The 144179-nt window shown below is 47.2% G+C and overlaps 3 protein-coding genes, 1 long non-coding RNA gene and 1 pseudogene across 6 annotated transcripts in view; 2 read left to right on the top strand and 3 right to left on the bottom strand.

Moving 5' to 3' along the window:
- Nucleotides 1-4099, bottom strand: part of LOC132808471 (zinc finger protein 239-like) — a 290995-nt gene extending 286896 nt beyond the window's left edge. Inside the window, exon 1 of the mRNA XM_060822132.1 lies at nucleotides 2045-4099. The gene's annotated coding sequence lies outside the window, so the exon portion shown is untranslated. The remainder of the gene's footprint in view (nucleotides 1-2044) is intronic.
- The window catches only part of LOC132808494 (zinc finger protein 850-like), a 45952-nt pseudogene extending 31079 nt beyond the window's left edge, over nucleotides 1-14873 (bottom strand).
- Nucleotides 14874-31385: 16512 nt separating this feature from the next.
- On the bottom strand, nucleotides 31386-105154 carry LOC132808492 (oocyte zinc finger protein XlCOF7.1-like). Its single transcript, XM_060822157.1, has 4 exons — nucleotides 105038-105154; nucleotides 93894-95240; nucleotides 61301-61307; nucleotides 31386-32711 (listed from the first exon to the last, which is right to left on the bottom strand). Exons 2-4 carry the CDS (start codon nucleotides 94841-94843, stop codon nucleotides 31944-31946), a joined length of 1725 nt encoding a protein of 574 aa, XP_060678140.1. The 5' UTR covers nucleotides 94844-95240; nucleotides 105038-105154; the 3' UTR covers nucleotides 31386-31943.
- On the top strand, nucleotides 52397-87145 carry LOC132808469 (zinc finger protein 420-like). Of its 3 annotated transcripts, XM_060822130.1 has the most exons (5): nucleotides 52397-52457; nucleotides 54803-56401; nucleotides 56486-56670; nucleotides 84816-85095; nucleotides 85180-87145. In XM_060822130.1, the coding sequence occupies exons 2-5, from the start codon at nucleotides 55208-55210 to the stop codon at nucleotides 85786-85788; spliced, it is 2268 nt and encodes a 755-aa protein (XP_060678113.1). In that variant the 5' UTR covers nucleotides 52397-52457; nucleotides 54803-55207; the 3' UTR covers nucleotides 85789-87145. The 3 variants fall into 3 exon arrangements, with proteins under 3 accessions (XP_060678113.1, XP_060678112.1, XP_060678111.1); XM_060822128.1 differs by lacking the exons at nucleotides 84816-85095; nucleotides 85180-87145 and adding an exon at nucleotides 53815-53872 and having other exon boundaries at nucleotides 52420-52457; nucleotides 54803-57248; XM_060822129.1 differs by lacking the exons at nucleotides 84816-85095; nucleotides 85180-87145 and having other exon boundaries at nucleotides 52408-52452; nucleotides 54803-57248.
- Nucleotides 60409-70056, top strand: LOC132808495 (uncharacterized). Its single transcript, XR_009642091.1, has 3 exons — nucleotides 60409-60693; nucleotides 64448-64644; nucleotides 69610-70056. It is a non-coding gene; the product is annotated as an uncharacterized LOC132808495 (long non-coding RNA).
- Nucleotides 105155-144179: the final 39025 nt, after the last annotated feature.

Here is a 144179-nt window from a genome sequence, read left to right as displayed (position 1 = left end):
TTTTGGGAAAGCAAATCTTAGCAGGACTTATACATTTAATGGTAAGGTCTTAGGGAGTGTTGCTGAACAAAGAGACCTTGGATTGCAAGATCATAGCTCCTTGAAAGTGGAGTCGCAGGTAGATAGGATAGTGAAGATGGTGTTTTGTATGCTTTCCTTTATTCGTCAGAATATTGAGTACAGGAGTTGGGAAGTCATGTTACTGCTGTACAGTTGGAATATTGCGTGTAATTCTGGTTTCCTTCCTATGAGAAAGATATGAAACTTAAGGGTTTAGAAAAGATTTACAAGGATGTTGCCAAGACTGGAGGATTTGAGCTATAGGGAGAGACAACAGGCTGGGACTGTTTTCCCTGGAGCGTCTTAGGCCTAGTGGTGACCTTATAGAAGTTTATAAAATCATGAGGGGCATGGATAGAATAGATAGACAAAGTCTTTTCCCTGGGATGGGAGAGTCCAGAACTAGAGGTCATAGGTTTAGGGTGAGAGGGGAAAGATATGAAAGAGACCTAAGGGGCAACCTTTTCATTTAGAGGGTGGTACGTATATGGAATGAGCTGCCAGAGGAAGTGGTGGAGGCTGGTACAATTGCAACAATTAAAAGGCAAATGGGGGGATATGGGCCCCATGCAGGTGGGACTAGATTGGGTTGGGATATCTGGTTGGCATATACGAGTTGTCCAGGTTCAGGTGGATTGTCAGTACTGAAATACCCATAGTGCCCAAGGATGTGCAGGTTAGGTGCATTAGTCAGGGGTAAATGTTGAGCAATAGGGGTAGGGGAATTGCATGGTGGGTTACCCTTTGGAGGATCGGTGTGTAGTCTTTGGGTCGAGTGGCCTGCTTCCACGCTGTGGGGAGCCTCTGAAGGGGAAGGGATTTTTGTAAACTGTGCAAGGCAACGTAGGCGTCGTGCCCTGCCCCTTGCTCCTCCCTCTGTTGTTGAGCTGTCTAAAAAACAGCTACTCTTTCTCTGCCCTTTTGCTGGGGGCATCTGAAGCTGTAACAATGTTGGGCCACAAAAAGGTAACCAGAACGTACTGCTGGGCTTAGGCTCTCATTGAAAGCTCCAAGCGGTTTTTGTTTTAAAGCTGCTCATTTCTTGCAGCCTCCTGCACTAAGTTTCCAAAGTCGTGTATCAGATGGAGCAGTGAATGAGTAGCTGGTTTCATTAGAAATTATAAACTTTTCAGGAGTGCAGGCACTGCATCGTTTCATCGGCAGTTTACTGGCAGCACCGGGAGGTATGGGCTGTGTTCATTAGAAAGAAGGTGGAGGTGTTGCTGTTGGACTAGGTGGGACATGGTTTAAAAATCACAACACCGGGTTATAGTCCAACAGTTTTATTTGGGAGCACTAGATTTTGGAGTGCTGCTCCTTCATCGGGTAGCTGTGGAGCAGGATCATAAGATGCAGAGTTAAGAGCAAAAGGTCACAGTGTCATGCAACTGATATGATATATTGACAAATGTAGATTGATGATAAGTCTTTCATCTTTTAGAATGGGTTGCAGGTTTTAGTTCATTAATGTGTACATCGCAGTACTACTATTAAGTCATGCTCAAGGTAACTTAAGGTTTTTTTAAAAACAGATGACAGCTCAGCTCAGACAATGCATGAAAGGTGTGTCAGTATCCCAATCTTAAATCGGACTCGTTCTATTTCCAAGCTAGGAATTTATAAGACATTACATGGATTGAATACCTGCATGTTGTGTGCTTTTTGTGCGACATTGAATATATCTGCAAATATAATTCTGCAAATGCATCCTATGGTTGTGTGTGTGCACGTAAGGGTATGTGTGCACATGCTTTGTAAAGTGAGTGTGATGGAAGAGAGGCCTGAGAGACTGTGTGTATGTCTGAGAGAGAACGTGAGTATGAGAGAGGTATAGATAAAAGTGAGGGATTGCATTTTCCTAAAATAAGGAAGGGCAGGGCTTGTACAGAGGGATATGGTGGGGGAGGGGGGTTCAGGTACATACTTCATTGAAAGTTGCATCACTGGTTGGAAGGGTGCTTTAGAAGGCATTCAGCACACTTACCTTAATTGTTCACACCATTGAATAAAGGAGTTGGGACATCATGTTGAAGTTGTACAGGATGTTGGTGAAGTCACTTGTAGAGTACTGAGAGCGCTTCTGGTGGCCCTGTAATAGGAAGAATTCTACTAGAGAGGGTTCAGTAAAGGTTTACCAGGATGTTGTCAGGACTGGAGGGTTTGAGTTATAAGGAGAAGCTGAGGCTGTCTTCACTGGAGCACAGGAGGTTGAGGGGTGACCTCATTGATATAATCATGAGGGTTCTAAGTAACATGAACATCAAATAGCGAGGAGCCTGCATGGTTATGTCAAGTGGGTGGTGGGGGGAGAGAAATTGTGTCATTTGGACACTTTAAATCCATCAGAAACAGCATCTCCATGGACCATACTGTGCATGTCAGGTAAGGTGCCAGAAGATTGGAGATTGGCTAACGTGGTGCCACTGTTTAAGAAGGGTGGTACGGACAAGTCAGGGAACTATAGGCCAGTGTGCCTGACATCAGTGGTGGGCACATTGTTGGAGAGAATCCTGAGGGACAGAATGTACATGTATTTGAAAAAGCAAGGACTGATTAGGGATAGCCAACATGGCTTTGTGCTGGGAGATCATGTCTCTCAAACTTGATTGAGTTTTTTATGGAAGTAACGAAGAGGATTGAGGAAGGTAGAGCAATAATGTGATCTATATAGACTTCAATAAGGCGTTCGACAAGGTTCCCCATGGGAGACTGATAAGCAAGGTTAGATCTCAAAGAATACAGAGAGAACTAGCCATTTGGATACAGAACTGACTGAAAAGTAGAAGACAGAGGGTGGTGTGGAGGGTTATTTTTCAGACTGGAGGCCTGTGACCACTGGAGTGCCACAAGGATCGGTGTTGGGTCCTCTACTTTGTCATTTACATAAATGATTTGGATGCGAGCATAAGAGGTACAGTTAGTAAGTTTGCAGATGACACCAAAATTGGAGGTGTAGTGGACAGCGAAGGGGGTTACCTCAGATTATAACAGGACCGTGACCAGATAGGCCAATGGGCTGAGAAGTGGCAAACGGAGTTTAATTCAGATAAATGCGAGGTGCTGCATTTTGGGAAAGCAAATCTTAGTAGGACTTATACACTTCATGGTAACACCCTTGGGAGCGTTGCTGAACAAAGAGACCTTGGAGTACAGGTTCATACCTCCTCGAAAGTGGAGTCATAGGTAGATAAGATAGTGAAGGTGGTGTTTGGTATGCTTTCTTTTACTGGTCAGAATATTCAGTATAGGCATTGGGAGGTCATGTGGTGGCGGTACAGGACATTGGTTAGGCCACCGTTGGAATATTGCGTGCAATTCTGCTCTCCTTTCTATTGGAAACTTAGGAAACTTGAAAGGGTTCAGAAAAGATTTACAAAGATGTTGCCAGAGTTGGAGGATTTGCAGTAGAGGGAGAGGCTGAACAGGCTGGGGCTGTTTTCTCTGGAGTGTCAGAGGCCGAGGGGTGATCTTATAGAGGTTTACAATATTGAGGGGCATGGACAAGATAAATAGACACAGATTTTTCACTTGGGGCGGGGAGTCCAGAACTAGAGGGCATAGGTTTAGAGTGAGGGGGGAAAGATATAAAAGAGACCTATGGGGCAATTTTTTCACACAGAGGGTGGTAAGTGTATGGAATGAGCTGCCAGTGGAAGTGGTGGAGGCTGGTGCAAATGCAACATTTAAGGAGGCATTTGGATGGGTATATGAATAGGAAGGGTATGGAGGGATGTGGGCCAGGTGTTGAGGGGCGGAACTAGATTGGGTTGGGATATCTGGTCAGCATGGACGGGTTGGCCTGAAGGGTCTGTTTCCATGCTGTACATTTCTATTGCTCTGTGCTGGTTCAGCAAAAGCCGCGCATGCTCTTCGCTGTATGCAAATCCTTCTTCAAATAGACCAATGAGAAGCCAGACAAGGAGCCTGGTCCTCCTGCCAATCAGAGCTCCCCAATTGTCTGAATGCGGAAGATGGACCATCAGGTTCTGAAGCTGCTGCTCCTCTCCAAATGAAGATCGAGCTTCACTTCAGACTGCAACTTCCTTCCTCTATCCACCATCTGTGAGTACGGCACTCTCTTCCATTTCATTTTTTTCATTCTGGGGTTAAATTGAACAACTGAAAAGAAAGCGAGTGAATCCGGGGAGGGGACAGAGTCGGGAAACGTTGGTCCAGGTCTGTGTCTCAATTGGCAAACACATGGCAAATGCAGTCCCACAGTGTGAAGTGATAGCTTCTAATGAAAAAAAAACTGCCAAAAGGAGGTACGTTGTTTAAATGGTGATATATTGGGATGTGAAGAAAGTGAGGACTGCAGATGCTGGAGATGTGTCGAAAAGTGTGGCACTGGAAAAGTACAAGAGGTCAGACAGCATCCGAGGAGCAGGAGAATCGACGTTTCAGGCACGAGCCCTTCCTCAGGAATGATGTGTGGATGTAAAAAGTGGCCTCAGCATCCATCCACACCAGTCACTGCCAGTTGTCAGACGGGTGCAGCAAGTAATCAGCAAGGCAAGAGGAATTGATTTCAGAAGTAGGGATGTCTTCCTGCAGTTAGGGGGTCATTGAATGTACTCAAGGCTGAGTTCATCTGATTTTAGAACAACAATGAAGTGGATGTTGATGGGGGAAGGCAAGTAAAGTGATTTTAAGACTAGTACAGAACAATTAGTCATACAGCACAGAAACAGACCCTTCAGCCCAACTAAATTGGACTCCTCGGATGCTGCCTGAACTGCTGTGCTCTTCCAGCACCACTAATCCAAAATCTGGTTTCCAGCATCTGCAGTCATTGTTTTTACCTTCAGCCCAACTAGTCCATGCTGACTATATTCACAAACTAAACTCGTCCCACCTGCCAGTGTTTGGCCCATATTCCTCCGAACCTTTCCTATTCATGTACTTATCCAAATGTCTTTTAAACATTGTTACTCAACTTGCATCCAACATTTCCTCTGGACGTTCATTCCACACACAAACCACTTTTTAAAAAAAAGTGCTCGTCATATGTTTTTTAAACCTTTCTCCTCTCACCTTAATTTGCTCCCAAATCTTGAAACGACACATGCCGTTCACCTTATCTTTGCCCCTCATGGTTTTGTCAACCTCTATAAAGAGAACAAAGAACCTTACAGCACAGGAACAGGCCCTTCAGCCCTCCAAGACTCTGCTGATCGAGATACTCGATCTAAACTTGTCACCTATTTTCTAAGGATCTGTATCCCTTTGCTCCTTGCCCATTCATGTATCTGTCTACATACATCTTAAATGATGCTCTCGATCCCACCCCTACCGCCTCCGCTGGCGATGCATTCGAGGCACCGACCACCCTCTGCGTAAAGAACTTTCTATGTATATCTCCCTCAAACCTTTCCCCTCTCACTTTGAACTTGTGAGCCTGAGTAATTAAGTCTCCCTCTCTGGGAAAATAATTCTTCTTGTCTACACCTCTCACGGTTTTTAGGCCTGTCAGGATTCCCCCCCCACACCTCCTTATTTCCAATGAAAATAATCCTAATCTACTCAACCTCTCCTCATAGCTAGCACTCTCGATAACAGGTAACATCCTGGCGAACCTCCTCTGCACTCTCTCCAAAGTATCCACATCCTTTTGGAAATCTGGGGACTGGAATTGTACGCAGTATTCCAAATGTGGCCAAACCAAAATCTTTTATATCTTTAACATGACCTGCCAGCTCTTTTACTCAATCTGTCCGATGATGGAACCCATGTTGTATGCTGCCTTGACCACTCTGACATGTATTGCCACCTGATTAGATTAGATTAGATTAGATTAGATTACTTACAGTGTGGAAACAGGCCCTTCGGCCCAACAAGTGCACACCGACCCGTCGAAGCGCAACCCACCCATACCCCTACATTTACCCCTTACCTAACACTACGGGCAATTTAGCATGGCCAATTCACCTGACCTGCACATCTTTGGACTGTGGGAGGAAACCGGAGCACCCGGAGGAAACCCACGCAGACACTGGGAGAACGTGCAAACTCCACACAGTCTGTCGCCCGAGTCGGGAATTGAACTCAGGTCTCAGGCGCTGTGAGGCAACAGTGCTAACCACTGTGCCACAGTGCCGCCCACCTTCAGAGAACAATAGACATGAACACCCAGATCTCCTACATCAATTTCCCCCAGGACCTTTCCATTTACTGTATAGCTTGCTCTTGAATTGCATCTTCCAAAATGCATCACCTCCCATTTGTCTGGATTGAACTCCATCTGCCATTTCTCTTCACAACTCTCCAATCTATATATTCTGCTGTATCGTCTGACAGTCCCCTTAACTCTGATATTCCATCAATCTAAATGTCATCTACAAACTCGCTAATGAGGCACCCGACACCTTCACCTTTCAATCTCTTGTGCTCCAGTGAAAAAAGGTCCCAGCCTACTCTTCAATAGGTGTGAATTCTGTCTGGGTCCCAACGTCGAGTCAGCCTGACATTTTTGAGAGAAAAGCTCTGCATTTAAAATTCCATTCTTGAGAAAATTACTTGAAACAGGTTCTGGGATTAACATACCAAAGAACAGAACCCCATTCTAAAAGATGAACGATTTAATCTAAATTGTTGAATGTATCACATCTCCATGACACTGGATTCCTTTGGCTGTAAATCGTCTAATCATCGTATTCTCCACAACCACCTGAAGCAGCAGCAGCGCTGTTGGTTAGCACTGCTGCCTTACAGCGCCAGAGATCTGGGTTCAATTCCCACCTCAGAGTTTGCACATTCTCCCTGTGTCTGCGTGGGTTTCCTCCTACAGTCCAAAGATGCGCAGGTTAGGTGAATTGGCCATGCTAAATTGCCCGTATTGTGAGGTGAAGGGGTAAATGTAGGGGAATGGGTCTGGGTGGGTTGCTCTTCCAAGGGTTGGTTTGGGCTGAAGGGCCTGTTTCCTCACTAAGTAATAAAATCTAAAGTAAATCTGATCACTCTGAAAGCTCGGGCTTCCAAACAAACCACGTTATGGCAGCAGCGGGAGGTGTGGACTAGACTCACTAAAAACAGTTAAGCAGTTAGATAGCACACATTCGAGTGGGAAGGGTGAATAACGTGCTCTCACAACTCCTATAGTCAATGCCATGAGCAATGAAGGAAAGCAAACCTAACGCTGCCTTCACTACTCTGTCCACCTGAGACTCCAGCATTCCAAGGTCTCTTTATTCTGCAACACTCCCCTTAACTGTGTCAGTCCTGCCTGGATTGCTTGACCAAAATGCAAACCTCTGATTTCTCTAAATTAAACTCAAATGACTCTCCTTGGCTCATCAGCTGATCCCATAAATTCTAATTTATAGTGAACTCTTTCTCTCATTCCCTGGAAGCTGAAAATCTCCATCCCACACTCGCTCCGTTTTCACTTTGCTTATCGCGCAAGAATGTAAATGAGAAACTTATCAGCCATGATTGAATAGAATGAGCAGACGTGGTGGCCTAATTTCTGCTCCTATGTCTTGTGGTCTCTTGCTGTCCTGGACACCGAGAGAGAATTGGGACCAGCATTGAACCAATCATGACTGGATATGGATCTACCTTCATCTAGGTGGATGGGCTGGGACTTTTTCACTGGAGCATTGGAGGTGGAGATGTGACCTTATCAAGGTTTATAAAATCATGAGGGGAGAGATGAGGTGAACGACAGGTGTCCTTCTAGGGTTGGGGTTTCAGATTAGGGAGCAAATTTTGACAGTGACAGGAGAAAGAGATTTTAAAAAGACGTGGAGTGCACAATTCTTTTATACAGAGTGGTTCACGTGAGGACTAAATGTCCAGAGGCAGTGGTGGATGCATGTACAGTAACGACGTTAAAAAGACATTTGGATAAGTTCATGAATAGGAAAGGTTTGGAGGGATACGGGCCAAAACACTGGCAGGTGGGACTGGTTTAGTTTGAGAACATAGTCAGCATTGACTAGTTGGACTGAAGAATCTGTTTCTGTGCTGTCTGACTCTGGAACTGTCTTAAAACTGGATACTGGTCTTAAAACCATTTTCTTGCCTTCCCCCACAAGCATCCACATTAAAATCATGTGAACTCAGAATATATTCAAGGCTATGACCCCCTAACTGCAGGACGACATTCCCACTTCTGAACTTAATTCCTCTTGCTAATACACCACTTGCCTTGCTCATTGCCTGCTGCACCTGTCTGACAACTGGCACAGAAGGACGCTGATGCCCCTCTGAACATCCACGCATCATTCCTGATGAAGAGCTTGTGCCCCAAACTACGACTGTCCTACTGCTCGACCCACTGTGCTTTGCCAGTTATGGTCTTCTCTACGTCAGGAAGACCGAGCGTAAACTTGGAATGGCTTGCCAAGCATCACAGCCGGGTCCGCAGAGGCTTTGCGGACTTCCAAGTCTCCACCCATTTTAATGCCCCTTCCCACTCCCCTTCTGACAAATTGGAGGAACAAAACCTCATCTTGTCTGAGCAGTCAGCAGCCTGGAGGACTCAACACTGAATTCTCCATTTTCAAATAATCTCCCATCCCATCCCCCAACTCACTTCCCAGCCCCTTCCACTCTTCCCTGCCAACGAGATTCCTTCCTCCCATTCACCATCCAGATTATGGGGATAAGGCAGGAACAGGATACTGATTTGAGGATGATCAGCCATGATCATTGTGAATGGTGGTGCTGGCTCGAAGGGCAGAAGAGCCAACTCCTGCACCTATTGTACCTTCTACCTGTCTCCACCTATCCTCACTTCATCACCCTGCCCCCAGCACACCCTTGATCCACAGCTCTCCATATACCCACCCCCAATCCTGAACAAAGATTACACAGATACCTCGACTTCTCCACCTCCTGATACTGCCTGGCTTGCTGCGTTCTTCCAGCCTCCTGCCTGTCTATTTTGCCAATTGAGAGAAAGACCTAGACTAATTTTTCCAGAGTCTGTCCCCTCGCTGGATTCACTCGCATTCCTTTCAGTTGCTACAAGTCAACAATTGAACCCCAGAATGAAACGTTAATGGAAAAGGGGGTGAGAAAAGAGAATGCTGTACTCACAGATGATGGACAGAGGAAGGAAGTTGCAGTCTGAGTGAAGCTCAATCTTCATTGAGAGAGGGGAGAGGCAGGAACTTCAGAACCTCATGGCCCAACTTCCGCGTTCACCAATAGGGGAGCTCCGAATGGCAGGAGGACAAGTCTCCTTCCGGTCCTCCAGTGATCCTTTTTGTCCATCAAAAGTAGGTTTTGCCCCTTTTCTGCTGACAGCGAGGAACACGCCCAATGTTTTGGTGACACTGGCAAACATGTGCCCTGCTTGTTGACACCAAGGAGTGTACACAATATGCGCTGTAGCAATGCTAGTGTTTTTGACAGATTTTAAGTTTCCAAATGCCTATCGGAGATCAAAAAGGGCAGAGCAATATTTTTCCCCCCATGTGGCTCGATATTTGACTGAGCTGCCAGCTAAATGCAAAAGCAATGTTTTTAAATCATTTCCTCAGTGTTGGGGTGACCTTCACAACTAGAGGACATAGTTGGTACCAAAAGGTACCTGAAGGGCAATGTTTCCATGCAGAGGGTGGTGTGTGTATGGAATGAGCTGCCAGAGAAAGTGGTGGAGGCTGGTATAATTACAGCCTTTAAAAGGTATCTGGATGGGTATATGAATAGGAATGGTTTAGAGGGATATAGTGCTGCCAAAGGGGACTAGATTAATGTAGGATATCTGGTTGGCGTGGACAGGTTGGACTCAATGGGTCTGTTTCTGTGCTGCACATCTCTATGACTCTAAATAATAAAAAGTCTACTTTTCCAACGAACAAACTATATCGATGTTAACAAGGCTTAGTGCACAACCTGCTTTACTAATTATTCTCAACAAGTCCTGCCCCTTCAATGACTGAGGAACATAAAATGCTGGTGCATAATCTCCTTCACTAGTGTTTACACGTTACTATAAACAGTTGCACAGGTAAAAGCAAGAATAAAAGGCACAAGGATTAAAAAAATTGGTCTCATTGTTAGATTCCGAACTCCACATTTCTGACCGAATACCAATTCTGCCATCTGTCGTGGCGGGATTCAAACCCGGGAGTCCCTGGAACCGGGTTGATAGTCCAATCGATAATGGGACTCGGCCGTCACTCCTTCAATCCCCCTGCGACGGCACGTGAACTCGCAGGTGCTTCCGCAGGTTGCAGGAGTAGGTGAAGCCCTTCCCCCACTGAGAGCAGATGAATGGCCTCTCCCCGGTGTGGATCCGCTGGTGCCTTAGCAGGATGGTGGATGTGCTAAAGCCCTTCCCGCACTCGGGGCAGCTGAAGGGCCTCTCCCCTGTGTGGACACGCCGGTGGATCAGCAGGTGGGAGGAATACCTGAAGCCCTTCCCGCACTGAGAGCAGGTGAACGGCCTCTCCCCGGTGTGGACCCGCTGGTGGGTCAGCAGATTGGAGGCCTGGGTAAAAGCCTTCCCGCACTCTGGGCAGCTGAAGGGCCTCTCACCCGTGTGGACACGCTGGTGGGTCAGCAGGGTGGAGGCCTGGGTAAAGGCCTTCCCGCACTCTGGGCAGCTGAAAGGCCTCTCCCCCGTGTGGATCCTCTGGTGCCTCATCAGGGAGAAGACGTGGGTAAAGGCCTTCCTGCACTGAGAGCAGCTGAAGGGCCTCTCCCCAATGTGGACACGCTGGTGGGTCTGGAGGGTGGAGGAGCAGGAGAAGCCCTTCCCACACTCTGGGCAGCTGAAGGGCCTCTCCCCCATGTGGACACGTTGGTGGTTCCGCAGGGTGGAGGAGTAGGTGAAGCCCTTCCCGCACTGAGAGCAGGTGAACGGCCTCTCCCCGGTGTGGACACGCTGGTGGTTTCGCAGGGTGGAGGAGCAAGTGAAGCCCTTCCCACACTCGGTGCAGCTGAAGGGCCTCTCCCTTGTGTGCACATGCTGGTGGCTTCGCAGGCGGGAGGAGCAGGTGAAGCCCTTCCCGCACTGAGAGCAGGTGAATGGCCTTTCCCCGGTGTGGACCCACTGGTGGGCCAGCAGGTTGGAGGAAGTGCTGAAGGCCTTCGTGCAGTCGGGGCAGCTGAAGGGCCTCTCCCCCGTGTGGACCCGTTGGTGGCTCTGCAGGGTGGAGGAGCAGGTGAAGCCCTTCCCGCACTGAGAGCAGGTGAACGGCCTCTCCCCAGTGTGGACATGCTGGTGGGTCAGCAGGTTGGAGGAAGTACTGAAGCCCTTCCCGCACTGAGAGCAGGTGAAGGGCCTTTCCCCTGTGTGGACCCGCTGGTGGGTCTGCAGATGGGAAGATGTGCTGAAGGCCTTCCCGCAGTCGGTGCAGGGGAATGGCCTCTCCCCGGTGTGACTACGCCGATGAGTCTCCAGGGCAGACGAGACACGGAAGCCTTTCCCACAGTCACCACCCTTCCACGGTTCCTCCACAGGGCGGGCTTCTTCAGGTTTCTCCATGGCCACAGCTTCAGCTGCTCACAGACACGTGTAGAGCCCCTCCCTACCGTGAAATCCCCTTCTCAGGCCGTATAACTGTTTCAGGCTCCACACACAGTGGGGTCTCTCGTCCAGTCCCACTGATGCTGAAAACGTCCTCAAACAGGAACCAAACTGTGTTGATCCCTCTCACAGAAATCACAGTCAAAAATTGTTGTGGTCCCAATGGATTGAGTGACTGTCAGACATTGACATCAAAGTGAGGACTGCAGACGCTGGAGAGTCAGTCAAAAAATGTGGCTTTGGAAAAGCACAGCAGGTCAGGCAGCATCCGAGGAGCAGGAGAGTGAATGTTCCGGGCGTAAACCCTTCATCCATTGATTTTGAAACTTTAGTCTTCAGATTTTCAAATACTCTGCAAAGAGAGATTACAAAAGTCATCACTATCAGTGCAGGGTAGAAATTCAGAACAAGCAATTCTACTTTCTGTGGAATATTCTTCTGTTATTATATTATTGTGTACATTTCCTGCACTAGGAAATAAACAGGCAGGAAGGCTCAGAAAGAGGAGAGAACTTAAAGATAGGGACACCTGGGCTCACCAAGTGGTAACAGGATGCTGTAAGGCAATTCAGGAGGTTTGCCTCAGCATCGGTGAATCTGTGCGAACAGCACACCAAGTGATTACATTCACAGCCGTTCCCTTGTGAAATTATTGATAGTCTTTGAATCTGACCCTGAAACAAGACTCGGTACTATCCATAGCTTTGTAATTAATGGTTGGATCTTGTCCATTATAATGGATTCTTACTACCCCTTGCAAGCAGGGCATTCACAAAATTTGCTGACTTGAGAGTTCAAAGGACACGAGTGAGAGAGAGAGACCATTTTAGTGCTGAGGCTGTTGAATCCCGGACAAAATTAACTCTTAGTGCTTATCTGCTCTGGATTGAATTGAATTACATTTTGGGACTTTATGATGAGAGATTTTTATTCCAGGCTTCCAAAGAGTACAATCGCCAGGACAAACCAAGAGAGAGGCTTTACAGGTCTGAGTCCACAAAGGATTCCCTGGGCCGCCTCAAATTTCCACTTTAACATGGGAGGTAGGACAAAATGGCTTCTGCTTGGCTAACTCGATGGAAACTGAGTCAGGCAGATACTCGCAACTCAGAACAAACCACAGACTGACGTAAATCCAGTGGAAAAAAAATTGCAAATGCAGAAGTAACAAATGTGAACCTAACCATTAATCGCAGAAGTAACGGTTTAACCCTAACCCCCAGACACGACAAATACGATTTCAAGAATAGGTCGTCTACAAGAAATTATAATAGATTAGATTAGATTCCCTACAGTTTGGAAACAGGCCCTTCGGCCCAACCAGTCGACACTGACCCTCCGAAGAGTAACCCACCCAGACCCATTTTCCCTCCGACTAATGCACCTAACACGATGGGCAATTTAGCATGGCCGATCCACCTGACCTGCACATCTTTGGACTCTGGGAGGAAACCGGAACACCTGGAGGAAGTCGGCAGATTCTTCTGGCACTCGGGGGGTACTCATTGGTGGCCCAGTGGTTAGCACTGCTGCCTCACAGCACCAGGGTCCCAGGTTCAATTCCAGCCTCAGGGCGGCTGGTTGTGTGGAGTTTGCACATTCTCCCCATGTGTGCGTGGGTTTCCTCCCACAATCCAAAGATGTGCAGGTTTGGTGAATTGGCCATGTATACTGCCCATAATGTTAGGTGCAATGGTTAGAGGGAGATGGGTCTGGGTGGGCTACTCTTCAGAGGGTCGGTGTGGACTGGTTGGGCCAAAGGGCATGTTTTTCCACACTGTTGGGAATCTAATCTAATCCTTCTGGGCTGATCAGAGTCTACCGACCCGGCCGTATCAAAGAATAAACTATTGCTTGTGTGATTGACAAAGAGTCATTTCCAGATGTGTTTATTGACCAATCCCAGAAATCCGAAGATCTGGACAGCAGTCCAGATCAGAACAACCAGACAGGAAATGGTTAATGTCCCCAGGAAGTGGGGAGCAAAATAAGACATCAAGGCATTAACACCAACACCAGGGAGAAACTGAACATACAGACGTGACAAACATTAGTGGCAAGCCAGAATCACAGATGTACAGCACAGAAACAGTCCCTTCAGTCCAATTCGTCCATGCTGACCAGATATCCTAAATCAATCTAGTCCCATTTGCCAGCACTTGGCCCATGTCCCTCTCAATGCTTCCCAACATATACCCATCCAGATACCTTTTAAAGGTTGTAATTGTACCAGCAGCCACCACTTCCTCTGGCAGCTCATTCTTTACACACACCACCCTCTGTACATAGGAGTTGCCCCTTAGGTTTAGGGCGAGATTTAAAAGAAACCTATGAGCAACCCCAGATCAAAGATCTTGTCTATTTACCCTCGCCATGCCCCACATTATTTTATGCAAGGTTGTAGGGTCACCCCTGTGGAATATAGGTAAAGCAGTGTTACTTCTGTAACCATAATTGCTTCTGCAAGGTAAATGAACTAACGCCAGGGTATAATTGTTTCAGCCAAGAGTGGAGTTAACAAGAGTGAAAACTATGTGAAGGAAATATATAATTGCTTCTGTATTAGTTAAAATGTGCATACAAGAATGAAATGTGCCTGCAAACAATGGTAGATATTACAGACAAACAGATAAAGGTGCTGTGAGGCGAGGGGGTGTAGGTTAAACTAGATATGCTCGTACAAACAGTTATAAGCATCTGTTTCCCGCTTCTACAAAAACAAAATAAAACACAATCAAGGAGGACAGAAGGCTCAGTGTCGGCGAAAAATGGGAGGAAATGTTGCTTTCGCCTACAAGGAAGCACCTGGCAGTGAAAGAGGATAAACGCTAACACTTTGTTCACGCACATGGCTGGATAAGGCAAGAAATAGGCAAGAGTAATGGGCGCCACCGGGAAAGAATGGAAGGACCAACCGATCTTTTGCGGGTCAGCTTGGAACATCAGGGCGGGGGAATGGGAATGAGGGAAGGAAGCTGAACGTGCTGAAGCCAAAGTGGAGGAAGAACAGAGGATGCAAAACCGGCTTGAAGCTGCAATGAGGAATATTGCATGTGCTATACTTGTACCTGTTGCAGTTACTGGTGGGAATCGGGTGCATTTTAAACATCAAAACAGAAAAGATATCCAGCCCTCTCCCTTCCCAATCTCTATCCTTCCGTCCCTCCTCACCCGGGTAACTAAGACACATACCTGAGTTTGCAGAGTCTGCTCCCTCCCTGGATTCACTCCAGTTGCTTCAAGTGAACAGTTTCCCCTCCTCCCATCTCTGTCTCCCTCCCAGGATGAAGAGTTACCCAGAGGGAGGGAGATTCACTTTGAAACTGACCGGGCCACTTCCGCGTTGTGACGTCACAAATGAACTAGGGGCGGGGCGAGGAAAAGGGACGGTGCAGGGGGCGGGGCAAGAACGACAGCGGGACGCCGCACTGCGCAAGCGCTGCGCCTGCAGCAGAAGGGCAGGAGAACATACTTTCCAAAACCCCTTCCCTTCAGAGAATCCCCACAGTGTGGAAGCAGGCCACTCGGCCTCACCGACCCTCCCAAGGGTCACCCACCACACTCATTCCCCTACATTGAACCCTGAGTCATGCGTCTTACTGCACATTATGCCTAATTTAGCATAGCCATCCACCCTAACCTGCACATCCCTGGGCACTATGGGGAATTCAACACGGCCAATCCACTTTTGATGAGAATGGTGCTGGAAAAGCACAGCAGTTCAGGCAGCATCCAAGGAGCAGGAAAATCGACATTTCGGGCAAAAGCCCTTCATCAGGAATAGAGCCTACAGGGTGGAGAGATAAATGAGAGGAGGGTGGGGGTGGGGAGAAAGTAGCATAGAGTACAATAGGTGAATGGGGGTGAGAATGGAGGGGATAGGTCAGGGAGGAGGGTGGGGAATGGCAGCAAAGAGTACAATGGGTGAATGGGGGTGGGGATGAAGGTGATAGGTCAGATAGGAGGGTGGATTGGCCTGTTCGGATCTGAACTCTGCTGGTTTAAAGATGGTCCGGAGTCTGTGTAGGATGAGTTGGTTACGGAGGCAGGCACTGAGGAAGCAAATGTGGCTGTGGTCGTGAGTCTGTTTCAGGACATGGTTGAAGAGCTTCAGGGCAGAGGAAATGACCTGAGAGTTGCAGTGGGAAAGGGACTCCCTGAGATTCTTGTAGAGAGAGGAGGAAAACTTCTTCAAGGCAGGCATCCTTGCAAGAGGATTCACAGTAGGGTTAAATCAACGAGGAAAAAACAAGGACTGCAGATGCTGGAGACCAGATACTAGAATCACACAACTCCAGGTTGTAGTCCAACAGGCTTCTTTGGAAGCAGTAACTTTTGGAGTGCTGCCTCTTCATCAGGTGGCTGTGGAGGATAAGATCCTAAGACACAATTTAGAGCAAAACATTCCAGTGTCCTGCCACTGAAATGGTATATTGTTAAGTCTTCCACTTTTTCAAATAGGTTGCATATCTCATTGCAATGTAAATCCCTGAACTACTTCTTGTCACCTTCTCAAGATAACAAGGTTTTATAGCAAAAGCTCACATCTCAGCTCAGACAATGCATTGAAGGTGTGAGATCAATGTCTGCCTGTATCACAATCTTGAGTCAGACTGGTTCTGTTTCCAAAGTCGAATTTACAAACTATTACATGTATTGACTGCCTGCAGATTTTTTCTTTAAAAAATGCACATAGAATGTATCTGCAAATATACATCCCCACACACATACAAACAAATTTGTTGGGTGAATTTGTACTTGCAGAATTATGTCTTACTTTGCTCAAAAACTGCATGAATCCATGTAAGATTCTGTAAGTCAGTTTAACCATTGTGGCACAGACAGTCTCACACAGGGGAGCTCACACCTTCAATACATTATCTGGGCTGACGTGACACCAATTGGTAAAGTTCACTTGAGGATTTAGCTATTTAAAAAAGTTTTGTGATTTACATTTGAAAGAACTGAAACTATCATGGTCATTCGAACAGATGAGAGACTTAACAAACAATCCAGGTCTTTTTCAATATATAATTTCAGTTACATCACACTATAAACTGTTGGTATAAATTCTGTGTCTTACAATCTTATATTCCACAATCCCCTGATGAAGGAACTGCACTCCGAAAGATACTGCTTCCAATTAAACTTGTTGGACAGAATTCCTCAAGTAGGGCACCATAAGAATCCTGGGAGACCCCTAATTCTTGTTTACTTCGTAATGAACAAACATTAAGGACAATCACCTATTTATTTCTCATTTTGTTTCATTTTTCTTGTTTTATTCCCTGCGATGATGTGGGAGAATTGTTAGATTTGGGTCAGCCATTTTGTCACATAGTAAAGCCTGGAAACCATTTTGAATCTCAGCTTAGTGCCTGTTTGCTAAAGCTTGTGTTTCCCAGGCTCAGCGGAGACGGTTGGCCTTGCAGCTGTACTGCTTCCTGATAAACAAATTATTTCATGACATGGGGCTTTATTTCCATCCCCCACAGTTGGTGAGTCAGGCAGGAGATACCCTGGTTCTCTCAGGTCACCGGCCGATGAGAGATGAAATATAGAGGGTGGTTGCTACTTTTGATGTGTCCAAAATAAAGAGGAAAGCTGGCCAGGGACAAAAGTGCTGTTAGAAATGTTGTTACAATTCTCCCTACTCAGCCACAAGATACTCGTGAGAGAACTCAACAGGGTCCTAGTGTCTGGACGTAATGTTGCTGAGAGCACTTGTGCTTTACAAAGTTAGTAATAATGAATTTGCTTGCCCCAGGGTTACGAGAGGTGAAACCCTATTTGATAAGCCCTGGACCCACACTGAGGACCGTGGCATGCTTCAAGATGCCTCCGATCTGTTTGAGTGCCCAACATTAGTTTTAATTGGCGAGTAGAAATCTGAAGTATAATTGCTCGCTTCAGGATGTCCAGACTTGAATGAATTTGGTATACAGTACACATTGGGCAACTATTAAAGACTCCGTTGTATTTCCCCTGGGTTGTGGACTAATGCAGAGACATGAACAACTTGCCTTGAAAACAGTGTTCGATTTGCAAATGGAACAGCTGAGAGGGATTTAGAGTTTGCACACTTGGTTAAGCAGCAATGTGTCACAGCCAGGATTTATGAGGCTCAACTCCCTAACTTGGGCTGTTCTGGAATGTGAGTGCCTCATTACCCTTGGAAGGAAGGAAGGAAGGAATAATCAAAAGCTGACAAACTGAGATATGAAGAAAGTTGGAAAATGTTACAGAGAGAGACACACAGACAGAAGTTTGCAGAAAGGTTAAAACTTCATAATCTGGTTTCAATGCAGATTAGCCTGGGTATGGGACTGATATCACAGGGGCCTCAAAAAGGGTACTCCTTCAATACTCAAACCAAAATGTGGGTGCCCCCTGCTGCACTGGTTTGTGTTCATTCTTTGCTGCTGCCTATTTCTGTTGATTACGTACATTATTGGACACACTCACAAACCTGGTGGCACCCAGATTTTCAGAAAGCAGCTAGGAAAAGATCTGAAGCATGTTTAATTTGTAAACAAACAAGATGCATACTCTAAGAGGGATGCCCTGGGTTTGTTAACCACCTCCTTGCTTGGTCGGCCTTTTTAAATTGTCTACAACTTGCATATATAGTATCACCTCGCGTACATTGTCATGAATATTGTCTCATAGGAATAGATTTTCTTAGATGAATCAAAACCATCTCAATGACTGAAGCAGCTGGCACTGGATTGTTGAACAAGTGGAAATATTTGCATCAGTTAACCAAAACACTTCAGAGTTTACATTCACGGGTATGTCAAGTTGAAGAGTTAGGACCGGGGCATTTTGGAGCCTGCTTCCTCGGGCAGAGAATTCCGCAGATACACTACTCTCTGGGAAAAGCAGCAGCCCTCACTTCCTCCTCCTCATCTCTGTCCTAAACCTACTCCCCCAAAGCTTGAGGCCTTGTCTCAGCCACTAGCAGAAATGACTGGATAGGATTTGGCTTCATCCTCAAAGTGCAATGAATTCCCACTTGCCACCAAAATCCCGGATGTACTCACTTAGTTGCTTGCTGTCTCCCATATGAAAGATTTCATTGTAACTTCTTCTTCTCTCAGTAAGGGCAAATCATCTTTGAAAGCTGCTCTGAAAGTCCCATCTTCTCAACCACACTTCTGTTTTCACCGAAGACAGTTAGAGTCATACATCACAGAAACAGATCCTTCAGCCCACCTCGTCTCTGCCAACCATATATCCGAAATCAATCTCTTCCATTTGCCAGCATCTGGCCCATATTCCTCAAAACCCTTCGTATTCATGTACCCATCCAGATGCAGAGGGATGTGGGCCTAATGCTAGTAAATGGGACAAGATTAATTTTGGATATCTGGTCAGCATGGACGAGTTGTACCAAAGGGTCTGTTTCCGTGCTGTATGACTCTAATCTTCTTCGCTGAAAGCAGAAGTGTGATTGTGATGGCTGGAGTTTCAGAGCAGCTTTCAAAGATGTTTTGCCCTTAATGGGAGCAGAAGAAGTTACAATGAAATCTTGCATTTGTGAGACAGCAACTGAGTGAGTAACTACATCCGGGATTTTGATGGAAGGTGAGAATTTGTTGCACGGTGGGGATGAAGCCCTACGCTATCAAGTCATTTCTGCTGCTGGATAAGACCTCAAGATTAGGAGGAGCAGATTTAGGACCGAGATGAGGAAGAACCGCTTTCCCCAAAGAGTAGTGAATCTATGGAATTCTCTGCCCATGGAAGCAGGAGAGGCATCTTCACTAAGAGAGACCTTGGAATGCAGGTTCATAGCTCCTTGAGAGTGGAGTCACAGGTCGATAGGATAATGAAGATGGTGTTTGGTATGCTTTCTTTTATTCGTCAGAGTACTGAGTACAGGAGTTGGGAGGTCATGTTGCAGCTGTACAGGACATTGGTTAGGCCACTGTTGGAATATTGCGTGCAATTCTGGTCTCCTTCATATCGGAACGATGTTGTGAAACTTGAAAGGGTTCAGAAAAGATGTACAACAATGATGCCAGGGTTGGAGGATTTGAGCTATAAGGAGAGGCTGAACAGGCTGGGGCTGTTTTCCCTCGAGCGTCAGAGGCTGAAGGGTGACCGTATAGTGGTTTATAAAATCATAAGGGACATGGATAGGATAAATAGACAAAATCTTTACTCTGGGGTGGAGAGTCCAGAATTAGAGGACGTAGGTTTAGGGTGAGAAGGGAAAGATATAAAAGACTAAAGGGGCAACTTTTTCACACAGAGGCTGGTGTGTGTATGGAATGACCTGCCAGAGGAAGTTGTGGAGACTGGTGCAATTGCAACATTTAAGAGGCATTTGGATGGGTATATGAATAGGAAGGGTTTGGAGAGATATGGTTCGGGTGCTGGCAGGTGGGACAAGATTGGGTTGGGATATCTGGTCAGCATGGACGGGTTGGACCAAAGGGTCTGTTTCCATGCTGAACATTGCTATGACTCTAAACTCAACACAGAGTTAAATGGGTATTTGCAATGGTAGGAGAATGAAGGGTAGTTGGGACAATGCAGGGAGGAGGAGCTGAGTCGATGGATAGATCAGCCATGATCTTAATGAATGGTGGAGCAGGCTGGATGGGCCAAATGGCCAACTCCTGCTTCTATTACTATCAAACTACAACCCTTCATTTCCCATGGCTAACCTACCTAACCTGCACATCCCTGGACATTCTGGGCAATTTAGCATGGCCAATCCAAATCAAGGCATGTGAGCAGTATAGTGATGTGGAAAATAAACATCAGAGAACGATAGAAAGGTACAAGGGGAGTAAATGTACCAGCAATCAAAACTGGATTTTAAAGGTCACAAAACTTGAATCTAAAAACAGTGTGTCTGAATGTGTGCTGCATTGTAACAAAAGTGAATGAATTAACTGCACACATTGAAGAGAATAATTATGATCTGAGACTCCTAAAAAAGACATGGCTTCAGGATGACAAGGATTGGATCCTGAATATCGAGGGGGTAGTCAGATGGGAACTGAGGTAAAGGCAGAGGGTTGGCACTGCTCATCAAAGCCCTGAGCACACGGTAGTCTGGTGTCACCTCGGATTTCAGGGCCGGATTTCTCTGTCCTCTGTCGATCTCCCTGTTCCCTATTACACCTTCTGGAACAATAAAACATTCAGTAATCAAGCCCCAACCCACAATCTCCCAGCCTGTCAACCATCCAGGCACAGAGTGTAGTCATAACAGAGAATTAAACAAGATAAATGAAACAAAATTAGAAATAAATAGGTGTTCGTGCTTAATGTTTGTTCATTCAGAAGTAAACCAGAAATGGGGCTCTCCCAGGATTCTCATGGTGCCCTACTTGGGGAATTTTGTCTCCCTTCCATCTAACTGTTAGCACCCAGCTATGATTTACAACAATATTTACACCAACAGAAATAAAGCACCTGTTAGCAAATAGGCAGAGATATACTGATGTCGATTTTTTTCTCTCTCATGCAAACACACACACACACACACACATCTATGGGGGTGAATTTGTATGTGCAGGTCCGGGGGGAATTGGCCATGCCAAATTACCCATAGTGCCCAGGGATGTGCAGGTTAAGGTGGATTGGCCATGCTGAATTACTTAGTGCCCAGAGATGTGCAGGTTAGTCGGGGTAAATGTAGAGCAACAGGTGTAGGGGAATGGGAGTGGGTGGGTTAACCTCCAGAGGGTCGGTATGGAGTCTTTGGGCCGAGTGGCCTGCTTCCACACTGTGGGGATTCTCTGAAGGGAAGGGGTTTTGCAAACTGTGACTCGCCTCTTGATATGTTGATGTCACAGCAGGGAAGTGGCCCTGTCCGTTTAAGTGAGTCTCACTCTGTCTGGGCAATTCTTCATCCCAGGAGGGAGACAGAGATGGGAGGAGGGGAAATCTATTCACTTGTAGCAACTGGAGTAAATCCAGGGAGGGAGGAGACTCCACAAACTCAGGTATGTGTCTTAGTTACCCGGGTGAGGAGGGACGGAAGAATCGACGTTGGGAAGGCGGAGGGGTAGATAGTTTTCTGTTTCGATGTTTAAAATGAACCCGATTCCCACCAGTAACTGCAACAGGTACAAGTACAGCACATGCAGTATTCCTCAAGTATTCCTTCAAGCCGGTTTTGCATCCTCTGTTCTTCCTCCGCCTTGGCTCCAGCACGTTCAGCTTCCATCCCTCATTCCCATCCGCCACCACCCCCCCCCCCCTCCCTCCCCACCCTGATGTCCAAGATCGGTTTGTCCCTTCATTCTTTCCCGGTTGTCTTTCGTGGGTTTTGAAAACTTTTCCAGTCCTCTGCGTATTGGAGTTGGGAGGTTACGTTGTGCACTCTCCAGGACATTTGTTTGGCTACTTTTGGAGTATTGTGTGCAGTTCTGGTCTCTCTGCTAGAGGAAGGATGTTGTGAAACCTGAAAGGATTCTGATAAGATTGACAAGGATGTTGTTAGGGTTTGAGCTGAACAGGGTGGGGCTGTTTTCTGTCGAGCGCCAAAGGCTGAGGGTGACCCTACAAACTTTTATAATATCATGTGGGGCATGGATAGGGTAAATAGACAAGGTCTTTTCCCTGGATGGGTCATAGGTTCAGGGTGAGGGTGAGATTTAAAAGGAGCCTAAAGGGCAACTCCTATATTCAGAGGGTGCTGTATGTAAGGGATGAGCTGCCAAAAAACATGGTGATGGCTGGTACAATTACAGTATTTAAAAGGCATCTGGATGGGTATACGAATAGGAAGGGTTTAGAGGACATAGGCCAAGTGCTGACAAATGGGACTGGGTTAATTTAGAATATCTGGTTGGTACTGATAAGTTGGACCAAAGGGTCTGTTTCTGTGCTGTACATCTCTATGACTCTGGCTTTCCACTAACATTTGCCACGTCAATAGGCTCTCTTTCTCTCTGATGTCGGTGTTAATGCCTTGATGTCTCATTTTGCTCCCACCTTCCTGGGGACGTTAACCATTTCGTGTCTGGTTCTTCCTCAAGAAGCTGTATTCCCGATTCACCCCAAATTGACACACTTTTTTTGCTTCCAAAAATCAGACCTGCTCACTCTCAATGGTATCCCAGTGTTGTGAAAGATATTAACTTCCAGATGGAACTATTCAAAATTCAGAGAGATGTCAGTCTTGATATTTTTGCTTTTCTATCCCTGTAAGATCCTGAATCAGCACCTTCAGGGGAATTAGTTAGAGTGGAGTGAGAACAGAGGGGGGGAAGAGTGGGATGGTGCATTCAATTTTGTGGAATTCTCCCGCCCTGTGGAGAAACCGTGGAAGCGTGGCAACTGTGGGAAAGGCTTCCGTTTCCCATCTGCCTCGGGTGGATTCCTCGGGTTGGGATTTTTGCAAATGGTGCATGGACTGCTTTCAGCTTGGCCCCACCCCATTACCCAGACACCTTACCCCACCCCCTCACTCCATAGTTGATGTCACTGCACAGAACTGGTCTTGTGAGGTTCAGAGTGAAACCCCCTCCCTCTGGGCAACTCTTTATCCTGTGGGGGGAGTAAATGAACTTTTGTATCTCTTTTCCTCAGAGTTGGGGATAGGGGGGAGTCCAGAACTAGAGGGCATAGAGTTGGGGGGAGGGGGGGTGGAAGATTTGTGAGGGACCTAAGGGGCAACCTTTTCACGCAGAGGGTGGTGCGTTTATGGAATGAGCTGCCAGAGGAAGTGGTGGAGGCTGATAGAATTACAGCATTTAAAAGGCATCTGGATGGGGATATGAATAGGAAGGGTTTAGAGGGACATTGGCCAAATTCTGGCAAATGGGTCACTCGGTTCATTTAGAATATCTGGTCGGCGTGGACTGAAGGGTTTGTTTCCATGCTGTACAACTCTATGACTCTATTTCTACATAGTCAGAACCAATTTCACAAGACTAGGAACAGGCCATTCACCCCTTCCAACCTGTCCTGAGCTGTGGTTAAACTGCATATAATTCAGTGCAAGTTTCAGAAAGGTTTCAACAGCTCTTTTAAAAAATTTAAAATGCTTTCAGACTTCAACTATGTTTCTGAATATATCATTTTAGGTATTCTTAATTGTAAAGATACACGTATCTAGTGAACACAACCCACAACTCCTGGTGCTGCCAGTAAACTTTACAATGCTGATGAAACGATGCAGTACCTGCACTCACGAAAAATTTACAATTTCTAACGATGCTAGCTCCTCATTCACTGCTCCATCTGATACACGACATTGGAAACTCAGTGCAGGAGGCTGCAAAAAAAATGAGTAGCTTTAAAACAAAAACCTCTTGGAGCTCAAAGCTTTCAATGAGAGCCTGAGCCTGGCAGTAAGTTCAGGTAACCTTTATTGTGACCCAACTTTGTTACAGCTTCAGATTCCACCCCCGCACCCTCCCTCACCAAAAAGGCATAGAAAAAGTTGCTGTTTTTTTTTAAATAAGCAGCTCAAGGTCAAAGCGCACACATTGCCACCCCCCTCGCTTCCTTTACTATTGGTCAGCACCGAGTTGTCCCTTTGTAATTGGGTCCTTGCTACAGCTGTAACCCGGAGGAAGTATTGCCTCACTCACCAATTTCAACCCATACCTTGTCTCCAAGTAAGTTTCTCTCCACGCATTTGCCAGTGGGGGGAGGGCAGTGTAGAGTCAACCAGACTGCTGTGGGTCTGGAGTCACGTGTAGGCCAGACCGGGTAAAGGATGCAGCTGGGACGACCGAGTGATCCTCTCCCACAACGATAGTTTCCTTCCCTAAAAAGGATGCGAGTGAATCAGATGGGGGTTTCTCCACCCCCAACCCCCGAAAATGGTTTCACTGTTAGATTCTGCACTCCAGATTTCTGACCGAATACCAATTCTGCCATCTGTCATGGCGGGATTCAAACCCAGGAGTCCCTGGAACCGGGCTGACAGTCCAGTCGATAATGGCACTTGGCCGTCGCTCCTTCAATCCCCCTGCGATGGCACGTGAACTCGCTGGTGCCTCCGCAGATGGGAGAAGTAGGTGAAGCCTTTCCAGCACTCTGGGCAGCTGAAGGGCCTTTCCTCTGTGTGGACCTGCTGGTGGGTCAGCAAGTTGGAGGCCTGGGTAAATCTCTTCCCACACTCAGGACAGCTGAAGGGCCTCTGCCCCGTGTGGACCCGCTGGTGGGTCAGGAGGTGGGAGGCCCGGACAAAGGCCTTCCCGCACTCGGGGCAGCTGAAGGGCCTTTCCCCAGTGTGGAGCCGCTGGTGCCTGAGCAGGTTCGAAGAATTCCTGAAGGCTTTCCCACACTCGGGGCAATTGAAGGGCCGCTCCCCTGTGTGGATACGCCAGTGGGTCAGCATGGTAGAGTCCTGGGTAAAGCCCTTACCGCATTTGGGGCAGGAGAACGGCTTCTCCCCCGTGTGGATGTGCTGATGAACCTCCAGGGCAGATGGAGCACGGAAGCCTTTCCCACAGTCGCCACACTTCCATCGTTTCTCCACAGGATGGGATTTCTCGGGTTTTTCCATGGCCGAAGCGTTAGCTGCACACAAACATGTGGAGACCCTCCCCAACATGAATTCTTCTTCCCAGGCCGTACAGCTATTACACGCTCCTCACTGAGTGCACTGCAACAGTAGGGTCTCTCATCCAGTCCCACTGATGCTAAAAACCTACTCAAACAGGAACCAAAATGCTTTGCTCCTTCTTACAGAATTAGAATTGAAAACCGTTGCTTTCCCAATGGACTGAGTGACTGTCAGACATTGACGTCAAAGTGAGGACTGCAGTCACTGGAGAGTCAGTGTTGAAAAGTGCAGTGCTGGAAAAGCACAGGAGGTCAGGCAGCATCCGAGGAGCAGGAGAGTCAACGTTTTGGGCATAAGGCCTTCACCTGTTGATTTTGAAACTTCTGTCTTCAGATCTTCATATACTCTGTAAAAAGCGATTACAAATGTCATCACTGCCAGTGCAGGGTAGAAATTCTGAACAAGCAATTAATTCTACTTTCTGCAGAACATTCTTTTCTTTTGTTATTCCACAAAATTGAAAGCACCATCCCAATCTCCCTCCCCCTCTGATCTCACTCCACTCTAATTCTCCTGAAAGTGCTGATTCAGGATCTTACAGGGACAGAAAAGCAAAAACGTCAAAACTGACATTTCTCTGAATTTTGGATACCTCCACCTGAAAGTTAATATCTTTCACAACATTAGGATCCTGCTAAGAGTGAGCAGGTCTGATTTGGGAAGAGTGTCAATTCAGGGTGAACCTGTAATGCAGCTTCTTGAAGAAGAACTAGACACAAAATGGTTAACGTCCCCGGGAAGCGGGGGAGCAAAATGAGACATCAAGGAATTAACATAGACACCAGGGAGAAACTGAAGGTAAAGATGTGGCAAATGTTTGTGGAAAGCCAGAGTCACAGCCATACAGCACAGAAACAGACACTTGGATCAAACTCTTCGGTGCTGACCAGGTATCCGAAATTAATCTAGTCCCATTTGCCAGCACTTAGCCCAAATCCCTCTGATCCCTTCCTATTCATATCCCCAACCAGATGACTTTTAAAATACTGCACCTGTACCAGCCTGAGCCACTTCCTCTGGCAGCTCATTCCATACATGCACTACCCTCTGCGTAAAAAGAATACCCCTTTAAGCCGCTTAAATCACCCCCGTCCACACCCTTAACTTATTAACCTCCAGCTCTGGACTCCCCCATCCCAAGGAAAAGACCTTGTCTAATTACCCTCTCCCCGCCCCTCTTCATTTTATAAAAGTCTTTCAGGTCACCTCCCTCCCTCCCTTTATCCGTCTTTCCTCACCTTTAGTTTGCAGTCTGCTCCCTCCCTGAATTCACTCCAGTTGCTACAAGTGAACAGATTCCCCCTCCCTCCCTGGATGCAGAGTTCCCCAGAGGGCAGGAGTTGCACTCTGAAACTGACATGGCCACTTCCGCGTTGTGACATCACCAATGGAGCGAGGCCGGCAGCGGGAGCTCTCACACTGCGCCTGCTCCGGACGGCGGCCGTCTGGTCCGCAGTGCGCCTGCGCAGCTTGCAAAACATCTTTCCTTTGGAGAAGCTCCATCGTATGGAAGCAGGCCACTCGGCCCAGGGAGTCCACACCGACGCTTCGAAGGGTAACCCATCCACACCCATTCCCCAAGCCCTATTGCTCAGCATTTAACCCTTACTAATGCACCTAACCTGCACATCCTATGGTTAATCCACCCTAACCTAGACAGACGCCAGCCTGACATCATAAATTAACACAGTTCCATTTGCCAGCATTTGGCCCACATTCTTCTAAACCTTTGCTATTCATATATACAGATGCCTTTTATATTGTGTCATTATTTCAGCCTCCACCACTTCCTCTGGCAGCAGGTTCCACACCTCCACTACCCTCTGCGTGAAAAAGTTTCTGCTCACTTCCCTTTCCCCATTCACCTCAGACCTATGTTCTTCTAGTTCAGGACTCCCCTACCCTGTGGAAAACACCTTGCCCTGATCTATGCCCCTTATATACTTTTATAAGGTCACCCCTCAGCCTCTGATGCTCCAGGGAAAATATCCCTGGCCTCTCCCTGTACCTCAAACATTCCAACTCTGTCAACAAGCCTTATAAAAGTTTTCCCACCCCTTTCAAAGTTTCACAACATCTTTCCTATTGCAGGAAGACCAGAACTGAATGCAGTATTCCAAAAGTGGCCTAACCACATGTCCTGCACAGCCGCAACAGCCTCCCAAATCCCGTACTCAATCTTCTGACCAATAAAGGAAAGCATACCAAGGTCTCTTTGTTCTGCAACACTCCCCTTAACTGTTCAAGTCCTGCCTGGATTGATTGACCAAAACGCAAACCTCACATTTCTCTAAATTAAACTCAACCTGCCACTCTTTGGCCGATCAGCCCATCCGATCAATTCTGATTTATATCTCTTTCCTCCCTTATTCCAGAGAAGCTGAAGATCTCCATCCCACACACTCTCCCTCCATTTTCAGTTTGCTGAACCTAATCCCAGCTGTACCACATCCTGAAGGGTCTGGTTCATGCTGATTAACAGGGCCATACTCACCAGGAGGGGGATCTAATTGAAACATACCTAATACTGAACGACCTGGATATTGGGAAGATATTTCAATTGGTAAGAGAGACTAGGACCAGAAGACCTTTTAGAATGGAGAAAAGGAAAAACTTCAGCCAGAGAGTGGTGAATCTATGGAATTCCTTGACAAGAAGGCTGTGGAGGCCAGGTCACTGGGTATATTTAAAACTGAGACAGGTAGGTTCTTGAGTATCAAGGGGATCGAGACGTATTGGGAGAAAGCAGGTGAATGGGGTTGGCAAACCAATCAGCCACGATTGAATGGTATGAGCAGACCCGATGTGGTGAATGGCCAAATATCTGCTCCTGTCTCATAGTCTCTTACTGTCCTGGACAAAGTGAGAGAGTTGGGAGCAGGAGTAGGTCATTTGGTCTTTCGAGCCTTTACCAGCTTTGAACAGATCATAACTGGATATTAATTGACCTACATCTAGGTGGATAGGCTGGGATGTTTTCAATGGAACACAGGAAGTGGAGATGCGACATTATAGGAGAATTATAAAATCATGAAGGGCATAGATGAGGTGAATGGCAGGAGTTGTTTCAAGATTAGGAGCAAATTTTAAAGGTGCGAGGTGAAGAGATTTTAAAAGAGATATGAGGAGCACCTTTTTCCTTTGAGAGAGTGGTTTGTGTGTGGAATGAATGTCCAGAGGAAATGGTGGATGCAGGTACAGTAACAGCGTTTAAAAGATGTTTGGATAAGGACATGAATAGGAAAGGTTTGGAGGGAGGTAAAAACAATGACTGCAGATGCTGGAAACCAGATTCTGGATTCGTGGTGCTGGAAGAGCACAGCAGTTCAGGCAGCATCCAAGGAGCAGCAAAAGCCAGAAGGTTCGGAGGGATATGGACCAAACACAGGCAGGTGGAATGAGTTTAGTTTGTAAACATAGTCAGCACGGACTAGTTGGACTGAAGGGTCTGTTTCTGTGCCGTCCGACTTGTAACAGTTCTATACTGGCCTTGAAACCATTTTCTTGTGTTCCCCCCAGAAACATCCACCTCTTTGTTGTTCAAAAATCAGATGAGTTCAGCCTTGAATATATTTAATGACCCCCGAACTGCAGGAAGACATCCCCACTTCTGAACTTAATTCCTCTTGCTAATATACCACTTGCCTTGCTGATTGCTTGCTGCACCTGTCTGACAACAGGCAGTGACTGGTGTAGGAGGACGCTGAGGCCCCTTTGTCCATCCACACATCATTCCTGATGAAGGGCTCGGGCCTGAAACTTCAACTCTCCTGCTCCTTGGAAGCTGCCTGAATGCTGTGCTTTCCAGTGCTACACTTTTTGACTCTGATCTTCAACACCTGCAGTCCTCCCCTTCCCCACATCCCAATATATCACCAATTAAACAATGCCCTTCCTTTCTGCTGTTTTCTTCCCCACAGCAAAGGCTATAACTTCACACTGTGGGACTGTTTGCCAATTGAGACGCAGACCTGGATCAACATTTCCTGAGACTGCTCCTCCCTGGATTCACTGCCTTTACATTCAGTTGCTGCGAGTCAACAATTGAAGCCCACAATGAAATAAGAAATTGAAAAGAGAGTGCCGTACTCACAGATGTTAAACAGAGGAAGGAAGTTTTTTTTTATTTCAAAAATATACTTTATTCATAAAATATGCATAGAATAATTTGATACACTGTACATTAGGTAATGCCATTCATATTTCCACATTTACATACACAGCTCCGAATTATCATTATTACATACAGATCAGTGCATTTCTCACTCATATATTGAGCTGAGGTGTCAGCAGAGCCCAAATGACTGCATGGGCCCCCCTGCTTTTCTTTAGACAGGCAGATGTTAAACAGTGGTCTTTCCCCACCGCGCCTTGGCGGCAGCTGCCCCAAGCTTCAGCGCGTCCCTCAACACGTAGTCCTGGACCTTGGAATGTGCCAGTCTGCAACACTCAGTCGGGGTCAACTCCTTCAGCTGGAAGATCAACAGGTTTCGGACCGCCCAGAGAGCGTCCTTCACCGAGTTGATGATCCTCCAGGCGCAGTTGATGTTCGTCTCGGTGTTGCACTCTGGAGTGAAGCTCAATCTTCACTCAGAGAGAGAGGTGCATCAGCAGCTTCAGAAGCTCATGGGACAACTTCCGCATTCAGACAATAGGGGATGTTCTCATTGGCAGGAGGACTACTCTCCGTTCGGTCCTCCAAGGCTCCCCATTGGCTTCTAAAGAAGATCGCCCCCGTTGCAGCGGACAGCTAGGAGCATGCGCCGTTCTTGCTGACACCGAGGAGCATGCGCCGTACACTCGGTGGCAATGCTGCGATTACTGACAAATTTAAGTCTCCAAATGCCAATAGGAGAAAAAGAAACGGTAGAACCAATATTTCTTTTCCCCCGTGACTCGACCTAACCAAACATGCTCCTCACTATTTTTGCTAGTCACCTTGCCTGCACCCCTCATTATTTTACAAATCTCAATAAGGTCACCCCTCAACCTCCTCCACTCCAGTGAATAAAGTCTCAGCCTCTCCTTATAACTCAAACCCTTCAGTCCTGGCAACATCCTGGTAACTCTTTACCGAACCCTCTCTAATAGTATTCTTCCCATAACAGAGCCACCAGAACTGTACTCTGTTGTAAAAGTGGCCTCACCAACATCCTGTACAATTTCAAAACGATGTCCCAACTCCAACATTCAACGGTGTGAACAATGAAGGCAAGTGGGCTAAACAACTCTTAACCACTTAGTCTACCAGTGATGCAACTTTCAAAGAACTATGTACCTGAACCATACCTCCATGTCTCTGTTCTACAACATAACCCAGGGCCCTGCCAGTAACTGCAATTCCTCCCCTTCTTTTTTTAAGCAAAATACAATTCCTCACTTTTATCTATACCTCTCTCTCGTACACATGCTCTCTCTCAAACACAGACACACACCACTCAACACTCTCACAGGTTTATACTCCTCATACATTACCATGCATGCACACAGGCAAACATATACTCTTAGGCAAACTCTCACACACAAAGTCACACACACACACACACACACACACTCTGATGCATGCACAGACACACACAGGTCAATGGGGTAAATTTGCATTTGCAGATACATTCAATTTTGATCAAAAAAAAGCACACAATCGGCAGGCAGTCAATCCATGTAATATTTTATACATTCCTACTTTGGAAATTGGGAGATTGGGATACAGACAGAGTCAAACCTCACATTCTTCATTTACTGAGCTGAGATGTCACTGATTTTTATAAAACCTTAAGTCATCTCAAGAATGTGACTCAAAAGTACTTCTGAGCTTTACATATTAATTACAAAACCCACAACCCATTCTAGAAGATGAAAGACTAAACCACAATCTTGATTTGTTCAATATATCCTATCAGTAGTATGACACTGATCGGTTGCGATATGTTCCTGCTCCATAGCTACCCGATGAAAGAGCAGCACTCCGAAAGCTACTGCTTCCAAATAAATCTGTTGGATGATAATCTGGTGCTGTGTAATTTTTTCCACTTTATCCACTCCAGTCCAACACCGGCACTTCCACATCGTTCCCAGTGAATACAGCCCACAGCTCCTGGTGCTGCCAGGAAACCTTACAATGCCGATGACACGGTGCACTCTGTACTCCTGAAAAAATTCTAACGATACTGGCTCCTCATTCACTGCTCCATCTGATACACAACATTGGAAACTCTGCATGAGGCTGAAAGAAATGAGCAGCTTTAAAACCAAAACCTCTTGGAGCTCAAAGCTTTCAATGAGAGTCTGAGCCGGGGGTAAGTTCAGGTAACCCTTTATTGTGACCCAACTTTGTTACAGCTTCAGATTCTCTCCAGCAAAAAGGCAGAGAAAGCAAAGCAGATTTTTAAAAAACAAAACACCTCAAGATCAAAGTGCACACAGACCCCCGCCTCCCCTTTCTTTAATATTGGCCAGCACGAAATTGTCTCTTTGTAATTGGATCCTCATTACAACCATAACCCGGAGGAAGTATTGCCTCACTCAGCAATTTCAACCCATACCCTGTGTCCAAGTAAGTTTCTCCTCGCCCATTTGCCAGGGGCTTTTGGGGGGGCGGGGGGAATAAGCCACACTGCTGTGGGTCTGGAGTCACATACAGTCCAGACCGGGTAAAGGATGCAGCTGGGACGACTGAGTGAAACAGATGGGGGTTTCTCCACCCCCACACCCCTAAAATGGTTTCACCGTTAGATTCTGAACTCCAGATTTCTGACCAAATTCCAATTCCACCATCTGTCGCGGTGGGAATTGAATCCGGAATCCCTGGAACTGGGTTGATCGTCCAGTCAATAATGGCACTCGGCCGTCACTCCTTCAAACCCCCTGCGATGGCATGTGAACTCGCTGGTGGCTCTGGAGGTGGGAAGAGCGGGTGAAGCCTTTCCCGCATTCGAGGCAACTGAAGGGCCTCTCCCCCGTGTGGATCCGCCGGTGGGTCAGCAGGTTGGAGGACCGGGCAAAGCTTTTCCCGCAGTCGGGGCAGCTGAAGGGCCTCTCCCCCGTGTGCACTCGCCGATGCTTCACCAGGGCAGAGGAATCGCTGAAGGCCTTCCCGCACTCGGGGCAGCTGAAGGGCTTCTGCCCCGTGTGGACCCTTTGGTGCTTCAGCAGGTCGGAGGAATCGCTGAAGCCCTTCCCGCACTCGGGGCAACTGAAGGGCTTCTCCCCGGTGTGGACGCGCTGATGCGTACGCAAGTTGCCCACCTGACTGAATCCCTTCTCACACTCGGGGCAGGAGAACGGCCTCTCCCCAGTGTGGATCCGCCGGTGGGTCAGCAGGATGGACGCCTGTGTAAAGGCCTTCCCGCACTCAGGGCAGCTGAAGGGCCTCTCCCCCGTGTGGACCCGCCGGTGCTTCAGCAGGATGGAGGAATTGCTAAAGATCTTGCCGCACTCAGTGCAGGGGAACGGCCTCTCCCCTGTGTGGACCTGCTGGTGGGCCTGCAGGGCGGAGGAATTGCTGAAGGCCTTCCTGCACTCAGGGCAGAAGAATGGCCTCTCTCCGGTGTGACTGCGCCGATGAATCTCCAGGGCAGACGGAGCACGGAAGCCTTTCCCACAGTCACCACACTTCCATGGTTTCTCCATGGGGTGGGATTCCTCGGGTTTCTCCATGGCCAAAGCTTCAGCCACGCACAAACACGTCGTGAATTACTCTTTCCGGGCTGTATAACTGCTACACACACCTCATTCAGTGCGCTGCAACAGTTGGGTCTCTCATCCAATCCCACTGATGCTGAAAACGTACTCAAATGGGAACAAAAAGCTTTCTTCCTTCTCACAGACTCATAGTTGAAAACTGTTACGTTCCCGATGGACTGAGTGACTGTCAGACATTGACATCAAAGTGAAGACTGTAGACGCTGGAGAGTCAGATTTGAAAAGTGCAGCGCTGGTAAAGCACAGCAGGTCAGGCAGCATCCGAGGAGCAGGAGAGTCAACGTTTCGGGCATAACCCTTCATCTGTTGATGTTGAAACTTCCGTCTTCAAATCTTCAAATATTCTGTAAAAAGAAAGAGATTACAAAGGTCATCACTGTCTGTCCAGGGTAGAAGTTATGAACAAGCAATTCTACTTTCTACGGAATACTTTTTTTTATTCCACAAAACTGAAAGCACCATCTCACTCCGCTCTAACTAATTCTCCTGAAGGATCTTCCAGGGGCTGAAAAGCAAAAACATCAAGACTGACATCTCCGCATTTTGGATAACTCCACCCGGAAGGTAATATCTTTCACAACACTGGGATACTGCTGAGAGTGAGCAGGTCTGATTTTGGGAAGCAAAAAAAAAGTGCCAATTCAGGGTGAACCTGCAATGCAGCTTCTTGAGGAAGAACCAGACACAAAATGGTTAACGACCCGGGAAGGGGGGAACAAAATGAGACATCGAGGCGTTAACACCGACACCAGAGAAAAACTGAACATACAGACGTAGCAAACATCGTTGGAAAGCCAGGGTCATAGAGACATAAAGCATAGAAACACCTTTTGGTCCAACACGCCTGTACCAGACAGTACAAAGAGATCTGGGAGTTCTTGTACACCAGTCAATGAAGGTAAGCATGCAGGTACAGCAGGTAGTGAAGAAGGCTAATAGCATGCTGGCCTTCATAACAAGAGGGATTGAGTATAGAAGAAAAGAGGTTCTTCTGCAGCTGTACAGGGCCCTGGTGAGACCACACCTGGAGTATTGTGTGCAGTTCTGCTCTCCAAATTTGAGGAAAGACATTCTGGCTATTGAGGAAGTGCAGCATAGGTTCACGAGGTCAATTCCTGGAATGGCGGGACTACCTTACGCTGAAAGACTGGAGCGACTGGGCTTGTATACCCTTGAGTTTAGAAAACTGAGAGGGGGTCTGATTGAGACATATAAGATTATTAAAGGATTGGACACTCTAGAGGCAGGAAACATGTTTCCGCTGATGGGTGAGTGCCGAACCAGAGGACACAGCTTAAAAATACAGGGTAGACCATTTAGGACAGAGATGAGGAGAAAATTGTTCACCAGGGAGTGGTGGCTGCATGGAATGCTCTGCCCCAGAGGGCAGTGGAGGTCCAGTCTCTGGATTCTTTTTAAAAAAAAAAGAGTTGGATAGAGCTCTCAAGGATAGTGGAATCAAGGGTTATGGAGATAAGGCAGGACCAGGATACTGATTAAAGATGATCAGCCATGATCGTATTGAATGGTGGTGCAGGCTCAAAGGGCACAATGGCCTACTCCTGCACCTATTGTCTATGTTCCAAATCAATCAAATCCCATTTGCCAGCATTAGCCCATATTCCTTTCAACCCTTCCTATTCATATACCCATTCAGATGCCTTTTTAAATGTTGTAATTGTACTTTCCTCCACCACTTCCTCTGGAAGCTAATTCCTTACACGTACCATCCTCTGGGTTAATAAATTGCCCTTTTGGTCAGTTTTACACATGCCCCTTTCCCCCACCCTGAACCAATTACCCTCCCATTCTGGACTCCCCCACCCCAGGGAAAAGACCTTGCCTATTTACCCTATCCATGCTCTTCATAATTTTATAAACTTCTACAAGGTCACACTTCAGCCTCCGATGCTTCGGGGAAAACAGCCCCAGCCTGTTCAGCCTCTTTCTATAGCACAAATCCTCCAACCCTGGCAACATCCTCGCAAATCGTTTCTGAACCCTTTCATGTTTACAACATCCTTCCAATAGGAGGGAGACACGATATTGCAGAAGTGGCCGTGGTTCTGTTGGACAATGGCAATTTAATTCCAAAGTGTTAATTCTTTATGAAAAGGGAATAATCAGCAATGTAGCTGTGAGAGGCCCCTTGCAGAAGAGTGAAGAACTGAGTGAGAGAACATTCCATTTAGATGAAGAGGAACAGAGTTGATTCAGAGACTGGGGACTTAAATCTAAAGCAAGAACAGGCAGAAACAAGAACTGGCTACAACAAATGAGGGAACATTATTGAAAGAAATGACAAACATTTAAATAGCACCAGAAGGAACAGTTGTTCCATTCCTGTCTGACAAATTAAAAAAAAAGGTGGCCTAGCCACAGCTAACAAGGGACATTAAGGATCGCACTGGATCCAAAGAAGTGGCGTACAAATTGGCTAAAAATAAAGCAGCAGATTTGAAGACTGGGAGCAGCTTAGGTTTCAACAAAAGGATTGATTAGAAGGGGAAATGGGTTTATGTGAAGAGGCAAAAAAAGCATTAGTGAAAACAATTACACTTAGAAACAGGCAAAGGTCTCATGTGGAATAAAGAGATGGCAGACCAATTCACCACATACGTTGCTTTGATCCTCACAAAGGAGGACACATGTAACATCCCCAAAATGTTGGGGAACACATGGTCCATTGAGAGCAGAACTGAATGAAATGAGCAGTTGTGTATAAATGGTGTTGGGGGAAATTGATGGGATTAAAAGTTTACAAATCCCCAGCACCTGTTGATCCAAACGCCAGACTACGGCCCAACTCATCCTATTGTCAAATCTTGAGCTGACCTTAGCAGGACTTATACACTTAATGGTAAGATCCCAGGGAGTGTTGCTGAACAAAGTGATCTTGGAGTGCAGGTGTATAGCTCCTTGAAAGTGGAGTTGCAGATAGTATAGTGAAGGTGTTTGGTATGCTTTCCTTTATTAGTCGGAGCAATAATTAATGGAGTTAGGACGTCATGTTGTGGCTGTACAGGACATTAGTTAGGCCACTTTTGGAATATTGTATGCAATTCTGGTCTCCTTCCTATCGGAAGGATGTTGTGAAACTTGAAAGGGTTCAGAAAAGCTTTACAAAAATGTTGCTAGATTTGGAGGATTTGAGCTATAGAGTGAAGTTGAATAGGCTGGGGCTGTTTTCCCTGAAGCATTGGAGACTGACCTTATAGAGAGGTTTATAAAATCATAATCATGGATAGGATAAGTAGACAAAGTCTTTTCCCTGGGGTGGGGGACATCCAGAACTAAAGGGCATAGACTTAGGGTGAGAGGGAAAAGATATAAAAGAGACCCAAGGGACAACTTTTTCACTCAGAGGATGGTGCATGTGTGGAATGAGCTGCCAGAGGAAGTGGTAGAGGCTAGTAGAATTGCAACATGTAAAAGGCATCTGGATGGGTATATGACTAGGAAGGGTTCAGAGGGATATGGGCTAGCTGCTGCCAAGTGGATTTAGATTAGGTTGGGATATCTGGTTAGCATGGATGATTGGACTGAAGGGTCTGTTTCCATGCTAATATGTTTGTCTTGAGTTTCCCATCTGAAACTCGCATCATCCTATAAAAGAAATGTCCAAAAGACATCACTGTGCGCACAAGATGGAAAAAATACTGAGGGGACAGTTCAACTTTCTACAGAACACTTTTCCTACCTACTTGCTGAATGTATTAAATTCGAATCCTACATATTATCCCTCCCCCTGCATTGAAATTCAAATCCATCCTCATGTCTTTCCTCCTCTCCTGGTGTTCGCCCTTTTCTCTTGTCTACAAACTGAAACTAACACCAACACGTCAATGCTCTCCTGCTCACTGCCATCTCGGAAACACCCACATCCTGTTCCAGTGCCACAAATTATCACATTAATTCACCTCAAATTCACAGCCCCTCTAAGTGTTGTTTTTTTCTGGACCTGTCTCCCACTTCCTTTTCCTGTTTTAAGGGCACACAGAGAGTGAGATGAGGAAATTCTAGTTGACACAAAGGCTGCCCCGAGGTTGGAATTACCTCCCGGAAATGACGGCGAACGGTGCCTTCACCAAGATGGCCGCCGGCCAGCCCGGCCCAAAGACAACTTCCGCCTGACCCTCACAAAGATGGCCGTCGGTTGCCCGGGCAACCCGAGAGGTCCTTCGCCGGTGAAGTAAACACTGGGCCTGTGCGGCTTTCATTGGAGACCTCAGGTCACCCCCGAGAAGTTTATAAACTCCCCAGTCTCCCTCCTCCCGCGGTTCCCAATCCTACCCTGTCTCACCATCTCTCCCCGGGGCAGGAGCCAGGTCTTGGCGCTCGGGCCTGGCGACCTCCCCCGGGATGTCTCTGAGACCTGTCCGTGTTCTGAAGAAGGATCCCCGGACCCGGAACGCGCTGCTGGACCCAGCGGTTTCAGTCCTTGTTCCTTCGGCCGCCGTCCCACTGCGGGAGCTACACTGCACATGCGCCAGCTCGTATAGGGGCGGGGTCCTGATGAGTGACGTCTTCGCCAGTTCAGGGGGCGTGGCTAGAGGAGTCCTCCAAGAATTCGGAAACAATAGGAGGAGGGGCGATAATTGTGCCCGCCCCCTGCCCCTGAAAGTTGGGTTTGTTTTGGGTTCGAAAGTAGTTTTTTTATTCAATTTTCAGCCTGTTCAGAAGTGAGCAGAATGGGTTCTTTCTTGATTATAGTGTTTTAATAAAATGCCTCTTGATAAAATTTTAAAAGTATAAGTGATAAGTGCTAACTTAGCCTGGAGCGCGTCTTTTTAAGAGCAAAAAGAAATTGTTGTTATCTGGGTCTGTAGATTTTGGATGAGCAAAAATGGCCTTTAGTATAGTGATATGTTCTTCCTGTCGGAAATGAGAGATTAGGGAGTTTCCACGTTACTGAGGATTGTCTGCAGCAAGTGTCCTTGATCACAAATCCTATCAGATCGACTGGATCTGTTGGAGCGACAGTTTGAGGCAATGAGGAATTTACAAGAGCTAGGGGGTATAATAGAAGGGGGAAAAACTGCAGATACAGTCAGATAGATGGAGTAACACCAGGAAAGGTAGGAGAGGTAAACAGTTAGTGCAGGAATCTTCTGTGGCTATCCCCGTTTCAAACAAGTATACTGGTTTGGAAAATGTATGGGGTGATGGACTCCCAGGGGAACGTGGCATGAACAGCTAAGTTTCTAGTATTGAGACAGGCTCTAATGTAATGAGGGGCATGCTGGGGTCCAAGTGTTCGATTGTGACAGGGGACCCACTAGTCAGATGCACAGACAGACATTTCTGCAGCCAGCAGCGAATAATCAGAATGGTGTGTTGCCTCCCTCATGCCAGGATCAAGGATGTCTCAGAAAGGGTGCAGAATGTTCCGAAAGGGAAGAGGGACAAGCAAGAGATCATTGTCGTTGGTTCCAGTGTGTACATCAGAAGGGAAAAAGATGATATTCTGAAGGGTCAAAGAAAATTGGCATGAATTGAAATAAGAAGGTCCTCAAGGGTTGTAATATCTGGGTTACTCTCGGTGCTATGAGCGAGTGAGGGTAGGAATAGGAGGATAGAGAAGATGAATGTATGACTGAGGACCTTGTGCAGGGGAGAAGGGCTCACATTTTTGGATTGTTGGAATCTCTTCTGGGGTAGAAGTGACATGTACAAGAAGGACAGATTGCACCTGAATTGGAAGGGGACTAATACACTGACAGGGAGATTTGTGAGAGCTGCTCAGGAGGTTTTAAACTAGTTCGGTGGGAATAGTGAGGAAAGAGATCAATCTGAGACTGGTACAATTGGGAAAAGGAGTGAGTCAAGCAGTCAGGGTAGGTAGGGACAAAGTAGAGAACAAGTTAGGATTGGTAAATTAAACTGAATTTACTTCAATGCAAGAGGCCTAATATGGAATGCAGATGAAGTCAGGGCATGGGATATGACAGCAACCACAGAAACGTGGCTCAGTGATGGACAGGACTGGGAGCTTAATGTTCCACACACAAATGCTATAGGAAGGGTAGAAAAGGGGGCAAGCGAGGTGGGGAGTGGTGTTTTTGATAAGGGTTGGTATTACAGCTGTATTTAAGCAGAATATTCTTGGGAATACATCCAGGAAAGTTATTTGGGTGGAACTGAAATGAGAGGGATAATCACCTTATTGGGATGGTATTATATACCCCCCCTGAGAAACAGATTTGTAAGGAGATTTCAGTTATCAGTAAGAATAATACGGTGGTTATGGTGGGGGACTTTACATCTTTACCCCCTCACATTAAACTAATGTCCTCTAGTTCTTGACTCCCCCGCTCCAGGAAAAGACTTTGTCTAATTTACCCTGTCCATGACTTTATAAGCTTCTACGCAGTTACCCCTTAGCCTCTGATGCTCCAGAGAAAATAGCTCCATCCTCTTCAGCCTCTCCCTATAGCTCAAACCCTCCAACCCTGGCAATATCCTTGTTCATCTTTTCTGAACCCTTTCAAGTTTCACAACATCCTTCCAAAAGAAAGGAGACCAGAATTGCATGCAATATTCCACAAGTGACTTAACTGAGGTGTGATACAGCTGAAACATGACCTCCCAACACCTATACTCAACACTCTGACCAATAAAGGAAAGCATACCTTCTTCACTATCCTATCTACCTGCAACTCCACTTTTAAGGAGCTATGAACCTGCACTCCAAGGTCTCTTCGTTCAGTAACACTCCCCTGGACCTTACCATTAAATGTATAAGTCCTGCTCTGATTTGCTTTTCCAAAAATGCAGCCCCTCACATTTATCTAAATTGAACTCCATCTGCCACTGGCTCATCTGATCAAGATCCCGTTGTAAATCTGAGGTAACCTTGCTCGCTGTCCACTATACCTCCAATTTTGGTGTCATCTGCAAACTCACTAACTATACCTCCTATGTTCACATCAAAATAATTTACGTAAATTATGAAAAGTAGTGAATCCAGCACTGATCCTTGTGGCACTCCACTGGTCACAGTCCTCAAGTCTGAAAATCTACCCTCCACCACCACCCTCTGCCTTCTACCTTTGAGCAGGTTCTCCTTGTGTTCCACGAGAGCTAACCTCGAACACCTTACTGAAGTCCACATAGATTACGTCCACCACTCTATCCTCATCAATCCTCTTTGTTACTTCTTCAAAAAACTCAATCAAGTTCATGAGACATGATTTCCCATGCGCAAAGCCATGTTGACGATCCCTAATCAGTCCTTGCCTTTCCAAATGTGTAAATACTATCCCTCAGGATTCCTTCCAACAACTTGCCCACCACTGACATCAGGCTTATTGGTCTATAGTTCCCTGGCTTGTCCTTACTGCTCTTCTTAAACAGTGGCACCATGTTAGCCAACCTCAGTCTTCTGGCACATCACCTGTGACAATCAATGATACAAATATCTCAACAGCTTCCCACAGAGTTCTAGGGTACACATGATCAGGTCCTGGGGATTTATGCATTTCAAGACATCCAGCACCACATCCTCTGTAATATGAACATTTTTCAAGATGTCACCATCTATTTGACTACATTCTATATCTTCCATGTCCATTTTCCACAGTAAACACTGATGCAAAATGCTCGTTTAGTATCTCCCCCATCTCTTGCGGCTCCACAGAAAGGCCACTTTGCTGATCTTGGAGGGGTCTATTCTCTGAAGAAGCTTCCTGAAGAAGGGCTCATGCCCAAAATGTCGTTTCTCCTGCTCGTTGGATGCTGCCTGACCTGCTGTGCTTTTCCAGCAACACATTTTCAGCGCTGATCTCCAGTATCTGTAGTCCTCACTTTCTCCTCCCTATTTTCTCCCTAATTACTGTTTTGCCCTTAATGTATTTGTAAAAACCCTTTGGATTCTCCTTCACCATATTTCCCAAAGCTATGTCTTTTTGCCCTCCAGGAGTACAGGAGTTGGGAGGTCATGTTTCTGCTCCTATGTCTGATGGTCTCTTCCTGTCCAGGACACAGGGTGAGAATTGGGTGCAGGAGTAGGCTATTCGGTCTTTCAAGCCTGCACCAGCATTGAACAGATCATAAATGAATATGGATCTCCCTACATAGCGGTGCAGAGGCTGGGACTACTTTCACTTGAGCACAGGTGACCTTTCAGAGGTTTATAAAATCATGAGGGGTATAGGTGAGATGAACAATTAAAAGACATTTGGATAAGTACATGAATAGGAAAGGTTCGAAGGAATACGGGCCAAACACAGGCAGGTGGGACTAGTTTAGTTTGCGAATATAGTCAGCATGGACTAGTTGGGCTGAAGGGTCTGTTTCTGTGCTCAGCAAAAGTGAGAACTGCAGATGCTGGAGATCAGAGCCATGATCAGAGTGGTGCTGGAAAAGCACAGCAGATCAGGCAGCATTCGAGGAGCAGGAAAATCAACATTTCAGACAGGAGGGGCTCCTGCCCAAAACGTCGATTTTCTTGCTCCTCGGATGCTGCTTGACCTACTGTGCTTTTCCAGCACCACTCTCATCATGTTTCTGTACTGTCTAACTTGAACAGTTATGTACTCATCTTAAAACCATTTTCTTGCCTACCCCCATAACCATCCACTTCATTGCTGTTCAGAAATCAGATTAACTCAGCCTTGAATACATTCAATGATCCCCTAACGTGGGTGGCACGGTGCCACAGTGGTTAGCACTGCTGCCTCACAGCGTCAGAGACCCGGGTTCAGCCTTAACCTGTGGGAAGTGTTGCCTCACTCACCAATTTCAACCCATACCCTGTTTCCAAGTAATTTTCTCCCCACACATTCTCCTGGAGGTGGCAGTGTTGCGTCAACCAGACTGCTGTGGGTCTGGAGTCATGTGTAGGCCAGACCGGGTAAAGGATGCAGCTGGGACGACTGAGTGAATTATTTCCCACAACCACAGTTTCCTTCCCAAAAAAAAGGATGTGAGTGAATCAGATGGGGGTTTCACCACCCCCAACCCCCGAAAGTGGTTTCATTGTTAGATTCTGAACTCCAGATTTCTGACCGAATTCCAATTCCACCATCAGCCACGCGGGGATTCAAACCTGGGAGTCCCTGGAACTGGGTTGATAGTCCAATCGATAATGGCACTCAACTATTGCTCCTTCAATCCCCCTGCGATGGCACATGAACTCGCTGGTGCCTCTACAGGTGAAGCTCTTCCCTCATTCAGGGCAGCTGAAGGGCTTCTCTCTGGTGTGGACCCGCTGGTGTTTCCGCAAGTTGCCCACCTGACTGAATGCTTCCAACATGTGGGCAGGTGAGTGGCCTCTCCCCAGTGTGAACCTGCTGGTGTGTCAGCAGGTGGGAGGAATTGATGAAGCCCTTCCCGCACTCAGGGCAGGAGAACAGCCTCTCCCCGGTGTGAGTGCGCCTGTGAGTCTCCAGGGCAGATGGGAAACAGAAGCCTTTCCCGCAGTCGCCACACTTCCATGGTTTCTCTACGGGGTGGAATTCCTCAGGTTTCTTCATGGTCGAAGCTTCAGCCCCACACAAACGTGTGCAGAGCCCCTCCCCACCCTGAATTCCTCTTTCCAGGCCGTATAACTGTTTCAGGCTCCACACTCAGTGCGCTGCAGTAGGGTCTCTCATCCAGTCCCACTGATGTTGAAAACCTACTCAAACAGGAACCAAAAAGCTTTGCTCCTTCTCACAGAATCAGAGTTGAAAACCGTTGCGGTCCCGCTGGATTGAGTGACTGTCAGACAAAGTGAGGACTGCAGACGCTGGAGAGTCAGAGTCGAAACGTGCGGTGATAGAAGAGCACAGCAGATCAGGCAGCATCCGAGGAGCAGGAGAGTCGAAGTTTTGGGCATAAGCCCTTCATCTGTTGATTTTGAAACTTCCAACTTCAAATACTCTGCAAAAAGGGATTTTAAAGGTCACCACTGTCAGTCCAGGTTGGAAAAGAAAAGATAAAGTAAAACAGAAAAGATATCTATCCCACCCATTTCCCAATCTCTATCTTTCCCCTCCAACCTCACCCGAGTAACGAAGACACAAACCTGAGTTTGCAGAGTCTCCTCCCTCCCTGGATTCACTCCAGTTGCTACAAGTGAACAGATTTCCCCCCTCCCCTCTCCCTCCCAGGGTGAGGAGCTGCCCAGAGGGAGGGAGTTCCACTCAAACCTGACAGGGACACTTCCCGTCATGACGTTAAAGGAGCGAGGGGGCGGAGCGAGTCAAGGGGGCGGGATGAAGTCGACAGCGGGTCACACCACACTGCGCCTGCTCCGACCGGCTGTCCGGCCCTCCCAACGCTGCGCCTGCGCTGCACTGAACAGTTTGGACAAACCCTTTCTCTTCAGAGAATCCCCAAAGTGTGGAAGCAGGCCACTCGGCCCAACAAGTCCACACCAACCCTCCAAAGGGTAACCCACCCACACCCATTCCCCTACCCCTATTGCTCTACATTTAACCCTGAGTAATGCACCTTACCTGCACATCCCTGGGCACTATGGGTAATTTAGCATAGCCAATCCACCTTCCCCTGCAGGTTCCTGGGCACTATGGGTAATTTAGCACAATCAATTCACCATAACCTGCACATCCCTGGGCACTATGGGTAATTTAGCACAATCAATTCACCATAACCTGCACATCCCTGGGCACTATGGGTAATTTAGCATGGCTAATCCACCTTCCTTTGCACATCCCTGGGCACTATGGGTAATTTAGTATGGCCAATCCATCCTAACCTGGACAAAGTTAAACATCCCATAACACCAGGTTATAGCCCAACAGGTTTATTTGGAAGTACTAACTTTCAGAGCACTGCTCCATCATCAGGTGGTTGCAGAATATAAGATCAGAACGCACAGAATGTATGGAAAAACATGACAATGTCCTGCCACTGAAATGATATATTGAACTAACTTGGCTTGTTAAGTCTTTCATCTTTCAGAATGCGTTGCAGGTATCATTAATATGCAAATCCCAGAACTTCCTGTAAGGCACCTTCTTGAGTGAACTTAAAAGTTTTATAACAAAAGGTGACATCTCCGCTCGGACAATGCACTAAAGGTGTGAAGTCAGGGTCTGTCTGTATCACAATCTTGAATCAGACTGGTTCTATTTCCAAAGTGGAATTTACAAAATATTACATGGATTGACTGCCTGCAGATTGTGCATTTTTGAGCAAAATACAATGTATTGCAAATATAATTCTGCAAATACAAATTCACACCCATGGACTTGTGTGTGCATGAGAGAGAAAAAGTCTATTTCCGTGCTGTATATTTGTATGACTATTTTGTAACAGATAGTTTATTTCTGTTGATGTAAATATTGTTGTAAATCTTAGCTGGGTACTAATAGTTAGATGGAAGGGAGAGAGAATTCCTCAAGTAGGGCACCATGAGAATCCTGGGAGAGCCCTATTTCTGGTTTACTTCCTAATAAACAAACATTAAACACGAGCACCTATTTATTTTGAATATGGTTTCATTTTTCTTGTTTGATTCCCTGCTATGACTAAACTGTGTCTGGATGATTGACAGGCTGGGAGATTGTGGGTTGGGTCTCAATGTTTTATTCTTCCGGAAGGTGTAAAAGGGGGGTCAAAACTTCAGCAGAGATTCAGCAGAGCTGAGAACAGACCAACATCATACTCCGGGGGAACAGGGAGATCAACAGAGGACAGAGAAATCAGGACCTGAAACCTGAGCTGACACCAAACTACCCTCCACCTTTACCTAGCTTCCCATTTGATTACCCCCTTGCTATTGAGGATCCAATCCTTGTCATCCTGAAGCCATGTCTCTGTAAGGAGTCTCAGATCATAATTATTCACTTCAATGTGTGCAGTCAATTCATTCACTTTTGTTACAATGCAGCATACATTGAGACACCATTTTTAGTTTCAATTTTTGTGATCTTTAAAGTCCAGTTTTGATTGCTGGTACATTTACTTTCCTTGTCCTTTTCTATCACTCTCTGATGTTCACTTTCCACATCACCTCACTGCTCACCAGGCCTGATTTGGATTGGCCATGCTAAATTGACCAGAGCATCCAGGGATGTGCAGATTAGGTGGATTAGCCATGGGAAATGCAGGGTTATAGTTTCATAGTAATAGAAGCAGGAGTAGGCCATTTGGCCCATCCAGCCTGCTCCGTCATTCATTAAGATCATGGTTGATCGATCCATTGTCTTAGCTCCTCCTCCCTGCATTATCCCAACTACCCTTAATTCCCGTACCATTACAAAAACCCATCCAACCGTGTCTTGAATATATTTAATAAAGCTGCCTCTACTGCTTCCTTGACCAGAGAATTCCATAGATTCACTACCCTCCAGGACAAGCAATTTGACCTCATCTCTGTCCGAAATCCACTCCCCCTAACCTTGAGGCCTAGTCTCACCCACCAGCAGAAATGACTGGATAGGGTAGGGCTTTACCTCCACAGTGCATTCAATTCCCACTTTCCAACAAAATCCCTGATGTCCTCACTCACTCAGTTGTTGGCTCACAATGAAAGATTTCATTTTAACATCTTCTGATCCCATTAACGGCAAAATATCTTTGAAAGCCGCTCTGCAAGTCCAGTCTTCACAACCACATTTCTGCTTTCACCGAAGACGATTAGAGTCATACAGCACAGAAACAGACCATTCATCCCAACTCATCTATGCTGACCAGATATCCTCAATTAATCGCGTACCATTTGCCAGCATTTGGCCCACATCCCTCTTAACCCTTCCTATTCATGGACCCAGCCAGGTGCCTTGTAAATGTTGTCATTGCACCAGCCTCCACCACTTCCTCTGGCAGCTTGTTCCATACATTCACCACCCTCTCTGTGTGAAGAAGTTGCCCCTCACTTCCCTTTCCCCATTCACCTTAAACCTATGCCACCCTTAGTTCTGGACTCCCATACCCCGGGGAAAAGACCTTGGGTGTTCACCCTATGCATGCCCCTTATAAACCTGTTATGTCACCACTCAGCCTCCGATGTGCCAAGAATATATCCCCAGTCTATTCAGACTCTCCCTGTAGCTCAAACCCTCTTACTCTGGCAACAGCTTCGCAAATCTTTACCAATCCCTTTCAAAGTTGCACAACACATTTCCTGTAGCAGGGAGACCAGAACTGAATGCAGTATTCCAAAGTTGGTCCAAATAATGACCCGTACAGCTGCAACATGACCTCCCAACTCATCTACTCAATGCTTTGAACAATAAAAGAAAGCATCCCAAATGCCTTCTTCATTATCCTGTCTACCTGTGACTCCACTCTAAATGAACTATGGAACCTGCACTCCAAGGTCTCTTTGTTCTGCAACACTCCCCTTAACGGTGTCAGTCCTGCCTGGATTGCTTGACCAAAATGCAAACCTGACATTTCTCCAAATTCAACTCCATCTGTCACTCCTTGGCCCATCAGCCCATCCGGTCAATTCTAATTTATAGTGAACTCGCTTTCCTCTCTTATTCCCCAGAAGCTGAAAATCTCCATCCCACACACACTCTGCCCATTCTCACTTTGCTGACCCTAATCCCTGCTGTACCTCATCCTGAAGGGTCTGCTTCATGCTGATTAACAGGCCCACACTCGGTGGGGGGCGGAGGAGGAGGAGGGTCTAATTGAAACACAGAATCTTGAACACCCTGGAAAGAGTGGAAGTTGAGAAGATGTTTCCATTGGTTGCAGGGATTAGAATCAGTGGGCACAGCCTTAGAGGAAAGGGAGACCTTTCAGAATGGAGGTAAGGAGAAACTTCTTCAGCCAAAGAGTGGTGAATCTATGGAATTCACTGCCACAGAAGGCTGTGGAGGCCAGGTCACGGAGAATATTTAAGACTGAGATAGAGATGTTCTTGAGTATCAAGGCAATGGAGGGTTACGGAGACAAAGTGGGAGAATGTGATTGAGAAACTTATCAGTCATGATTGAATGATGGAGCAGACCTGATGGGCTGAATGGCCTAAATTTCTGCTCCAATGTCTTATGTTCTCTTGCTGTCCTGGACAGTGAGAGAGAATTGGAAGCAGTAGTAGGCCATCTGGTCTTACAAATCTGCACCAACATTCAACGGATTGGTGGTGATTCTGCCGACATCTAGATGAATAGGTTGGGACTTGTTCAATGGACCACAGGAGGTTGAAAGGTGACCATACAGAGGTTTATAAAATCATGAGGGGGATAGATGAAGTGACCGCCAGGTATTGTTTCCCTAGGGTGGGTGGTTCAAGATTAGGCAGCAAATTTGAAGGCGAGAGGAGAAAGATTTCAAAAAGGCAGGAGGGGCACCTTTTTTTCAACACAGAGAGTAGTTTGTGTGTGGAATAAATGTCCAAAGGAAGTGGTGGATGCAGGTACAGTAACAATATTTAAAAGACATTTGGATAAGTACATGAATAGGAAAGGTTCAGAGGGAATTAGGGCAATCTAGGTGGGACTAGTTTAGTTTGTGAATAAGGTCAGCATGGACTAGTTGGGCTGAAGGGTCTGTTTCTGTGCTGTATGACCCTGTAACTGTTCTGTACTGGTCTTAAAATCATTTTCTTGCCTTCCTCCATAAACATCCACTTCTTTGTTGTTCTAAAATCAGATGAACTCAGCCTTGAATATATTCAATGATCCCCTAACTACAGCGAGATATTCTCACTTCTAAACTCAATTCCTCTTGCTAATATAACACTTGCCTTGCTGATTGCTTGCTTCACCTGTCTGACAACTGGCAGTGACTGGTGTAGGAGGACGCTGAGGCCCCTTGGTATGTCCACACATCATTCCTAATAAAGGGCTCGTGCCCGAAATGTCGACTGTGCTGCTCCTTGGATGCTACCTGACCTACTGTGCTTTTCCAGAACCACACTTTGACTCTGGTCTCCACTATCTGCAGTTCTCACTTTCTCCACATCCCAATCCATCACCAGTTAAACAATACACCTCCGTTCTGCTTTTATTTCCACAGAAAGGCTCGAACTTCACATTGTGGTACTGCATTTGCCATGTGTTTGCCAATGGTGGTCTTCTCTACATCGGGGAGACTGAGCATAAACTTGGGGAACGGTTCACCGAGCATCGCAGCTGGGTCCACAGAGTCCAACCGGACCTCCCAGTCACCATCCATTTTAATTCCCCTTCCCACTCCATTCCTGACATGACCATCTTTGGCCTCCTCCGTTGCCACACCACACCAAACCACAACTTGGAGGAACAACACCTCATCTCCCGCCTGTGCAACCTACAGCTCGAAGGACTCAACATTGAGTTCTCCAATTTCAAATAACTTCACTTCCCATCCCCAACTACCTTCAAAGCCCCGACCCCTCATTTCCAATCCTCCCTGCCACCAACCAGTTTCCTTCCTCCCCTTGACCAACCAGGTCATACCCTCGGCCTGTCTTCACCTATCCCCACTTCACCACACTGCCCCTTGCACCCCCTTTATCTGCATCTCCCCTACACCCATCCCCAGTCCTGAAGAAGGGTTACAGCCGAAACGTCGACTTCTCCATCTCCTGATGCTGCCTGGCTTGCTGTGTTCTTCCAGCCTCCTGCCTGTCTATTTTGCTAATTGAGACACAGACTCAGACCAACATTTCCAGAGTCTGTCTCCTCCCGGTTTCACTCCCTTTGCTTTCAGTTGCTGCAAGTCAACAATTGAACCCCAGAGTGGAAAAAAGAAATGGAAAAGGGGGCAAGAAAAGAGAGTGCCGTGCTCACAGATCTTGAACAGAGGAAGGAATTTACAGTCAGGGTGAAGCTCAATCTTCCTTCAGAGACAGGAGCAGAAATAGCAGCTTCAGAAGCTCATGGTCAAACCTCCGCATTGAGACAATAGGAGGGCTCTGACTGGCAGGAGGACCAGGCTCCTTCCGGTCCTTCAGGTTTTCCAAAGATTCGTCTCCCTGTCCATCAGAGCGATGAGGGGCGGGGCCCCAAATCGATTTCACACATGCGCACCATCAGCACTGCTCACGGTCAATAGAACGGTTTAATGATCGCATCGGATTGTGGGTGCTACATCAGCCATTAAAGAGATGAACTCAAGTGTCCCATATGCCTTCTTAACCGTCCTTTTTCGTATGTTGGTGACGTATACGTCAGGAACTAATCTTTAATCGATATTAGATTGATACACTGAGTGAAACACTGCAGGCCTTCAACTCTAAACACAATTTCCAATTCGGTGTCAGTGCAGCACTCTTTATTTGTCCTCACATCAGGACAGAATCAAAGCCCTATATCTGTTCAACCTGAACCTCGATTTTTGTTTAGTTTGTGGGTTCCAAATCTCTGTTTCAATCATTTATTAAAAGTTACTCATGGTATATGTGCATGGCTGGCTGGCCAGCATTTAGTTCCCTTGAGAAGGTGGTGGTGACCCGCCTTCTTCAACTGCTGTGATCCATAATGGTACGGTGAACCACAATGTCCTTGGGTGGGAATTCCAAGATATAGACCCAGGGACACTGAAGGAACAGCAATATGTTTCCCAAGTCAAGATGGTGAGTGGATTGGAGGGGTACTTGCAAGAGGTTGTGTTCCCAAGTATTTGTGGGCGGCACGGTGGCACAGTGGTTAGCACTGCTGCCTCACAGCGTCAGAGACCCAGGTTCAATTCCCGCCTCAGGCGACTGACTCTGTGGAGTTTGCACGTTCTCCCCGTGCCTGCGTGGGTTTCCTTCGGGTGCTCCGGTTTCCTCTCACAGTCCAAAGATATGCTGGTCAGGTAAATTGGTCATGCTAAATTGCCCGTAGTGTTAGGTAAGGGGTAAACGTAGGAGTATGGGTGGGTTGTGCATCGGTGTGGACTTGTTGGGCCAAAGGGCCTGTTTCCACACTGTAAGTAATCTAATCTATCTGTTGCCCTGGTCCATCTAAATGGAAGTGGTTATTGGTTTGGAAGGTATTTTCTAAGGATCTTTGGTGAATTTCCATGGTACATCTTGTACACCGTACACATTCCTGCTGGGCAGAGGGAGTGGATGTATGTGGAGATGGTGCCAATCAAGCAGGCGACTTTGTCCTGGATGATATCAAGCTTTTTGAATGTTGTTGAAGCTGCACCCATCCAAGCTGGTGGGAGAGTAGTCCATTACACTGCTGACTTGAGTTTTGTAGAAGATGGACAGGGTTTGGGGAGTCAGAAGGTGAGTGACTCGCCACAGTATTCCTGACCTGTTGCCTGCTCTTGTTGCCATTGTGTCTGTGATTAGTCTAGTTGAGTTTCTGGTCAATGGTAAACCCCAAGGATGTTGATAGTGGGGTGTTTAGTGACAATAACACTGTTGAATATCACGGGGCAGTGGTCAGATTATCTCTTTTGGGGATGAGTCATTGTTTGGCATTGGCGTGGCATTCATGTTACTTGCCACTCATCAGCCCATTAGATATTGTTAAGATCTTGTTGCATTTCAAACTGAACTGCTTCAGTTTGTGAGGAGTTGTGAACCGTGCTGAACATTGTGCAATTATTGGCGAATATCTCCACCTCTGACCTTATGATGGAGGAAGGTCATTGATGAAGATGGTTGAGCCTAAGACACTACCCTATGAATTCCTGCAGAGTTGTCCTGGAACTGAGATGACTGACCTCCAACAACCAAAGCCATCTCTCTATATGCCAGATATACCTTAACACTTAAGATACACAATAATATCCCCCCATTCTCTCTCCTATCCCCCCATTCTCTCTCCCCTCCCCCATTCTCTCTCCCCTTTCCCCACGCTCTCTCCCCTCTCCCCATTCTCTCTCCCCTTCCCCCATTCTCCCTCCCCTTTCCCCCATTCTTTTTCCCTTTCCCCCATTCACTCTCCCCTCCCCATTCTCTCTCCCTTCCCCCATTCTCCCCCCTCTCCCCATTCTCTCTCCCCTCCCCATTCTCTCTCCCCTTTCCTCCATTCTCTCCACCCTCTCCCCCATTCTCTCTCCCCTCCCCTATTCTCTTTCTTTTTCCCCCATTCTCTCTCCCCTCTCCCCATTCTCTCTCAACATGGATAGGGTGAATACCCAAGTTACTTTCACCAAAGTAGAAAAGTCCAAAACTAGAAAGCACATGTTTGAGGTGAGGGGGAATTTTAAAAGGCATTTGGATGGGTACATGAAAAGGAAGGGTTTGAGGGACATGAGCCACATGCAGGCAAATTGGAAGTAGATTAATTTAGGATATCTGTTTGGCTGAACAACTTGGACCAAACAGTCTGTTACTGTGCTGTATGACTCTAATCTTCTTCGGTGAAAGCAGAGGTGTGATTGTGAAGGCTAGAGTTTCAGAGCAGCTTTCAAAGATGTTTTGCCCTTAATGGGAGCAGAAGACGTTACAATGAAATCCTGCATTTGGCGCGCATTTCTGCTTGATTGGAAAAGTGTCTGGTACTTGCAAGATTGTAATAAATTGTTCTTGTTTCCAAGGCTTTGTCTCAGGCTGATTGATTTGGGAGTGAGTTCTGTTTCTCACATTTTTACCTATGTTGTTGGTACCTACGTGGACCATGACTTGGAGCTGGAAACCCTCTCCCTTCAGGACCCCAAAGATACGATCCAAGACATCACGCACCCTGACACCTGGGAGGCAACACACCAACTGCGAGTCGTATTCGTTCCCAACAAACCCTCTACCTGACCCTCTAACTATCAAGTCCCCAATGACTAACATTCTCCTCCTTTCCCTCCTTCCCTTCTGGTGCAACAGGGACAGGCTCTGTGCCTGAGACATGGGCCCCAGTGCATACCCCTGGTAGGTCGTTTTCCCCCCTCAACAGTACACACTGACTTATACAGCAGGAAGGAATTAAAAATAAGTCGTCCTTCCTCTCCCAGGAACCTCTGCTCTCCGACTACAAATTTAAAACCTCAAATCAATGACTCCCCGCTCCTGGGTTGCTGCTGCGGCTGTCGCTGAAAAACAGAAAAGTCACCTTTTTTTGTGGTTAGCACTGCTGCCTCACAGCGCCAGAGACCCGGGTTCAATTCCCCTCCCACGTCCGCGTGGGTTTCCACCCACAGTCCAAAGACCTGCATGTTAGAGAGAATTGGCCACGCTAAGTTACCCCGTAGGGTTAGGTGACAGGGAATGGGGCTGGGTGTTTTGCTCTTCGGCGGTTCGGTGTGGACGTGTTGGGCCGAAGGGCCTGTTTCCACACTGTAGGGAATCTGATCTAATGTTCTGGAATTGATATATTGATGAACTGAAACCCGCAACCATTCTAAAAGACTCAGCAGCGGTCCAGGTTTGTTCACAATATTGCAATTTGCAATTAATTCTGTGTCTTATGATCCTGCAGCACAGCTCCCGGCAGAAGGAGCAGCGCTGCAGGAGCTAGTGCTTCCAAATACACCTGGGGAGGCGGGGTTTAGCGGGAGGGCGTGCTCATTGGCAGGGGGTGTCTCGTGAGAGGGTCGCGCGCTAGTTGGCGGCGCGAGGCACAGCGGGCAGTGCGGCGCGTGGAGCCTGGAGGTGTGTGGCTTTGTGGGCGGTTGCGCGTGGGGGAAGGGGGCGTGGTTTTGACTCGCGGGGGGATCGCGGCGAAGTGGCGGGGTTTGGTGCTCGGAGGGAGAAAAAGGTTTGTTTCCAAGAGGCGGGACTTTGTCCCGAAGGGGCGGGGCTTACGTGCCGCGTTAGGAAGGGGCGGGGTTTGTGTGCCGCGGAGGGGGGGCGTGGCCATCCCGGAACCGGAAGTGTGCCCGCGGCCTGTTTCCTCAGCAAGTAAGGTAAAGCTTTATCAATATTTCCTTTTACAGAGTTTGTATTTAATAACCAGTAATGGCTACTCAATATCATCATAACGTCCCAAAATGCAATTCATTTCAATCCATTGCAGATAAGCACTAAGAGTTAATTTTTAATGGGATTCAACAGCCTCAGCACTAAAATGGTCTCACAAGGGAACGGCTGTGAATGTAATCACTTGGTGTCCTGTTCGCACAGATTCACCGATGCTGGGGTAAACCTTCTTAATTGCCTTACAGTATCCTGTTATCACTTGGTGAGCCCAGGTGTCCCTATCTTTAAGTTCTCTCCTCTTTCTGAGCCTTCCTGTCTGTTTATTTTCTAGTGCAGTAAATGCATCCAACAATTCAGCATTACATTATAGTCTAAATGTTTAATGACAAGTTTTAAGGCTATAGACTTTATCACCCAGATGCCCACACCCTCATTCCTCCCTTTGATTGCACCGTGATCACTGAAAGGGAAGCCTAGTCGAAACAAATGCCCTTCAAGGTGGTCCAGCCATCAACATCCTGTAGAGCGGCACCACCATCTTCACAGCTCATCTGGTCATATTTATCATCACCATCAACACATGTGGGTGAGTCATCGGATTGCAAAAGGAACATCTTCTGGGGCAAATCTATATCACTAAGGGACCTCATAATCTTAGCAATTGAACACCTAGCAAGAGCAATACCGACAAACAGAAGAAAAGTATTCTACCATACATAGCTAAATTGATCAGCCGATTGGACCATGAGCCCGATTGCAGTTTCCCCAACCGGTCCCTTCAGTCATTCTGTCAAGGAATACCTGGATCTCTTCTTATATCTTAGTAATATTGTTGTGGTTCTGTTTGCCGAGCTGGGAATTTGTGTTGCAAACGTTTCGTCCCCTGTCTAGGTGACGTCCTCAGTGCTTGGGAGCCTCCTATGAAGCGCTTCTGTGATGTTTCCTCCGGCATTTATACTGGTTTGTCTCTGCTGCTTCTGGTTGTCAGTTCCAGCTGTCTGCTGCAGTGGCCGGTATATTGGGTCCAGGTCAATGTGTTTGATAGAATCTGTGGATGAGTGGCATAAATGATATCTGGACAGGTTAAGACAAAGGGTCTGTTTTCGTGCTGTGTGACTCTAATTGTCTTCAGTGAAAGCAGAAGTGTGAAGGCTGGACTTTCAGAGCATGTTTTGCCCTGACTGGTAGCAGAAGAGTTTGACTGAAGTGTGTTGGTGTTAATGGCTTGATGTCTCATTTTGCTCCCACCTTCCCGGGGTCGTTAACCATTTTGTGTCTGGTCCTTCCTCAAGAAGCTGCATTGCAGGTTTACCCTGAATTGACACACTTTTTTTTGTTTCCCAGAATCAGACCTGCTCACTCTCTGCAGGATCCCAGTGTTGTGGAAGATACTAACTTTCAGGTAGAGGTATCCAAAATTCAAAGAGTTGTCAGTTTTGATCTTTTTGCTTTTTCTGCCCCTCTAAGATCCTGAATCAGCACCTTCAGGGGAATTAGTTAGAGCAGAGTGAGAACAGAGGGAGAGAGAGAGAGGGAGGGATGGTGCTTTCAATTTTGTGGAACAACAAAAGAATATTCCACAGAAAATAGAGTTGCTTGTTCTGAAGTTCTACCCTGTACTTGTTAAGACCGACCCTCGGGGGTCCCGTCTTCGCGAGTTCTTTTGGAAGGAGAGGCCACACTGGCTTCTTTAGTTTGGAGCAGAACACCGTTTATTTTACAGAATCGAAACTGGCAAACTATACAACGAATTATACAGCATGCAATTCGTTGGAGAAGGCGTTCTAACCCTCCTGCTCAAATTCGCCCCAGATATACTCCTCGCTGGCTAGTGTTCCCGGTCAGGTCTCCACGTCTGGCCTTCCTATTGGCTACTCGTTCCCGGGCAAAGCGTTCCGCTCTCTGGTTGGATGGTTTGAGCTGTCAGTCCGTTTGCCTTTGTGCTAGCAGTCACGTAGACATTGTGGGGCCACCGGCTCCGCTTATTTAATTAGTAGTTCATCAGAAACAACAGTTCATTATCATTTCTATTGGTCTGGTTTCGATGGTTCAATTGACAGTTTAAATAATCCAATTAACAGAATGTCTAACAGCTACACATTTCAATGGAACAATTAACAGACTGTCTATCAGCTAGCCTTTTCAATGATCTGATTAGAAGACCAGCAGTTTCCAGTTCAGTAATCATGATAGTTTAACCATTTCAGGCCCAGTATTAGAAGCGCTTGTTACAGTTATAGTTTTTACCCTCCCTAGATCTAATGTGCACACCCCACTAGTACAACTACCCCAACATACTGATAGCGATGACTTTTGTAATCTCTTTTTGCAGAGTATTTGAAAATCTGAAGACTGAAGTTTCAAAATCAACGGATGAAGGGCTTATGCCTGAAACATTGACTCTCCTGCTCCTCGGATGCTGCCTGACCTGCTGTTTTGCCAGTGCCACATTTTTTGACTGACTCTCCAGTGTCTGCAGTCCTCACTTTGATGTCAATGTCTGACAGTCACTCAATCCATCGGGACAGCAACGATTTTTGATTGTGATTTCTGTGAGAGGGATCAATGCTTTTTGGTACCTGTTTGAGGACATTTTCAGCATCAGTGGGACTGAACGAGAGACCCCACTTTTGCAGCGCACTGTGTATGGAGCCTGAAACAGTTATACAGCCTGGAAAGGTGATTTCACGGCAGGGAGGGGCTCTACACATGTTTGTATGCAGCTGAAGCTGTAGCCATGGAGAAACCTGAGGAATCCCGCCCTGTGGAGGAACCGTGGAAGTGTGGCGACTGTGGGAAAGGCTTCCGTGTCCCGTCTGCCCTGGAGATTCATCGGCGCAGTCACACCGGGGAGAGGCCATTCTCCTGCCCTGTCTGCGGGAAGGCCTTCAAACATTCCTCCCACCTGTTGGCCCACCAGCAGAACCACACGGGGGAAAGGCCCTTCAGCTGCCCAGAGTGTGGGAAGGCCTTCAGCACATCCTCCCATCTGCTGACCCACCAGCGGGTCCACACGGGGGAGAGGCCCTTCAGCTGCCCCGAGTGCGGGAAGGCCTTTACCCAGGCTTCCTCCCTGCTGAGGCACCAGCGTGTCCACACGGGGGAAAGGCCCTTCAGCTGCCCTGAGTGTGGGAAGGGCTTCAGACATTCCTCCACCCTACTGACCCACCAGCAGGTCCACACGGGGGAGAGGCCCTTCACCTGCTCTCAGTGCGGGAAGGGCTTCAGGTATTCCTCCCACCTGCTGAGGCACCAGCGAGTCCACACTGGGGAGAGGCCCTTCAGCTGCCCCGAGTGTGGGAAGGCCTTCAGCAATTTCTCCACCCTGTTGGCCCACCAGCGGGTCCACACGGGGGAGAGACCATTCACCTGCTCTCAGTGCGGGAAAGGCTTCACCTGCTCCTCCGCCCTACGGAGCCACCAGCGGGTCCTCACGGGGGAGAGGCCCTTCAGCTGCCCAGAATGTGGGAAAGCCTTCAGCAATTCCTCCCACCTGCTGACCCACCGACGGGTCCACACAGGGGAAAGGCCCTTAAGCTGCCCTGAGTGTGGGAAGGCCTTCAGCGATTCCTCCTCCCTGCGGAGGCACCAGCGGGTCCACACGGGGGAGAGGCTGTTCACCTGCTCTCAGTGTGGGAAGGCCTTCAGTGATTCCTCCCACCTGCTGACCCACCAGTGGGTCCACACCGGGGAGAGGCCCTTCAGCTGCCCCGAGTGTGGAAAGGCCTTCAGGAATTCCTCCACCCTGTTGACCCACCAGCAGATCCACACGGGGGAGAGGCCATTCACCTGCTCTCAGTGCGGGAAGGGCTTCACCTGCTCCTCCGCCCTGCTGAGGCACCAGCGGGTCCACACGGGGGAGAGGCCCTTCAGCTGCCCTGATTGTGGGAAGGCCTTTACACAGGCCTCCACCCTACTGAGGCACCAGCGTGTCCACATGGGGGAGAGGCAGTTCAGCTGCTGTCAATGCAGGAAGAGCTTCAACTGCTCCTCCCACCTGCTGACCCACCAGCAGGTCCACAAGGGGGAGAGGCCCTTCACCTGCTCTCTGTGCGGGAAGGGCTTCAGGTATTCCTCCCACCTGCTGACCCACCGGCGGGTCCACACGGGAGAGAGGCTCTTCAGCTGCCCCGAGTGCGGGAAGGCCTTCAGGTATTCCTCCCATCTGCTGACCCATCAGCGGATCCACACGGGAGAGAGGCCCTTCAGCTGTCCCAGGTGCAGAAAGGGCTTCAGCACATCCTCCACCCTGCTGAGGCATCAATGGATCCACGGGGAGAGGCCGTTCACCTGCTCTCAGTGCGGGAAGGGCTTCACCTACTCCTCCCAGCTGCGGAAGCACCAGCGAGTTCACGTGCCATCGCAGGGGGATTGAAGGAGTGAAGGCTGAGTGCCATTATCGATTGGACTATCAACCCATTTCCGGGGACTCCCGGGTTTGAATCCCGCCACGACAGATGGCAGAATTGGTATTCGGTCAGAAATGTGGAGTTCGGAATCTAACAATGAGACCGTTTCAGGGAGGGGGTGGTGCAGGGGAGAAAGCCCCCATCTGATTCCCTCTCTCCCTTGTTAGGGAAGAGAACCGCCATTGTGGGAAAGGATACACTCAGTCGTTCCAGGGGAGAAACTTACTTGGAGACAGAGTATGCGTTGAAATTGCTGAGTGAGGCAATACTTCCTCCGGGTTACGGCTGTACCAAGGATCCAATTACAAAGGGACAACTTGATGCTGGCCAATATTAAAGGCAGTGGTGGGGGTTGTGGGGGGGGGAGGAAACAGGGGAGGTGTGGTGTGTGCACTTTCACCTTGAGCTTAAAAAGCAACTACTTTTTCTCTGCCTTTTTGCTGGGGGGATCTGAAGCTGTAACAAAGTTGGGTTGCAATAAAGGTTACCTGAACTTACCACTGGGCTCAGACTCTCATTGAAAGCTTTGAGCTCCAAGAGGTTTTTGTTTTAAAGCTGCTTATTTCTTTCAGCCTCCTGCACTAAGTTTAGAACATAGAACAATCCAGCTCAGAACAGGCCCTTCGACCCTCGATGTTGCGCCAACCTGTGAACTATTCTCAGCTCGTTCCCCAACACTATCCCAAAATCATCCATGCGCTTATCTAAGGATTGTTTAAATCTCCCTAATGTGGCTGAGTTGACTACCTTAGCAGGTAGGGCATTCCACTCCCTTACCACTCTCCGTGTAAAGAACTTGCCTCTGACATCTGTCTGAAAGCTATCACCCCTCAATTTGTAGTTATGCCCTCTCTTGAATAAGGGCACAACATTTGCAATCCTCCGGTACTAAACCCGTCGATAATGATGACTCAAATATCAAAGCCAAAGGCTCTGCTATCTCCTCCCTCACTTCCCAGAGAATCCTCGGATAAATCCCATCCAGCCCAGGGGACTTGTCTACTTTCACTCCTTCTCAAATTGATAACACCTGTGTGTAACTAACCTCAATCCTTTCGAGTCTAATATCTCATATCTCATTCTTTTCCTGAGTGAACACCGATGAGAAATGTTCATTTAGCACCTCTCCGATCTCTACAGTGTCCACACTCAACTTCCCACTTCTGTCTTTGACTGGCCCTATTCCTACCCTAATCATCCTTTTATTCCTCACATACCTATAGAAAGCTTTAGGGTTCTCCTTTATTCTATTTGCTAAAGACTGCTTGTGTCCTCTCTTTGCTCTTCTTAACTCTCTCTTTCAATCCTTCCTCGGTGATCTGTAATTCTCTTATCGCCTCATCAACACACAAGCCTCATGGAACAGCATCATAAGACACAGAACTTGTATCAAAAGATCAGTGTCATGCAACTGACAGAATATATTGAACAAACTGAGATAGTCTTCATCTCTGAGAATGGGTGTGGGCTTTGGTTCATTAATATGTAACAGTGTTTTTGAGATGACTTAAGGTTTTATATATAAAAAAGACATCTCTGCTCAGACAATGCATTAAAGGTGTGAGATTTGAGTCTGTCAGTATTCCAACCTTGAATCAGACTTGTTCTGTTTCCAAAGTCGGAATTTGTAAAATATCATATGCATTGACTGCCTGCAGTTTGTGTGCTTTTTGAACAAAATTGAATGTATCTGCAAATATAATTTTGCCAATACAATTTCACCCCGTAGAGTAGTGTGTGTGTGCATGAAAGAGTGTGCATGTGAGTTTGTGTGTGAATGTGCACAGAAGTGTGTGTGTGTGTATGCTTGGAAAGTGAGAGTGTGATGGAGTATGAGGCTGCGAGTGTGAGAGAGTGTTGAGGGGTATGTTTGTGTGTGTGTGTCTATCTGTCTGTCTGTCTATCTATCTGAGAGGTAGAGTATGTGTGTGAGAGAGAGGCTTAATCAAAGTAAGGGGTTGCATTTTTGCTAAAATAAGGACTTGTACAGTTGGGCCATGGGTTGTGTTAGAGAACAGACAGACATGGGGGGGGGGGAGCAGAGGTGGGGGCTGTTCCGGTACTTAGTTCTTTGGAAGTTGCATCACTGCTCGACAGGGTGGTTAAGGCTGCATTTCGCAACATTGCCTTCATTGTTCACACCATTGTGTATAGGGGTTGGGACATCATGTTGAGGTTGTACAGGATGTTGGTGAGGCCACTTTCAGAGTGCTGAGTACAGTTCTGGTGGCCCTGTATTAGGAAGAATAATATTAGTGAGGGTTTAATAAAGATTTAACAGGATGTTGGAAGGACTGGAGGGTTTGAGTTATAAGGAGAGGCTGGGACTTTATTCACTGGAGCACAGGAGGTTGGGGGGGTGACCTCATTGAGATTAATAAAATCATGAGGAGTGGAGGTAAGGTGAATAGCAAATGGCTCTTGCTTAGTGTAGGGGAACTCAAAACAAGGGGGCATTTTTTTAAATGTGAGGAGAGAGATTTAAAAGGAAGCGGAGGGGCAACATTTTGAAAAAAGGTGATTTGCATGTGGAATGAACTTGCTGAGGATGTGGTAGATGCAGGTACAGTTACAACATTGAAACAGCATTTGGATGGGTACATGATTAGAAAGGTTTAGAGGGATATGGGCCAAATGCAGGCAAGTGGGACTGGTTTAGTTTGGAATCCTGGTCGGCATGGACGAATTAAGTGTCTGTTTCTGTGCTGTATACCTCTATTGAAACTAATAGAATTCTGAAAGGGGCTTGACAGGATAGATGCAGATAAATGCTCCTTTGTGGGGAGGGTCATCGAATTCCGACAATGTAGAAGCAGGCCATTCAGCCCATCTATTTCACTCTGGCCCTCTGAACAATATCCCACCCGTATCCAACCCCTTACTCCGTATTTCCCATGGCCAAGCCACCCTAACCTGTACATCCCTGGTCACTATGGGTAACTTAGCACGGCCAATTCTCCCTAACCTACACTCTAATCTATAAATTACCTTCTCAAGAATGTAATTTAAGTGCAGAGCTTTTCTAAGAAAAATGTCAGTCAGACTCAACATTGGGACACAGACAGAATTCACACCTATTGTCTCTACTTATAAACAGGGCAACGTCTCTTCGAAATGTAGATTCATTTAGATATAACTGCGTCACTTTACATATGAAGATATCCCTTTGAATGTGCCACACCCTTTGAAATATAATCTCGTCCATTTGCATCTCTGTATTTGCGGAAATACCGTTAAAATGTCCATGTCCCTTTAAAATGCAGATTGCCCCCTTTAGATATGAGGCTGTTCCGTTAGATGTCGGAATATCTGTTTAAATGGAGCCGTGAGCTTTCCCAATGTAGACAGGGCTCCTCGAAACGTGGCAGTGTCCCCCCTGCAGCTGCAGAGCGAGACAGGAGAGTTTGTTTTTGTGAATGAGCAGTTGTAGCGCGAGGTGGCTGTTGCTTGGTGACGGTGAGGCTCCCCCGGCCCCGCCCATCCCCCGTGCAGACGTCACGCGGGGGTGAAGGCGGTTGGGAGGAGAAGTCGCTCGAGCGGGGAAGCGGCGGCCGTTAGGAAAATGGCGCCGTGCGGCCCGGGGCAGACCCCCGTCACTGGTCACCGCCGCCTTCCTGGCGCAGCTGCTGTGTCACGGCCACACCGGCCGGCTGTACAGCAGGCAGGAGCCGGTGACCATTCTGGAGGCGGATGGGGTTAAGGGCCTGTTTGGGAACTGGTCGGCCGCCTGGGTGGTGGAGTTCTACTGGTCGTGGGGCGGCCCCTGTGTCAACTATGGGGCCACCTGGAAGGTACTGGGCCCGGGAGGTGAAAGGTGAGGCAGGTTGTGGGGGGGACGGAGGGGAAGGAATGTGGGGCCTGTCCTGTCATAGTCACATTTTACACTCACTTTCCATCTGCTTTTACTGGCGCTTGTGCTGTTTACCCCTCACTGTTACTTGTGCAATTCCTTAGACTAGTGTGTAAATACTAGTGGACGAGATGATGCACCAGCATCTGTTCCTCAGTCATTGCAGGGATAGGATCTGTGGAGAATGGTTAGTAAAGCATGTGGTGAGCTAAGCCTTGTTAACATAGATATCGATTGTTATTTGTCAACTTATACTTTTTATTATTTAGAGTCGTCAGAGTTGGACAGCACGGAAACTGACACCTTTGGTCCAACCCGTCCATGCTGACCAGATATCCTAAATTAATCTCGTCCTATTTGCCAGCACTTGGCTCATATGCCTCTAAACCCTTCCCATTCATCTATCCACCCAGATCCTTTTAAGTGCTGTAATTGTACCACCCTCCACCACTTCCTCTGGCAGCTCATTCCATACACACACCACCCCACTGTCTGCATGGAAAAGTTGTCCCTTAGGTACCTTTTATATCTTTCTGCTCTCACCCTACACCTATGCTCTCTAGTTCTGAACTTCACCCCTACACTGGGGAAAAGTCAAAAAAGTTGAGCAGCCAGACAAAATGGAAAAGCAATAAAATATTGTACCGTATGGGGAAAACAATTGTGGCTCTACCCTTTTTTTGTCTCCTATTGGCATTTGGACACTTAAAATCTGTCAATAATACCAGCAGCGCCACTGAGCATATGGTGTGCGCTCCTGTGTCAAGAAGCATGGCGCATATTCACCGGTGTCACCAAAACATTGCGTGTGTTCCTCACTGTCGGCAGAAAAGTTGTGAGTCTTTCTTTTGATTGACCAAGAGTACGACACTCTCATTTCTCATCCTCTTTTCCATTTATTTTTCATTGTGATGTTCAATTGTTGACTTGCTGCAACTGAAAGGAAAGGGAGTGAATCCAGGGAGTGGACAGACTTGGGAAAAGTTGGGCCAGGTCTGTGACTCAATTGGCAAAATAGACGGGCAGGATGCTGGAAGAACGCAGCAAGCCAGGGAGTGTCAGGAGGTCAAGTCAATGTTTTCGGTGTCACCCTTGTTCAGGACTGGGGATGGGTGTAGGGAGAGCTGCAGAACAAGGATGTGCTGGGAGCAGGGTGGTGAATTGGAGATAGGTGGGGACAGGTAGAGGGTACAACCTGGTTGGTCACCGGGAGGAAGGAATCTGGTTGGTGGTGGAGGGGATGGGCTGGGAAGAGATTCAAGGGGTGGTGAGGGAGATTATTTGAAATTGGTGAACTCAATGTTAAGTCCTCCAAGCTGCAGGCCGCCAAGATGGAAGATGTGCTGTTCCTCCAATTTGCGGTTTGGCTCGTTGTGGCAATGGAGGAGGCCAAAGATGGTCATGTCAGAAATGGAGTGGGAAGGGGAATTAAAATGGGTGGTGACTGGCAGGTCTGGTCAGCCTCTGCGGCCCTGGCTGCGGACTGTTCCCCAAGTTTATGCTCAGTTTCCCCAGTGTAGAGAAGACCACAAATGGCAAACACATGGCCAATGTGAAGTTAGAGCTTTTGCTATGTTAAAAAAAAACAGAAAGGATGTGCATTGTTTGAATGTTGATGTACTTTTTTGGGTTATGGAGAAAGTGAGGACAGCAGATGCTGGAGATCAGAGTCGAAAAGTGTGGTGCTGGAAAAGCACAGCAGGTCAAACCGCATTCCAGGAGCAGGAGAGTTGACATTTCAGGCATGAACCCTTCATCAGGAATGATGTGTGGATGTACAAAGGGGCCTCAGCATCCTTGTACACCAGTCAATGCCATTTGTCAGGTGCAGCGAGCAATGAGCAAAGCAAGTGTATATTAGCAAGAGGAATTGAGTTCAGAAGTGGGGATTTCTTCCTGCAGTTAAGGAGTCATTGAATATATTCAAGGCTGAGTTCAGGTGATTTTTGAACAACAAAGAAGTGGATGTTTATGGGGGGGGATGGTGAGAAAATGTCTGGATAATCATTTCACACACAAACCACTCTCTTTTTTAAAAAAAAATGCTGCCCCGCAAGTCTTTTTAAAATCTTTCTCCTCTCACCTTCAAAATTTGCTGCCTAATCTTAAAACCCCCACCCGAGGGCAATGACACCTGCGATTCATCTCATCTATCCCCTCATGATTTTAAACAACCTCTATAGGGTTACCTCTCAACCTCCTGTGCTCCAGTGAGAAAAGTCACAGTCTATTTACAAGATGTAGGTAGACTAATACCCAGTTATGATGTGTTCAATGCTGGTGCAGGCTCGAAAGACCAAATGGTCTACTCCTGCTCCCAATTCTGACACCCTGTGCCCAGGACAGCAAAAGACCATCAGACAAAGGTGCAGAAATTAGGCTGTTCAGCCCATCAGGTCTGTTCATACCACACAATCGTGGCTGATAAGTTTCTCAATCCCATCCTTTCACTTTTTCACTGTAACCCTCGATCCCCTTGATACTCAAGAACCTATCCATCTCAATCTTAAATATCCTCAGCGACCTGCCCTCCATTGCTGTCTATGGCAATGAATTCCATAGATTCACCACTGTCTGGCTGAAGATGTTTCTCCTTCTCTCTGTTCTAAAAGGTCTTCCCTTTATTGTAAGGCTGTACCCTCAGCTCCTTGTCTCTCCTACCAATGGAAACATCTTCTCAACGTCCACTCGTCCTGGCTGGTCAGTATTTTGACCCTTCAGGATGTGGTACAGCAGGGATTCGGTTCAGCAAAGTGAAAACAGAGGGGGAGTGTGTGGTATGAAGATTTTCAGCTTTTAGGGAATAAGAGAGCAAAGAGAGTTTGCTATAAATTAGAATTTTTGGGATGGGCAATAGGCTGAGGATGTCAGACAGAGTTTAATTTAGAGAAATGAGGTATTGCATTTTGGTTCAGCAATCCAGGCAGGATTGACAGTTAAGGAGAGTGTTGCTGAACAAAGAGATCTTGGAGTTGCAGGTCGATAGACGAGTGAAGAAGGCGTTTGGTATGATTTCCTTTATTGGTCAGAGCATTGAATAAAGGAGTTGTGAGGTCATATTGTGGCTGTATGTTGGTTAGGGCATTTTTGGAATACTACGTTAAGTTTTGCTCCCCCTGATATAGGAAAGAACTTATGAAACTTTGAAAGGGGTCGTGAGAATGTTTGTAAGGAAAATGTGTCCTTAAGCATTTAGACTAAAATATAATGTTGAATTATAGAACACATTTGCTCCACACTAGAAAATAGACAGGCAGGGAGGGTAAGGCAATTAAGAACATTTGCCTTAACATCAGTGAATTTGTATAAACAGGATATTGAGCGATCACATTCATGGCTGTTCCTTTGTGAAATGAAAAAGTGTTTGATTCTGACCTCAGAACGAAACTCGGAATCAATTACTTCTCTCCCGAATTATTGCCCTTCATTGTTATCTGTCTAGTTCAGAACATGCAGTGCTTTTGTAAAAGAAAAAAAATTCATTTAAAGAAAGCTTGTTTGCAACAGCACCGCCTTTGTAAAAAACTTGTATATAAAGGTAGTACACAGAGTAGCCCGCCAGGGCTCTTGGAAGAAGAGCGATTGCTACTCTTCTGGGTTAATAGAATCCAGTTAGCTTGTCTTATAAGTATCGGTGTTATGTTGTAACGGTGATGGTATTAATGAAGGGGATAATTTAAAATTAAACTAAACAGTAAGAGTTTTATTTTTATTCCAGACTTCCAAAGAGTATGATCTCTGGGACCAAGATAGGCTGACGGGTCTGAGTCCACAAGGGACTCCCGAGGCTGTCTCATATCTGTACTTTATCAATTTGGCGCTGCAAGCAGGTTTCCAACAAGGGCTACATTTGAGTGAAACTGGAAAAGAAGAGTTCCATCTAAGGGTTGGACTCAAGACCAATGGACCCACAAGGTAAAATTGTACTTTGATTACTCTCTGTCTACATCTGCGTGGTGTTTTCCCCCATTTCACTGTTGGTACCCTCTCAGAACCCTAAATGAGATTGTTTAAATAGGACTAAAAACAGAGAATGTTTTGCAGAAATCATTAGTTTTGTTGTTCATTGTCGGGTTGTTGATTAGTGAAAGTTTTATGTCAAGATTATCTTCTCTGTTGTATCTGTTCAGCTTGGCTTGCCTTGCTTTGCTGTTTTGTCTTGTTTGTTAGTTATGATTTTGTTCTGTTTGAGTGTTCTTCGTTTATGAAATATAGACGGTGGCTGCTTCTTTTGTCATGTATAAAATAAAAAGAAAGTTGGCCAGTGATACAATTCTTGTATATTTGGTTAAACAACTATGTGCCACATCCAGGATTTATGAGATATCTGGACTGTGAGTGCCTCGTTCCTCTTAACATGTTCATGTGTATGTACGAGAGAGCGCGCGCGTGAGACAGACAGAGAGTCAGCACTGATTCCCTGCGGCTTGCAGAAAGTTTAATCCTTTTGAGATTTGGTTTGGATGCACATTTGCTTGTTGACGAGTGAATGTTTGTGTTCTGTGAGGTTGGAGCCCATGTAGATCAGTAGCTTTCAAAGATTTAAAGTAGGTAGGATAACTGAGTGTGCCCCTAGATAAGATGGAAGACAAATGTCCCTGAACAGAAATAACAAGTCTGTATCCTTAATTATGAGAAACAATTAAGGAGACTATCAGCCGCAGCTGCTCAACAGAATAAGGATTGGTCTCTAGGAGGCACACATGATTTAATTCTATTCACTAAAATTGAACAACGGATTTGGTAAAAAAAGAAAGGGAAGAAAGCAGAAAGAAGTCTTATCAGAGTGGTAAAGGGTAGTTCGAGGAAAAATGGGAAAAATCCATGCAACCATCATGGAGACAAAACTGTATTAAAAGGGGAGTTAGTCCATTAACTGAGGAAGGATCTGAACTAAATTGGACAGAACTAAAACATAAATGTGAAGCACATGATTTAGAAGCAGAATTGGAATGGGCAAGGGAGAAAATTTAAAAAAAATTCAGAATCGATGTTTCAACGTCAAGGGCACCAAAGAAAAAGGAAACTGGTGAATAAACAACAGACTGCAATTGCAGCTGCGCAGGACAAAGCTGACAAGGCCTGTTCCTTATACCCCAACCTTCCCTCTTCCAGAGACCCATTACTGAAGAATCCTGATCCATTTGTGGATGGGATACTGATTTGAAGGAGGAAATATTTCATGCCTCCCATCCTGTCAGCTGATCACCTCCGGTTCCCCCCCTGAACCCTTCCCCGCCCCCTTTGCTCTGATGACGAATGTGCCAAGGCTCATGACCTTCCCCCAGCTGTTCTGCCGAATAAGACTTCGGCTTACCACAAACCTGGTGCCTACCGTACTAGGAGTCAATTAAAATTAAAATCCGGAAGAAACATTGAAGAGACTCCTTTTGATTTCCACTGCCCCTAAACTAAATTTGCAATCAAAGTCTCAGGACCTTAATATTGGTCCTTGCACTCACCCTGTGATGTGGGAGGGCAAAAAAGAAATTTCCTGAATAGAAGAGGTTCCTGACCCACAGGCTTGGAATCTGGGACACGCCCAATTTATGGATCTTTATCAACCATGGAAACCTCATGACTCTCAAGCATTATCAATAAGGTTGCAGATTATGGAAGGAATCTTGAGGGATCTGTTAATTATATTCATAGGACTAAGACAATTTATAATGATGCCTCCCAAGATCTAGTTCACCTCAGAATGCAGATTTTCACCTGAAAAATGGGCGAGTTCTGAGAAATTTTGAGGTAATAATCATACCCAGCTTGTAGTCCGGCACCCGGCCAAAACTATCAGATTGGATTATTACCTGTCTCCACCAAGCGTGCATCGTGTAGTTGATGTGGGTAAAGTCTTAACATGTAAACCCAGCTCGGGTGAAGAGGCTCAGGAGTTCCTTACCCATTTCAAGGAATGCTATAGCGCTTCCTCTGGTGACGCTAACTACCTACAAGGGTGATCATCCCAATTTAATGCCATATGTATGACTGTCTTACCTGATCAGGTACAGAAAGCTATTAAACCCACAACATCCACGAGCAAGATGCTGAGGTTGCACAATTCAGCCAAGAGGTTTGTTACTTCTGGGAACTAAAGGATCCCAAGAGTAAGGCTACCGTTGGCACGGTCAAGACAGAACTTGCCCAAACTACAGTGGCTAAACCTAAACCCAGGATTCAAAGTAGACCTTTCCGTCTGCAAGGTCAGTCAAGCGAACAAATGAAACACTCATACTATCGTCCAGTGTGGCAGGACAGTAGAAATGGTACTGTGTATTCACAACATCCCAATGGACCATGCGGTGGTCCTATGTATCCTTCCCCAACAGTCCATGATGCCCCTATACACCCACTCATTACTCTTCACTGCCTCCCCCACCCCCTAGACTCCCCCAACAACTACACCTTTGTTTCATTTGCAATCAACCAGGATATTGGTTCAAGAATTGCCATAGCAGTCCCTGGTTCATCACTGGAGTAAAAACAACAGACAATCTCCTGGTCTCCCTCCCCAGTGACCCCTTTTACTGCACAAAACCCTTTTCAAAACTGACTCCTGGATATAGAGCAGCTTCCTGCTTTGAATTTTCCCATACTTACCGCTAGCCCAGAGGACGGACCTAGGAGCCACTGTTTCATCACTTCCCATCCATCTTGCTAATGCTTTTGATTTTCAAATCTCGGACGATGATGAAATCCAGCAATGTTTTGATGGTCCCTCTAATAAACATGCATACGCTGTCCCTCTGACAGTGGCGTGGAAAAATTTTGTCACGTTCCCTTTTTGCTTTGTTGTTACTAATGGATTACGTATCTCTCTACTTGCTAGAGATCGCCTCTGTCCTCTAAATATTACTATTGAATGTCATGATGATAGTATCCTGATTCAGGATCCACCTCATTTTGTTCAATGCATCAATATCAAACCAAAGCCTCCTCGATGGTGGTCATTTGATTTGGATCCTTTCACTTTTGATCCTATTTTACATAACGTCCCTCACCCCCACATTACTTTAGCTTATGACTCATCTGGGAATGATCTCAGACTTGAACACGTTATAATCCCTTACTGGGCACTACTCAGCATGCTTGGGTGATTGGTAAGATCAGGTCACCAGTTGATGGCGTTCTTTTCGTGTCAGTTCCCCCTCATAGCTGCAAACCTGGTCCCCTCATTTGAACCCAGAACACAAAGCCCAAGATGTAGGTTATGACGCTAAGACTCTTTTTGACCATGCTGATCAAACTTGCCGTGAAATTCAGCTGCTTGCTCAAGGATCAATCCTATTTTATGCACAGCCTTAGTCGATACATGGCAGCCTTCATCATCATCATGGCTTTTGCCCGAAACGTGATTTCGCTGCTCATTGGATGCTGTCTGAACTGCTGTGCTCTTCCAGCACCACTGATCCAGAATCTGGTTTCCAGCATCTGCAGTCATTGTTTTTACCTCTTCTTCATCATCATGCCTACCCTCACCCGCAGGACGTAGTATATCCTGGAGTCTGGGTGGACTCCAAAACACAAGTGGGCCTTACTCAGGTCCCACCCATTCCATTCTGACCAAAGCTAATTCTGTCCTCCTGTCTATATCTCAATACCCCCTGAAACCAGAAGGTGAAGCTGGCATTCAACCTGTCATTGATTCATTTCTAGTCCCATGCCATTCTTCTGTCAATACACCTATCTTTCCGATCCCTAAACCAGGATGTCATGAATGTTGTTCACGACCTTCATGAAGTAAATAAAATCATTGAGGCTCATAATCCTCCAGTTGCCAATCCTGCTACTATCCTCAGCCAGGTTCCAGTTGATGCCAAGATCTTCACTGTCGTTTACCTCCAACATGCATTATTTTGTCGTCCTTTGCATCCAAATAGCCCAATACATTTTTGCTTCCTTTTAAGGGCCACCAATATACGTGGACTTGCCTACCTCAAGGGTTTATTCACTCGCCCACACTCTTTTCAGAGACTCTCCTCGCACAGCTTGAATTATTTGAATTTCCTGGAGACGCTACCCTAGTTCAAAACATTGACCTCCTTGCTAGCCCTGACAAAGTGTCCAATCACACTGACTCCACTACCTTTCTCAACCATCCACATCAATGTGGTTATATTGTATCCCCTGCAACAAAGTTAAGTTCCTAATGATCCTTAACAGTATGAACTCACCCCAAAACAACTACAAATCTTTACGGGATGTACTGATAGTCCTTGGTCTCATCCTAGGAATATACACTGTCATCTGTTTATGCGTGAAATAGACTGTGCACTGTTTTTCACCTAAGCCAAAGAGCATCTGGTTAATTGACCCTTGTCTACCCCTCTAACTGTGCCTGAACTTCCATGCTGAAATCCTGTATCTTTCAGACTCTGCTCCTCTGGATGACCCTCTCTTCAGCACCACACTGGGCCGACGTTTGTATGATTGCCACTTTCATCTTTATGTTGCCATCCTTGATACCTGTGCTACAGCTGTTCTCACCCAGCAACATGGCTCCTCTTGGCACCCTATTGTCTATTATTCTACTGAGCTTGACCCTGTTGCTCAAGGTATGCCTTTCTGCACCCAGATTCTCTCTGCCATCCACACTCTGGTAGTGGCTGCCTCTAATATAACTTTACATTAAAATGTAGAAGTCTGTACGTCGCACTCTGCAGTATCCTTGCTGATTTCTAAACACTCAGCACCCCGCTATAGTTTGTCTCAGTCGCTATGAGATTTCATTACTTCTGAATCCATTTCTCTCCTTTAAATACTGCTCTAACATTAACCCCGCTACATTCCTGCAGGAAGAACCACTTGAACTGCCTGATCCTCCCCATTATTGTGTTCTCATAAATGAACTTGTTACTAAACCATGTTCTGATCTTACAGACGTCACAGATGTGATCAACAAAACGGGTCAAGATGCAGGGAAGATACCTGCCCAACTGTTGCCTGATTCATGTGGATGGAAGTTTACTTGCTGGCTATGATCGCTGTGTGGATGGATCGTGTGGGATGTACTGATAGTCTTTGGTCTCATCCTAGGAATATACACTGTCATCTGCTTATGCGTGAAATAGACTGTGCACTGTTTTTCACCTAAGCCAAAGAGGCATCTGGTTAATTGACCCTTGTCTACCCCTCTAACTCTGTGCCTGAACTTCCATGCTGAAATCCTGTATCTTTCAGACTCTGCTACTCTGGACGATGACCTGGCAGAGGAGGCATTTGACTTATTTGAAAATATAAATTGACTGGATGGACTAATAATAATTATAAGCCAAGTAGTTGTCATGAAATAATAAAAGGAGGGAATAAGAAGGTCTCTCGCCATAAAACTTGTCTTTAAACATTTAAACTAAAATGTAATGTTGAATTATAGAGCACATTTGCTGCACACTAAAAAAAATAGACAGGCAGGGAGGCTTGGTAAAAGGGGAGAACTCGAGGTATGCAGAAGGTAACCAGTGATAACAGGATACCCTAAGGCAATTAAGACCATTTGCCCTAACAGTGAACTGTGTAAATAGGACACAGTGATAACATTCATGGCTGTTCCCTTGTGAAATTAATGACAGCGTTTGATTCTGACCCCGAAACAAAATTCAGTACTATCAAAGGCCTTGTAATTGACAGTCAGGAACTGTTAATTATAATGGATTCTTATTACCTCTTGCAAGCTAGGTAAACCGAGGGAAAACACCTTTGCTGTTACAACTCCCTGACTTGAGAGTTTAAAAGGACGAGAGAGAGAGAAACCATTATAGAAACCATTGAAGCCATTAAAAAATTAACTCTTCATGCTTACCTGATTTGGATTGAACGTAATTGCATTTTTGAGACTTTATGATGGTATTGAGTAGCCATTACCAGTTATTAAATATGAACTCTGTAAAAGGTAACATTGATGAAGCTTTAACTTACTTGCTGTTCTTGCAGACCACTTTACAGACCTTTCAGACTGCCCCACTGTCAATTCCAACTAATCAGATCTTATGTCTTATTTGAATCACAACCCTGAAAAGAAAGCATGTTTAATTCGAAGACTAATGAATCAGTTTAAATGCAACCTTTTGGTAACATCTCAGCCTCCGGTACCGTATGATTCAGTGCCTAAAAAGCAGGGGTCTGCTCCTCGCTTAGAAATTATTCTAGGCCTAACATTGAAGAGATTCTTGCATAATGTGTCAGCAAGCCATTTTATGGTCAAAAGTTTGCTCTCCTGCTAAGAAGCCATTTTGGAAAACAGTTGTATCTGACCTGTGACCTGTGCAAGGTTAGAAACTCTCCAATTAGCTCAGACCGGTACCTCTTTATGATAGGAGTTTATCTCGCTAGCAGACACCTCACTCGGTTGGGTATGTTTTTCCCACCTGATGAATGGCTAAGGGCCTGTGGGAGTGATTAGTCAAGCGTATAGAGACCTGTCAATTAACTTTTCTTCCTTACGAATTAAGAACATGCAATGTTTTTGTAAATCTTTGTGTAAAGGAAACCATTTTGTATCAGTACATCAGAGTACCTGCCAGGGCACTTGAAGAGTTCGTCCACTACTCTCTAGGTTACTAGAACCTAGCTAGTTTAGCTTATCGGTATCAGTGGAGCTGTAGGTAAATAATGGGGATAACTAAAATTAAACTGAACAGTCTGTAAGAGTTTTTTTTATTCCAGACTGTCAAAGAGTACGATCTCCAGGATGAATCGTGAGAGGCTACAGGTCTGACTTCACAAGGGATTCCCTGGGCTGTCTGAAATCCCTACTTTAACACTCTAACTCATCCATGTTGACCAGTTAGCCTAAACAGTCTAGTACCATTTGCTAGCACTTGGCCCATATCCCTCTAAACCCTTCCATCCAGATTCCATTCAAATGTAATTTTACCAGCCTCCACGACTTCCTCAAGCATCTAATTCCATACCTGCACCACCCTTTGCGTTAAAAAGTTGTCCTTTAAGTCCCTTTTATTTCTTTCCCCTCCCACCCTAAATGTACAGCATCTAGCTCTAGACTCTTCTCTCCCTCCCCCCTCCCCCCCCACCCCGCTCAGGGAAAAGATCTTGTCTCTTTATCCTATCAATGCCCCTCATGATTTTATAAACCTCTACGGTCACCTCTCAGCCTCCGACACTCCAGGGAAAACAGAACCAACCTACTCAGCTTCTCCTGATAGCTCAAATCCTCCAACCCTAGCAACGTCCTTCTAAATCTTTTCTGAACCCTTTCAAGTTTCACAACAAACTTCTGACAGAAAGGAGACCAGAACTGCACACAATATTCCAAAAGTGGTCTAACCAATGCCCTGTACAGCTGCAACATCACCTCTCAACTTCAATACTTGATACTCTGACCATTAAAGGAAAGCATTCCAAACGCTGCCTTCACTATCCTATCTACCTGTGACTACGTTCAAGGAGCTATGGACCTGCACTCCAGATCTCTTTGTTCAGCAACACTCCCTTGGATCTTACCATTAAGTGTATAAGTCCTCCTCTGATATGCTTTTCCAAAATGCAGTGCCTCATATGTATCTAAATTAAACTCCATCTGCCATTTCTCAGCCCATTGACCCATCTGATTAAGTTCCTGTTGTCCTCTGAGCTAAGCATCTTCGCTGTCCACTACACCTTTAATTTTGGTGTGTTCTGCAAAATTAGTAACTATACCTCGTATAGTGACATCCACAGCATTTAGAGTCATAGAGATGCACAGCATGGAAACAGGCCCTTCGGTCTAACCCATCCATGCCAACCAGATATCCCAACCCAATCTAGTCCCACCTGCCAGCACCCGGCCCATATCCCTTCAAACCCTTCCTATTCATAAACCCATCCAAATGCCTCTTAAATGTTGCAATTGTTCTCGTCTTCACCACTTCCTCTGGCAGTTCATTCAGTAAACGTACCATCCTTTGAGTGAAAAAGTTGCCCCTTAGATCTCTTTTATATCTTTCCCCTCTCACCCTAAACCTATGCCCTCTCGTTCTGGACTCCCCAACCCCAGGGAAAAGATTTTGTCTATTTATCCTATCCATGCCCCTCATAATTTTGTAAACCTCTATAAGGTCACCCCTCAGCGTCCGACGCTCCAGGGAACACAGCACCAGCCTGTTCAGCCTCTTCCTGTAGCTCAGATCCTCCAACCCTGGCAACATCCTTGTAAATCTTTTCTGAACCCTTTCAAGTTGCACAACATCTTTCCGATAGGAAGGAGACCAGAATTGCATGCGATATTCCAACAGTGGCCTAACCAATGTCCTGTACAGTCGTAACATGACCTTCCAACTCCTGTACTCAATACTCTGACCAATAAAGGAAAGCATACCAAAAGCCGCCTTCACTATCCTATCTACCTGCGACTCCACTTTCAAGGAGCTATGAACTGCACTCCAAGGTCTCTTTGTTCAGCAACACTCTCTAGGACCTTACCATGAAGTGTATAAGTCCTGCTAAGATTTGCTTTCCCAAAATGCAGCACCTCACATTTATCTGAATTAAACTCCATCTGCCACTTCTCAGCCCATTGGTCCATCTGGTCCAGATCCTGTTGTAATCTGAGGTAACCCTCTTCGCTGTCCAGTAGACCTCCAATTTTGGTGTCATCTGCAAACTTACTAACTGTACCTCTTATGCTTGTATCCAAATCATTTATGTAAATGACAAAAAGTAGGGGACCCAGCACCGATCCTTGTGGCACTCCACTGGTCACAGACCTCCAGTCTGAAAAACAACCCTCCACCACCACCTTCAACCTTTGAGCTAGTTCTGTATTCAAATGGCTAGTTCTCCCTGTATTCCATGAAATCTAAGCTTGCTAATCAGTCTTCCATGGGAACCTTGTTGAACACCTTATTGAAGTCCATATACATCAGATCTTCTGTGCTGCCCTCATCAATTTTCTTTGTTACTTCTTCAAAAAACTCAATCAAGCTTGTGAGACATGATTTCCCAAGTACAAAGCCATGTTGACTATCCCGAATCAGTCCTTGCTTTTCCAAATACATGCACATCCTGTCCCTCAGGATTCCCTCCAACAACTTGCCCACCAACGAGGTCAGGCTCACCGGTCTATAGTTCCCTGGCTTGTCTTTACCACCCTTCTTAAACAGTGGCACCAACCTCCAGTCTTCCGGCACCTCACCTGTGACTATCGATGATACAAATATCTCAGCAAAAGGCCCAGCAATCACTTCTCAGCTTCCCACAGAGTTCTTGGGTACACCTGATCAGGTCCTGGGGATTTATCCAATTTTAAACGTTTCAAAACATCCAGCACTTCCTCCTCTGTAATCTGGACATTTTGCAAGATGGCACCATCTATTTCCCTACAGTCTATATCTTCCATGTCCTTTTCAACAGTAAATACTTCCACAAAATATTCATTTAGTATCTCCCCCACTTTCTGTGGCTCCACACAAAGGCCACCTTGCTGATCTTTGAGGGGAAAGTGAGGACTGTAGATGCTAGAGATCAAAATGTGTTGCTGGAAAAGCACAGCAGGTCAAGCAGCATCCAAGGAGCAGGAGAATCGACGTTTCAGGCATGAGCCCTTCTTCAGTAATCGGGCTTAGGCCCGAAACGTCGATTCTTCTGCTCCTTGGATGCTGCCTGACCTGCTGATCTTTGAGGGGCCCGATTCTCTCCCTAGTTACCCTTTTGTCTTTAACATATTTGTAAAAACCATTTGGATTCTTCTTAATTCTATTTGCCAAAGCTATTTCATGTCCCCTTTTTGCCCTCCTGATTTCCCTCTTAAGTATACTCCTATTTTCTTTGTACTCTTCTAACGATTCACTCAATCTATCCTGTCTATACCTGACATATGCTTCCTTCTTTTTCTTAACCAGACCCTCAATTTCTTTACTCATCCAGCATTCCCTATACCTACCAGCCTTCCCTTTCACCCTGACAGGAATATTTATGTAAATGATGAAAAGTAGTGGACCCAGCACCTATCCTTGTGGTATGCTGCTGGTTACAGGCCTCCAGTCTGAAAAGCAACTCTCCACCATCACCCTCTGTCTTCCTACCTGTGAGCTGATACTGTATCCAAATGGCTAGTTCTCGCTGTATTCCATGATACCTAACCTTGCGAACTTGTCCCCCTTGGGGAATCTTGTCAAACGCCTTACTGAAGTCTATATTGTACCCTGGCATGTAGGCCGTCAGGCCCAGGGGACTTGTCTGTCCTCAATCCTAATAGTTTGCTGTGTACCTTTTCCCCCTCAATGTTATTGTTTAAGTTCGATCCTTTCTTTCATCTCTGACTTGTCCATTCCAATAGGAATGGTACTATTGTCCTCCAGCTTGAGGAAAAGGATTGACTTAGCATCTCTGCCATTTCAGTGTTCCTCCTATAACTCACCGGTTTCATCTTCCAAGGGGCTTGAGTAACTCTGTTCCCTTCAGCATGCCAACACAAGCTTTTGCTATTCTTTTAGATATTTTGCGCTAGGTTTCTTTCGTAATTTACCTTTATTCGTTTTTTTTAGTATCCCTTCGTTTATGTTTGCAAGTTTTCCAATGTTTCATCTTTCGAGGTCTGGAATAACATTTCGGAAAAGACTGAAATTTTTTTTAACTACGTTAAAACTTAAAGAAAACCCACCTTTCAGGTGGCTGCCGAGGGGAGAAGGGAACACATTCGCCCCGCCCCCATTGTCTCCGATTGGTTGGATGCCTCGTCGAACCGCGCCCACGACACGCGGGGTGACATCACGGTCTGGTGACCCAGCCCCTTGTGAGTTGGCGCATGTGCAGTGTGGGTCATGTAGTGGGACAAAGACAGTGTTATTGAGTGTGGGAGAGGAACGGCGCCGGCGGCTTAAGGAACAAGAACAGAAACCGCTGGAAAAGCTGAGCAGCCCTGGCTGCATGTGTCAAGAGAATCCGAGGAAACGTTGCGTGTCCAGTGATTCTCTTTCAGAACAGAAACAGGTTTCGGAAACATCCCGGAGAGGTCGCCAGGCCTGAGCGCCCGGGGAGAGGGGACAGTGAGTACCTACTTCGACACTGTCCTATCCCCCCAGTCCAGGAACTCCCCACATACGTTCGAGACACCACCCACGCCCTCCACCTCCTCCAAGACTTCCGTTTCCCCAGCCCCCAACGCCTCACCTTCACCTTGGATATCCAATCCCTCTACACCTCCATCCGCCATGGCTTCCATGCCCTCCGTTTCTTCCTCTCCCGATGTCCCCAACAGTACCCTTGCAACGACACTCTCATTCATCTGGCCAAACTGGTCCTCACCTTTAACAATTTCTCCTTCGAATCCTCCCGCTTCCTCCAGACCAAAGGGACAGCCATGGGTACCCGTATGGGCCCCAGCTATTCCTGTTTCTTTGTTGGCTACATAGAACAGTCCATCTTCCGTCATTAAACCGGCACCACTCCCCACCTCTTCCTCCGCTACATTCATGACTGCATTGGCGCCATCTCGTGCTTCCGCGAGGAGGTTGAGCAAACTTCACCGACACATTCCACCCTGACCTTAAATTTACCTGGACCATCTGACACCTCCCTCCTCTTCCTGGACCCCTCCATCTCCATTAATAACGACCGACTTGACACTGGCATTTTATAAACCCACCGACTCCCACAGATACCTGGACTATACCTCTTACCACCCTACCTCCTGCAAAAATGCCATCCCGTATTCCCAATTCTTTTGCCTCCGCCGTATCTGCTCCCAGCAGGACCAGTTCCACCACAGAACACACCAGATGGCGGCCTCCTTCAGATACCGCAATTTCCCTTCCCACGTGGTTGAAGATGCCCTCAAGCGCATCTTGTCCACATCCCGCGCCTCTGCCCTCAGACCCCACCCCTCAACCGTAACAAAGACAGAACGCCCCTGGTGCTCACCTTCCACCCTACCAACCTTCGCATAAGCCAAATCATCCGCCGACATTTCCGCCACCTCCAAACAGACCCCACCACCAGGGATATATTTCCCTCCCCATCCCTTTCCACCTTCCGCAAAGACCGTTCCCTCTGTGACTACCTGGTCAGGTCCATGCCCCCCTACAACCGACCCTCCCATCCTGACACCTTCCCCAGCCACCGCGGGAATTGCAAAACCTGCGCCCTCACCTCCATCCAAGGCCCTAAAGGAGCCTTCCACACCCATCAAAGTTTTACCTGCACATCCACCAATATCCTTTATTGTATCCATTGCTCCAGATGCTGTCTCCTATACATTGGGGAGACTGGACACCTAGCAGAGCGCTTTAGGGAACATCTCTGAGACACCCGCACCAATCAACCACACCGCCCTGTGGCCCAACATTTCAATTCCCCCTTGCATTCTGCGAGGACATGGAGATCCTGGGCCTCCTTCACCGCTGCTCCCTCACCACCAGACGCCTGGAGGAAGAATGCCTCATCTTCCGCCTCGGAACACTTCAACCACAGGGCATCAATGTAGACTTCCAACAATTTCCTCATTTCCCCTTCCCCCACCTCACCCCAGTTCCAAACTTCCAGCTCAGCACTGTCCCCATGACTTGTCCTACCTAACTATCTTCTTTTCCACTTATCCACTCCACCACCCCTCCCCCCATACCTATCACTTTCTTCCCACCCCCACTCACCTATTGTACTCTATGCTACTTTCTCCACACCCCCACCCTACTCTCATTTATCTCTCCACCCTTCAAGATCTCTGCCTGTATTCCTGATGATGGGCTTTTGCCCAGAATGTCAATTTTCCTGCTCCTCAGATGCTGCCTGAACTGCTGTGCTTTTCCAGCACCATTCTAACCTACACTCTGTTTTCCAGCGTCTGCAGTCATTGTTTTTACCGAGAGGAGACAGTGAGACAGGGGAGGATTGGAAACCGTGGGAGGAGGGAGACTGGAGAGTTTATCAACTCCTAGGGGAGGCCTGTGGCCGTGAATAAAAGCTCCACAGGCCCAGTGTTTACTTTGTTTGGGGAAGGACCTCTGGGGGCAACCGGTCACCATATTCGTAAGGGTAAGACGCACGTTGTCTTGGGGCGGGGAGCGCGAGCATCCCTCTTGGTGAGGGCACCATCAGCTGATATTTCTGGGAGAGAATTCCAACTTTGTGGCAGCCTTTGTGTCAATGGGAATTTTCTCATTCTGGATGTAAGTTTGCTCGCTGAGCTGGAAGGTCATTTTCAAATGTTTCATCACCATACAAGATAACATTATCAGTAAGTCTAGTGGAGCGCTGGTGCTATGTCCTGCTTTCTATTTATGTCTTTTGGTTTCTTAGGGTGGGTGATATCATTTCCGTTCTTTTTCTCAGAGCATAATAGATGGGGTCCAAATCAATAGATTTCCAGTTGGAATGACGTGCTCCGAGGAATTCTTGTGTGTTTCTGGTTGGCTTATAGGATGGTGGCTTGTCATAGGATGGTCCCAGTCGGCATGGTATCCTCCGTTGTAAAGATCATGTGTTTTTGTGGCTAGTTGATATTTATATATCCAGGTGGCTAGTTTTATACCAGTTTGTCAGATGTAGTGTTTGTTACAGTCATAGAATCCCTATGTGTGGAAATATGCCCTTCGGCCCAACAACTCCATACTGACCCTGTAGAGAGTATGCCAGCCAAGCCCATTCCTCTACAATTACCCCTGACTTATGTACCACTATGGGCAATTTTAGCATGGTCAATTCACTTAGCCTGCATATCTTTGGATTGTGGGAGGAAACCGGATCACCCGGAGGAAACCAACACAGACACGGGGAGAATGTGCACACTCCACACAGACAGTCGCCCCAGGATGGGATTGAACCCGGGTCCCTGGTGCTGTGAGGCAGCAGTGCTAACCACTGAGCCACCGTGCCGCTCCCTTCTATTTCAACAGTCTTTCAACTTTAAACACATTCATCACATTCTTCCCAGAGGATTAGACTGTTCTCTCTCATTAGAGATGGCTGGTGGTGGTTTATCTTGAGGGTCACCACACCTCAGCTGAGGGGAAAGGCCAAGAAGGAGATCCTCACATTTCTCCAACTTGGGTGATACATAATGTGAAGCACTTTGGTATACTTTTGTTGAAATGTTATCATCCATATTAGCTGTTGCTGTTGCTGTCATTTATTGACAAGACTCATGTCAAGTGAAACAATTTTAGCAAGAAATTGTCAACTGGCAGAGCTCCCCCACCCAATGCCAAAAAAGTGAATGGTTTTGTTGGTGAAAGAAAATTGGCAAAGAAAAAGAAATTAAAGTGTCAAGTACCTTTAGAAAGAGTGGAAGGGTTGATGTTTCAAAATAAATGAAAACAACATTTATGAAGTGGAGCAACAAACTAAATTAACAACGCAGATTTCTTTTCACATAACTGCACTACTGCAAATGTCTGTATTATGGGAAAATGTTATGCACTAAAATATGTTCTTATTTTGTAAAGAGTCAGATCAATAGGTTTAATTGTGTCAATAGTGATCAATAAGATCTTGATTTATACAACATCTATGTGAAATGCACTGGTAGTTAATACTTGATTAAGTCTCCACTGACCACCACAAGAACAAAGTTTTTCCCTGTCTGAACTGCTGAAGCCATCCACCAAGGGGAAAAGTTTCTTCCTATCTAGACCCTAAGTGTCTTATCTGTACACTCCAAACAGGTCCTCACCCAGTCCTCTCTGCTCTAAGGAAAATATCCTCAGCCGATCTAATCACTCACATAGCTGAAACCCACCAACATGCACCACCCTGGGTTAGTATTCCCTTCTGCACCCTTTCTAGTGCCATCACATCCTTCTAATAATGTGACAACCAGATCCACTACTCCAGCTATGGCCCAACTAATGTCTTGTACAGTTCCATCATGATCTCCTGGTTCTCATGTTCAGTGCTTTTACTACTCAGGGCAAGTATTTCATATGCCTTCTTAACCATTTAATCCACATGTCCTGTTGCCTTCAAGAATCTATGAACACATATACCTTTCTCTGATCTTCAGTACATTCTAAGTTCTTGCGATTCATCATGTACTCCCTTGCCTGTTGATCCTCCTGAAATGTATCATCTCAATCTTTTCAGGATTGAACTCCATCTGCCATTGTTCTGCTCATCTGACCAAGCCATCTTTATTGCCCTGTAGTCTAAAACTTTCCTCCTTGCCATATATTAGTGTGGGTTCTGAATTTCTTTTGGGCCTGATTTATTGAGGTTGCATTGTGTTCATTTTGTGGGCATAGTTTTAGAAGATTAGGAGGATACTTGGATCCAGTATCTGTTTATACCCAAAGAAGAAACTCAAACCAGATTTTTTTTTTGATCCAATGTTTTCCCTGGTAACATTTTCACAATGACTTCAATTTCCACAACACCCTTTGCTTAAACTATGTTCAAATCAAGACATTACTGGATCGAGAATCATAACTTCTTGTACTATTAAATCTGTCTCGAGCAATGCTGCAAATTAGGTAATCTTGCATTATTATTTTATAACTGCTCAAAACCTTTTCTAAAAAGTGACCGGATGAAGATTGAAGTTGACTGACTGAACTGCTTTCTTCATTTTATAATCTTGCCAAAAAAAAGTAAATGTTCAAACATGTGCAATCTTTTTCTTTCTCTAAAATAGGTAATAAGGTGAAAGGGAATAATGGACAAAGCGATGAAAACAATGCTGACTCTAATTCAGCAAGTATGTTCTTTTCAATAAGTTTAATTCAATTTTTACATTAATTACAATTATGTGAGTGACACAAATAACAATAAGGCTGTTACTTAAGTTTAGAAATTCAATCACACTCTGTGTAGATGGCTTAAAATCATTATATCAAAAGCTTAAAGCGCTTGCATAAAACACAAAACCTCAGTTATGTTTATTATTTCCCAAAATGGGTTATCAAGTGAAAGGGAAGTATAATTGGAGATTTGATGACAGTGGGCAAAATGGCAACTCTAATTTCGCAAGTATGCAAGGTTTAAGCTTGAAATGCATGACAGGTTTATTTATCCAAGAAATACGCACCTTTACTCTCTCTAATATTAGCTCCAATTATCAATATTTGATATCAAATTAGAAGATCTAGCTTGAGAAATCTTCAACGTATTGCCACACGCTTGCTATAAATACGACAGGGACACAGTAAAAGTCGTGAAAACTAAGTCAGATCTTTGTGGTTACAGATCCATAAGATACAGAAGCAGAATCAGTCCATTCGACTTGTTGAATCTGCTGTACCATTCGATCATGGCCAATGTTTCTCAACCCCATTCTCCTGCCTCCTCCCTGTAACCCTTGATTTCCTTACTAATCAAGAGCCTATCTTTATCTGCTTTAAAAGCACTCAGTTACTTGCCTCGTTTCAGTGGCAATGAGTTCCGCAGAGTCACCACTTTCTGACTGAAACAAACCTTCCTTGTCTCATCCCAGCATTTCTTGCCACCGAGAACTATGGGGACAGAGTCTATGTCTATATTTCCTTGTATGGTAATTTGTAAATAACATTTGTTTTTTTCAGGTTCATTAGCTGCTGCTTAAGTGTGTTGGTAGGTTTGTGGGCTACCATGATGCGTAGAGGTTTGAGTTGTCTGGACATTATTTAGAACATAGAACAATACAGCACAGAACAGGCCCTTCGGCCCACGATGTTGTACCGAACATTTGTCCTATCCATGTACCTATCCAATTGCCGCTTAAAGGTCATCAATGATTCTGACTCTGCCACTCCCACAGGCAGTGCATTCCATGCCCCCACCACTCTCTGGATAAAGAACGTACCCCTGACATCCACCCTTCACCTTAAATTTATGTCCTCTTGTAACACTCTGTACCCGGGGGAAAAGTCTAAACACTGTCTACTCTATCTATTCCCCTGATCATCTTATAAACATCTATCAAGTCACCCCTCATCCTTCGCCGTTCCAGTGAGGAAAGGCCTAGCACTCTCAACCTATCCTCGTACGACCTATTCTCCATTCCAGGCAACAGCCTGGTAAATCTCCTCTGCACCCTCTCCAAAGCTTCCACATCTTTCCTGAAGTGAGGCGACCAGAACTGCACACAGTACTCCAAATGTGGCCTCACCAAGGTCCTGTAAAGCTGCAACATCACCTCACGACTCTTGAATTCAATTCCTCTGCTAATGAACGCTAATACACCATAGGCCTTCTTACAAGCTCTCTCCACCTGAGTGGCAACTTTCAAAGAGCTATGAACATAGACCCCAAGATCCCTCTGTTCCTCCACCTTACTAAGAACCCTACCGTTAACCCGGTATTCCGCATTCTTATTTGTCGTTCCAAACTGGACAACCTCACACTTGACAGATGTCTTTGATGTAAGGTAATGTGGCTGGGGTTTCTGTGCATGTGTCTGCTTGTTTGAGTTCGTTGTTGAGAAATCAGCGGACAGGGTTTATTGGGTACCTGTTCTTCTTGAATATGCTGTATAACTATGCTCTTCATAATTCCTGGGTGGTGCAGTATGTAGTGGCTCGTTGAAATAGTGTCCTGATGCAGATTTGTTTAGGATGATTTGCTTCTGCATTAGGTACTTGGGTCTGTGTATGTTGTTTTCCTGTTCACTCTACTGACATCCAGGAATGGCACTTTGTTGTTGTTCTCTTTTGTGAATTTTATGCCAGTAAGGATATTGTTGATGGTGTTGTAGGTTTCCTCTAATCTGTTTCATTTTGTGATGATAAAGGTGTCATCACTGTGGTGGACCCAAATTTTGGGTTGGAGCGTTGGGAGGACTGTTTGTTCAAGTCTCTGCATTATTGCTTCTGCTAGGAACCTTGATATTGGTGGTCTCATGGGTGTTCTGTTGATTTATTTGTAAGGCTTATTATTGAATGTGAAGTAGGTGATAAGATACGGGTCCACAAGCTTGACAATGTTATCTTTGCTGATGAAGTTGGTGCTGTTTGGTGTTTGTGTCTTCGGTGGTTTTTGTAGTGTAGTCAGTGTTTCTTTGGCCATGTTGATGTTCATGGATGTGAGCGGGGCTGTTAAGTCAAAGGACAGCATTATTTCATCCTCTTCTATCTTGGTGTCTTTGGTGTTCAGGAATTCTTGGGTGGAGTGAATGGAGTGGCATGAATCTTCTACTCAGTGTTTTCGTCTTCACTGGAGGCCTTTGACTAGTCTGTGTACTGGTGTTCCAGGTAGTGAGACTGTGGGCCTGAGGGGGGCTCCTGGTTTGAACAGGAGGAGAACAACAACAAAGTGCCATTCCTAGATGTCACAGTAGAGCAAACAGTTCAGGGGAACTTCAAACTAGCGTCGACAGGAAACAATACACACGGACCAAATACGTAATTACAGAAACAATCATCCCAACACCCACAAACGAAGCTGCATCAGATTATTTCAACGAGCCACCACACATTGCAGCACAGAGGAACTGCGAAGAGCAGAAGAGAAATACGTATATGTACTCAAGAAGAACAGGTAGCAATAAACCCAGTGCGCCATTTTCTCATTGATGCTTCCAAGCTGACCCTCAAATTTGGTTTGTCCCTGCATTCTTTCCTGGTTGTCTTTTTGTGGGTTTTGAAAACTTTCCCAATCCCCTGACTGAGGATATGAGTTGGGAAGTTGTGTTGTGGCTGATAGGACATTGGGTAGACCACTTTTGGAATGTTGTGTGCAATTCTGGTCTCGCTCCTATCAGAATGATGTTGTGAAACTTGAACGGGTTCAGAACACATTTAAAAGGATGTTGCCAGGGTTTGAACTGAATGGGCTGGGCTGTTTTTCCTCGTGCACCAGAGGCTGAGGGGTGACTGAGAGTCATTAATAAAATCATGAGAGGCATGGATAGGGTAAATAGACAAGGACATTTCCCTGGGTGAGAGTGTCCAGAACTAGAGGGTAAAAGGTTTAGAGTGGAGGAGGGCAAGATTTAAAAGGGTCCTAAGGAGTAACCTTTTCATGCAGAGAGTGGTGTGTATAAGGAATGAGCTGCCAGAGGAAGTGGTGGATGTTGATACAGCTATGACATTTAAAAGGTACCTAGATAGGTATTTGAATAGGAAAGGTTTAGAGGGATATGGGCCAAGTGCTGGCAAATGGGACTAGATTAGGCTAGGATATCTGGTTGGCCCAAAGGGGCTGTTTCTGTGCTGTAGATCTGACTCTGGCTTGCCACGAACATTTGCCATGTCCATATGTTTAGTTTCTCTCTGGTTGTCTGCGTCAATGCCTTCATGTCTCATTCCACCCTCCACATACCACCACCACCACCACCACCCCCACCACCCACCACAGGGACGATAACCAATTCAGGTCTGTTTTTTTATCAAGAAGCTGTATTGCAGGTTCAACCTGAATTTACACTTCTTTTGCTTCCCAAAATCAGACTTGCTCACTCTCAGCAATATCCTGAAAGATATTAACTTTCACGTGGTGTTATCCAAAATTCGCAGATGTCAGTCCTGACGTTTTTGCTTTTTCTGTCCCTGTAAGATCCTGAATCAGCACCTTCAGGAGAATTAATTTGAGCGGAGTGAGAATAGAGGAGGAGGAGAGAGAGTGGGATGCTTTCAATTTTGTGGAACAGCAAAAGAAAAAAATGTTCTGCAGAAAGTGGAGTAGCTTGTTCTGAATTTCTACCCTGGACTGACCGTGATGACTTTTGTAATCTCTTTTTCCAGAGTATTTGAAGATCTGAAGACTGAAGTTTAAAAATCAACAGATGAAGGGCCTATGCCTGAATCGTCGATTCTCCTGCTGTTTGGATGCTGCCTGACCTGCTGTGCTGTTCCAGCACCGCACTTTTCAACTCCTCTCCAGCCTCTGCAGTCCCCACTTTCACATCAATGTCTGACAGTCACGCAATCCATCGGGATTTTCAACTATGATTCTGTGAGAAGGAGCAAAACATTTTGGTTCCTGTTTCAGACCATTTTCAGCATCAGCGGGACTGGATGAGAGTCTCTACTTTACAGTGCACTTTGTGTGAAGCCTGAAACAATTATACGGCCAGGAAAGAGGAATTTACTGTGGGCAGGGGCCATACATGGGGCTGTAGCTGCGGCCATGGTGAAACCAGAGGAATCCCACACTGTGGAGAAACCGTGGAAGTGTTGCGACTGCGGGAGAGGCTTCCATGCCCCATCTGTCCTGGAGATTCATCGGCGAAGTCACACCGGGGAGAGGCCATTCTCCTGCCCCGAGTGCGGGAAAGGCTTTACCTGCTCCTCCCACCTGCTGGACCACCGCCGAGTCCACACTGGGGAGAAGCCATTCTCCTGCCCTGAGTGTGGGAAGGGCTTCACCTACTCCTCCCACCTGCTGGCCCACCAGCGCGTCCACGCTGGGGAAAGGCCCTTCCCCTGCTCTGAGTGTGGGAAGGCCTTCAGCAAATCCTCGGACCTGCTGAAGCACCAACGGGTCCACAGAGGGGAGAGGCCATTCAGCTGCCCTGAGTGCGGGAAGGCCTTCAGTGATTCCTCTACCCTGCTGAGGCACCAGTGGGTCCACATCGGGAAAAGGCCGTTCTCGTGCCCTGAGTGCAGGAAGGGCTTCACCCGCTCTTCCGCTCTGCTGACCCATCTGCGGGTCCACACGGGTGAGAAGCCCTTTAGCTGCCCTGAGTGCAGGATGGCCTTCAGCAGGTCTTCCCACCTGCTGAGGCACCAGCGAGTCCACACTGGGGAGAGGCCGTACTCCTGCCTCCAGTGTGGAAAGTGCTTTACCCAGCCCTCCAACCTGCTGACCCACCAGCGGATCCACACCTGCGAGAGACCGTTCTCCTGCCCCGAGTGCGGGAAGGGTTTTGCTGTTTCCTCTAACCTCGTGGCCCACCGGCGGGTCCACACGGGGGAGAGGCCATTCAGCTGCCCCGAGTGCGGGAAGGCCTTCAGCAATTCCTCTGCCCTGCTTAGGCACCAGCGCGTTCACACCGGAGAGAAGCCGTTCTCCTGCCCAGAGTGCGGGAAGGGGTTTACCCGCTCCTCCACACTGCTGACCCACCAGCGGGTCCACACCGGGGAGAGGCCCTTCAGCTGCCCTGAGTGCGGGAAGAGGTTTACATTTTCCCGCAACTTGCGGAAGCACCAGCGGGGGCACCAGCGCTCACAACAATCAGATTCCACCACTGACACTGCTGTGAGTCCCCCCCAGGACTGATTCTCCTGACAGTGGGTGCAGTGGGAGAGTTGGTGCAATGTATTTGTTTTCCGTTGGACTGCAACCCCACGGTGGCTCAGGGGTGGCATGGTCTCAGTGATTAGCACTGCTGCCTCATGGCACCAGGAACCAAGGATCAATTCCACCCTTGGGGCAACTGTCTGTGTGGAGTTTGTGGAGGGTAGGAGAATGGATGAGATAAGAAACCGCTGCCTGCCTTGAGACAAGTCTCCCGGAGAGAACTTGCTGACTGATTGTCTGATCTACTGATCCTCACAGTGCCCCATTGCCCTCAGTTAACTGGAGGAGTTCCACACAGATGTACCGAAGCCCCTCTTTGGACTGTGGAAGGAAACCTGTGCAGACAGGGAAAACATGCAAACTCCACACAGACAGTTACCTGAGGCTGGAATTGAACTTGGGTCCCTTATGCTGTGAGGTAGCAATGCTAAGCAGTGTGCTACCCCCCAATATGTTATAAAATTTGAATAAACCTACTAAGTTGGAAATGTGTCCATGCCAAGAACTTACTGTAAATGTTTGGAAGCAAAAGTCCATCGGAATTGTCTTTGGGACGGATCCAAAACTTACTTTGTTAATGATTGAAAATACTTTGACCTCTGGAACTGTCTGCCAGAGAGTGTGTTGGAGTCAGATTCAATTACGGTATTCAAAATAGAGGTGGATCATTAAACTGAAAAGGAAAGCAGTTGCAGTGTTCAGTGAAGAATAGTACAAGGTACTGTAGTGGACGTCAGAATATGAGTTTCCTGACTGGGGCTGTTCACTTGCTCCTGTTACCATTTCAGGTTGCTGACTTTTCGTTAGCATCCTGCACATGTTGGGATTTTTTCTCCTTTCTAGCATCTATTTAAGTGAGTCAGTGACAAATCTAGTTTTGAATTGTTCCTATGATGTCTCATGAGAGGGTTTATGATATTCACAGTGCTATATAAATTGTTATGGGTCACAATGTGTCCAAGTGAGGAAAAACAAACTGTTCATCTTAAATATTTGTTTTTAAACAATGGAAAACACACCACTTGCTGTATAGTGAGATCATCCTAAATAGGAATGGGAGTAAGTAATTGACCGTCGAGATGCTCTGTCTTTCATTTATCTAAATTCTCTTTCTTGCACTTGTTTTTTCATGACTTCATCTGCTGAAGTGACTACACTCCAAAAGCTTGTGATTTCAACATAAGAACTAGGAGCAAGAGTCGGCCTTCCGGCCCTTCGAATCTGCTTCACCACTCAATAAAATCATGACTCATCTCTTCGTGGACTATGCTCCACTTACCTGCGTTTTCACCATATCCCTTATGTTCCTGAAAAAAAATAAAAGAATTATCTACTGCTTCTATTGATTGTTGAGTAATGTCAAATCCTTCCCTGGGCAAGGAATTCCATATATTAACAACCCTCTGGGTGAAGAAGTTTCTTCTCAGTTCAGTTTTAAACCTGCTTCCTCTAATCTTGAGGCCACGCGGTATTATCCTAGTCTCACCTACCAGTGCAACATCCTATTTCTATTTCTTTCAGAATTTAATATATTTCTGTAAGATCTTCCAAACAACCTGCTGGACTATAATCTGGTGTCAGGTGACTTATGACTAAAAAATTTGTTATCACGCATCCTCATAGCAGTGGGATTTCAGGGCTCGAAGGTAGAGACACTACCACTGCGCCATAAAATAAAACCCTCTGCAGCAAATAGGTCCCCTTCTATTGAATGAATGGGGAGAGGTTTCTTCTCAACATGGGATACAAATATTATACCCTCAGAGCCCATTACACTGAATTGAGTCCTCTTCGGTTGAATGAATGGATGTGGAGGTGCCACAGTTGAAATCGTTAAAAATCACATCTTGCCCCTGAATATGTGACACTACCGCTATAGCCCCAGAGCCCGTTGCAGTAAATTGGGTCAGCTGCTGTTGAATGAATGAACGGGAATGAAAAGGGCGGATACACTGAGCCGCTTGTGACATTCCCCACCAATCCCAAAGCTTGTGGTCGGTACCGACCAATCGGAGAGAGAGATTGCAGAGGGTGGGACATGACACGCAAACGCGGCCGCTATTGGTCAGGTGGAGGAAGGTGCGCTCTGATTGGAGGAGGCGCGGATGACGCGTGTCACTGAAGGAGACGGAAAGGAGAAGAAAAACAAAGATGGCGGCGCGAGGCTGCGGTTTCTGACGGAGGGAGGGGGGCAGACAGGCATCGTTTACCTCAGAAAATACCTTTAAAATACATTTCACATTAAAGTCGGAACTTTTCAAACAAGAGGTGACGGTTACCGGGTGAACGGGAAAACAAATTAAAACTGTCGGCGGTGGAGGAGAGAGAGCCGGCGCCCGCGGCTTCTTCGGCGGCGGCCGGAGCCCAGGAGCTCAACAACCCCCCGGAGCTGGAGGAAGGTCCGAGCTCCAAGAAGCGGGGGGTCCGGCTGGAGGCTGGATTTACTCAAGGCTTGTATCTATTAACTTATTTAAATGGTACCTACTGTATGGGGGTATGGTTTACATTAAAACCGGAGGATCATGTCAGAGTGTTTGTTTATATTGAGCAGTTGTAGTTGGTAAAATACACTCCCTGGAGGAACACCTTCTATGATGCTGCATTTCTTACCTTCTGCCCTTCCCCCATTTGTTATCTCTCATCTCAATTTTACATTTTATTTGGTCAAATTTAATTTCATATTAATGAGACTTGGTATTGACTGTGTGTTATTAATTTGTTTGTTGGATTATTGTGAGAAAAAATTAATGGTGCCATGTCATTTCTGATGTCAGAGTTTGACATTGAATGTGCAGATGTCAATTAAATCAAGAACTTGTGGTTCTAACAAAAAAAGCAGTTCACTGATATTAATGGCATTGTCTCATTTGAGGATGATTTGAGTCTGACCAACAAACCATTTCATGTAGTCACCCAATTTAATTAAAATTTTCTTTAACTTAATTAAATGAAATAACTCTGGCAGGCTAAGATTTGTACAATTTGTTTATAAGATTTATTGATACGTCCATTGCTCTTGATGTGGTCTCTGCCACATTGGGGAGACGGAACACCAACTTGCAGAACATTTCAGGGAACAGCTCTGGAATGCCAAAACTAAACGACCCCACCGCCTTGTGGCTGAATGCTTTAACTCCCCCTCCCAATCTGTCAAGGACATGCAAGTACTCTGCTGCCACCCCCTCCAAGTTCTAGCTACCTAACGCTTGTAGGAAGAACATTTAGATTAGATTACTTACAGTGTGGAAACAGGCCCTTTGGCCCAACAAGTCCACACCGACCCACCGAAGTGCAACCCACCCATACCCCTAACCTAACACTACGGGCAATTTAGCATAGCCAATTCATCCCGCACATCTTTGGAATGTGGGAGGAAACTGGAGCACCAGGAGGAAACCCACGTAGACACGGGAAGAATGCGGAAACTCCACACAGTCAGTCGCCTGAGTCGGGAACTGAACCCAGCTCTCAGGCGCTGCGAGACAGCAGTACTAACTGCCGTGCCACCCACAATCTTGTCTTCTGCCTTGGGACCCACTAACTACATAGGATCAATGTAGATTTCACCAGTTTCCTTATTTCCCCTCCCCTCCACCCACCTCCACACCACACACCTTGTCCCAGATCCAGAGTTGAAAAATGTGGTGCTGGAAAAATGCTTAGAGGCCATACCTCTAGGAATTCCCTGGCTGTTCTCTGGCATGGCACCCATCCACAGATTCTATCAACAAACACATTGACCTGGACCCAATATACCGGCCACTGCAGCGGACAGTTGGAACTGACAACCAGAAGCGGCAGAGACAAACCACTATAAATGCCGGAGGAAACATCACAGAAGCGCTTCACACTGAAGATGTCACCTAGACAGGGGATGAAACGTTTGCAACACAAATTCAGCTCGGCGAACAGAACTACAACAACAAGCACCCGAGCTACAAATCTTCTCACAAACTTTGAATTGAGCATAGGAGTTGGGACATCCTGTTGCAACTGTCACACATGCCACACAATACAAGGCATGGTCCTTCTCTGACTTACCATCCCTTTGAGTATTAGGGGGAAGACATCCCTTTAATTGTAACATTCAGGAAAGATGCCTTACTTCAACAAAAATGTGCTGTGCTCACAGATGTTTGGACAGAGGAAAGGTGAAGCTCAATCTTCATTCAGAAAAAGAGGGGAGCAGCAGTAGCTTTAGAAGCTCATGGTCCAACTTGTGCATTCAGACAATAGGGGGGCTCTTCTGGGCAAAATCTGGGAATGAAGCAATTCTCCCCCTTTCCATTCCTTATCCTGGAAGAGAGAGAAGCGGGAAAGAACTGTTCACTTGCAACAACGGGAGGCAGAGAGTGTGAATCCAAGCAGGGAGCAGATTCTGCAAAAGTCAGTTTCAGTCGGCTTCTTCGAGAATATTGTGTGCAATTCTGGTCTCCCTCCTATAGGTAGGATGTTGTGAAACTTGAAAGGATTCAGAAAAGATTCACAAGGCTGTTGCCAGGGTAAGAGGGTTTGAACCACAAGGAGAGGCTGAATAAGGTGGGCCTGTTTTCCATAGAGCATCGCAGGCTGAGTGTGTGTTTTTTAAAGAGGTTTATAAAAACTTGAGGGGTGTGGATGGGGTGAATAGACAAGGTCTTTTCCTTGGGATAGGGGGAGTGCAGAACTAGAGGGCATAGGTTTAGGGCAAGAGGGGAAAAATTTAAAAGGGACCTTGCAGTCAACCTTTTTTTGCAGAGGGTGATGTGTGTATGGAATGAGCTGCCAGAGGAAGTGGTGGAGGCATCTGGATGGGTATGTGAAAAGGAAGGGTTTAGAGGGATATGGACTAAGTGATGGCAAATGGAACTAGACTAATTTTGGATATCCGGTCGGCATGGACAAGTTAGATTGAAGGATTTGTTTCTGTGTTTTATGTCTCTGACTCATGACTGGCATTCGTCAAAACATTTATGCAACAGAAAATTATACGAGGGTAAAGATAAGCCTCACGTCACTGATCCATGAATCCTGGTGTAATATGGATGTATTTCTAGTAATAGAGTCAGTATGGTATGGAAGGAGTCCAAAAGATGGCTTCTTTTACAAAAAGTCACACTTGAAACTTAAATCTGAGTCTTCTGGAAATGTAAGACAACCATGTGTTAATATAAGACAGATAAGTCTGGGCTTTATGTTCCATATTTGAAGGAATGTTTGTGGCTCTAAAAGCCTGATTTGCAGTTGTTTCAGGGCTCATAATATTGTATATCTTCAATAAGAACGTCAGTACAGCATGATAGATGTCCATTCAGCAACTTGAGTGAACTCTTCATGGAGAATGCAATCCACCACATTACCCTGCTGTATACATTTACATATAGATCAGCACAAAGATCTTGGGTACTAAGAGAGGAAAAAATGTTCCACAGAAACGAGAATTGTGTGTTTTGATTTTCTATTGTGGACTGACAGCGATGACCTTTGTCATCTCTTTCCACAGGAATATTACAAGAGAAGAATTTGGAGGCAGAAATCTCAGACCAAACATCACATCGAAGTCTGACAGTTGCTTGATTCACCAGGACTTGGATATTGATGGCCTTGAAAACAAAGGGGAGAAGGTCTGTCTGCTTTGTTAGGTTTTAAATGTCAGTGTGACTGGAAACTCAGAGTCTCACATACTCACACACCAGAGTAGTGACTGGAACATGCTTTACAGACTGAATGAAGTCCTTCAATTATCAGAGGGTTCACCAGTAACACCACACCTATGCTGTAAGTGTGAACGAGTTTCAACTGATTGTTGAACCTGGAGAAATACGAGGACACCTGCACCATGGAGAAATCATGAAAATGCAGGAACGGTTTCCCTTCCCCCCTCTTCCCGATATTCATTAACATTTATACACGGGGCAGCAGTACTTGGAAGAACAACACTGCAGTGAATCCCTGGACACTTCCAGAGACAGATACTGTCGGTGGAAACTCAGTTAAATTCTGCCATCAATTGGGTGATAGCCAAGTTGTGAGTGAGGTTGAACTTGGTTACTTGAGGAGTTTTATTTTTGGTTGCTACATACAATAAAGTGTAAATGATTGTTTCAGCAGTTTATTGTGTGCAGTTTCTGAGTTAAGAGCCAAATTAAGGCGATTCACCCACAACCACAGTGAGAGGCTGGGATTCATGTTGACTCCATTGCATTCAGCAGTACATCACGTCAATACCCTTATAAAGCGAAGGCTGACAGCACCACCTTTCTCAAACAGAAACACCCAGAGGAGCGTGTCACCCAATAATCTGTAAAATTAGCATGAAAAGTGGTGTAACTTGTTCTAGTGATAAGAGTAAATCCCCAACACTTTAAAATCAGCAATTTATTTATCCAACTCTCACGGTGAACAAATGAACAAAACGATTAACAAACTGTTAACAGGCCAGGAGCAGATGGGTGGCACGGGTTTAGTTGGGGATCATGGACTGGCTGGTTTGAAGGGTCTGTTCCAGGCTGCATGACTCCAAAGCACTGAATGAATGGGGATCCATCCCAAAGATGATAAAGGTTTCGAGCACCACCTTAGGCAAATGTGTGGACTCAGTCAGCCAGCCAGTTCTCTCCAGGAGACTGTCTCTCAAGAAAGGAAGTGGTTTCCTGTCCCATCAGCCAGATTATCCTGTTTGGATTAGGTCCTATATTTCCAACAAAATAGGTAGACAGGGCAGTGTCTATAACAAATATGTTATTAAACTTGGAAGAGTGCTGAAGACATATACAAGGATGTTGCCAGGACTCAAGGGTCTGTGTAAAAGGGAGAGGTTAGACAAGCTAAGATATTTTTATTTAGAGCATTAGAGACTGAGAGAGGCCCTTAGAGAAGTGAAGAGATCGTGAGACGCATGGAGGGAGTGAATGCACTCACTTTTACCCCGGGTTGGGGAAGTGAGGGCTAGCGGGCATCAGTTTAAGGTTAGAGGAAAAAGAATAACAGGGAATGTGAGGGGCAACTTTTGTTTTTACACAGACGGTGGTACACATATGGAATGAGATGCCAGCGGAAGTGGTTGAGGTGGGTACATTAACAACATTTAAAAGGCATTTGGACAAATACGTGGATTGGAAAGGTATGAAAGGAAATGGGCCAAGTGCAGGGAAATGGGCTGAGTGTTGATGGACAGTTTGGTCAGCATGGACCATGTTGGGCAGAAGGGCCTGTCTCCTGCTGTAGGACTCTATGATTCGCGTCTCTTTGTAGGTCCGACAGTTTTGAGTTTCCAAATGAACATTTCACTAAATCAGGCCGAATAAAATCCAATCTCATTTGTCAACTGTGATGCAGAGGTGCTGGTGTTGAATTGGGGTGGACAAGGTCAGAAGTCACACGGCACCTGATGAAGGAGCAGCACTCATGAAAGAGCAATGCTCCTAAAGCTTGTGATTTCAAATAAACCTTTCGCACTGTAACATGGTGTTGTGTGACTTCCGACTTCTTCAACTCTGGGTTTGTCTCAAACTTGATGGGATACTTTGTCCAACTCGGCATATATTATCAGTATCGCTTGGAGGAATTTTTTTGAAGATTAGATTCCCTACATTATGGAAACAGGTCCTTTGGCCCAACAAGTCCACACTGGCCCTCTGCAGAGTAACCCAGCCAGACCCATTCCCCTATCCCTATTCCTCTACATTTACCCCAACTAATGCACCACACCTACACATCCCTGAACACTATGGGACAATTTAGATGGGCCAATCCATCCTAACCTGCACACCTTTAGACCAGGGGAAGGAAACCAGAGCACTCAGAGGTAACCCCTACAGATGTGGGGGGCATTGTGAAAGCTACACACAGACTGTCACCCTGAGGATGCAATTGAACCCAGGTCAACATCATGAGGTAGTGGTACTAACCACTGAGTCACCATGCCACCCCTGAGCCACATAGGTGGGCTTGGGAGGTGGTGTTAGGGGGGGGGGGGAAAAAGAGGGTGAGTCCAGCACAAAACAACAAAAGCCCACTGCACCCACTGTCAGAATAGGCAGGAGGTTCAGCTTTGGGGGTGACCCACTGCAGCATCACTGGTGGAATCTGATTGTTGGATGCACTTGTGCCCCTGCTGGTGCCTCCGCAAGTTGCAGGACAATGTGAACCTCCGCCCGCAGTCGGGGCAGGCAAACGGCCTCTCCCCGGTGTGGACCCATTGGTGGGCCAGCAGTTTGGAGGAGCGGGTGAACCCCTTCCCGCACTCGGGGCAGCTGAATGGCCTTTCCCTGGTATGGACCCGCCGGTGGGATAACAGGTCAGAGGAATTGCTGAAGGCCTTACCACACTCTGGGCAGGCGAAAGGCCTCTCCCCCGTGTGGATTCGCCGATGTCTCAGCAGGTCGGAGGAATTGCTGAAGGCCTTCCCGCACTCTGAGCAGCTGAAGGGCCTCTCACCCGTGTGAACCCGCTGATGGGCCAGCAGGTTGGAGGATTTACTGAAGGCCTTTCCGCATTCTGGGCAGCTGAAGGGCCTCTCCCCTGTGTGGACCTGCTGATGGGCCAGCAGGTTGGAGGAATTGCTGAAGGCCTTCCCACACTCTGGGCAGCTGAAGGGCCTCTCCCCCGTGTGGACCCGCCGGTGCCTCAGCAGGTTGGAGGAGTCGCTGAAGGCCTTCCCGCATTCGGGGCAGCTGAATGGCCTCTCCCCCGTGTGGACTCGCCGGTGCTTCAGCAGGTCGGAGGAATTGCTGAAGGCTTTCCCACACTCATGGCAACTGAAGAGCCTCTCCCCTGCGTGGAATCGCTGGTGGGTCTGGAAGTTGTCCACCCAAGTGAACCCTTTCCCGCACATGGAGCAGTAAAACGTCCTCTCACCAGTCTGTATATGCTGGTGGGCCAGCAGGACACAGGAGCAAGTAAAGCCCTTCGCCTGCTCGGGGCAGGAGAACGGCCTCTCCCCAGTGTGATTGCACTGATGAGCCGCTAGGACAGGTGGGACACGGAAGCCCTTCCCACAGTCACCACACTTCCATGGTTTCTCAACGGGGCGTGTTTCCTCAGGTTTCTCCATGGCTGAAGCTTCAGCTGCACACACACACACACACACACACGTGTACAATCCCGCAATGAATTCCTCTTTCCACGCAGTAGAGTTGTTTCAGGCTCCACACACACTGCGCTGCAACAGTAGAGTCTTTCAACCAGTCCCCCCGTACTCAAACAGGAACCAAAGAGAACGCGTTGCTCCTTCTCACAGAATCAGTTGAAAATTGTTGCGGTCCTGATGGACTGAGTGACTGTCAGACATTGATGTGAAAGTGAGGACTGGAGACGCTGGAGAGTCAGAATCAAAAAATGCGTCGCTGGAAAAGCGCAGCAAGGCAAGCAGCATCAGAGAAGCAGAAGAATCAACATTTTGGGCATAAGCCCTTTATCTGTTGACTTTGAAACTTTTGTCTTCAGATAGTCTGTAAGAAAAGATTACAAAAGTCATTACTGCCAGTCCGGTTAAGAATGAGACATCAAGGCATTTACACTGACACCAGAGAGAAACTGAACATATAGATGTGGCAAGTGTTCGTGGCAAGTCAGAGCGATAGAGATATGTAGCACAGAAACAGACCCTTCGGTCTAATTCATCCGTGCCAACTAGATAACCTAACCTAATCTCGGCCGATTTGCCAGCATTTGGACCATATTGTCTAAACCCTTCCTAATCGTATACCCATCCAGATGCCTTTTCATGTCATAATTGTGCCAGCAGCCACCACCTACTCTGACAGCTCTTTCCTTAAACACGCCACTTTCTGCATGAAAGACTTATCCCTTAGGTTCCTTTGTTAAGTTCTTTTGCTTGAGCTTCTTACACTGCAATACGCCAACTTCTGTGAACAACCAAACTTTACTTAATAAAGTACAAGCTGTGGAGAAACTCTTAACACTCTTCGTAATGCTTGTACACAACAGTACCAAAAAAACACCCTTAAAGTAAAACTGAAACAGAGGCTTACAGTTGAAGTTAGAAGGGCGGAAGGAGACAGTGCTAGCAGCCTTTCTCCACACAGTCCACTGTTTAACTCACCCAAACGAGACTTCAGCTTTCAGGACTGACCACTCCCCTTTCATTGTACAGGTCACTTCTAAAACATAAAAGCTTTGGCCTCAAGTCTCATCTGTTCATATCTGACCAAAAATGCCTCCCAATACCGTTTTTCATCTCTGTACTAAACCAGTCGCTTCGGAGCCCGGGTCTTTTTACCACCCCTCTGAAAAAAAACCAAGGACACAGCATCCTCGAGAAGGACCAGCTTTGTGACAGAGGGATATAGGCCAAACACTGGCAGGTGGGATTAGATTAGTTTGAGAACATAGCATGGAGTAGTTGGACTGAAGGGACTGTTTCTGTGCTGTTTGACTCGGTGACTGTTCTGAAATGGCCTGAAAACTATTTTCTTACCTTCCCCCATAAATATCCACTTCTTTGTTGTTCCAAAATCAGATGAACTCAGCCTTGAATATATTCAATGATCCCATAACTGCAGGAAGACTCCCCACTTCTGAACTCAATTCCTCTTGCTAATATACCACTTGCCTTGCTCATTGCTTGCTGCGCCTGTCTGACAACTGGCATTGACTAGTATGGAAGGACGCTGAGGCCCCTTTATACACATTCCTGATGAAGGGCTCAAGCCTGTAACGCTGACTCTACTGCTCCTCGGATGCTGCCTCATCTGCTGTGCTTTTCGAGCACCACACTTTTTGACTCTGATCTCCAGCATTTGCAGTCCTCATTTTCTCCACATCCCAATTTCTCACCATTTAAACAATGCATCTCCTTTCTGCTTCCCCCGCCCCGCAAGGGAATGCTATCACTTCACATCGTGGCCCTGCATTTTCCATGAGGTTGCCAACTGAGACACAGACCTGGCCCAACTTTTCCAGAATCTGTCCCCTCCATAAATTGTGATTGAGCGCGAGAGATAGACACAATAGGGGGCTCTCTGATTAGCGGGAGGACCACGCTCTTTCCGGTCCTCCAGGGCTTCCTATTGGCCCAACAAAAGAAGAGCATGCGCAGTTACCGCGGACAGTTAGGAGCACGCACAGGTTTTGCTGACACCGGCGAACATGCGCAGTGTGTGTTGTCACCGAGGAGCACGCGCAAGGTGCTGTGTGAAGTTGCTGGTGTTACTGACAGATTTTGTACCCAAATGACAATCAGAGACAAGAAAGGCTGGAGTGACGTTTTATATTTATCCTGCGGCTTGACATTTTATTCCTTTTGCATTTTATTTGACTACCCATCTTTTCCTCAGGGTAGGGGACTCCCAAACTGGAGGGCATAGGTTGAAGGTGAGAGGGGAAAGATTTAAAAGGGACCTAAGGAGTAGAAAAAAAGTGAAAGTTAATTCCCGTCAAGAAATACTCTTTCCAAACCTGTACATCTTTGGATTGTGGGAAGAAACCGGAGCACCCAAAGGAATCCCATGCAGACTCCACTCAGACAGTTACCAGAGACTGGGATCAAACCCGGGTCCCTAGCGTTATAAGGCAGCAGTGCTAACCACTGAGCCTGTTCAGAAGAAGCAGCAATTGATTTATATTAGGGTGACAAGGGAAAGGATTAAAAGGGACCTAAAGGGCAACTATTTCACGCAGTGGGTGGTGCGTGGATTGAATGAGCTCCCAGAGGAAGTGGTGGAGGCTGGTACAATTACAATATTCAACAGGCATCTGGATGGGTATATGAACAGGAAGGTTTGGAGGGATATGGGCCAAGAGCTGGCAAATGTGTCCTGATTAATTTAGGATATCCGATTGGCACAGAACAAACAGCTTGTTTCCATGATCCACTACTCCATGATTCTATTTCTACATAGTCAGAACTGTTATGACACGGACTGCACTCCCCCCACTAATTTAAAAGCAAAAAAAGATTTACCCCATGTGCAAATGTGAAAATTCAAGAGGTAAGGAACTGTTTCCAAGTCACTATTTAAAGTTTTATTTAATGATCTAGGGCACTAACTTGCAAGTGTTTAAATCTGCTGGGACTTTTCGTACTCCCAAATCTATTCAAATCTGTCTAAACCAGTTCAAATCTCGGGCGAAAGCCCCCAAATTTTACAACACTGGGTGCAATCTCCCCCACCTAATTTAAACCAGCAACATAGAGAACGTTTAACCCTTGCAGTAATCTGTGAAAATTCAAGAACCAAGAAACTATTCCCAAAGGTCAGTATTTAAAGTTAAAATTAACAACTTTATTTCTTTAAGTCTAATGGAGAATAATTAATTAACAACTATTTACAACTCCTTTCTCTAACCTATCTTCTACTTTCCCCTGTATGATACCAGTCCAATGAAAACCCCTGATTAAGATTTACCGAAAGATTCAAACTTCAAAACCAGCCAGCTTTTAAATCTTCTCTTTGTATCTTCCTCTGTATATTTGCTTTCCAGGTCGGTGTCAATGTTTTTTTTCTGTGCAAACTCCTTATCTGGACAGGTACCTCTCAGAGAGTTCTCACTAGCAGCCTACATTTGTTGGTCTTTTGGCAGTTCTCCTGCAACTGTTCAATTTTTTTTTGATTTTATACTCCAAAGCATCAAATCATTTCATTGGTGTTATTAGATTAGATTAAATTCCCTACAGTGCGGAACCAGACCCTTCGGCCCAACCAGTCCACACTGACCCTCCGAAGAGTAACCCACCCAGACCCATTTCCCTCTGACTAATGCACCTAACACTATGGGCAATTTAGCATGGCCAATTCACCTGACCTGCACATCTTTGGGCTGTGGGAGGAAACTGGAGCACCCGGAGGAAACCCATGCAGACACGGGGATTGGAATTCAGTATTTTGGGGCAAGATTTAAATCTATTGGCCAAAATTGAGTATGTTTTTGTCCCCAGGCAACCCAGCTACCGAGCTGTTCGACCAAATGTTAAATTGTTACCTTGTTCAGTACGCTTGGTGCTATATCAGGTGGTTCTACTCACTTTTCAACTCTCTTAAAAGGTAGAATACACCTCTACACCTTCTAACAGAAGCCAATTTTTCAAGACTAGGAATCGGCCATTCACCCCTAACAGGTGAAAGTGAGTACTGCAGATGCTGGAGATTAGAGTCAAGAGTGTGGTGCTGGAAAAGCACAGCAGGTCAGGCAGCATCCGAGCAGCTGGAAAATTGACATTTTGGGCAAAAGCCTCATTCACCCCGAACAGCCTGTCCTCAACTGCACATAGTTCAAAGCAAGTTTGAGAAAGATGGCTGCAGCTTTGTCTTAATATAAAATTGAACATGCGTTCAAACTTTAATGCTGTTTCTGAATATATTATTGTAGCTATTCTCAATTTGAAAGATTAGTCATTTCTTGTGCACCCCCATTTCCCAGGCAGTGTCATCACCAACCATTCTCTCTCTCTATCTTCTGAGAAGAGCATGATACAGCAATCAAAGACTGCTCGAGGCATGAGAAAGTTTAGTGGGGGTTGGAAGAGAATCAGAATGGACAGGGTGACAGAGTGTGGGGGCCATTGAGAGACTGGGGGGAACAGAGGGTGGTGGGGGCGGAAAGGAAAGACTCGGGGGTCAAAGGATGGAAGAAGAGAATGAGGGAGAGAGAGAGAAAATGGGGGACAGAAAGTTGCAGGGCGAGAGAGAATGGATGGGGGCAGTGAGTGGGGAGAGAGACAGCACAATTCCCATCTTCCCCACGACTGGGACTGTGTCCCATGAACTGGAACCTACTCCTCCCACAGCAGTCATTTCTCAATCTACATATGGCTAAAGCAGAAGAATTATATAATCCCTGCAGAGCCCATTTCACCTATCAAATTCACAACGACCTTCCACACAGCATCCCACCCAGACTCATCCACTTACCCGACAGCCCTGCAGTTCCCCATGGCTAACCCACTCTAACCTGCACATCCCTGGACACTTTAGCACAGCCGATCCATCCGAAACTGCAGATCTTTGGACTGTGGGAGGAAACCGGAGCACCCAGAGGTAACCCATGCAGACAGAAGGGGGAGAACATACCAAAGTTCACACAGACAGTCACGAGAAGGTGGAATCAAATCACTTCTAACAATTCTCCCAACCTGCAAAACCCTGAACACTGTGGGTAATTTAGCAGGGCCAATCCACCCTAACCTGGGCAAAGATAAAAATCACATGACACCAGTCCAACAGATTTATTTGGAAGCACTAGCTTTTGGAGCGCTGCTCCTTCATCAGGTGGTTGTGGACTATAAGATCATAAGACACTGAGTTTACAGCAAAACACTACAGAGTCATGCCACTGAAATGATACATTGAAGAAACCTGGATTGTAAAGTCTTTCATCTTTTAGAATGAGTTGCCGGTGTCATTAATATGTAAATCCCAGAACTTCTTAAAAGACACCTACTCGAGATAATTTAAGGTTATATAAGAAAAGGTGACAACTCAACTCAGACAATGCATTAAAGGTGTGAGGCCAGATTCTGTATGTATCCCAGTTTTTGAGTCAGACTGGTTCTATTTCCAAAGTGGAATTTACAAAATATTCCATGTATTGTCTGCCTGCAGATTGCATTTTGCTCAAAAAATGCACAATGTATCTGCAAATACAAATTCACCCCATAGACGTGTGTGTGTGTGTGTGTGTGTGTGTGTGTATGTGTGTGTGTGCGCGCACGCACGCGCACATGAGAGAGAGAAAAAGTCTAGTTCCATACTGTATATCTCTATGTCTATTGCATAACAGATGCTTCATTTCTGTTGATGTAAATATTGTTATAAATCATAGCTGGGTACTAATACTTAGACGTAAGGGAGAGAGAATTCTTCAATTAGGGCACTACAAGAATCCTAGCAGACCCCTATTTCTAGTTTACTTGCCAATGAACAGACACAAGCACCTATTTAATTCTAATTTTTCACCTTTTTTGTTATATTTTCTGGTATGATGATACTCGGTGTCTGGATGGTTTACAGGCTGGGAGATTGTAGGTTGGACTTTGATTGAGTGAATGTTTTATTGTCCCGAAAGGTGTCAAAGGAGGTTAAAGCTTCAGCAGAAATGAAGCACAGCTGAGAACAGACAACAACTGTGTGGGAACAGGAAGATCAACCAAGGACAAAGAAACCAGGACCTGAAATCCGAGCCGACACCAGACTGCCCTGTGGTCAGTGCTTTGATTAGCAGTGTCAACCCTCTACCTTTACCTAGCTTCCCATTCGACATGAATGCCACATCTCCCCTCAATATTTAGGATCCAATCCTTGTCATCCTGAAGCTATGTCTCTGTAAGGAGTCTCAGATCATAATTATTCTCTTCAATGTGAGCAGTCAATTCATTCACTTTTGTTATGTTGCAGCGCTATTACGACACGGGGTAACCCCCTCTGCTAAATTAAACCAGCAATATAGAGATGATTCACCCCATGCAGTAATATGTAAAAGTTCAAGAGGCAAATAACTATCCCAAAGGTAAATATTTAAAGTAAAAATTAACAAGTTTACTCTTTATGTCCAACAGAGAATATTAAAACTCATAAAAATGCCCGGTTTTATAGTCCAAAACATAAATCATTTTATTGGTGTTAATATTATCAAAATACTTAATTCAAACTTGATTGGACTTTGGTATTTTGGGGCAAAATTTAAACTGATTGGCCAAATTTAAATTTGTTTGTGCCTCATGGCAACCCAGTTGCTCTATTTGTGTTGACCAAATATTACATTCTCATCTTGTTTATAACACTTTGTTCTGCTCGATTTTTTAAAACTCTCTTAAAGGTACAGTACCTCTACCCCTTCATAACAAGCACACAGTCAAATACTGACCTTTTAGTTTTATTGTTTGTAATCTTTTGAATCCAGTTTTAATTGCTGGTACGTTTATTCTCCTTGTTCCTTTCTATTGTTCTCTGATGTCCATTTTCCACATCACTCCATTGCTTATCTACCTTGAGTTGGATTAGCCTTGCTAAATTGCCCATAGTGCCCAGGGATGTACAGGTTAGGTGGGTTAGCCAATGGGAAATGCAGGGTTATAGTTTCATCGTAATAGAAGCAGGAGTAAGCCATTGGGCCTGTTGAGCCTGCTTCACCATTTATTAAGATCATGGCTGATCTATCCATCATCTCAGCTCTTACTTGCATTATCCCGACTACCCTTGATTCCCCGAGGGATGGGGACGGGAGCAGGATACTCTTTGGAGGGGTCAGAATGGACTTGATGGGCTGATTGGCCTGCTTCCACACTGTAGGACTTCTATGATTTACCGCAGTTGTGTTTGCCTTAGATCACAGCTCCCAGAATCTCCCACCTTCTGCAAATCAAAAGACAAGACCCCCCTCCCCTTGTATGTATGTTATCTAAATGCTTAATCATTTCTAGTGAATACAGCCCATACCTCCTGCTGCTGCCAGTAACCTTTACAATGCTGATGAAATAATGCAATTCCTGCAGTACTGAAAACTGTAAGGCTTCTAACAAGACCAGTTACTCATTCACCGCTCCTTCTGATGGACAGCATTGGAAACAAAACATCGGAGGCTGACAGAAATGAGCAGTTTAACTCAAAAATCCACCTAGCCCTTCACTGGGCACCCCAATCAGCACACTGTCCTTACTGCTCACCCCCACAGTGCAATGAATTCCCACATTCCACCAAAATCCTAGACGTACTCATGTACTCAGTTGCTGTCTCACCAATGAAAGGTTTCATTGTAACTTCTTCTGCTTCCAGTAAAGGCAAAACATCTTTGAAAGCTGCTCTGAAACTCCAGTCTTCACAACAACACTTCTGCTTTCACGTAAGATGATTAAAGTCATACAGCACAGAAACACAGCCTTCAGTCCAACTCATCCATGCCGACCAGATATCCTAAACTGGTCTAATCCCACTTGCCAGCATTTGGCCTGTATCCCTCTAAATCCTTCTTATTCACATACCCATCCAGATGCCTTTTAAACGTTGTAATTGTAGCAGCCTCCCCACTTCCTCTGACAGCTCATTCCAAACATGCACTACCCCCGTGTGAAAAAGTTGACCCTCAGGTCCGTTTTAGATCTTTCCCCTTTCACGTGAAATCGATGCCCTCTAGGTTTGGAGTCGCCTACCATGGGGAAAAGATTTTGGCAATCCAACCTATCCATACCCTTTATAAACTTCTGTAAGGTCACCCATCAGCCTCCAATGCTCCAGGGAAATTATCTCTGGTGTATTCAGCATCTTCCTATCGCTCAAACCCTCCAACTCTGCCTACATCTTTGTAAAGCTTTTCTGAACCCTTTTAAGTTTCACAACATTCTACCAGAGGGCGGCAACTGGAATTGCACACAGTATTCCAAAAGTGGCCTAACATGACCTCCCAACACCTGTACTCAATGCTCTGACCCAAAAAGGAAAGTGTACCAAATGCCTTCTTCACTATCCTGTCTCCCTGCAATTCCACTTTCAAGGAATTATGAACCTGCAAGGACACTTTGTTTAGCAACACTCCCCTTTAACTATGTAAGTCGTGCCCTGATTTGCCTTACAAAATGAAACACCTCACATTTATCTAAATTAAACTCATTCTGCCACTCCTTGACCCATCAGCCCACCGATCAATTCTAATTTGTATTGAACTTTGTTTCCTCTCTCATCCCCTAAAAGCTGAGAATCTCCATCCCACACACACTTCCTCCATTCTGACTTTGCTGAACCTAATTCCTGCTGTAACTCATCCTGAAGGGTGTGGTTCATGCTGATTAACAGGCCCACACTCGGGGGAGGTGGAGATCTAATTGAAACAGACAGAATTCTGACTGGCCTGGACAGAGTTCAGGGGAAGATGTTCCTATTTATAGGAGAGTCTAGGACCTGAGGGCACAGCATCAGAGTAAAAGGAATATCTTTTAGAACAAAGATAAGGTGAAACATTTTCAGCCGGTGAGTGGTGAATATGTGGAATTCATTGCTACAGAAGGCTGTGGAGGCCAGGTCACGGAGTAGATTTAAGATGGAGGTAGATGGTTCTTGAGGATCAAGGGGGTCGAGGGTTACAGGGAGAAAGGGATTGAGAAACTTATCAGCCAGAACTTGATAGTGGAGCAGCCCTGATGGGCTGAGAGGCCTAATTTCTGCTCCTGTGTTTTATGGTCTCTTGCTGTCCTGGACTAGGAGTGTGCAAATTGGGAGCAGGAATAGGCCATTTCGCCTGTCGGGTTTGCACCAGCATTGAACAGATCATAAGTAGATATGAGTATACCTACGTAAAAGGGTAAAACAAGGACTGCACATGCTGGAAACCAGAGTCTAGATTAGAGTGGTGCTGGAAAAACACAGCAGGTCAGGCTGCTCCTTGGATGCTGCCTGACCTGCCATGAATATACCTACATTCAGGTTAATAGGCTGGAATTTTTTCCACTGGAGCAGAGGAGGATTATAAAATCGTGAGGGGTATAGATGAGGTGAATGGCCAAAATCCTTTATCTTGGCTGGGGGTTCAAGTCTACGGAGCAAATTTTTGAAAGAAAGAGAGGAGAAAGATTTTAAAAGGACATGAGGATCGCCATTTCTCTTCTCTCCCCTCCCCCCCCCCCCCACCCACCCAGCTATAATAGAAGGGGTTCGAAGGATATGGGCCCAGGGCTGGTAAATAAACTAGATTAGGATAATTGGTAGGCATGGACAAATTGGACCGAAGGGTCTGTTTCTGTGCTGTACATCTCTATGACTCCAATATAAAAGATTCAGAGGGATATAGGTTAAACACAGGCAGGTGGGTCCAGTTTAGTTTGAGAACATAGTCAGCATGGATTAGTTGGACTGAAGGGTCTGTTTCTGTAACTGATCTGTACTGGTCTTGCCTTCCCCCATAACCATCACTTCTTTGTTGTTCAATAAGCAGATGAACTCAGCCTTGGAGATATTCAATTACTCCCAAACTGCAGGAAGGCGTCCTCACTTCTCAACTCAATTCCTCTTGCCAATATCCCACTTGCCTTGCTCGCTACTTGCTGCACCTGTCTGACAACTTGCACTGACTGGATTAGAAGGACGCAGAGGCCCTATTGTATATTCACACATCATTTCTGATGAAAGGCTCGAGCCTGAAATGTCAATTCTCCTGTATTTTCCATTGAAAAAAGACCTGGACTAACTTTCCCAGAGTCTCTCCCCTCCCTGGATTCACTCCGTTTCCCTTCAGTTCCTGCAAGTCAACAGCTGAACCCCGGAATGGAAAAGGGGTTGAGAAAAGAGCGTGCTGTACTCACAGATGTTGGAGAGAGGAAGGAAGTTGCAGTCTGGGGTGAAGCTCAATCTTCTTTCAGGGAGAGAGGAGCAGCAGCAGCAACTTCAGAAGTTCATGGTCCTACTTCCGCATCCAGACAATGGGTTTGCTGTGATTGGCAGGAGGACCAGTCTCCATCCGGTCCTCCAGAGCTTCTCATTGGTCCATCAAAACAAGATCACGGAGTGCTTCCGCTTTTTGCGTGAGCATGCGTAATATTTTGCTGACACCATGGAACATGCGCACTGCGTTGCTGACACCGAGTAGCATGCGCAGTACGGAGATGTTGGCATTACTGACAGATTTTCAAAGTTAAAAATCACACAATGCCACGTTGTCGCCCAACAGGTTCATTTGGAATCACTAGTTTTCTAAGCGCTGCTTCTTCATCGGTTCGTTGTGGAGCAGAATCAAAACACACAGACTTTATAGCAACAGGATTGCAGTGTCATGGGATGTAATATTAAACAACTTCAGCTGACCTCTACCACCTTTTAGAATGACCATGTTAGTTTTGATTCCTACATCTGTAAATCCCAGAACTTTTCAAAAGTTACGTTCTCAAGATAGCTTTTAACAATAGGTGTCATCTCAATCAGATAATGCATTGAAGGTGTTAAGCTAAAGTCTGTCTGTGTCGCAATGTTAGGTCAGACGGATTCTATTTCTATCGTGGTATTACAGAATCTTACATGTATGCGTTTTTGTGCAAAATAAAATGCGATTCTGCAAGTACAAATTCAACCCACAAACTTGTGTGTGTGTGTGTGTGTGTGTGCGCAGGAGAAACCGAGTGATTATATGTGTGTGAGAGAGTATAATGGAGTATAAGTCTGTGAGAGGGTGTATGTGTGAGAGAGAGAGAGAGCATTTGAGAGAGTGCATGTGTATGAGAGAGTCTGTGTGATTGTGTTGGCTTGAAGGTGTGTGTGTGTGAGAGTGAGTGAGTGAGAGACAGAATGTATAGTGTAGTGGGGTCACCTGTAGTGTGACATGAACCCAACGTCCTGGTTGAGGCCATCTCCATGGGTATTGAACTTGGCTATCACACTTTCCTTTTTTGCCTATCCTGAAGTCTACCTTGAAGGATGGTCACCCGAAGATCCAAGGCTGAATGTCCTGGACTCCTGTAATGTTCCCCGACTGGGAGGGAACACGCCTGGCTGGTGATTGTTGTGCAGTGTCCATTCATTTGTTGCTGTAGCCTCTGCTTGGTCTCATCAATATACCAAGACTCAGGGCATCGTTGCCTGCAGCATATGAGATAAACAATGCTGGCTAAGTCACATGAGTACCTGCTACACTCATGGTGGGTGGTGTTCCCATGTGTAATGGTGCTAATCGTGTCAACACTCTGATACGTCTTTCATCATCTGCCGTGACAGAGTTGTATCGTGTTGTCCTGAAGGCCAGGTGGTTTTCTGCGAACAACTATTTGTTTAAAGTTTGGTGGTTGTTTGAATGCGAGAAGTGGAGGCGTGGGGAAGGTCTTGGCGAGCTGCTCATCCTCATCAATAATGTGTTGCAGGCTGCGAAGAACGTGGCGGAGTGCTTCGGCTCCTGAGAAGTACTGGACAACAAAGGGTACCATTTTGGTTGCAGCTCGTGTCTGTCTCCTAAAATAAGTCATTACAGTTTCTTGCTGTGACACATTGGAACTGGCAGTTGATGAGTTGAACATTGCACCCCGTTCTTATGAGAGCATGCTTGTGTACTTCCAAGTGTCTGTCACGTTCCTCCTCACCTGAACAGGGCTTGTCCAGAGGGGATGGCTGTTTTAATATGTTTCACTAGAGAAGTGTAGCACTGTCAGGTTATCCATGGTTTTGCGGTATAGAGAAGTGCTGAGACATCCATTCTTGATAGAGCTGCATGTGTTCAAAAATGAGACAGATACTAAATAGTGTGGCGAGTGTGATGGTGGGATGAAACTTGTTAATATCACAGTATCGTTGTTTCAGTGACTCCTCACCATGGGTCCAGAGGAAGAAATGTCATCAATATATCTGCTGTATAGTGTTGATTGGAGGTCCTGTGCAGAAAAGAAGCCTTGTTCGAAACTGTGCATGAAAGCGTTGGCATACTGGAGTGCAAATTTGGTCCCCATGGCTGTTCCATGTGTCTGGATAAAGAATTGGTTGTTAAAGGTGAAAATGTTGTGGTTGAGAATGAAGCGGATGAGTTGTAGGACAGTGCTCAGAGATTGGCAGTTGTTGGTATTGAGTACTGAGGCTGTTACCGAGATGCCATCATCGTGAGGAATGCTGGTGTAGAATACTGACACGTCCACGGATTCAAATAGTCTGTGGATGCTGAGCTTCTGGAAGGATTGGATCAGAAGTCTTGATGAATGTTGTCAGTTCATGGTTGTATTTTTTGGTCAGATCAGCTGGTAGTTGCCTGTCGTGTTCCTGTTCAGTTGTTTGTACACTTCCTTGCAAAACTGAAAATGTGTTGCTGGAAAAGCGCAGCAGGTCAGGCAGCATCCAAAGAGCAGGAAAATCGACGTTTCTGGCATGAGCCCTTCTTCAGGAATGAGGAAAGCATGTCCAGAAGGCTAAGATAAAAGGTAGGTAGGAGGGACTTGGGGGAGGGGCCATGGAAATGCGATAGGTGGAAGGAGGTCAAGGTGAGGGTGATAGGCCAGAGAGGGGATGGGGGTGGAGATGTCAGGAAGAAGATTGCAGGTTAGGAAGGCGGTGCTGAGTTCGAGGGATTTGACTGGGACAAGGTGGGGGGAGGGAAAATGAGGAAACTGGAGAAATCTAGGTTCATCCCTTGTGGTTGGAGAGTTCCTAGGAAGAAGATGAGGTGCTCTTCCTCCAGCCGTTGTGTTGCTATGGTCTGGCGATGGAGGAGTCCAAGGACCTGCATGTCCTTGGCAGAGTGGGAGGAGAAGTTGAAGTGTTGAGCCACGGGGTGGTTGGGTTGGTTTGTCCGGGTGTAGGTTGGTGGGGTGGTAGGTGAGGACCAGTGGGGTTCTGTCCTGGTGGCGATCGGAGGGGCGGGGCTCAAGGGCGGAGGAGCGGGAGGTGGAGGAGATGGTGTGGAGGGTATCATCAATCACATCTGGGGGGAAATTGCGGTCTTTGAAGAAGGTGGCTATTTGGGTTTTACTGTATTGGAACTGGTCCTCCTGGGAGCAGATGCGGCGGAGACGAAGAAATTGGGAGTATGGGCAGGCATTTTAAAAAGACATGAGGGGCACCTTTTTATTTTAAGACAGAGAATGGTTCTCATGTGGTATCAATGTCCAGGGGAGGTGGTGGATACAGGTACAGTTACAGTGTTTAAAAGACATTTGGATAAGTACATAGAGTCATAGAGGTGTACAGTATGGAAACAGACCCTTCGGTCCAACCCGTCCATGCCGACAAGATATCCCAACCCAATCTAGTCCCACCTGCCAGCACCCGGCCGATATCCCTCCAAACCCTTCCTATTCATATACCCGTCCAAATGCCTCTTAAATGTTGCAATTGTAATAGGAAAGGTTCAGAGAGTCTGGACCAAACACTGGCAGGTGGGACTAGTTTAGTTTCAGAACACAGTCAGCATGGACTAGTTGGACTTAATGGTCTGTTCCTGTGCTTTATGACTGTAACTATCTGCAGTCCTCACTTTTTACTCGAAGATTTTAACCTACTGCGAATCATCTTGCAAGGATGCCTTCCTTGAAGAAGCTCTCTTCCTCCCTCTACAAGGATTTCAGTGAATCTCTCTCTCACTGCACCCCCCAGGTCATCTCCTCTGCACAGAAACTCTTACCTATCACATCTCCATCGCCCCTCCTCCAAGTCCCTCCTCCCTACCTTTTATCTTAGCCTGCTGGACACACTTTCCTCATTCCTGATGAAGAGCTTTTGCCCGAAACGTTGAATCTCCTGTTCCTTGGATGCTGCCTGACCTGCTGTGCTTTAACCAGCAACACATTTTCAATACTGGTCTTAAAACCAGTTTCTTACCTTCCCCAATACCCACCCACTTCTTTGTTCTTCAAAGTCAAGTGAACTCAGCGTTGAATACATTCAATGGCTGACCTAACTGCAGGAAGACATCGCCACTTGTGAACTCAACTTCTCTTGCTAATATATCATTGGCCTTGCTGATTGCTTGCTGCTCCTGACTGACAACAGGCAGTGACTGGTGTAGAAGGATGCTGAGGCCCCTTTGTCCATCCACACATCATTCCTGATGAAGGGTTCGTGCCCAAAACATTGACTCTCCTCCTCCTCAGTTCCTGACTGACCTCCTGTGCTTTTCCAGCGCCACACTTTTCAACTCTGATCTCCATCATCTCACTTTCGCCACATCTCAACATGTCACCATTTAAACAATGCGCCTCTTCTCTGCGTTTTTTTTAACATCAAAGGCTATAGATTGTGTCACTTCATTTGCCATGTGTTTGCAAATTGCGACACAGACCTGGATCAACTTTTCCAGAGTCTGTCGCACACACACACCTCCCCCACCTCAATTCACTCTTTCCTTTCAGTTGCTGCGTATTAACAATTGAACCCCAGAATGAAACAAAAAATGGATAAAGTGGTGATAAACAGACTGTTGTACTCACAAAAGTTAGACAGAGGAAGGAAGTTACAGTCTGGAGTAAAGTTCACAGAGGAAGGAGCAGCAGCAACTTCAGAACTCACGGTCCAACCTGCACATTTCGACAATGGGCGGCCCTGATTGGCAGGAGGACCAGTCTCTTTCCGGTCCTCCAAGGTTCTTCATTGGTCCATGGAAAGGAGCTGACGCGCAGTTTCTGCGGGCACCAAGGAAGACGCGCAGTGTTTTGCTGACACCGGCGGTCATGCGCAGTGCTTGCTGACACCGCGGAGCATGCTCAGTATGCAGGAATTTGTTACAGATTTTAAAGTTAAAAATCACAAAACACCTGGTTATAGTCCAACAGACTGATTTGGAAGCACTAGCTTTCAGAGCGCTGCTCCTTCACCAGGTGATTGTGGAGTGTAAGATCGTAAGACACAGAATTTATGATCTTATACTCCACACCCGCCTGATGAAGGAGCGGCGCTCCGAAAGCTAGTGCTTCCAAACAAGCCGATTGGACTGTAACCTGCTGTTGTGTGATTTTTAACTTGGTACACCCCAGTCCATCACGGGCAAGTCCACATCATGACAAATTTTAAGTGTCCAACTGCGAATACGAGAGAAAAATACCAAAGCAATTTTTTGTCGAAATGTTTTTTCCCTGTGCCTTGACATGTTATTCCTTTTGCATTTTGTCTGGCTGCTCAATGTTTCTGTCTTTTCCCCAGGATAGAGGTATTCCAAAACTACAGGGTATAGGTTTAGGGTGAGGGGAAAAGATTTTAAAAGATTTAAAAGACTAGGAATATAACATTCACCCCTTACAGGGCGAAAGTGAGGACGGCAGATGCTGGAGATTAGGGTCGAGGCTGTGTGCTGGAAAAGGAGCAGGAGAATCGATGTTTTCGGCAAAACCCTTCATCAGAAAATAGCCATGGGGAACTGCAGAGCTGCAGCGTAAATGAGTGGGTCTGGGTGGGATGCTGTTGGGAAGGTCGGTGTGAATGGCCTGTCGGGATGATATGCCTTAGCCATGCTTATATTGAGAAATGATTACCCCAAATCTGCTGTGGGACGAGTGGGTTCCAGTTCGTGGGACACTGACACCAGTCCTGGGGAAGGTGGGATTTGTGCTGTCTCTCGCTTCACATTCTGCCCCTTGTCCATTTTCTCCCCACCCACTGCCCCCTGCCCTTTCTCCCCTTTTCACACTGCACCCCGATTCTCTCCCCAACCCTCTGAACCCCAGTCATTCTCTACTCCCCAACCTCTGTCCCCTCTCCATTTCTCTCCCTTCTCCACCACCACCAGTGCCCCCGCCCGTCCTTTCTCGTGCCTCAGCCCTCTTTGATCTAGTGGCCGAGCAGAGGCTGATAGCCAAGTTTAGAACACATGAGGATGGCCTCAGCCGAGACGCTGGGTACATGTCACACTACAGGAGACCCACCTACACAATACACTCTCACACACACAAGCACACTCTCTTACATACTCACACGCTCGTGCAGACCCTCACTGATAGACATGCTCTCTCTCTCAGACACACAGTAACATAACCCCACACTCAAACCCACGCACACACCATCTCACATGCTTATACTCCATCACACACACATACACACACTGTACCGAGCATGCACACGCAAACTCAACCACTCTCTCTCATGCATGTACTCACATAGAGAAGTATTTGGGGTGAATCTGCGTTTGCAGGATTATATATTTGGAAATAGAACCAGTCTCACTCAAGGTTAGGATACAGAGAGACCGTACCCTCACAGTTTTCATGCATTGTCTGACCTGAGGTGTCACCTCCTTTTATAAACCTTAAGTTACCTGGAGAATGTGACTTTTAAAACGTTCTGGGATTTACAGATTAATGAATCGAAATCTACAACCCGTTTTAAAAGATGAAAGACTCTACATCAATCTAGGTTTCTTCAATATATCATTATGTTACATGACACTATAATCTTTTATTCTATATTCTGTGTCTTATGATCCTCCTCCACAGAACCACAGGTCCAAGGAGATCTGTCCCAACTTTCCAATCTACCTTCATTGCTGACACTCCTCAGGCACGGCACCATTCACGTCAACCTGTTCATAGCCTGAGACCAACGAGCCACATGCCATGGGCGCAGCCAGCTCCAGAAGCAGCTGAGACTTGCTCAGTATGAAATACATTGTACATTCCTCCCAGAATTTCAAGCAGCAAAGCGTTTCAAGAACATCTGCTTGTCGATCTGTCTCCTGCTCCCAGAACACTGCTGTTTGTCCCGTCCCCAGGGACCGGGCTCTCTCCACTAGTGGATAATTGAACCATTTTGTTTCTACTTGTACGCTGTGCTGGTGGAAGGCAGAGCCCATTCGCTCTTCTGCTCTCTATCACTATCACTTGAGGTAGGAGACGAATGCATCAAAGGACAACTTTGAACTTGCTCCAAAGATCTGTTATGGGAGAAATGGAAAGGTGATGTGCTATCGGTACAGACAGAAATGGAGACCGGAGAGTCTTCCCTCAGGTAAATTGATACGAGTGCCTTCTTGTGCAGCCTGTTTGGTGTTCAGAATTTGCCTTGACACAGCAATCCTGCAGAAAGTATTTTGTTACACGGGCGTCTGTTTCTTTACCGCAGGAAATGGACAAAAACAGCAAGTCACGTGTTTCAACTTCACCAGTTCATTACCATCTGAGAGAAGAGGTTTCACACTTGAGGTCAGAACACACCGACAGAAGAGGACAAGACAACTCAGAGCTCCACAAGGGTGCCAGCGCAACTGTGTAAATCTGACCCGAAACACTCTCTGCACGAAAACGTCCTACATAAAGTCATTTTACCTCCCTTTTTCTCGGTCCCACATCACTTCGGTTCACACGTCAACCTGTTCGACACTACCTCCAAGCATTTCACTTCCCTGTTTTCTGCCTTGTCCGTACTCCAGACAGCCCAACCTCGTTTCACCAAGGTGCGTTTTGAGAAAATTAATCAGGCAGTTTTGCACAAGTCACGTTAAAAGAACTCGGGCTCGTCCGGGATTTGAACCCGGGACCTCTCGCAACTCATCACAGCAAAGCCCCCAAAGCGAGAATCATACGCCGAGACCAACGAGCCAGAGAGCCGGTCCACGACGGATGCCCCACACCGCTTGAGTGACCTGAGACGTGCTCACTATGAAATACATTTGAGATTGCTCTCAGAATTGCTAGCGGCAAAGAGTTTCTCGAACAGCTGCTTCTCATTCAGTCTCCCTGCTGCTGTTTGTCACGTCCCCAGGGACCGGGCTCTCTCCACTGGCAGATAATTCAACCATTTTCTTTTGAAACTCTTCTTTGACACCCGTGCGGCCAGTGACAAGCATTGCCCTCCTCACCATAGGATACAGAGAACAGGAGAAGACCACGCAGATCTCCACGAGTGTATCAACTCGACTGTGCACATTGGGCCAGTATATCACTGTGAAATATTTATGTCCAAGCATTTTTCGGAAGCAGATGAGAAGGCGAGGTGCAGAACAGAGCGCAGTTATAAGGGAAAGCTGCTAAAGACGACATTGAGTGAATAGGAGAGTGTGGGTTATGGTCCCAACAAGCACCCGTCGTGCCAGGGGTTACACTTCGGGTCCACTCTTCCTTCACTCACAACACCCCACACCCACCTCCCATAGTGCCAAGTCGCTTTCGCCTGCAACCGCCGAATGTGTAACACCTGCCCATTTACCTGCTCCCTCCTGAATATCCAAGGGCTCAAACATACCTGCCAGGTGAAGCAGCACTTTTGCCACAACCTAGTCCACTGCATTCGCTGCTCACAGTGTCGTTTCCCCAATGTAGCATGAAGCATAAACTGGGTGACTGCTTCGCAGAACATCCCGGTTCTGCCCGCAGGAAAAAGGCCCTGACCTGGCGGTTGTCTGCCACTTTAACACATCACTCTGTTCCCTGACCAACATCTCTGTCTCAGGCTTGCAGCAGTGTTCTAGCTCCAGATGAAAGAACAACACCTCATTTTCCACTTGGAGACCTTCCAGCCCTCCGGTCTTCAATATCGAGTTCCATAACTTTAGGGCCTGAACTCCCCCATGTCCTTGACCCCTACCACACAAACGACTCCTTGTTATCACCTCGTCTGCTATGACACACTACGTATTGTTAGCCACTAACAGTCTCCATGAGCAGCTATTCGCCCTCTCACGCGGATCGTTATTCACTCCTACGTCCTTCCTATTGTTCTCTCTCTCTGAGCTGGCGGCAAACACAGCAATGTACATTGGAGACTCTGAGCCAGCTGAAAGTTGCTCAGTGTGAAGTACATTCCACATTGCTCCAAGAATTGCAAGCAGCAAAGCGTTTCCAGAACTTCTGCTTGTCATTTTGTCCCCGGGGCGATGATGTTTGTCTCATCCCCAGGAACTGGACTATCTCCACTCCTCGATAATTAAACCAATTTATTTCTACTTGCACGTTGTTCTGGGGGTGGGGGGGGGGGGGGGGGGGTGGGGGGGGGCGGGGTGTGGGGGGGGGGCGGGTAGAGTCTCTCTCTCTCTCTCTCTCTCTCTCTCACTCTCTGAAACCGTTGGGGTGAGAGGTGTCAGTTGCATTAATGCGGGGAACATGAACAACTTTGATTGTGAACTTTCTCCAAAGGTCTGTTATCGGAGCGATAGAAAGATGCTGTGCTGGCAGGACAGAGAGAAATGGACACCGAGGACTCTTCGCCCAGGTAAATTCACATTGTTGTGCAGCCTTCTTGGTGTTCAGAAATCGTCTTCACGCAGCAATCTTACGGAAAGTCTATTGCAAAGTGGGCATCGCTTTCTTTGTTGCTACCGCGCAGCAGTTAACATCTGAGCCCCAAGTGTCCCAGATGAAGAGACTCCGAGTGAAACCTTCACTCACTGAGAGTCCTCCCCACGGCCCTGAGCTGAGGGACTGCAGGCAGTCCAACACGGAAGGGACGGTTAAAAATGAACCAGTTTTGCTCCCTCAGCCTCTCTGTCCCAGAGACAGGCAGTGGGACGCCATAAACACGTAGCACCATTCTCGCGTAGACACAAGCCGTTCAACCCATCGAATCCACGCCGATTGCCTGTCTCTCTCTCTCTCTCTGAGGTTATTCACAATCGGTGGGATCCGTCCTAATCGTGGGGGAACTGTGTCTGAGTCGTGATGAGGTTTTTGACATGCTTGTCATTCACGTCTGAACCAGGGTAGCGAATTACTGCAGGGAATGGACGAAACCGCAAGACATTTGTTTCAACTTGACCAACTGATTGGCATCGCAGAGAACTGGTTTTGCGATCCAGTTCAGAATAAAAACCGCCGAACAACAGAATGCCACTGAGACCTCTAAAACCACGCACCTTGCATGGAGTGGATTTGGCGAGTGCATCGATATGCTACATGCCATTCGGGTATGCAGCTGGCAGAAGAGAGCACCGATCCAAAGGAAATCAGCTCGAGGTGACATTGAATAATAGCAGACCTCTGGGTTATGGGCCCAGCACGCTCCCGCTGCGCCACTCTGCTGCCACGCTCTGAGCCCTGTCCACAGAGCGATTCAGCTTTTCATCTGGCACGCGGCTCGCACGTTCGAGACTGATGTCAAAGACCTCCGCTGCTGTCGTGTGATATGCTGTTTCGCAGACGTACGGAGGCTGTGTAAATAGAAACGTTTTTACTAAATTCCCACATTCTGTTGGTCGAACTGTGATGTGATTTCACACTGAATCACAACATGTGTCGCAGCGCAGACGGAGGCCATGCGGCCCACCTTCGCTCTGCTGGTTCTATACTTAAGTCAACGTGTGTCTATTCGTTTCATTCTCAGCGTAAATCTGCACATCTGAACGTGACCACCGAATTCCCTTTTGTGTTCATTGAATCTTCCTCTTTGTCAATGTCCGACAGGGACTTACTGACACTAACCACTCCCTGTACGAAAACGTTCTTCCTCCTGTCACTTTTACTTGTTTTCCTGGTGACCTTAAAATTCTGCCGAATCGTTGTGGACCTTTCAGGTGTGGGAACATTTTCACAACATTATTTCCTGTTTCTAGGTCCCTCATGACTTGGAAAACTTCGGTTCTCCGAGGAGAGCTGTCCCAATTTTCCAATCTACCTTCATTGCTGACATTCCCCAAACACCGCACAGCTCACGTCAACCTGTTCGACACTACATCCAACCATTTCACTTCCCTGTTTTCTGCCTTGTCCGTACTCCAGACAGCCCAACCTCGTTTCACCAAGGTGCTTTTTGAGAAAATTAATCAGGCAGTTTTGCACAAGTCAAGTTTTAGGAAAACCTCGGGCTCGTCCGGGATTTGAACCCGGGACCTCTCGCAACTCATCACAGTAAGGCACCCTAAGCGAGAATCATACGCCTAGACCAACGAGCCAGCGAGCCGGCGCGCGATGATGCCCCACACCGCTTGAGTGACCTGAGACGTGCTCACTATGAAATACATTTGAGATTGCTCTAAGAATTGCTAGCGGCAAAGAGTTTCTCGAACAGCTGCTTCTCATTCAGTCTCCCTGCTGCTGTTTGTCACGTCCCCAGGAACCGGGCTCTCTCCACTGGCAGATAATTCAACCATTTTGTTTTGAAACTCTTCTATGACACCCGAGCGGCCAGTGACAAGCATTACCCTCCTCACCATGGGATACAGAGAACAGGAGAAGACCACGCAGATCTCCACGAGTGTATCAACTCGACTGTGCACATTGGGCCAGTATATCACTGTGAAATATTTATGTCCAAGCTTTTTTCCGGAAGCAGATGAGAAGGCGAGGTGCAGAACAGAGCGCAGTTATACGGGAAAGCTGCTAAAGACGACATTGAGTGAATAGGAGAGAGTGGGTTATGGTCCCAACACGCACCCGTTGTGCCAGGGGTTACACTTCGGGTCCACTCTTCCTTCACTCGCAACACCCCACACCCACCTCCCATAGTGCCAAGTCGCTTTCGCCTGCAACCGCCGAATGTGTAACACCTGCCCATTTACCTGCTCCCTCCTGAATATCCAAGGGCTCAAACATACCTGCCAGGTGAAGCAGCACTTTTGCCACAACCTAGTCCACTGCATTCGCTACTCACAGTGTCGTTTCCCCAATGTAGCATGAAGCATAAACTGGGTGACTGCTTCGCTGAACATCCCGGTTCTGCCCGCAGGAAAAAGGCCCTGACCTGGCGGTTGTCTGCCACTTTAACACATCACCCTGTTCCCTGACCAACATCTCTGTCTCAGGCTTGCAGCAGTGTTCTAGCTCCAGATGAAAGAACAACAACTCATTTTCCACTTGGAGACCTTACAGCCCTCCGGTCTTCAATATCGAGTTCCATAACTTTAGGGCCTGAACTCCCCCATGTCCTTGACCCCTTCCACACAAACGACTCCTTGTTATCACCTCGTCTGCTGTGACACACTACGTATTGTTAGCCACTAACAGTCTCCATGAGCAGCTATTCGCCCTCTCACGCGGATCGTTATTCACTCCTACGTCCTTCCTATTGTTCTCTCTCTCTGAGCTGGCGGCAAACACAGCAATGTACATTGGAGACTCTGAGCCAGCTGAAAGTTGCTCAGTGTGAAGTACATTCCACATTGCTCCAAGAATTGCAAGCAGCAAAGCGTTTCCAGAACTTCTGCTTGTCATTTTGTCCCCGGGGCGATGATGTTTGTCTCATCCCCAGGAACTGGACTATCTCCACTCCTCGATAATTAAACCAATTTATTTCTACTTGCACGTTGTTCTGGGGGTTGGGGGTGGGGTGGGGCGGGGTGTAGGGTGGGGGCGGGTAGAGTCTCTCTCTCTCTCTCTCTCTCACTCTCTGAAACCGTTGGGGTGAGAGGTGTCAGTTGCATTAATGCGGGGAACATGAACAACTTTGATTGTGAACTTTCTCCAAAGGTCTGTTATCGGAGCGATAGAAAGATGCTGTGCTGGCAGGACAGAGAGAAATGGACACCGAGGACTCTTCGCCCAGGTAAATTCACATTGTTGTGCAGCCTTCTTGGTGTTCAGAAATCGTCTTCACGCAGCAATCTTACGGAAAGTCTATTGCAAAGTGGGCATCGCTTTCTTTGTTGCTACCGCGCAGCAGTTAACATCTGAGCCCCAAGTGTCCCAGATGAAGAGACTCCGAGTGAAACCTTCACTCACTGAGAGTCCTCCCCACGGCCCTGAGCTGAGGGACTGCAGGCAGTCCAACACGGAAGGGACGGTTAAAAATGAACCAGTTTTGCTCCCTCAGCCTCTCTGTCCCAGAGACAGGCAGTGGGACGCCATAAACACGTAGCACCATTCTCGCGTAGACACAAGCCGTTCAACCCATCGAATCCACGCCGATTGCCTGTCTCTCTCTCTCTCTCTCTCTCTGAGGTTATTCACAATCGGTGGGATCCGTCCTAATCGTGGGGGAACTGTGTCTGAGTCGTGATGAGGTTTTTGACATGCTTGTCATTCACGTCTGAACCAGGGTAGCGAATTACTGCAGGGAATGGACGAAACCGCAAGACATTTGTTTCAACTTGACTAACTGATTGGCATCGCAGAGAACTGGTTTTGCGATCCAGTTCAGAATAAAAACCGCCGAACAACAGAATGCCACTGAGACCTCTAAAACCACGCACCTTGCATGGAGTGGATTTGGCGAGTGCATCGATATGCTACATGCCATTCGGGTATGCAGCTGGCAGAAGAGAGCACCGATCCAAAGGAAATCAGCTCGAGGTGACATTGAATAATAGCAGACCTCTGGGTTATGGGCCCAGCACGCTCCCGCTGCGCCACTCTGCTGCCACGCTCTGAGCCCTGTCCACAGAGCGATTCAGCTTTTCATCTGGCACGCGGCTCGCACGTTCGAGACTGATGTCAAAGACCTCCGCTGCTGTCGTGTGATATGCTGTTTCGCAGACGTACGGAGGCTGTGTAAATAGAAACGTTTTTACTAAATTCCCACATTCTGTTGGTCGAACTGTGATGTGATTTCACACTGAATCACAACATGTGTCGCAGCGCAGACGGAGGCCATGCGGCCCACCTTCGCTCTGCTGGTTCTATACTTAAGTCAACGTGTGTCTATTCGTTTCATTCTCAGCGTAAATCTGCACATCTGAACGTGACCACCGAATTCCCTTTTGTGTTCATTGAATCTTCCTCTTTGTCAATGTCCGACAGGGACTTACTGACACTAACCACTCCCTGTACGAAAACGTTCTTCCTCCTGTCACTTTTACTTGTTTTCCTGGTGACCTTAAAATTCTGCCGAATCGTTGTGGACCTTTCAGGTGTGGGAACATTTTCACAACATTATTTCCTGTTTCTAGGTCCCTCATGACTTGGAAAACTTCGGTTCTCCGAGGAGAGCTGTCCCAATTTTCCAATCTACCTTCATTGCTGACATTCCCCAAACACCGCACAGCTCACGTCAACCTGTTCGACACTACATCCAACCATTTCACTTCCCTGTTTTCTGCCTTGTCCGTACTCCAGACAGCCCAACCTCGTTTCACCAAGGTGCTTTTTGAGAAAATTAATCAGGCAGTTTTGCACAAGTCAAGTTTTAGGAAAACCTCGGGCTCGTCCGGGATTTGAACCCGGGACCTCTCGCAACTCATCACAGTAAGGCACCCTAAGCGAGAATCATACGCCTAGACCAACGAGCCAGCGAGCCGGCGCGCGATGATGCCCCACACCGCTTGAGTGACCTGAGACGTGCTCACTATGAAATACATTTGAGATTGCTCTAAGAATTGCTAGCGGCAAAGAGTTTCTCGAACAGCTGCTTCTCATTCAGTCTCCCTGCTGCTGTTTGTCACGTCCCCAGGAACCGGGCTCTCTCCACTGGCAGATAATTCAACCATTTTGTTTTGAAACTCTTCTATGACACCCGAGCGGCCAGTGACAAGCATTACCCTCCTCACCATGGGATACAGAGAACAGGAGAAGACCACGCAGATCTCCACGAGTGTATCAACTCGACTGTGCACATTGGGCCAGTATATCACTGTGAAATATTTATGTCCAAGCTTTTTTCCGGAAGCAGATGAGAAGGCGAGGTGCAGAACAGAGCGCAGTTATACGGGAAAGCTGCTAAAGACGACATTGAGTGAATAGGAGAGAGTGGGTTATGGTCCCAACACGCACCCGTTGTGCCAGGGGTTACACTTCGGGTCCACTCTTCCTTCACTCGCAACACCCCACACCCACCTCCCATAGTGCCAAGTCGCTTTCGCCTGCAACCGCCGAATGTGTAACACCTGCCCATTTACCTGCTCCCTCCTGAATATCCAAGGGCTCAAACATACCTGCCAGGTGAAGCAGCACTTTTGCCACAACCTAGTCCACTGCATTCGCTACTCACAGTGTCGTTTCCCCAATGTAGCATGAAGCATAAACTGGGTGACTGCTTCGCTGAACATCCCGGTTCTGCCCGCAGGAAAAAGGCCCTGACCTGGCGGTTGTCTGCCACTTTAACACATCACCCTGTTCCCTGACCAACATCTCTGTCTCAGGCTTGCAGCAGTGTTCTAGCTCCAGATGAAAGAACAACAACTCATTTTCCACTTGGAGACCTTACAGCCCTCCGGTCTTCAATATCGAGTTCCATAACTTTAGGGCCTGAACTCCCCCATGTCCTTGACCCCTTCCACACAAACGACTCCTTGTTATCACCTCGTCTGCTGTGACACACTACGTATTGTTAGCCACTAACAGTCTCCATGAGCAGCTATTCGCCCTCTCACGCGGATCGTTATTCACTCCTACGTCCTTCCTATTGTTCTCTCTCTCTGAGCTGGCGGCAAACACAGCAATGTACATTGGAGACTCTGAGCCAGCTGAAAGTTGCTCAGTGTGAAGTACATTCCACATTGCTCCAAGAATTGCAAGCAGCAAAGCGTTTCCAGAACTTCTGCTTGTCATTTTGTCCCCGGGGCGATGATGTTTGTCTCATCCCCAGGAACTGGACTATCTCCACTCCTCGATAATTAAACCAATTTATTTCTACTTGCACGTTGTTCTGGGGGTTGGGGGGGGGTGGGGCGGGGTGTAGGGTGGGGGCGGGTAGAGTCTCTCTCTCTCTCTCTGTCTCTCTCACTCTCTGAAACCGTTGGGGTGAGAGGTGTCAGTTGCATTAATGCGGGGAACATGAACAACTTTGATTGTGAACTTTCTCCAAAGGTCTGTTATCGGAGCGATAGAAAGATGCTGTGCTGGCAGGACAGAGAGAAATGGACACCGAGGACTCTTCGCCCAGGTAAATTCACATTGTTGTGCAGCCTTCTTGGTGTTCAGAAATCGTCTTCACGCAGCAATCTTACGGAAAGTCTATTGCAAAGTGGGCATCGCTTTCTTTGTTGCTACCGCGCAGCAGTTAACATCTGAGCCCCAAGTGTCCCAGATGAAGAGACTCCGAGTGAAACCTTCACTCACTGAGAGTCCTCCCCACGGCCCTGAGCTGAGGGACTGCAGGCAGTCCAACACGGAAGGGACGGTTAAAAATGAACCAGTTTTGCTCCCTCAGCCTCTCTGTCCCAGAGACAGGCAGTGGGACGCCATAAACACGTAGCACCATTCTCGCGTAGACACAAGCCGTTCAACCCATCGAATCCACGCCGATTGCCTGTCTCTCTCTCTCTCTCTCTCTCTGAGGTTATTCACAATCGGTGGGATCCGTCCTAATCGTGGGGGAACTGTGTCTGAGTCGTGATGAGGTTTTTGACATGCTTGTCATTCACGTCTGAACCAGGGTAGCGAATTACTGCAGGGAATGGACGAAACCGCAAGACATTTGTTTCAACTTGACCAACTGATTGGCATCGCAGAGAACTGGTTTTGCGATCCAGTTCAGAATAAAAACCGCCGAACAACAGAATGCCACTGAGACCTCTAAAACCACGCACCTTGCATGGAGTGGATTTGGCGAGTGCATCGATATGCTACATGCCATTCGGGTATGCAGCTGGCAGAAGAGAGCACCGATCCAAAGGAAATCAGCTCGAGGTGACATTGAATAATAGCAGACCTCTGGGTTATGGGCCCAGCACGCTCCCGCTGCGCCACTCTGCTGCCACGCTCTGAGCCCTGTCCACAGAGCGATTCAGCTTTTCATCTGGCACGCGGCTCGCACGTTCGAGACTGATGTCAAAGACCTCCGCTGCTGTCGTGTGATATGCTGTTTCGCAGACGTACGGAGGCTGTGTAAATAGAAACGTTTTTACTAAATTCCCACATTCTGTTGGTCGAACTGTGATGTGATTTCACACTGAATCACAACATGTGTCGCAGCGCAGACGGAGGCCATGCGGCCCACCTTCGCTCTGCTGGTTCTATACTTAAGTCAACGTGTGTCTATTCGTTTCATTCTCAGCGTAAATCTGCACATCTGAACGTGACCACCGAATTCCCTTTTGTGTTCATTGAATCTTCCTCTTTGTCAATGTCCGACAGGGACTTACTGACACTAACCACTCCCTGTACGAAAACGTTCTTCCTCCTGTCACTTTTACTTGTTTTCCTGGTGACCTTAAAATTCTGCCGAATCGTTGTGGACCTTTCAGGTGTGGGAACATTTTCACAACATTATTTCCTGTTTCTAGGTCCCTCATGACTTGGAAAACTTCGGTTCTCCGAGGAGAGCTGTCCCAATTTTCCAATCTACCTTCATTGCTGACATTCCCCAAACACCGCACAGCTCACGTCAACCTATTCGACACTACATCCAACCATTTCACTTCCCTGTTTTCTGCCTTGTCCGTACTCCAGACAGCCCAACCTCGTTTCACCAAGGTGCTTTTTGAGAAAATTAATCAGGCAGTTTTGCACAAGTCAAGTTTTAGGAAAACCTCGGGCTCGTCCGGGATTTGAACCCGGGACCTCTCGCAACTCATCACAGTAAGGCACCCTAAGCGAGAATCATACGCCTAGACCAACGAGCCAGCGAGCCGGCGCGCGATGAATGCCCCACACCGCTTGAGTGACCTGAGACGTGCTCACTATGAAATACATTTGAGATTGCTCTAAGAATTGCTAGCGGCAAAGAGTTTCTCGAACAGCTGCTTCTCATTCAGTCTCCCTGCTGCTGTTTGTCACGTCCCCAGGAACCGGGCTCTCTCCACTGGCAGATAATTCAACCATTTTGTTTTGAAACTCTTCTATGACACCCGAGCGGCCAGTGACAAGCATTACCCTCCTCACCATGGGATACAGAGAACAGGAGAAGACCACGCAGATCTCCACGAGTGTATCAACTCGACTGTGCACATTGGGCCAGTATATCACTGTGAAATATTTATGTCCAAGCTTTTTTCCGGAAGCAGATGAGAAGGCGAGGTGCAGAACAGAGCGCAGTTATACGGGAAAGCTGCTAAAGACGACATTGAGTGAATAGGAGAGAGTGGGTTATGGTCCCAACACGCACCCGTTGTGCCAGGGGTTACACTTCGGGTCCACTCTTCCTTCACTCGCAACACCCCACACCCACCTCCCATAGTGCCAAGTCGCTTTCGCCTGCAACCGCCGAATGTGTAACACCTGCCCATTTACCTGCTCCCTCCTGAATATCCAAGGGCTCAAACATACCTGCCAGGTGAAGCAGCACTTTTGCCACAACCTAGTCCACTGCATTCGCTACTCACAGTGTCGTTTCCCCAATGTAGCATGAAGCATAAACTGGGTGACTGCTTCGCTGAACATCCCGGTTCTGCCCGCAGGAAAAAGGCCCTGACCTGGCGGTTGTCTGCCACTTTAACACATCACCCTGTTCCCTGACCAACATCTCTGTCTCAGGCTTGCAGCAGTGTTCTAGCTCCAGATGAAAGAACAACAACTCATTTTCCACTTGGAGACCTTACAGCCCTCCGGTCTTCAATATCGAGTTCCATAACTTTAGGGCCTGAACTCCCCCATGTCCTTGACCCCTTCCACACAAACGACTCCTTGTTATCACCTCGTCTGCTGTGACACACTACGTATTGTTAGCCACTAACAGTCTCCATGAGCAGCTATTCGCCCTCTCACGCGGATCGTTATTCACTCCTACGTCCTTCCTATTGTTCTCTCTCTCTGAGCTGGCGGCAAACACAGCAATGTACATTGGAGACTCTGAGCCAGCTGAAAGTTGCTCAGTGTGAAGTACATTCCACATTGCTCCAAGAATTGCAAGCAGCAAAGCGTTTCCAGAACTTCTGCTTGTCATTTTGTCCCCGGGGCGATGATGTTTGTCTCATCCCCAGGAACTGGACTATCTCCACTCCTCGATAATTAAACCAATTTATTTCTACTTGCACGTTGTTCTGGGGGTTGGGGGGGGGTGGGGCGGGGTGTAGGGTGGGGGCGGGTAGAGTCTCTCTCTCTCTCTCTCTCACTCTCTGAAACCGTTGGGGTGAGAGGTGTCAGTTGCATTAATGCGGGGAACATGAACAACTTTGATTGTGAACTTTCTCCAAAGGTCTGTTATCGGAGCGATAGAAAGATGCTGTGCTGGCAGGACAGAGAGAAATGGACACCGAGGACTCTTCGCCCAGGTAAATTCACATTGTTGTGCAGCCTTCTTGGTGTTCAGAAATCGTCTTCACGCAGCAATCTTACGGAAAGTCTATTGCAAAGTGGGCATCGCTTTCTTTGTTGCTACCGCGCAGCAGTTAACATCTGAGCCCCAAGTGTCCCAGATGAAGAGACTCCGAGTGAAACCTTCACTCACTGAGAGTCCTCCCCACGGCCCTGAGCTGAGGGACTGCAGGCAGTCCAACACGGAAGGGACGGTTAAAAATGAACCAGTTTTGCTCCCTCAGCCTCTCTGTCCCAGAGACAGGCAGTGGGACGCCATAAACACGTAGCACCATTCTCGCGTAGACACAAGCCGTTCAACCCATCGAATCCACGCCGATTGCCTGTCTCTCTCTCTCTCTCTCTCTCTGAGGTTATTCACAATCGGTGGGATCCGTCCTAATCGTGGGGGAACTGTGTCTGAGTCGTGATGAGGTTTTTGACATGCTTGTCATTCACGTCTGAACCAGGGTAGCGAATTACTGCAGGGAATGGACGAAACCGCAAGACATTTGTTTCAACTTGACCAGCTGATTGGCATCGCAGAGAACTGGTTTTGCGATCCAGTTCAGAATAAAAACCGCCGAACAACAGAATGCCACTGAGACCTCTAAAACCACGCACCTTGCATGGAGTGGATTTGGCGAGTGCATCGATATGCTACATGCCATTCGGGTATGCAGCTGGCAGAAGAGAGCACCGATCCAAAGGAAATCAGCTCGAGGTGACATTGAATAATAGCAGACCTCTGGGTTATGGGCCCAGCACGCTCCCGCTGCGCCACTCTGCTGCCACGCTCTGAGCCCTGTCCACAGAGCGATTCAGCTTTTCATCTGGCACGCGGCTCGCACGTTCGAGACTGATGTCAAAGACCTCCGCTGCTGTCGTGTGATATGCTGTTTCGCAGACGTACGGAGGCTGTGTAAATAGAAACGTTTTTACTAAATTCCCACATTCTGTTGGTCGAACTGTGATGTGATTTCACACTGAATCACAACATGTGTCGCAGCGCAGACGGAGGCCATGCGGCCCACCTTCGCTCTGCTGGTTCTATACTTAAGTCAACGTGTGTCTATTCGTTTCATTCTCAGCGTAAATCTGCACATCTGAACGTGACCACCGAATTCCCTTTTGTGTTCATTGAATCTTCCTCTTTGTCAATGTCCGACAGGGACTTACTGACACTAACCACTCCCTGTACGAAAACGTTCTTCCTCCTGTCACTTTTACTTGTTTTCCTGGTGACCTTAAAATTCTGCCGAATCGTTGTGGACCTTTCAGGTGTGGGAACATTTTCACAACATTATTTCCTGTTTCTAGGTCCCTCATGACTTGGAAAACTTCGGTTCTCCGAGGAGAGCTGTCCCAATTTTCCAATCTACCTTCATTGCTGACATTCCCCAAACACCGCACAGCTCACGTCAACCTGTTCGACACTACATCCAACCATTTCACTTCCCTGTTTTCTGCCTTGTCCGTACTCCAGACAGCCCAACCTCGTTTCACCAAGGTGCTTTTTGAGAAAATTAATCAGGCAGTTTTGCACAAGTCAAGTTTTAGAAAAACCTCGGGCTCGTCCGGGATTTGAACCCGGGACCTCTCGCAACTCATCACAGTAAGGCACCCTAAGCGAGAATCATACGCCTAGACCAACGAGCCAGCGAGCCGGCGCGCGATGAATGCCCCACACCGCTTGAGTGACCTGAGACGTGCTCACTATGAAATACATTTGAGATTGCTCTAAGAATTGCTAGCGGCAAAGAGTTTCTCGAACAGCTGCTTCTCATTCAGTCTCCCTGCTGCTGTTTGTCACGTCCCCAGGAACCGGGCTCTCTCCACTGGCAGATAATTCAACCATTTTGTTTTGAAACTCTTCTATGACACCCGAGCGGCCAGTGACAAGCATTACCCTCCTCACCATGGGATACAGAGAACAGGAGAAGACCACGCAGATCTCCACGAGTGTATCAACTCGACTGTGCACATTGGGCCAGTATATCACTGTGAAATATTTATGTCCAAGCTTTTTTCCGGAAGCAGATGAGAAGGCGAGGTGCAGAACAGAGCGCAGTTATACGGGAAAGCTGCTAAAGACGACATTGAGTGAATAGGAGAGAGTGGGTTATGGTCCCAACACGCACCCGTTGTGCCAGGGGTTACACTTCGGGTCCACTCTTCCTTCACTCGCAACACCCCACACCCACCTCCCATAGTGCCAAGTCGCTTTCGCCTGCAACCGCCGAATGTGTAACACCTGCCCATTTACCTGCTCCCTCCTGAATATCCAAGGGCTCAAACATACCTGCCAGGTGAAGCAGCACTTTTGCCACAACCTAGTCCACTGCATTCGCTACTCACAGTGTCGTTTCCCCAATGTAGCATGAAGCATAAACTGGGTGACTGCTTCGCTGAACATCCCGGTTCTGCCCGCAGGAAAAAGGCCCTGACCTGGCGGTTGTCTGCCACTTTAACACATCACCCTGTTCCCTGACCAACATCTCTGTCTCAGGCTTGCAGCAGTGTTCTAGCTCCAGATGAAAGAACAACAACTCATTTTCCACTTGGAGACCTTACAGCCCTCCGGTCTTCAATATCGAGTTCCATAACTTTAGGGCCTGAACTCCCCCATGTCCTTGACCCCTTCCACACAAACGACTCCTTGTTATCACCTCGTCTGCTGTGACACACTACGTATTGTTAGCCACTAACAGTCTCCATGAGCAGCTATTCGCCCTCTCACGCGGATCGTTATTCACTCCTACGTCCTTCCTATTGTTCTCTCTCTCTGAGCTGGCGGCAAACACAGCAATGTACATTGGAGACTCTGAGCCAGCTGAAAGTTGCTCAGTGTGAAGTACATTCCACATTGCTCCAAGAATTGCAAGCAGCAAAGCGTTTCCAGAACTTCTGCTTGTCATTTTGTCCCCGGGGCGATGATGTTTGTCTCATCCCCAGGAACTGGACTATCTCCACTCCTCGATAATTAAACCAATTTATTTCTACTTGCACGTTGTTCTGGGGGTTGGGGGGGGGTGGGGCGGGGTGTAGGGTGGGGGCGGGTAGAGTCTCTCTCTCTCTCTCTGTCTCTCTCACTCTCTGAAACCGTTGGGGTGAGAGGTGTCAGTTGCATTAATGCGGGGAACATGAACAACTTTGATTGTGAACTTTCTCCAAAGGTCTGTTATCGGAGCGATAGAAAGATGCTGTGCTGGCAGGACAGAGAGAAATGGACACCGAGGACTCTTCGCCCAGGTAAATTCACATTGTTGTGCAGCCTTCTTGGTGTTCAGAAATCGTCTTCACGCAGCAATCTTACGGAAAGTCTATTGCAAAGTGGGCATCGCTTTCTTTGTTGCTACCGCGCAGCAGTTAACATCTGAGCCCCAAGTGTCCCAGATGAAGAGACTCCGAGTGAAACCTTCACTCACTGAGAGTCCTCCCCACGGCCCTGAGCTGAGGGACTGCAGGCAGTCCAACACGGAAGGGACGGTTAAAAATGAACCAGTTTTGCTCCCTCAGCCTCTCTGTCCCAGAGACAGGCAGTGGGACGCCATAAACACGTAGCACCATTCTCGCGTAGACACAAGCCGTTCAACCCATCGAATCCACGCCGATTGCCTGTCTCTCTCTCTCTCTCTCTCTCTGAGGTTATTCACAATCGGTGGGATCCGTCCTAATCGTGGGGGAACTGTGTCTGAGTCGTGATGAGGTTTTTGACATGCTTGTCATTCACGTCTGAACCAGGGTAGCGAATTACTGCAGGGAATGGACGAAACCGCAAGACATTTGTTTCAACTTGACCAACTGATTGGCATCGCAGACAACTGGTTTTGCGATCCAGTTCAGAATAAAAACCGCCGAACAACAGAATGCCACTGAGACCTCTAAAACCACGCACCTTGCATGGAGTGGATTTGGCGAGTGCATCGATATGCTACATGCCATTCGGGTATGCAGCTGGCAGAAGAGAGCACCGATCCAAAGGAAATCAGCTCGAGGTGACATTGAATAATAGCAGACCTCTAAGTTATAGGCCCAGCACGCTCCCGCTGCACCACTCTGCTGCCACGCTCTGAGCCCTGTCCACAGAGCGATTCAGCTTTTCATCTGGCACGCGGCTCGCACGTTCGAGACTGATGTCAAAGACCTCCGCTGCTGTCGTGTGATATGCTGTTTCGCAGACGTACGGAGGCTGTGTAAATAGAAACGTTTTTACTAAATTCCCACATTCTGTTGGTCGAACTGTGATGTGATTTCACACTGAATCACAACATGTGTCGCAGCGCAGACGGAGGCCATGCGGCCCACCTTCGCTCTGCTGGTTCTATACTTAAGTCAACGTGTGTCTATTCGTTTCATTCTCAGCGTAAATCTGCACATCTGAACGTGACCACCGAATTCCCTTTTGTGTTCATTGAATCTTCCTCTTTGTCAATGTCCGACAGGGACTTACTGACACTAACCACTCCCTGTACGAAAACGTTCTTCCTCCTGTCACTTTTACTTGTTTTCCTGGTGACCTTAAAATTCTGCCGAATCGTTGTGGACCTTTCAGGTGTGGGAACATTTTCACAACATTATTTCCTGTTTCTAGGTCCCTCATGACTTGGAAAACTTCGGTTCTCCGAGGAGAGCTGTCCCAATTTTCCAATCTACCTTCATTGCTGACATTCCCCAAACACCGCACAGCTCACGTCAACCTATTCGACACTACATCCAACCATTTCACTTCCCTGTTTTCTGCCTTGTCCGTACTCCAGACAGCCCAACCTCGTTTCACCAAGGTGCTTTTTGAGAAAATTAATCAGGCAGTTTTGCACAAGTCAAGTTTTAGGAAAACCTCGGGCTCGTCCGGGATTTGAACCCGGGACCTCTCGCAACTCATCACAGTAAGGCACCCTAAGCGAGAATCATACGCCTAGACCAACGAGCCAGCGAGCCGGCGCGCGATGAATGCCCCACACCGCTTGAGTGACCTGAGACGTGCTCACTATGAAATACATTTGAGATTGCTCTAAGAATTGCTAGCGGCAAAGAGTTTCTCGAACAGCTGCTTCTCATTCAGTCTCCCTGCTGCTGTTTGTCACGTCCCCAGGAACCGGGCTCTCTCCACTGGCAGATAATTCAACCATTTTGTTTTGAAACTCTTCTATGACACCCGAGCGGCCAGTGACAAGCATTACCCTCCTCACCATGGGATACAGAGAACAGGAGAAGACCACGCAGATCTCCACGAGTGTATCAACTCGACTGTGCACATTGGGCCAGTATATCACTGTGAAATATTTATGTCCAAGCTTTTTTCCGGAAGCAGATGAGAAGGCGAGGTGCAGAACAGAGCGCAGTTATACGGGAAAGCTGCTAAAGACGACATTGAGTGAATAGGAGAGAGTGGGTTATGGTCCCAACACGCACCCGTTGTGCCAGGGGTTACACTTCGGGTCCACTCTTCCTTCACTCGCAACACCCCACACCCACCTCCCATAGTGCCAAGTCGCTTTCGCCTGCAACCGCCGAATGTGTAACACCTGCCCATTTACCTGCTCCCTCCTGAATATCCAAGGGCTCAAACATACCTGCCAGGTGAAGCAGCACTTTTGCCACAACCTAGTCCACTGCATTCGCTACTCACAGTGTCGTTTCCCCAATGTAGCATGAAGCATAAACTGGGTGACTGCTTCGCTGAACATCCCGGTTCTGCCCGCAGGAAAAAGGCCCTGACCTGGCGGTTGTCTGCCACTTTAACACATCACCCTGTTCCCTGACCAACATCTCTGTCTCAGGCTTGCAGCAGTGTTCTAGCTCCAGATGAAAGAACAACAACTCATTTTCCACTTGGAGACCTTACAGCCCTCCGGTCTTCAATATCGAGTTCCATAACTTTAGGGCCTGAACTCCCCCATGTCCTTGACCCCTTCCACACAAACGACTCCTTGTTATCACCTCGTCTGCTGTGACACACTACGTATTGTTAGCCACTAACAGTCTCCATGAGCAGCTATTCGCCCTCTCACGCGGATCGTTATTCACTCCTACGTCCTTCCTATTGTTCTCTCTCTCTGAGCTGGCGGCAAACACAGCAATGTACATTGGAGACTCTGAGCCAGCTGAAAGTTGCTCAGTGTGAAGTACATTCCACATTGCTCCAAGAATTGCAAGCAGCAAAGCGTTTCCAGAACTTCTGCTTGTCATTTTGTCCCCGGGGCGATGATGTTTGTCTCATCCCCAGGAACTGGACTATCTCCACTCCTCGATAATTAAACCAATTTATTTCTACTTGCACGTTGTTCTGGGGGTGGGGGTGGGGTGGGGCGGGGTGTAGGGTGGGGGCGGGTAGAGTCTCTCTCTCTCTCTCTCTCTCACTCTCTGAAACCGTTGGGGTGAGAGGTGTCAGTTGCATTAATGCGGGGAACATGAACAACTTTGATTGTGAACTTTCTCCAAAGGTCTGTTATCGGAGCGATAGAAAGATGCTGTGCTGGCAGGACAGAGAGAAATGGACACCGAGGACTCTTCGCCCAGGTAAATTCACATTGTTGTGCAGCCTTCTTGGTGTTCAGAAATCGTCTTCACGCAGCAATCTTACGGAAAGTCTATTGCAAAGTGGGCATCGCTTTCTTTGTTGCTACCGCGCAGCAGTTAACATCTGAGCCCCAAGTGTCCCAGATGAAGAGACTCCGAGTGAAACCTTCACTCACTGAGAGTCCTCCCCACGGCCCTGAGCTGAGGGACTGCAGGCAGTCCAACACGGAAGGGACGGTTAAAAATGAACCAGTTTTGCTCCCTCAGCCTCTCTGTCCCAGAGACAGGCAGTGGGACGCCATAAACACGTAGCACCATTCTCGCGTAGACACAAGCCGTTCAACCCATCGAATCCACGCCGATTGCCTGTCTCTCTCTCTCTCTCTCTCTGAGGTTATTCACAATCGGTGGGATCCGTCCTAATCGTGGGGGAACTGTGTCTGAGTCGTGATGAGGTTTTTGACATGCTTGTCATTCACGTCTGAACCAGGGTAGCGAATTACTGCAGGGAATGGACGAAACCGCAAGACATTTGTTTCAACTTGACCAGCTGATTGGCATCGCAGAGAACTGGTTTTGCGATCCAGTTCAGAATAAAAACCGCCGAACAACAGAATGCCACTGAGACCTCTAAAACCACGCACCTTGCATGGAGTGGATTTGGCGAGTGCATCGATATGCTACATGCCATTCGGGTATGCAGCTGGCAGAAGAGAGCACCGATCCAAAGGAAATCAGCTCGAGGTGACATTGAATAATAGCAGACCTCTGGGTTATGGGCCCAGCACGCTCCCGCTGCGCCACTCTGCTGCCACGCTCTGAGCCCTGTCCACAGAGCGATTCAGCTTTTCATCTGGCACGCGGCTCGCACGTTCGAGACTGATGTCAAAGACCTCCGCTGCTGTCGTGTGATATGCTGTTTCGCAGACGTACGGAGGCTGTGTAAATAGAAACGTTTTTACTAAATTCCCACATTCTGTTGGTCGAACTGTGATGTGATTTCACACTGAATCACAACATGTGTCGCAGCGCAGACGGAGGCCATGCGGCCCACCTTCGCTCTGCTGGTTCTATACTTAAGTCAACGTGTGTCTATTCGTTTCATTCTCAGCGTAAATCTGCACATCTGAACGTGACCACCGAATTCCCTTTTGTGTTCATTGAATCTTCCTCTTTGTCAATGTCCGACAGGGACTTACTGACACTAACCACTCCCTGTACGAAAACGTTCTTCCTCCTGTCACTTTTACTTGTTTTCCTGGTGACCTTAAAATTCTGCCGAATCGTTGTGGACCTTTCAGGTGTGGGAACATTTTCACAACATTATTTCCTGTTTCTAGGTCCCTCATGACTTGGAAAACTTCGGTTCTCCGAGGAGAGCTGTCCCAATTTTCCAATCTACCTTCATTGCTGACATTCCCCAAACACCGCACAGCTCACGTCAACCTGTTCGACACTACATCCAACCATTTCACTTCCCTGTTTTCTGCCTTGTCCGTACTCCAGACAGCCCAACCTCGTTTCACCAAGGTGCTTTTTGAGAAAATTAATCAGGCAGTTTTGCACAAGTCAAGTTTTAGGAAAACCTCGGGCTCGTCCGGGATTTGAACCCGGGACCTCTCGCAACTCATCACAGTAAGGCACCCTAAGCGAGAATCATACGCCTAGACCAACGAGCCAGCGAGCCGGCGCGCGATGAATGCCCCACACCGCTTGAGTGACCTGAGACGTGCTCACTATGAAATACATTTGAGATTGCTCTAAGAATTGCTAGCGGCAAAGAGTTTCTCGAACAGCTGCTTCTCATTCAGTCTCCCTGCTGCTGTTTGTCACGTCCCCAGGAACCGGGCTCTCTCCACTGGCAGATAATTCAACCATTTTGTTTTGAAACTCTTCTATGACACCCGAGCGGCCAGTGACAAGCATTACCCTCCTCACCATGGGATACAGAGAACAGGAGAAGACCACGCAGATCTCCACGAGTGTATCAACTCGACTGTGCACATTGGGCCAGTATATCACTGTGAAATATTTATGTCCAAGCTTTTTTCCGGAAGCAGATGAGAAGGCGAGGTGCAGAACAGAGCGCAGTTATACGGGAAAGCTGCTAAAGACGACATTGAGTGAATAGGAGAGAGTGGGTTATGGTCCCAACACGCACCCGTTGTGCCAGGGGTTACACTTCGGGTCCACTCTTCCTTCACTCGCAACACCCCACACCCACCTCCCATAGTGCCAAGTCGCTTTCGCCTGCAACCGCCGAATGTGTAACACCTGCCCATTTACCTGCTCCCTCCTGAATATCCAAGGGCTCAAACATACCTGCCAGGTGAAGCAGCACTTTTGCCACAACCTAGTCCACTGCATTCGCTACTCACAGTGTCGTTTCCCCAATGTAGCATGAAGCATAAACTGGGTGACTGCTTCGCTGAACATCCCGGTTCTGCCCGCAGGAAAAAGGCCCTGACCTGGCGGTTGTCTGCCACTTTAACACATCACCCTGTTCCCTGACCAACATCTCTGTCTCAGGCTTGCAGCAGTGTTCTAGCTCCAGATGAAAGAACAACAACTCATTTTCCACTTGGAGACCTTACAGCCCTCCGGTCTTCAATATCGAGTTCCATAACTTTAGGGCCTGAACTCCCCCATGTCCTTGACCCCTTCCACACAAACGACTCCTTGTTATCACCTCGTCTGCTGTGACACACTACGTATTGTTAGCCACTAACAGTCTCCATGAGCAGCTATTCGCCCTCTCACGCGGATCGTTATTCACTCCTACGTCCTTCCTATTGTTCTCTCTCTCTGAGCTGGCGGCAAACACAGCAATGTACATTGGAGACTCTGAGCCAGCTGAAAGTTGCTCAGTGTGAAGTACATTCCACATTGCTCCAAGAATTGCAAGCAGCAAAGCGTTTCCAGAACTTCTGCTTGTCATTTTGTCCCCGGGGCGATGATGTTTGTCTCATCCCCAGGAACTGGACTATCTCCACTCCTCGATAATTAAACCAATTTATTTCTACTTGCACGTTGTTCTGGGGGTTGGGGGTGGGGGGCGGGGTGTAGGGTGGGGGCGGGTAGAGTCTCTCTCTCTCTCTCTCTCTCTCACTCTCTGAAACCGTTGGGGTGAGAGGTGTCAGTTGCATTAATGCGGGGAACATGAACAACTTTGATTGTGAACTTTCTCCAAAGGTCTGTTATCGGAGCGATAGAAAGATGCTGTGCTGGCAGGACAGAGAGAAATGGACACCGAGGACTCTTCGCCCAGGTAAATTCACATTGTTGTGCAGCCTTCTTGGTGTTCAGAAATCGTCTTCACGCAGCAATCTTACGGAAAGTCTATTGCAAAGTGGGCATCGCTTTCTTTGTTGCTACCGCGCAGCAGTTAACATCTGAGCCCCAAGTGTCCCAGATGAAGAGACTCCGAGTGAAACCTTCACTCACTGAGAGTCCTCCCCACGGCCCTGAGCTGAGGGACTGCAGGCAGTCCAACACGGAAGGGACGGTTAAAAATGAACCAGTTTTGCTCCCTCAGCCTCTCTGTCCCAGAGACAGGCAGTGGGACGCCATAAACACGTAGCACCATTCTCGCGTAGACACAAGCCGTTCAACCCATCGAATCCACGCCGATTGCCTCTCTCTCTCTCTCTCTCTGAGGTTATTCACAATCGGTGGGATCCGTCCTAATCGTGGGGGAACTGTGTCTGAGTCGTGATGAGGTTTTTGACATGCTTGTCATTCACGTCTGAACCAGGGTAGCGAATTACTGCAGGGAATGGACGAAACCGCAAGACATTTGTTTCAACTTGACCAGCTGATTGGCATCGCAGAGAACTGGTTTTGCGATCCAGTTCAGAATAAAAACCGCCGAACAACAGAATGCCACTGAGACCTCTAAAACCACGCACCTTGCATGGAGTGGATTTGGCGAGTGCATCGATATGCTACATGCCATTCGGGTATGCAGCTGGCAGAAGAGAGCACCGATCCAAAGGAAATCAGCTCGAGGTGACATTGAATAATAGCAGAGGATGGTTTCGATCCATCGACCTCTGGGTTATGGGCCCAGCACGCTCCCGCTGCGCCACTCTGCTGCCACGCTCTGAGCCCTGTCCACAGAGCGATTCAGCTTTTCATCTGGCACGCGGCTCGCACGTTCGAGACTGATGTCAAAGACCTCCGCTGCTGTCGTGTGATATGCTGTTTCGCAGACGTACGGAGGCTGTGTAAATAGAAACGTTTTTACTAAATTCCCACATTCTGTTGGTCGAACTGTGATGTGATTTCACACTGAATCACAACATGTGTCGCAGCGCAGACGGAGGCCATGCGGCCCACCTTCGCTCTGCTGGTTCTATACTTAAGTCAACGTGTGTCTATTCGTTTCATTCTCAGCGTAAATCTGCACATCTGAACGTGACCACCGAATTCCCTTTTGTGTTCATTGAATCTTCCTCTTTGTCAATGTCCGACAGGGACTTACTGACACTAACCACTCCCTGTACGAAAACGTTCTTCCTCCTGTCACTTTTACTTGTTTTCCTGGTGACCTTAAAATTCTGCCGAATCGTTGTGGACCTTTCAGGTGTGGGAACATTTTCACAACATTATTTCCTGTTTCTAGGTCCCTCATGACTTGGAAAACTTCGGTTCTCCGAGGAGAGCTGTCCCAATTTTCCAATCTACCTTCATTGCTGACATTCCCCAAACACCGCACAGCTCACGTCAACCTGTTCGACACTACATCCAACCATTTCACTTCCCTGTTTTCTGCCTTGTCCGTACTCCAGACAGCCCAACCTCGTTTCACCAAGGTGCTTTTTGAGAAAATTAATCAGGCAGTTTTGCACAAGTCAAGTTTTAGAAAACCTCGGGCTCGTCCGGGATTTGAACCCGGGACCTCTCGCAACTCATCACAGTAAGGCACCCTAAGCGAGAATCATACGCCTAGACCAACGAGCCAGCGAGCCGGCGCGCGATGAATGCCCCACACCGCTTGAGTGACCTGAGACGTGCTCACTATGAAATACATTTGAGATTGCTCTAAGAATTGCTAGCGGCAAAGAGTTTCTCGAACAGCTGCTTCTCATTCAGTCTCCCTGCTGCTGTTTGTCACGTCCCCAGGAACCGGGCTCTCTCCACTGGCAGATAATTCAACCATTTTGTTTTGAAACTCTTCTATGACACCCGAGCGGCCAGTGACAAGCATTACCCTCCTCACCATGGGATACAGAGAACAGGAGAAGACCACGCAGATCTCCACGAGTGTATCAACTCGACTGTGCACATTGGGCCAGTATATCACTGTGAAATATTTATGTCCAAGCTTTTTTCCGGAAGCAGATGAGAAGGCGAGGTGCAGAACAGAGCGCAGTTATACGGGAAAGCTGCTAAAGACGACATTGAGTGAATAGGAGAGAGTGGGTTATGGTCCCAACACGCACCCGTTGTGCCAGGGGTTACACTTCGGGTCCACTCTTCCTTCACTCGCAACACCCCACACCCACCTCCCATAGTGCCAAGTCGCTTTCGCCTGCAACCGCCGAATGTGTAACACCTGCCCATTTACCTGCTCCCTCCTGAATATCCAAGGGCTCAAACATACCTGCCAGGTGAAGCAGCACTTTTGCCACAACCTAGTCCACTGCATTCGCTACTCACAGTGTCGTTTCCCCAATGTAGCATGAAGCATAAACTGGGTGACTGCTTCGCTGAACATCCCGGTTCTGCCCGCAGGAAAAAGGCCCTGACCTGGCGGTTGTCTGCCACTTTAACACATCACCCTGTTCCCTGACCAACATCTCTGTCTCAGGCTTGCAGCAGTGTTCTAGCTCCAGATGAAAGAACAACAACTCATTTTCCACTTGGAGACCTTACAGCCCTCCGGTCTTCAATATCGAGTTCCATAACTTTAGGGCCTGAACTCCCCCATGTCCTTGACCCCTTCCACACAAACGACTCCTTGTTATCACCTCGTCTGCTGTGACACACTACGTATTGTTAGCCACTAACAGTCTCCATGAGCAGCTATTCGCCCTCTCACGCGGATCGTTATTCACTCCTACGTCCTTCCTATTGTTCTCTCTCTCTGAGCTGGCGGCAAACACAGCAATGTACATTGGAGACTCTGAGCCAGCTGAAAGTTGCTCAGTGTGAAGTACATTCCACATTGCTCCAAGAATTGCAAGCAGCAAAGCGTTTCCAGAACTTCTGCTTGTCATTTTGTCCCCGGGGCGATGATGTTTGTCTCATCCCCAGGAACTGGACTATCTCCACTCCTCGATAATTAAACCAATTTATTTCTACTTGCACGTTGTTCTGGGGGTGGGGGGGTGGGGCGGGGTGTAGGGTGGGGGCGGGTAGAGTCTCTCTCTCTCTCTCTCTCTCTCTCACTCTCTGAAACCGTTGGGGTGAGAGGTGTCAGTTGCATTAATGCGGGGAACATGAACAACTTTGATTGTGAACTTTCTCCAAAGGTCTGTTATCGGAGCGATAGAAAGATGCTGTGCTGGCAGGACAGAGAGAAATGGACACCGAGGACTCTTCGCCCAGGTAAATTCACATTGTTGTGCAGCCTTCTTGGTGTTCAGAAATCGTCTTCACGCAGCAATCTTACGGAAAGTCTATTGCAAAGTGGGCATCGCTTTCTTTGTTGCTACCGCGCAGCAGTTAACATCTGAGCCCCAAGTGTCCCAGATGAAGAGACTCCGAGTGAAACCTTCACTCACTGAGAGTCCTCCCCACGGCCCTGAGCTGAGGGACTGCAGGCAGTCCAACACGGAAGGGACGGTTAAAAATGAACCAGTTTTGCTCCCTCAGCCTCTCTGTCCCAGAGACAGGCAGTGGGACGCCATAAACACGTAGCACCATTCTCGCGTAGACACAAGCCGTTCAACCCATCGAATCCACGCCGATTGCCTGTCTCTCTCTCTCTCTCTCTCTCTCTCTGAGGTTATTCACAATCGGTGGGATCCGTCCTAATCGTGGGGGAACTGTGTCTGAGTCGTGATGAGGTTTTTGACATGCTTGTCATTCACGTCTGAACCAGGGTAGCGAATTACTGCAGGGAATGGACGAAACCGCAAGACATTTGTTTCAACTTGACCAGCTGATTGGCATCGCAGACAACTGGTTTTGCGATCCAGTTCAGAATAAAAACCGCCGAACAACAGAATGCCACTGAGACCTCTAAAACCACGCACCTTGCATGGAGTGGATTTGGCGAGTGCATCGATATGCTACATGCCATTCGGGTATGCAGCTGGCAGAAGAGAGCACCGATCCAAAGGAAATCAGCTCGAGGTGACATTGAATAATAGCAGACCTCTAAGTTATAGGCCCAGCACGCTCCCGCTGCACCACTCTGCTGCCACGCTCTGAGCCCTGTCCACAGAGCGATTCAGCTTTTCATCTGGCACGCGGCTCGCACGTTCGAGACTGATGTCAAAGACCTCCGCTGCTGTCGTGTGATATGCTGTTTCGCAGACGTACGGAGGCTGTGTAAATAGAAACGTTTTTACTAAATTCCCACATTCTGTTGGTCGAACTGTGATGTGATTTCACACTGAATCACAACATGTGTCGCAGCGCAGACGGAGGCCATGCGGCCCACCTTCGCTCTGCTGGTTCTATACTTAAGTCAACGTGTGTCTATTCGTTTCATTCTCAGCGTAAATCTGCACATCTGAACGTGACCACCGAATTCCCTTTTGTGTTCATTGAATCTTCCTCTTTGTCAATGTCCGACAGGGACTTACTGACACTAACCACTCCCTGTACGAAAACGTTCTTCCTCCTGTCACTTTTACTTGTTTTCCTGGTGACCTTAAAATTCTGCCGAATCGTTGTGGACCTTTCAGGTGTGGGAACATTTTCACAACATTATTTCCTGTTTCTAGGTCCCTCATGACTTGGAAAACTTCGGTTCTCCGAGGAGAGCTGTCCCAATTTTCCAATCTACCTTCATTGCTGACATTCCCCAAACACCGCACAGCTCACGTCAACCTATTCGACACTACATCCAACCATTTCACTTCCCTGTTTTCTGCCTTGTCCGTACTCCAGACAGCCCAACCTCGTTTCACCAAGGTGCTTTTTGAGAAAATTAATCAGGCAGTTTTGCACAAGTCAAGTTTTAGAAAAACCTCGGGCTCGTCCGGGATTTGAACCCGGGACCTCTCGCAACTCATCACCGTAAGGCACCCTAAGCGAGAATCATACGCCTAGACCAACGAGCCAGCGAGCCGGCGCGCGATGAGTGGCGCGCGATGAGTGCCCCACACCGCTTGAGTGACCTGAGACGTGCTCACTATGAAATACATTTGAGATTGCTCTAAGAATTGCTAGCGGCAAAGAGTTTCTCGAACAGCTGCTTCTCATTCAGTCTCCCTGCTGCTGTTTGTCACGTCCCCAGGAACCGGGCTCTCTCCACTGGCAGATAATTCAACCATTTTGTTTTGAAACTCTTCTATGACACCCGAGCGGCCAGTGACAAGCATTACCCTCCTCACCATGGGATACAGAGAACAGGAGAAGACCACGCAGATCTCCACGAGTGTATCAACTCGACTGTGCACATTGGGCCAGTATATCACTGTGAAATATTTATGTCCAAGCTTTTTTCCGGAAGCAGATGAGAAGGCGAGGTGCAGAACAGAGCGCAGTTATACGGGAAAGCTGCTAAAGACGACATTGAGTGAATAGGAGAGAGTGGGTTATGGTCCCAACACGCACCCGTTGTGCCAGGGGTTACACTTCGGGTCCACTCTTCCTTCACTCGCAACACCCCACACCCACCTCCCATAGTGCCAAGTCGCTTTCGCCTGCAACCGCCGAATGTGTAACACCTGCCCATTTACCTGCTCCCTCCTGAATATCCAAGGGCTCAAACATACCTGCCAGGTGAAGCAGCACTTTTGCCACAACCTAGTCCACTGCATTCGCTACTCACAGTGTCGTTTCCCCAATGTAGCATGAAGCATAAACTGGGTGACTGCTTCGCTGAACATCCCGGTTCTGCCCGCAGGAAAAAGGCCCTGACCTGGCGGTTGTCTGCCACTTTAACACATCACCCTGTTCCCTGACCAACATCTCTGTCTCAGGCTTGCAGCAGTGTTCTAGCTCCAGATGAAAGAACAACAACTCATTTTCCACTTGGAGACCTTACAGCCCTCCGGTCTTCAATATCGAGTTCCATAACTTTAGGGCCTGAACTCCCCCATGTCCTTGACCCCTTCCACACAAACGACTCCTTGTTATCACCTCGTCTGCTGTGACACACTACGTATTGTTAGCCACTAACAGTCTCCATGAGCAGCTATTCGCCCTCTCACGCGGATCGTTATTCACTCCTACGTCCTTCCTATTGTTCTCTCTCTCTGAGCTGGCGGCAAACACAGCAATGTACATTGGAGACTCTGAGCCAGCTGAAAGTTGCTCAGTGTGAAGTACATTCCACATTGCTCCAAGAATTGCAAGCAGCAAAGCGTTTCCAGAACTTCTGCTTGTCATTTTGTCCCCGGGGCGATGATGTTTGTCTCATCCCCAGGAACTGGACTATCTCCACTCCTCGATAATTAAACCAATTTATTTCTACTTGCACGTTGTTCTGGGGGGGGGGGGGGGGGGGGGCGGGGGGGGGGGGGCGGGTAGAGTCTCTCTCTCTCTCTCTCTCTCTCACTCTCTGAAACCGTTGGGGTGAGAGGTGTCAGTTGCATTAATGCGGGGAACATGAACAACTTTGATTGTGAACTTTCTCCAAAGGTCTGTTATCGGAGCGATAGAAAGATGCTGTGCTGGCAGGACAGAGAGAAATGGACACCGAGGACTCTTCGCCCAGGTAAATTCACATTGTTGTGCAGCCTTCTTGGTGTTCAGAAATCGTCTTCACGCAGCAATCTTACGGAAAGTCTATTGCAAAGTGGGCATCGCTTTCTTTGTTGCTACCGCGCAGCAGTTAACATCTGAGCCCCAAGTGTCCCAGATGAAGAGACTCCGAGTGAAACCTTCACTCACTGAGAGTCCTCCCCACGGCCCTGAGCTGAGGGACTGCAGGCAGTCCAACACGGAAGGGACGGTTAAAAATGAACCAGTTTTGCTCCCTCAGCCTCTCTGTCCCAGAGACAGGCAGTGGGACGCCATAAACACGTAGCACCATTCTCGCGTAGACACAAGCCGTTCAACCCATCGAATCCACGCCGATTGCCTGTCTCTCTCTCTCTCTCTCTCTCTGAGGTTATTCACAATCGGTGGGATCCGTCCTAATCGTGGGGGAACTGTGTCTGAGTCGTGATGAGGTTTTTGACATGCTTGTCATTCACGTCTGAACCAGGGTAGCGAATTACTGCAGGGAATGGACGAAACCGCAAGACATTTGTTTCAACTTGACCAGCTGATTGGCATCGCAGAGAACTGGTTTTGCGATCCAGTTCAGAATAAAAACCGCCGAACAACAGAATGCCACTGAGACCTCTAAAACCACGCACCTTGCATGGAGTGGATTTGGCGAGTGCATCGATATGCTACATGCCATTCGGGTATGCAGCTGGCAGAAGAGAGCACCGATCCAAAGGAAATCAGCTCGAGGTGACATTGAATAATAGCAGACCTCTGGGTTATGGGCCCAGCACGCTCCCGCTGCGCCACTCTGCTGCCACGCTCTGAGCCCTGTCCACAGAGCGATTCAGCTTTTCATCTGGCACGCGGCTCGCACGTTCGAGACTGATGTCAAAGACCTCCGCTGCTGTCGTGTGATATGCTGTTTCGCAGACGTACGGAGGCTGTGTAAATAGAAACGTTTTTACTAAATTCCCACATTCTGTTGGTCGAACTGTGATGTGATTTCACACTGAATCACAACATGTGTCGCAGCGCAGACGGAGGCCATGCGGCCCACTTTCGCTCTGCTGGTTCTATACTTAAGTCAACGTGTGTCTATTCGTTTCATTCTCAGCGTAAATCTGCACATCTGAACGTGACCACCGAATTCCCTTTTGTGTTCATTGAATCTTCCTCTTTGTCAATGTCCGACAGGGACTTACTGACACTAACCACTCCCTGTACGAAAACGTTCTTCCTCCTGTCACTTTTACTTGTTTTCCTGGTGACCTTAAAATTCTGCCGAATCGTTGTGGACCTTTCAGGTGTGGGAACATTTTCACAACATTATTTCCTGTTTCTAGGTCCCTCATGACTTGGAAAACTTCGGTTCTCCGAGGAGAGCTGTCCCAATTTTCCAATCTACCTTCATTGCTGACATTCCCCAAACACCGCACAGCTCACGTCAACCTGTTCGACACTACATCCAACCATTTCACTTCCCTGTTTTCTGCCTTGTCCGTACTCCAGACAGCCCAACCTCGTTTCACCAAGGTGCTTTTTGAGAAAATTAATCAGGCAGTTTTGCACAAGTCAAGTTTTAGAAAAACCTCGGGCTCGTCCGGGATTTGAACCCGGGACCTCTCGCAACTCATCACAGTAAGGCACCCTAAGCGAGAATCATACGCCTAGACCAACGAGCCAGCGAGCCGGCGCGCGATGAATGCCCCACACCGCTTGAGTGACCTGAGACGTGCTCACTATGAAATACATTTGAGATTGCTCTAAGAATTGCTAGCGGCAAAGAGTTTCTCGAACAGCTGCTTCTCATTCAGTCTCCCTGCTGCTGTTTGTCACGTCCCCAGGAACCGGGCTCTCTCCACTGGCAGATAATTCAACCATTTTGTTTTGAAACTCTTCTATGACACCCGAGCGGCCAGTGACAAGCATTACCCTCCTCACCATGGGATACAGAGAACAGGAGAAGACCACGCAGATCTCCACGAGTGTATCAACTCGACTGTGCACATTGGGCCAGTATATCACTGTGAAATATTTATGTCCAAGCTTTTTTCCGGAAGCAGATGAGAAGGCGAGGTGCAGAACAGAGCGCAGTTATACGGGAAAGCTGCTAAAGACGACATTGAGTGAATAGGAGAGAGTGGGTTATGGTCCCAACACGCACCCGTTGTGCCAGGGGTTACACTTCGGGTCCACTCTTCCTTCACTCGCAACACCCCACACCCACCTCCCATAGTGCCAAGTCGCTTTCGCCTGCAACCGCCGAATGTGTAACACCTGCCCATTTACCTGCTCCCTCCTGAATATCCAAGGGCTCAAACATACCTGCCAGGTGAAGCAGCACTTTTGCCACAACCTAGTCCACTGCATTCGCTACTCACAGTGTCGTTTCCCCAATGTAGCATGAAGCATAAACTGGGTGACTGCTTCGCTGAACATCCCGGTTCTGCCCGCAGGAAAAAGGCCCTGACCTGGCGGTTGTCTGCCACTTTAACACATCACCCTGTTCCCTGACCAACATCTCTGTCTCAGGCTTGCAGCAGTGTTCTAGCTCCAGATGAAAGAACAACAACTCATTTTCCACTTGGAGACCTTACAGCCCTCCGGTCTTCAATATCGAGTTCCATAACTTTAGGGCCTGAACTCCCCCATGTCCTTGACCCCTTCCACACAAACGACTCCTTGTTATCACCTCGTCTGCTGTGACACACTACGTATTGTTAGCCACTAACAGTCTCCATGAGCAGCTATTCGCCCTCTCACGCGGATCGTTATTCACTCCTACGTCCTTCCTATTGTTCTCTCTCTCTGAGCTGGCGGCAAACACAGCAATGTACATTGGAGACTCTGAGCCAGCTGAAAGTTGCTCAGTGTGAAGTACATTCCACATTGCTCCAAGAATTGCAAGCAGCAAAGCGTTTCCAGAACTTCTGCTTGTCATTTTGTCCCCGGGGCGATGATGTTTGTCTCATCCCCAGGAACTGGACTATCTCCACTCCTCGATAATTAAACCAATTTATTTCTACTTGCACGTTGTTCTGGGGGTGGGGGGGGGTGGGGGGGGGTGTTGGGTGGGGGCGGGTAGAGTCTCTCTCTCTCTCTCTCTCACTCTCTGAAACCGTTGGGGTGAGAGGTGTCAGTTGCATTAATGCGGGGAACATGAACAACTTTGATTGTGAACTTTCTCCAAAGGTCTGTTATCGGAGCGATAGAAAGATGCTGTGCTGGCAGGACAGAGAGAAATGGACACCGAGGACTCTTCGCCCAGGTAAATTCACATTGTTGTGCAGCCTTCTTGGTGTTCAGAAATCGTCTTCACGCAGCAATCTTACGGAAAGTCTATTGCAAAGTGGGCATCGCTTTCTTTGTTGCTACCGCGCAGCAGTTAACATCTGAGCCCCAAGTGTCCCAGATGAAGAGACTCCGAGTGAAACCTTCACTCACTGAGAGTCCTCCCCACGGCCCTGAGCTGAGGGACTGCAGGCAGTCCAACACGGAAGGGACGGTTAAAAATGAACCAGTTTTGCTCCCTCAGCCTCTCTGTCCCAGAGACAGGCAGTGGGACGCCATAAACACGTAGCACCATTCTCGCGTAGACACAAGCCGTTCAACCCATCGAATCCACGCCGATTGCCTGTCTCTCTCTCTCTCTCTCTCTCTC

The sequence above is a fragment of the Hemiscyllium ocellatum genome (genome assembly GCF_020745735.1).
Source record: "Hemiscyllium ocellatum isolate sHemOce1 chromosome 27 unlocalized genomic scaffold, sHemOce1.pat.X.cur. SUPER_27_unloc_6, whole genome shotgun sequence".
Taxonomy (NCBI): domain Eukaryota; kingdom Metazoa; phylum Chordata; class Chondrichthyes; order Orectolobiformes; family Hemiscylliidae; genus Hemiscyllium; species Hemiscyllium ocellatum.
This window is presented reverse-complemented; position numbering and strand designations above follow the sequence as displayed.

What these genes read in the sequence shown, in the direction of transcription:
- LOC132808469 (XM_060822130.1), top strand. Translation starts at nt 55,208, where the DNA reads ATGGAGAAACCTGAGGAATCCCGCCCTGTGGAGGAACCGTGGAAGTGT. An exon ending in CGGATCCACACGGGAGAGAG is followed by an intron (nt 56,671 to 84,815) that starts GCCCTTCAGCTG and finishes CACCGGGGAGAG; the next exon opens with GCCATTCTCCTGCCCCGAGT. An exon ending in GCTGCCCTGAGTGCGGGAAG is followed by an intron (nt 85,096 to 85,179) that starts GCCTTCAGTGAT and finishes GAGTGCAGGAAG; the next exon opens with GGCTTCACCCGCTCTTCCGC.
- LOC132808492 (XM_060822157.1), bottom strand. Translation starts at nt 94,843, where the DNA reads ATGGAGAAACCTGAGGAAACACGCCCCGTTGAGAAACCATGGAAGTGT.